Here is a 142,405-nt window from a genome sequence, read left to right on the forward strand (position 1 = left end):
TAAATAATCCCAGTCTAACTGTCCTGATGACTAAAACCCAGAATCCTGAACTCCAAGCTCCCACAGGTTCTCGGAGCTGGATCAAGGCATGGAGGCCTGGGAGGTTTCCAAGACCGAAGCGTGAGAGGATACAGCCTGTCTCTAGCCAGCGGGTGATTTGCTGGATGGAGAGGAGCAGAGGGGAAATCGAGGGCCCTGCGGGTGCCCGGTCTGCAGGCAGCTGGGGAGTCATTGGGATCAGCTCGCTCCCGCATTCCAGGACGGCAAGTGCCCCTTTTGGCACAGCGGGGAGGGAGGCTCCTCGGCCGTGCTCCCGGCCCATTCTCACCCCCAGCTCTCCCCAGGACGGCGGCTGTCCCACACGACCCTGCACCCGCCTGGGGACATGATCCGTGTTTCGTGTACCTGCAGGGACGAGCTGGTGGCTGGTTATATGACGGCACGTTTTTGATTTGGGCCCAGGCCAACCCAGCTACAGACCAGACAGTGGCACAACACTGGCTTCATCTGGTGCTCCTGCAAACTGAGGTTCTCTTTTTTTTTTTTTTTTTTTTTTTTAACTGGACCGAATTTTACACGAACCGTACAAACCACTCATCTCAGAAAAGCTGACTGGTGTTGCTCCAGTATCAGCCCTCCCAGAACCCCGTTATGCCTTTTTTTCCTTTTGAGTCTTTCCTGAGAGCTGTATTTTACTTAAGACTCGCCAGATTGTCAGTTCTTAATTAATTTATCTTGTATTTTAATGTTATTAGCTGTTGTGGTAATTTATAATAAGACTTTTTACAAATGACCAAGCAATCTATGAAAGACAAGTATCTTGCATCTACTTAGTTGCTATTATTTATCAAACCAATAATCTGAGAAGAAAAAATCAGGTTTTTATTCCAAGATTTTTTTGCCCCATAAAATCATGTTGACTCATATTATTTACACTGATACTCTTTATTTGCTGACTTCTATACTGGTATTTGGTTACTTTGTCCAGAATTGCTAAGCTACCTGGATTAGAGTGACTTAGGTTGCCCTAGTTGTTGTTGGCTTTTTTTTTTTTTTTTTTTTTTTTAATGATTTACCCAAATGCAACATTTCTCTGGCCCTCTAAAATGTCTGTGATCTTCTAAGATTTGGAGGGAGTGGGCCAGAGATCTCTTTAGCCAATTTGCCTCGGATGTGACAGTGACGGTCATCTGGACCTGTTAAGGTAATAATGTTTATCTCTAGTAATGCTGTTTAAGAGCCTCCCTGGTTACTAATGGGATGGAAAGCGCGTTGTCCTCATGACATCAGTGCATGATTCTACTTGTTTCCAAATTCAGAACAAAAATGTTTATTGAACATCTCCATCCTCTTCACATCATCACCAGTTTTACCATTTCCATCTAGTGACACTAGTGCTTTTGAAATAAGTATCAGCTCAAATGTAAACTAGATCCAAATGCCAGCTTATTGCCCTGTTCTATCTAAGATACTCGTGACCTGTTTAGGACCTGACAGTTCAAGACTGCAGCAATAGGAAAAGCCCACTGAAATCATAAAGGATCTTTGGGGATGAACTCAGCCTCCCTGGCTGTGGGCATCGTTGTTACTGGATGCCAAAATGGCCTCAAAGATTGAAACGGGCCATGACTGATATAGCGTACGGTCTTATTGATTTGGTTAAAGCTAAAAATGGCTGCAGTTCAAGTTTTAAATTAGCCGATAAGGCAGCACAGTACTTTTCATAAGTCAATGGCATTCTTAAATTTATTTTACAATGGAGGGCATTTTTCATACAATGTTTTCAAGAGGAAGTTTCTAGGCACCATACATTCTAAGTGCTGCTAATGTAAAAAATTAACCAGCTGTATTGCAGAGATGGAACCAAATGGCTTAGCTATGATAAGACAGCTCAGAACTTGTTTTATGGAAATGGCATAGGATTATAAAACTGCATAGGAAGCAACTGTAAAATGATCAATGACATCATTGCTATCTCAGTTAATGACTATGTTCTATAACCCTGTGATTCTTGTGATTAGAGCTCTGAAGTTGCTGATACTAATTCATGCAGGTTATATTACATCGTGTAGACTTCTTTCCTCCTGCACACACTTATGCTTAATGCATTGTTTAATGTTTTCTGACCGGGGCAAAGTGGAAGAGGTTGTTTTGCTGCCTTTCAGAGGGTTCATGTGATGGGAGTGCCTATGCTCCACTAATCCGGTGCCTCTCCTCCTCTTCATCGTGTGTGTGGCTCTGCAATGTATGAGGAATAATACAAGCAGTCTTGTCCACCAGTTCTGTCCCTCTCTTCTTTAAGGAAAAAAAAGAAACATATTCCAGAAGATAGCTATTGAGGGTGGAGGGAAATGTTGCTTTAAAGCAGGAAACATCATATCTTTCAAAGCTATTGTGTCCATTTCTGTTTGCAAAAGCTGGAGGGGAAAGAAAGCATAAACTATGCATCTCTGTGACTTTTTGTCCTTCAGGATGAAACAAGAAGACCTGGCAAATAATTGGCCAATACTCTAGTCAGACCACAAAATGCTTTTAAGTATTAACTGGAAATTTCAAAAGTCCTTCTTTGTCACCAGGACGGTATCATATTGCTTTTTCCCTTGTGTCAAATATTTTCAAAAGACATTTGCATAAAGTTTGCTGAATTCACTGTGCAAGGGCACAGTGAGCTCTCTACAGAATGCAGTTAACCTCAGCTCTTCTCATTCCGATGTGTCCCGAGCAATCAGCTTATGGATGAACAACAGATCATAGGACCAGTCAAACTATACACTGGAGAATTTCCTACTCAATTTCTCCTTATGTTAATGAGATCACTTATTATAAACATGATCTTCTCAGTAAAAGACATCACTCGATTTCTTTTTTTTTCTTTTCCGCTATTACCAAAGAAAGAAATTACAGACCATATAATCAGCTTTAACTCATCTCCCTCCCTTCTTTATTGTCTTTATAGTTAAATTTTAATAAGAAGTTTTTTTTTCAATTTACCTAGGGACCGAGGGTCTCAAAGGGATTGGATTTTGAACCTTATCGTATATATGATAGCATTTGTTGAATGATTATCTGTTTTGTAGGAATACTGACAAGCTCAATGTATAATACCAACAATGAATAAAAGACAGTCCCTGATCCAAAAAACTTTCAGTCTACCTGTATACCAAAGAGGGCAGGAGGGAAAATAGCTGCAAAATAGGTGAACTCTCATGATCTACCTGCTGTTGCTACCTCTCAATCTCCTACAACCCCTAGGAGTACAGTCCTCAGTCTATTTCTTGCTGTCATGCATTTTCTTTCATGTTGCTTTTTTCCTGACCATCCAGACTCACAGCACACTTTTTGAACGACCACTCCATGACAGATGTCCACTATGTTGGTTCCTCTGTTCTCCATTATGTGTTTGAGCTGATGCACATGCGAGTACCTGAGAAATGTCTAATGTTGAATAGTAGAATGTGGAAAATAAGCCTTGGGAATACATGAAAAATTAAGACAAAATACACTGTTAATAAATGTCTCTGTATTTAAAGGCAACTCACGGTGAGTGGGTGGAAAGCTCTAGGATGTTTCTCCAGGATCCCAGGAGGAGAAATCTGGCCTACAGCAGCTAGTGGCAAAGGCAAAATCATGACTGAGTTGGTGATGTCCCTGCAGTGGCCTGATATGGTCAGTTCAGCACTGTTTATGGTAAAGCTTTTCCTGCAGAAAATGCACAGCATCCCCAAATACTGAAGCTGATATTAACAACGGTAGTCAGATGGTGTTGTTGTCTCCCCACTACTGCTGTGTACCCATGCTGTACGTATGTGTATTGAAAGACCCCAGAATTTTATTCAACTACAAGAATGTGGCAGAATAGTGAAACTCAGCAGAGGTGAGAGGTATTCGTAGACTCTCCTGGACAATTTAAACAAGGCAGCCTGTGACTGTAGACAGTGCATACCTGCTTCATGCTCTGCAGATAACCCAACATTGTGGAAGCCCCTTTGTTTTTATTCGAAAGTCCTTTTGCTTCTGATCATGTGGGAATTACCTCAATCATTTTATCTACTCACAACTTTTGTTTAGAATTTAGTCTCACCAGCATGAAAATGCCCTTGAATTGGGATTCTTGTGTCATCTAGATTTGCTCAAAAGTGTCAAAATGATAAAACAGTCCATGTGCAGTTTGCCTCAGAGTTTGTGTCGGCAGGAATCTCTCCATTCATCTGCAATAGATGGAGCTATTCATGAAATAGGTGGTAAGGACAGCCCCAAGAATGTGTATGCAGTTGGCTAATGTGTGTTTTGCAGTGTTTTAAGATAATTTAACGAATGTTGAACACATGGGAGTCCATGCGCCTGCTGACTAAAGATCATCCCAACGTATCCTGAAGTTTTTATGAAACTGTGTGTAATGAATCTGCTACTGCTACACCTAGAAAATACTGCTCTGCTAGTCTCTTTCTGATGTCTCCTATTCTCTTGAGGTGCTGCTAATCCAACTGTTTCCCCCAAAGAAAAAAATACTGTGCCGGTGCGTTCTTTTAAAATGCCTGGCAAGCATATAATTCTCCAACTGATAGCTTGTATGCCATAAATAGTTAAAGCTGCCCCTTCTATTGACCCTACAGAAGCAGGCTGGCTTGTCCTGACAGTAATCACCTTTTCATCCATATTCATAACCTTCTTGCCCACCAGTCTCTAGCAAAGTAAAAGCATAACTGAAAATGAATACAGTAGAATGTGGTTTTAACTCACACTGGACAGAAAAATGGGTGATTCTGCAAATGATTTGCTAAATTATTCCCTGCAGGCCAGCAAACCAAGATCCTATTCTTGCCATATGGTCTTCATATCTGCAGTGGGTGTTACTGTAAACACACACTTCAGTTTAAAATGAATTGTGATTTTTGATATGTATATCTATTAAATATTTCATCAAAGCTTTCCATCTTACAGGCATACCTATAATGAAATAGAATGCAACAAACCCAGAAGACAGTTTTAGGCAAAACTGATTAACTAGAATAATACAAACTAGTTCTGGTCAGCACAGCAGACACTTTTGGCTGTGGAAATAACAGCAGTGATTCCTCTAGAGATGCAACCAGCTGTTATGACCTAAATATCCCTTCTTTATTTGCCTTATTTAGGGCCATATTAGACTGGTAAAGAAAGTTCAACAATCTTGAATTTCCAGTAACAAACATTAATGTGATGAAAACTATATAGGAACGCCTTCTCTTTTTCATTAGCTCTCATTAACCTGTTGCCTAGTGTCTAAATCTTGGCTTGATTAGTCTCTCAGAGAAAGAGTTATGCACTTCACTAACCAGTGAGGTCCTCATCCCTGTTCAATGTCATTAATAAATACAATCTGAGTTTTCTTTAGCTTAAATTAAGGTTTAAGTTTGAATCAATATTATCAGCTTTTTCTTTCCCTTCATAAATATCAATCAAATAATCTCAATGAACTAAATATTAAGTAGATTTTCCCAGAAAGGCCTGCAATTTATCCACTCAAAGAAGTTCTACAAAGCATCTTCTGAACAAGCAAATCCTTTGGGACACTGTAGTGCAGGATCAGCTGTGTGGAACAGACTCTGCAGCAAAAGGACTGCCAAAGCCCGCAATCAGCTGGATCTGAAGATGTGCAAGGTGAGGGGAGTACTAGGAGAAATGGCAAAGAAAAGCAAAGATGGTTACTGGAGCAACACTGCTTAAGAAAGTATTGCATCTATGGTGTCTATCTATTCTTGCCTTGCCATTATAAGAACAACCATAGCGGAATGGGAGAAGGAATTTGCTCACACTTAGGAAGGCATGTTGCATTAAAATCTTCAGGCCATGTAAGGTCATTTTTCTGCTTAAGTATGCTTGCAACCTTTCTCATAAGAAATATGCACATACACAAAAATTAAGTGAATAGATAAGAGGGGAAAAAAAATAGAGATGCTCTCAAGCTGCCCACTGTTCCCATTCCCCCACACAGGAGCCCTTAAAACCCTGCTGCTTCTGTTATGAAACCAATCAACTTTCCCTGAGAAGTAATTTCTTCAATGTGATATTAAAATAGCTCTGACTTGCCATAAGGTGATTCCTGTTTAAAATGCCACATCATATTGCCATATATCATCTGACCTCATCTCATCAGACAGCACGATGTCATTATTGTTGAGCTTTTACTAATTAAAAATGCTAAATACAAAATCACTCAAGCATACGTTTTTAATTCTTTCAGCAAAGTTTTATACCACAAAAATCCTAGATGAGACATTATGACAATTTTCACATTATACCAGCAACTCTTTTATATTGCATTTATATTTCTTTCTACCCCTCCTCAGAGTTATGAGAATCATAAATTAAAAATAGCTCTATGATTTAGTCTACATAATAAAAAGAAATTTTTTGGTGGCATAGAAGGGGAAAAAAAGAAGATGACTAGAGAAGACCATAATGCTATTCTGGAAAAAAGAAGGCCTGCTAATGTATATAGGGTTTTATATTAGTAAATTCCACAGCACTAAAATTAAGTGTCATATTGGTAAATGAGACTATGCTGGGTAGTGAAAAAAAATACAGGAAAAACTCTCCAACTGATATAAAGCAGGGAAGGCACACTGAAGCCATTTTGAGCCGTATATACTATGCTCCAGCTAAGAATCCAGCTCTGTAGATGTTAAACAAATGAGTTCAAAATACTAGTGTTCTGGATAGCCATTTTTTAGAACCGTCCAAATCAGGGAGGCCTATCCCAGATAGACTGCAGCTCAGCAAGCATGTATGCAAGTGAATAACTATGCACATGAATGGTCTTTTTGTTTTTCAGTTGACTAGGCAGGATTGGGGCCTATTCCTGGCGGTACTGATGGGAATGCTGGCAAACAGCACAACTGATATATTTGGCAGAGCTAAAGATTGATGCTCTGACAGAGAGAAGGAGCAGATTTTGCTTTGCTCTTGCTGGTACAAATCAGCATTCAGTGCTGTTGTTACACCAGTGTAACTAAAAGAAGAATAAACTTCCATGCACTGACAAATACCCAGTAACTTAAAAATAAACTTACAAGCAAGAAACAAGGGAAAGATTTTCAAAAAGGCACTTAAAAAACCTGTGTTTTTGGAAGATGGATGATTTGCATTTTATGATGATCCGGCTCATGCTGGTACGCAGAATCAGTGATGAAAAGCTGCTGCCTTGGACTATGTGGGAAAATAGCTCAATTCTGCACTTTCACTTGACAGACATTAGGATGGATAAAGGAAATAGGTTCAGACCTTCAGTGTCCTCTTGCAAAAGTCCCCAGATCTTTGCTGCTTGCATTAGCAATCAGCACAGAAATCCTGATCTGAAGTGCGAAGGCTGCAGGCACAGATCAGGCACGCACCTAGCTTCCTGCAGCAGGGTCTTGCTACAATTTTTGCTTTCTGGGGAAAGAAAGAAAAAAAAGAGAGAGAGAAGAAAAAAAAAGAAAAACCACTCCATTGGGGAGCAGAATTTATGAAAAGCTGAGCAAAATAGGGGGCTGAGGAAGCCTACATAACCTACTCATGAATCTTTCCTGATGTATCTCAGAGTTAGTGATGAGCAAATGAAATAATCTTGGGGAATAGGGCCTGATGACTACTTCTATAGTCATCCTCTTCCTAGTTGATTCAAATCAATCAGGAATTCACAAACTACACGTGCAGAGAGCTGCATATACCTTATTTCAGCCAGCCTGTGATGGGTTATTCTGGCAGACTTCAATTAGCAATCCTGCACATCTCCTTTATAAATTCGATAGCCATCATATGCATATCTAAGCAGTAACCCAAATTATTCCTTTTCTTTAGCTCATGCCCAGGGAAAACGGCCATTAAGGGTGAGGAGAGCATTGATTGGATTATCTGGGTCAGGCTATGCGCAGTCTGGAACAGAAGCCTCTTCTGCAGCAAGATGCCCCATGTTTGGAGCAAAATATCCTTACATCGCAGGCTAACAGAAAGAGCCCGATTTAGTTTGGCTCCTCTGGTGATGCTTGGATCCCTGTAAAAGCAAGGATTGAAAGTGATTCTGCTCCAACCCGTGAGAGTTATGGGTTCACAGCCTCAGATAAAGGGTACTTTGGTAGAGCAGATGACTTGCATTCAACAGACTGGGATACAGAAATGTGGCTTTCCTGCACACCTGTGACCTGCTGTTATACTTCTGCTTGTACACTTTGATCTTACCTTCAGCCTCCTTGTTAACTGGGAATGTAAATGCTTTGGGACAGGGACCTGTCCTTGCTCTGCATCCGTGAAATGTGCAGAACAGCTGTGGACAAGTCCCTTGTAGTTGCAGGTGATGGTGCTGCAGATGAATGTAGAGATTTGCACGACAAGCACCTGTTGTCACCAAATTAGCATGAGACACATTTTGCTGCTGCATGCAACTCCTCAAAGTCTTTTCCATGGCCTTCCCTCCTTCCTGGGTGCTTGGCAGCCAGGCATGGAGGTGCATCCTTCGAGTGTATAACCTGAGTCAGATCACATCACCCCCCCAAAAAATGGAGGTGGGCTAGACTGTGGACTAACGACACTCCTTGCTACAAGAACTGAAGAACAGAGTCAGTTTGCTTATTGGGATGTAGGTAGCATTCCCTACCCTTAGAGAATAGGGCTAACAGCATGATAATATTGTTGAGCGAAGCACTGTAAAACAGCCAATATACTTGTATGAGAGCTGCTTGATTTTATGTTCAATTTACAACTTACCCCAGTCCTTCTCCTGTGTATCTGCTCAAGTACTCTAAATGCCTGCCACCACTTAACTTGACTCTGGATGTCTCCTCTGTATCTGCTCCTCCTCATGGTCTCTCTTCTATGCCATTCCTTTCTGCTTGAAACTCCCCTCCCAGTCAGTTATATTCTTATTTCCAATCTCCTCTTCAAACATATCTTTCCTCAGCTGTGTCACTGCTGATCTGTCACACTGGGGAAACCAGAGGAGGTTTTAAGGTACTTCTATAGTACCATAATCTCAAAAGTGGTTTAGTATCTGGTTAGCCCCTGGTGTAAATTAGAGTAGCTTTGGCTGCCAACAGGACTTGTTCCAATGGTGGGGGGGGGGGGGATCAGACTACAGCAGTGCAATACCTTCTCATTCCCCCAGAGGCATTCTCAGCCTGAGGTTTTAAGATGAAGCGCTGGGCTGTTCTGCTGCTCTGGTGCCCATATGCTATTTTGGGAGAGGTGAAGAGTAGAGGAGAAGGAAAGACTCCAACTGTTAGCTTTCTTATTCCCTTCAGATCACTGGAATAAAATAAAGAGGCTGTTCAGCCAGGCCTAGTGTTTTGGCCTAAACTGCTTTCACTCAGGTCAGAAGATAAGTGGCAGGAACAGGGCCTATTTTCTTCTCTATAAATAGTAAAGTACTGACTGCTCAGATAAATACACATGCATAAATGAAATGGTAAAACCAAGCTTAAAGAGAGACCAAAGCAAACACTAACCTTTTTATAGTAACGTATAGCAAAGATTTGCCTAGATGGCAGGCTTGTATAAAGAAGTAAATTGTCCTATTTCTTTATAGCAATATAGAGCCATTCTACAGACAGGCCAACAGAGCAGCCTCTCCAGTAAACAGATGTAGTTCAGAGAGAGTGAATAATAAGTATAATAATTTAAACTGCACATCAGTTAAATCAGTAATAACAACATGACTCAACTACAGGACAGACTGGAAAATAGAGTGGAAGTCCATCTTTATTTATAAAGGATTTATATTACATTATACCAGTGCTTGATGCAAGAGCCTTCAAAATGCTCCAGAAATGACCATTGTTCCTTCCCCTAGTCCTCCTGCCCTGCATCTGAGGGAGGAAGTCTGCAGCAGAGGTGCGGTGCTCAGCTCCAAGGAGATTGCAAGAACACTTCAGTAAAACACAAATGCTGCAGTCTCAGCCAGCTTTCAAACCTTTGAAGATAATCACACCTTGAAATTGCCCTGGGACATGATGTATTTGCCAAAGAAGGACTCAGATGTTGATTAAAGAAGACAATAATACTGGTACTTAAACAATAATGAAGTTCTACTGCTCCTCAGAAAGAGCAGGGAAATGAAAAAGTGCTGTTTTCTCTACCCCTCACCCAGTCCTGACGAAGCCCCTTTCTCCCTCCCTGGTTCTTGAGTCTTGCAGTGGGTGACTTTTCCTGCTGCCCTGTCCAGAGGACTAGTCACTTTTCTGGCTGGGCCACGTGACATTAGTTTCATTCTGAGGTGCAAGTCAGGAGTAAACTCCTCAGAGTTACATTGCTGTAGGATGGTTCGCAGTGAGGTGTACCTGACCTATAGTTTCCTCTAATCAGGCATTATTACAGTAAATACTTAGTTACATCCTGAGCCAAAATTATAAGACAGTATCAAGGACATCTAGGGGTGCTCCTGGAGGTGACTGAGAAATGATATTCTAAAATAAGTGCACAGCATATAAATGTAAAGATGTCTCTTCTGGCTGGAGAACAAGACCAGGGACATCTCACTATGAAATAGCCTCCTTTTTATTTCTTTTTTTGGCAGCCTCTACCAGCCAGAGTTAGAGAGAAGATAGAGAGCTAGCTAAGACACTACGTACCTGTTATTGTCTCCAGTTCCACTGACTTTTCTTGGAGTTTGGGCACCTAGCACTTTGGAAATATCTTTTGTACCAGCAAATAGCTGGATCCATTATCATGACACTGAGTTTTCCTTCAAACGGCACAAAACAAACAAAAAAAAGGTTGCTGCTCTTCATACTTGCCTCTTTTCAGTTACCTGCAACAGAAAAAAAATCCATAAAATAGCATGTCCTTTTACAGGACCTGTTCCAGGCTCTTATTCTGATCTCTAATCCTTGAGATCAATTCAATCTTGACAATCCCTTGTAGATACTTTCCTGCACAGGGACCTGAGGAATGGATGCAGAGAATAATTTCAAGCTACTCCTCTAATTCCGGCAGAGGATCAGAGAGGCAATGCTGGTGATACGACTCCAGTGGTTAGTGGAGGTAGCAACTCCCTTCCTATGACCTCAGACTTGCCTGCTCGGTATTGTAAGGTAGAGGGTAACCACATCTGTGTCAGAGAGGTGTTGTAAAGCTTAATTAACGTTCAGGGAACTCCTTTGAGAACCCAAAATGGAAAACGCTGTGTAAGCACATGACTTATTTGTATTCATTAGCAGCAGAAAAGTCAATTATCCAGAAATCTGATTTGGCTGTGCATACCATGGTGTCACATCTGCCATTTAGATGGGAGGGTGACAGGACCCTTGGGTGGCCAGGACCATCCTGCAGGTAGCATAACAACACGTGCAGATGTCACATGCTGGAATCCAGGTTGCTGTGGGCTGGGTGGTACACGGGGCTTTGGGGAGAGAAGTGCGGGGGCACACTTGAGTTCTCAGAAGAGCTGGGCTGGGGCTACCTGAGTTTTCAGAGGACAAGGTCAGGGCCGTGCCCCAGGCTTTCAGGAGCGAAGGCCTGGAGCATGCCCAAGGTTTGGGCATGGTCATGCCTGAGGTTTTCAGGAGAAAAGGGCTGGGACATACCAAAGGTTTTCAGAAGAGATGGGCTGAGGGTATCCGCTGTTCCCAGAAGAGAAGATCTGTGACGTGCCCAAAGCTTGGGTAAGAGGAGGGCTGGGGGTGCCGCAGGTTTTTGGGACAGCAGGGTTGGGACACGCTCGAGCTCTTCAGAGGAGAAAGCGAGGGACCTGTCTAAGCGTTTGGGAAGAGAAGGGTTGGGGAGTTCCCGAGGTTTTTGGAAGAAAAATTCAGGGGACACCCAAGGTTTTGAGAAGAGAAAGGCTGGGACGTGCCCGAGGCTGGCAGGAGAGGCGGCGGCGGCTGGCCGAGTTTTCCAGGAGAGAAGGGCTGGGGCGAGCCGAGGCTTTTCGGGAGGGAAGTGCCGGGGGCAGCGAGCGAGGGGCCGAGACCCCGCGGCGGGCGGAGGCGAGCGGGGCCGGGGCCGAGGCCGGGGCCGGGGCCGGGGCCGCCTCCTGACGTCGGGAACCTGCCGTGCGCGGGGGGCGGAGCGGAGCGGGGCGGGGCGGGGCGGGCAGAGCCGGCTGCCGGGGCGCGGCGCGGCGCGGCCTGCCACCGCGCCCGGGGCCGCAGCAGGTAGGGCCGGAGCCGGGCCAGGCCGGGCCGGGCCGGGCGCAGCGCAGCGCTGCGCAACCACAGGGCCGCGCCGCCCCGCGGCGGGGGGCTCCGCACCTGCGCGGGCCCGCGGCGGGGCCTGCGGCAGCCGCCGGTGCGGAACAAAAGCGGGGCGCAGCGCCGCGCAGCGCAGCCCGCTGCGGGGCTTTGTTCGGCCGCGGCAGCGCGGCGCTGCCCGGGCCCCAGGCGGGCGGGCGGGGAAGGGAGAACCGCGTCGGCCCGCGGCGCTGGGCAGCGGGCGGCTCCGGCGCCGCAGAACGGGCGCAGAAGCGCTCTTTGCCGCGGAGGTCGTTAGTGCCGCCGCGCTTCGGCGCCGGTGTCACCTGCGCCTCCTGCCGCCGCCGCCGGCCGTGCGGCGGGCAGCCCTGGGGCCGGGCCGGCGGCGTAGCACGGGTGAAAAAACCCCGAGATCTCATTCTCCCCCCGCGTTTAGAAATGCAACTTCGATGTGGGGAGGCGGAGTGGATGAGGGGAAGGGGAGAGGCTGATCTGTGCTACTTTTCTTTTTTTTTTCCTTTTTTCCCCTCTTCAGGGAGAGAGAGAGGAGGGGAAAACGTGATCCTGCCGGAGGAGGAGAGGGAGAGACTATGTGACACGCTGCCGGCGTGCAGCAGCACCGGCGCCGAGCAGGTGCGGCCGGGAGGGCCCCGCGGAGAGCCGCCTGCCGGGTTAGCGCGGCCGGTTCGCGTCCCCGCTGCGGGCGGCGGAGGGGCGGCCGAACCCCCCCCCCGGTGGAGCCGCAGCCTGCCTGCCCTCCCCGCCCTGGTGGCGGCGGGGGGGTGCCGCCCGGGAGACGAGCGGGGCAGGTTTGCGGGCTCCCGGCTCCCCGGTGCGACCGCGCCAGGAGCCGTGAGAGGCTCCCGGGGCGGGTTGTGCCTCCTTCCTCTTGGAGGACGTGGGCAGAGCTGTGCTTCTCGCACTGTGATCCGCCAGCGGGCAGGAAACGTTCTGGAAAGCCTCTCCTTTTTTTTTTTTTTTTTTTTTTTTATTTTTTTTTTTTTTTTTAAAAACATCTGCTCCTCAGCCGTGGATTCAGCCGCATTGCTTCCTTTTGGAAACAGTCCTTCCCTCCGGTCCCCAGTCCCGCTTTGCTAGCTGCTCTAGAGCTGTGGCCCCCGCCCGTGACGCGTGGGCAGCGAATCTTCGCGACTGCTGGCTGCCACAAGAAAATTTAATATGTGAACGCGTCTGCAAGAGGCATCGCCAGGTCCCGTGGCTCAGGGAAATTTGGAAACCGCAGCTATACACTGGTGTGTTTCTACACTTTTAATAAAGTTGTGTCCTTTCTTTGTGTTCAGGATGCGTAAGGAATAAGTGGAACACGCCAAAATGAGCGTGACGTCGTGGTTCTTGGTGAGCAGTACTGGCATTCGCCACCGGCTCCCTCGGGAGATGATATTTGTCGGCAGAGATGACTGTGAATTGATGCTCCAGGTAATACGATTGTTTTGTTAATTCTTCTGGAGATACAGTAGATGCAAATGTAATGCTGGGGATTAGTAAGATGTTACATGTTTTCTTCAAATGAAGTCTTTTAAAATGAACTTTTTTTGATGCTGTCTGCTGTTCCTATGAAGACTTGAGACGTTTGTGAAAATGCAAGTGAGGTTTCTTTCAAACAGCTATGTCATCAGATGGATAGGAGCTGTGCTGCTGGGAGATTAATCAAATCAGATTAATGATCTTGAGTAAGCAAAGATGTACCATTCTGTCCTGATTTGTCAGTTACTATGTTACTGATTTTGCAGCTTTTTGTTTGCATACTGTTTGCTAGTATGTGTGATATGGAGGGGACTGGAAATAGGGGCTTTTTTTGTTAGTCTGTTTTTTTTTCTCTCCAACTCAAGTTTGATTCGGTTGTCAGTGCTTGTATCTCTCTCTCTCTCTCTCTCTCTCTCTCTCTTTCTTTTTTTTTTTTTTTTTTTCTTTTTAAGTTGCTAGGAAATAGTAATGGTTGGTAGAGAAACTAGCTATTATAGTTGTGTCCTCTTGTTGCAAACCTGCAGCTTGTGTTAGTACGTTCAATACCAACATGTTTCTTTGCTGGGCTTAATCCAATTTGTCTAAAGTGTTGACTGTGGTCTGATAACTGACAGCATAAAGTAATGGACCTTGCTCCAGACAGACAAGGCTGGAATCTTGCAAAGAGCCTGTGACAGGAGCAGCTCAGCTCAGGAATTTGTAGAAGCTCAGAATCAAAATTAATATTTCTGCTAGACCCGTGCCATGAATGTCCATGTGGTTGTTGGTGGCAACATTAGAAAGCAACCTTGAGCCCAGGGGGACTCCCACTTAATTCCCACTGCTGACCTATGCGAAGGTATTTCCTAAATGCTTTTGCTAATCTTCTACCAGGCAGGCTGCGTTTATAATTGCTGCGGGGATTTTTGCATGGTGTGTGAGCAGGAGGTCTCCTCAGGGGGTAGAAGTTCTCATTGTATGAGGTGTACTTAGAAGGTAGTTGTTTGCTAAGGTGTTTGCTAAGGTTGTAATAAAACTTAATAATCACAGAAGGAAAGTTTGTCTTGTTTGTACTGCTGTGCTAGTTGGCAGTTAATGAAATGGCTATGCTGCAGTGATGGGGTTTGAAGCATACTCCTGTTCAACAGTAAATCATTTGTTTAGGTTTGCCCATGAATCACACTGTCTTTTATTTCATGTTTCCACATGTCTGACTGGTAAGACACGCAGAGGCTATTAAAAATGTCCTAGTATTTTCTGTAAGTCTGTATTTGACTGCTCGAAAACCTGATTACCTTGTTCCCTCATGGCTAAAAGGGAGAAAATGTATACAGTGGCTTTAGTTTTTGAAAATGGACTGAATGTTAGGTTGTCTGTTTTAAGACCTTTTGAAGGTACTGGAATTTTCTTTATAGTCAGGGTTCATCATTCTGAAAATCACATGTCTCAAAATGGGCACTCCACAATAAAAGCACCTCAGTTTCCGTCATGCATAAAGTGTGCTGCTAATTTCGGGGTTAACGAGATAGTGTGGACTGTGAACCACTCCATACTGCATGGAGTATTTCATGCTGCTTTGCAAGTCTGAGCTGGCTTACCAGTGTTGCATGTGGACTAGCAACCTTGTGTCACTGTAAATTTGTCATGCTCTTTTCCACAAAGTAAGCAAAGTGGGATTCTGGAAGGAGCCAGCAGTATCTGAGAGGAATCAGTTGTGCTTGGGGGCTCGTAGGTGATAGGAAAGGTGGTTTTCATTATTTAGCCAGAATGAAGGCTCCACGTTGTCTGTAAAAGCCAGCTGCTTCTGTTCATGGGATGAATGACATATGACCCTTTATAAACATATTTTATTGTCTCCAGTAATAAAGCTGTTTCTAAGATCACATATCAGGTTTCATTTTGAACATCACAGTGCATTTTTTCCCCTGGCCTTTTGCTTATTAAGATGTTTTTCAGAGCTACCTTGGGCTCCAAATGACACAGTTTTATAGTAAGACTCAGAGCAGAAGAGACTGCTAGCACACACTTGATATCCTAGCGAAGTTGTGTGTGAGCAGATGGAGGGGATGATCTAAAAATAGACTTTTTTCCTATTCTGACTGTCCATGTCACAAAACTGTTGGGCAGACTGGCACAACCGTTTGTCTTAGGGAAAGCTTAAGAAGCAGAGAGGTTATCAGAGCAAATGGACAAAGCTCTTTGCAGTAACGTTCATATCTGACACGTTCCCATGTGGGGCTCCAGTGAGACTTCCCCAGAAGCTGCATAGTCACTGCACAGTTACTTTGCTTATACATTTCAAGATACTGGCATTTAATCCCTTCAAGTGTACAGTTGGGAACAGACTGGCATTGTCTGGGGAGTGGATTGGATGACCTGGTCGGTGTTTTTCATCCCAAAGATTATTGCCACTTAGTGATTTCATTGTGCTCTGGTTTGTGGTTCGCTTTTGAGACCTTGTGTATTAGACCATGCACAAACATATGACACAGAGATAACCCTTGTCCGGGGCAGCCTTTCTCATTTTACTATTTTAGGCATTTCTTGTTTTTTTGATATTTTCTCGGCGGTGTTGCCTCAAAGTATCAGATCCCTAAACAAAGAAAAATGATGGCTTTATCACTGAACAGTAAAGCTTCATTTCACTTGCATTTACTTGTTTCATACAGGTAGTAGATTTGCACTCTGATTAATAAAGCGAGGAAGAGATCCACAGTCTTCAAGCTTAATTTAAGTAGGTTTGATAGCAGAGGAGCATAATGTACCTTGAAATCTTCTATACCTACTAATAGGATTAGAAATATTTTAAATGTTTGTGCAGTATTGTAAATATTTCTTGTACCAGTAAATGTGAGATTTGTATTGAGTTTGAACATTAATGCAAGGGATAAAATGCCATGTAAAGTAATCTGGCATGCACAGTGTTCTTAAGCCTAGTCAAGGGTTCAATTCTCTCATTTTCCTGAAGCACAATACTTGATTCCTATAATAGTTTCATAGGCTCTCTTAAGATTGGAGTCCAGACCTTGACTGACCTGTAAGAAATGCATGTTTTTCTATGAGTGTTGGTGGGAGTAGGGGAATAATTCTCTGAAAATGTTTACTTTAGGGAATGGTACTTAGGAGAAGTAAGAGCTTTTCATGACAAACTAGAACAAAGTAATTCCCTCCCCCCAACATTTTTCATGGGAAATGTAATTGCCAGTTTTATCAGCTTTGATCATTTGCTTAATGTGATGGGTATGTACTGGGGGGGTGTAAACATTCCACAAACGGAAAATTTTTACTTAAATGTTAAAACTTTCCACCCACCCCTAAGCAAAACAACTTTTTATATTTTTAACAAATGTAAATATTTAACAGAAAAGTAAAGCAGTTTCATAACTTCCTTTTTTTGAGAAAACTTTTTAATAAAAAAATCTCAGAAAGTATATTCTTAAATAGTGCTGCCATGAATATTTGCTTCTTTTTAGAACAAAGGTTTGAGCCTGTTCTTGTAGACTGTGTGTGAGTGTGCAGCTGTGATTGTGCATTGCAGCTGGAGTTGGTGCAGGTGGCATGATGCTTTTTTGTCTTAGATGGAGTTGGTGCAGGTGACCTCTGTCCTACATGTTGTTTAAGGCATCTTGGCACATCTTGTTACCATACTCGGTTTTCAAGTGTTTGTGACTTTGATAAACTTTGTAACTGCTGGAGTTGAGAGTTTATATTCTGGGAGTCTGTTTTAGGTAGTGTGCTTTGGAAGAGATCAACTCAATTCTGTAGTCTCCTCTGAAAACAAGTCCATGAAAAATGCTGTTTTCTTCATGTAAAGTATTTAGAAGTATGTTTAACCTGTTTTGAAAGAGCTGATCCTGTGGAGCCAGGGGCTTGACATTTTTCAAGAGGGAGTTTCTAGGTCAGGGATGTTGCTTTCTCCCATTCAGTGATCTAAATACGTTTGGCCAAGGTCCAAGCCTTTGAAAATAGTTGAAGCTTGCGTGTGGTCAGTAGGGACTTGTTATTTTAGGAAATGTTAATTTGGAAGCAAGGTTGGTATGGGAAGAGGTTAGATGAGAAACAAAGAGGATAGGACTATCACAGGTTGAGGAAAGAAGAAGTAAATGCAGAGTCACAAGAGAAAGGGCTTTTGATGTGAGAACAATTGTCGTAGATTAAATCAAGGTGCATCTCAGCCAGTATCCTGACTCCAAGAGGAGTCAAAGGAAGCTGTCAAGTGGAGTGGGGGGAAGAGCTAAGAGTATAATGATACTTCCAGAATACTTGCTTAGCCTCCACTAGTTTGCACCTTGAGGAGCCGCAGGCCAGCTCTTTGCATTTAATTGTGAATTTTTGTTCTATGACAGCTGACCTGGAGGGGGAGATTAGGATGATTTGGCGGTGCAGGGAGGAGTTGCAAGAAGCTTATTGTGTATATAACATAAGAGGAGGAGCAAAGAGTGGGGAAGCAGCAGGGCTCAGAGAGGTGGAGGGTGAGGAATATAGGATAGAAACAGGTCAGTGTGGGGAGAGTGAGTGTTGCAGTATATGGCTGCTGAGCATCATCTCCCCTAGACACCAGCCTAGCTGGTTTAAGACTTACTTTTATTCTGGAGTCAGCAAATAGCTGTGAAAGCTACTAGCCAAGCATCTGTCACTGGTCCATGTGGGACATCGCATGTTGCTTACGGTATCAATTAGTCAGTTAAGCAGCAGGGGCTTGTGAGCTGAACAGTCAAGTCTGTCCTGCTGGTGAACTGAATAAATGGTAATTTGATATGTCTTGAATAGATGTTTTCCTCTTTTCAGCTTGCTTTGGTAAAAAGCTAGGAGATTGCATGAGTTCTAAGCATTAAAAGAGCATTTTTATGACTGCTAAGATAAATGTCTATAACTGCAAAGCAATTATGACATACCAGTGCAAAGATTACCTGTGTGCTTCTGCTTTCTACCCCTGCACACATAGACATGAGATGCAATCTGTCACTGTGTCATTACCTGATTCCTCTTCCCCACAGGATCTGTGCCTTGTTTGGTACACAGGATGCATAGTGCGCTCTGCAAATAACACAGTGCGACTGTGAGCTGAGTGTGTATGCTATGACTGGTCAAATTAAGGTTTCATTGACCTGATGTGTCCTGCCTTCCCTATGCCTTGGTAACATGTCTTTCCTGGTCGACTTAGTACATGTATACCTGAGCAAATGTGAATTGTTGTGATATAGCTTGTCTGCAGAATTATGCTCAGAGGAAGCAGATGGTGTGAAGTTGGTAGGTTGTGTTTTTCCTGATGCTTCTAGGTGAATTGACTGATATGCAGAAGTCTTAACCCTCCATCTATAAAATACTTCTGCTTTCGGATCCCTCAGCAGAAGTTATTGAGAACCTTCTCTTGCTTTGGTGCACTGACCTTCTTCCCTGTGGAAGTACAGGGGTGGAGTGGGAAGCTCCAGTTAGGACAGGGCTGTGCTCTTCTCTTGTTGTTTCGCTGCAGTTATCCAGAGGGTGTAAACTGGATCTAAGTCAGTCCATGGACATTAGGAGTTGCTCCCACCAAGACACTTATTCATTAGGTGTCACAAGGGAAATTAGTGTCTTGCAGGCACATAGGAAGTGTTGTGCCTTGGAAAGTATCTGCTTTTTGATGGATAATGTTTCCAGGTGCCTGGGCAGCAGCAGTGAGATGAGAGATACGCATCCTGTACCTTCGAGCATAACGTTGCTTTTTTGGCTCTTGCATCTCTCATTGTTTTCTGTTAATGTGGAGTTGATGGGAGGATTAAGTTCTCTAAGGAAATGTGGCTTTTGGGAGGCTGGAGAGGTGGCAGGGCCTGTGAAGACAGGATACACAAACCAGGGAGGAGAGTTGGTTGCTAGAGGTAGAGTAGGAGGAGGTCGTTAATGGCAGCACAGCCTGAAATAGGTGGACACTTGGGCACCTGAAGCTAAAGAAGAATTAAGCAGAGAAGGGAGCAAAGGTGTTAGTTCTCTCATGCCAAAGAAATGCACTGCAGACAGGTGGTTCCTGGGGGATGAGAGGGCTGCACATACTTGGTGAGGAGCCTGCTGAGCGAGGGATCTTCGTTGCTGTGCTGAGTCGATGGGGAAAGAGGGGACCTTCTCCATGTCGGGGACCAAACTGTGCTCTGAAATCCTCATCCAGGCATTAGCACACAGCACAACTGCGCTGTAAGAAGTCAGGCTTCTCTCCCACCGAAGGTGATGCTTTTCCATGCCTCCTGTGTGAAGTGAAGTGAAAGCCAGCCCATCTGTGGACTGCATATTGCCTGTGTCCTGTGTTAGGGCCTGAACTTGCATCGCTCGATCGGAGCCTCATTTCAGGAAAGGGGAACCAGCAAGTAGAAGCAGCTTCTACCTCAAAATAATGGGTTAAATTGTGATGGGAACTATGCCAGCCTCCAAATCCCTTTGCCAAGCTGTGGGGATTACAGTTTCATTTTCCTGGGGGATTTCTTTCCTTTTGTTCGGTGCCTTATATTTTGCATGAATAGTCAGGCCCTGGTCTTGCAACAGATCCACTAAGTCCATGATCTTGACTGCAGCAAAGCTGAAGGCAAGCGGCTCTGAAGCTTGGAAGCTGTAATGTGGATTTGGCACCAAAATGAGAGTGGCTACACTTGCTGAAGAAACGTTTGTCTGCTTATGCAGAATCATTTAGAAACCTGCACATGCGTGTGGGAGCACTCAGCCTGCCTTTGTGGGGGTGTCTCCCTTGTCGTGGCCTGAGGCAGGATAGAGCAGTCACTGAAATTCTGGAAAAGTACTGAAGTGACCCACGTACAAAACTGTATGAAATGCATAATGAAGGAAGGGGGAAACCTAGTGTTCACCTGTCGTTATGTGTTATCCAGGATTTTACTTCTGAGGAGCAAAAAACACGTTTCAAGTCAGTACATAAGTGACTCTTTAAAATTCATTTTTATTTTTTAGATAGCTTTGCCTGTCTTCCTTCTAAAGTGGGACACTGGGAGAGGTTGGTATTTCCTTACTGGGACACTTGTGCAGAGCGCAGTGCTGTCAGAGATGTAACCTGTTCACTATGGAAAGTATTTGAGCAAATGTTTAGTGCGTGTTGCTACCAGAGCACTGCAGTTATCTAGTGCCAGACACGCACAACAGACTGCAGTTAGGAATAGGGAAACTGCTCTCGCTTGTATGTTTTATCTCCAGTACCACGATGCCTCGCAGCACTGGCAGGGCCGAGGTCCAGATTTCTCAACTCTGAGCAGTCAGTTTTTGCCTGTGGGAACTCAGCTGGGAAAAAAAGGAGAATCTGTATCTGTGTAGACAGCTGAGCTGCATCTGCTCCCTGACCCTTGGACATATGTAGACTGCCTTGCTGTGTTTCTCCTCCTGCCTTTCCAAGCAGGGTTTTGCTTGGTATCTCTGCAGCTTGTGTTGTCTTCCTCAGTATTGAGTTCTATATGACAGACCCTTCCCCAAACACAAAGCTGCAGAGTGTCTTCTCTTTGCAGCATGCATAGTTGGTGTGGTATTTTCTTCCATGGAGACTCCTGCATACTTCTAGAGCTGCTTTGCTGTTCCTATGCTAAGCAGCGGGCTTGCGTTGATCTGATGATGCCTGCACTTTCGACAATCACAAGCGTGCTGCCTGGTTGCGTGTCTGATTGTAGACTGATGCAAAATGTTGATAGGTATAGGATTTTATCCATGGAGTAAAATTCCTATCTGAGATTTGGAGATACTTCCTGTTTAATCTTGGAGGAAAGGGTAGTTTTAAAATACCTCTCTCTAGCATGTGTGTTTTGTCTAATAGGTATTTAAAACGTAAATGATAGTACGATGGCGAAGCAGGACAGCCTTACGTTAGGAAGCGATTTGTATGTCTGGAAATGCAAGCCCTGGGTGAGTTTAGTATAGTGTGAAATCACTGTTCACGTTTTTCATTCAGAAAAGGGTAAGTGTTATTATTCAGAAAAGCACGTGTTGTGTTTTCCTGAGGCGATGTTTCCATTCAATAACAGGTCCAGTGTTGGGAGATGGTGAGAAGGCTGTTTTCTTCATTCCTTATTACTCTCTCAGTGTGTAGCCTTAATTTTTACCTGCAAATCACTTGTGGTTAGGAGATCTCCTTTCCTACCTCCTTTTCCTGCCCTTAGTTTCCTCTGAGGTGCTGCAACTTTGGTTTTGTTTCGTTGCAAGTGGAATCCAAGTGATTCTTACAGGAGTCAAGAACTGTTTCCCCAGAAAAACAGACTAGGTGCTAGGGCATACCAGTTTTTTCTTATTTTTAACTTTTGGGTGTAGGCATTTCTGGTTTTTTAAACACTTGATTGTCACTGGAAATTCACATAGTGGTTTTCCACTTGAACAGTACGTTTCCCCCCCCCCATCCTTCCAAATGTATTTTTTTTTTTAATTGTGGAGGTTGTGATCGAGTATGAGCAAGGCTCAGTATTCAGTGCAAATGCATATTTAAACTGGGGAGTCCTCTTATGTTTGTGATTCAGTCAGCTTTATAGCAGCTTTTCATTTTATAGCTGCATAAAAGCTTTTCCAGTGGAGCTGCAGACCATTGGGAAGTTCATGCCGGTAGACTGCTCTATGGTATGCTTGGACTTAGGTGTCTTAAATCGCCTTCTGTCATCCTAGGTTCATGGATTAGAAGCCACTGAACTGCTGGTCTGAGGTGACTTAGCAGGGCTGTTTTTGTGCTCTCACTGGTTGGCGGTCTGGAAACTGGTGAGCCTTTTGTTTGGAAGTGGGATTGAGGCGTTCTGCTCCTCTCCAAGAACAAAAGAATGATCAGCCTTGAGGTTGCCGCTGTCAGTGTGAGAAAGAGCAGCTGATGGTAAATGTAAGTCACGCTGAAATAAACCACACGTTCATTCTCAAATAAGAATGGCCTTTGGCAGATCTGCATTGAAATAAGTAAGGTGCAATTTTAGTTATTTTAAATTTGGTTTCCTTGGAGACAAGCCCTTAGGAGTTCTTGTTGCCAGTTCTTGTGAAGTTTGCTGTTTTAACATAAACAAAACTGAGAAAAATCTTCTCTTCTGCACAAAAGTCTGAAATTTCACTACTCTATGTAACAGTTTGCCATGTTCATTAAAGAGATACTGAGCAGTATTTCAAGACTGTGGGTCAGATTCTGCTTACCATTTTGACTTGTTTTGCAAAGTGCAGTCTGAATATAGATGAAACTTTGCTGGAAGGTGGGAAATCACGGCATAGATTTATTCCTTTGACCTATTCCTGTTTTTATGTAGAGGAACGTCAAGGCACTGGAATTCTCCTCTGCTTCCCTGTGGTGGTCCTTGTCTGGTTTAGGAGTCCTGAGTGGATCTACTCAGCTGTTGTAAAATACAGTAGTTTAAAGGCTGTGCTAACTTATATCAAGGTCAGATTCAGGGCATATTGAAGTTCTGGGAGACAGCTGATTTCCTGAGGAAATCTAAGTGAGCTGTTGCTTGGTACAAGATTGAATCTACCTTCATTTTTGCTCTAGGCTCACTTTTTTGGGTAAAAGACTTTGTCATTGGAAGGGGGCTAAAGGGATAGATAGGTATTTAAATTCTGTTAATCTTTAATTTATTTGTGATATGCCATAAAAACACAAAAGTAAACAAGAGTTGCTCAATGGTTTTTGAACTGTCTCTTGGCATCTCTTTTGTCTTTCTTGTTTCTCACTTTGGGGCCAGTGGCCATGCATCTGGAACACACAGCTGGGCTGTCTTTTGGAGCTGAGAAACCGTGGGTGAGGTGGTAACACTTCCTGCCCAGGCAAATGGAAGGGGAGAAGCAGGTGGGTGTGTGTGCTGGTGGGGGAGGCCTGCAGCGATACTCTTCAGTTCAGACCTGATTTGCCTCTGCTGTTCTCCATTTTCGTATCTCCCCATGTCTCCTGTTGCAAAATACTTGCGCTCCGGAATTAACACCTGTGAAATGTCATCATATAAAAGCCCGTTACTGGTGAAAGTGTGGATTCCCTCGTGTGCCGAGCATGGGGACAGTCTTCCTGCTCCGATTTGTGAGTCTGGGGCAATGAGCCTTCGCGGGAGCCCCAGCCTGCGCACAGTGCCCATGTGGCCTGACGGTTGTAGGAACAGATGCAGTGGACAGGGAGGCGAAGGAGCCCTGCTCACATCTGTCCCCACAGGGTTTAAGGAACTGTGTGGAAAGTTGAGTACCCTCTAGCCCATAAAGCATCAGCTCTAGAGATGTGCAAGGCTGTGGCCAGGTGTGGTCCCATCTGGAAGGTACTGGGCAGTATCCATGGACCCTCCTGAGGTAAGGATGGGAACTGGTTGCCATGTGTACCTGACACAGCTATTTGGGCACTTACACAGTAGACTGACAAGATACATCTAATGGTTGGTAATGGAGAGAAGCAGCGGCTTTTGTGCTGCAGATGTGTGAGATGTGGGCCTGCCTGTTTGGAGTAGGAGGTTACAGTAAGCATGGAAGCCACATGAGGTGCATGAGGTCCATGTGCATGTCCCTCACTGGAGGCCCTTGCTGTGCATTGCTGCTTGCGTTTAGGGCTCAGTATAACAGGAGATGTGAGTGGGATATCCCCAAATGCATCATTTTCATTTGTTCCACCAGTTGTCAGTCTGTCTATCTTTTTTTGGGGGTGGGGATGGGGGCATAATTCTTGTTCTGACAGCACCATTTGGGCACCAAAGCCTTTAGCTCTGCCTTGTTTTTCAGCTAAGATTTGTGTGAACTGTTACTGTTTTGTAAATTCAGCAGTGTATAGATAACTGTCTTACTGATGCAGCTGGACCTGCTCTCTCCTCCTGCCTCCACTCGTCGTGATGCATCCTAGATGACATAGGAATGCTGCAAGGTGGAAGGGCAGCCTTCTGGCCGAGTACATGCTTGCTTCATATTGATACTTTGGGGTTCTTCTGGAGGATAGATCTCCGGGGTTGAAATGTGCCCTGCAAGGAGAGGAGCTGATGATGTTTTATCAGCTGTTGGGATATTGTCAATGTGCTTGACATCAGCAGAGGAAGAAGAAATTCCTGCAAATAGTAACAGTTTGTTGGGAAAGAGCCTGTGTGTCTTCATCAAGGAATTCCCCTGAAACAATCTTTGCCCCTGCTCACGACGAAGTAGGTAACAGCTTGCTGAGAGTGCTGCTGTGAAAATCAGTGTGTTCATACTTTGGAAAGGGAGCAGTTACTTCTCTTTTTCCGCAAGAACTGGTTGGTTGATGCCCAGGAAGAGGAGAGGGAATTTGCTGGCTTGGAGTGTGGCTTGTCTTCCTACTTCGGTAGCTTTTTTTCCTTTCAGCTGATCTGAGATAGCAGGGAGGTTTTTGCAATGTGTACGTGTGTTGATTGGATTTACTTGAATTAACTAGTTCCGGTCACTGGTTGCAGTTAGTTCCAGTCACTGGTTGCAGTCAGCTCCAACAAGAGTCAAGTTACCAGAGGAAAAGGGAAATAAGTCTAAATAAAGAAGATTTGGTGTTGTTACAGCTATAACACTTATGCCGTATTTCAAGACTATTGAGAGATTTTGTTTTAACACTCCCTGCAGAAAGCAGTCCAGCAGTGTTCCACTTGTCACTCTCTGCTTTGAGGGAAAGGTGTATGATATGTGTGGGTTGCGACAAAATCAGTGGGACCAAATCACTGGCCAGTTGTGCTCTCGAAGATTATTTTGAATTTGAGTTTTTTGTAGAGTAGCTTGCTTTCTTCTCTCAAGTTTAGTGACCTTCCTCCATCTTGGAAAACATCCTAGAACTTAAATCAACTCCAGCACATAGTCTTGGAAACAATATACATCGTTGTGAATAAGTGTGGTTTGTAACTTAAGGAAACAATTTTCTCTTTCTTTTTGAAAAATAGGAAGAAATCATTCCAAATAGGAATGTCCCCAGTGTTGAGGCCACCACCTTCAGCTGGAGAAAGATGGAGCTCTTTCAGTTTGTGCTGGCTGAGAACCTGCCCCCCAGGCTTTCAGTGTGACTGGTTTTGTTTTCAGTGTGTATTGATACACTATATTGAAATCCTGGTATAGTCTTGACAGCTTTCAGTGATTTTTCACATGAATAGCATATTGTCTTCAATGGACTGTTTAGAACAACCATGGAAGCATTTGCTGTTTATCCTTTGGTTATTTATAGTAGTAATAATGTCTAGTCCTTCATGTTTCTTCTCTCTCTTCTCATCCCCCCTGTATCAAGTTAGTTTAATGTCTAAATGTTGCTTTGATTAGATCGTCTCTTATGCCTGACTGGTCTCACACTTACTGTGCTTCTATTCCCAGTCCCGCAGTGTTGATAAACAGCATGCTGTAATCAACTACGACAAGGAGAAAGATGAGCACTGGGTGAAGGATCTTGGGAGCTTAAATGGCGTAAGTAGCAAACTTGGCTGATGGAGGTCCACACACAGCATGCTGAGTCTGCAAGCACTTGTGCATATACTTAACACTACCATTAGACTCTTTGCGGGTCACTTCAGCTATTGGCTAAGCATACATAATTATTTGCACTGCCTGAGACAGAGGTCATGCAGTATCTCGTTTTAGAACAGGAAAGCTTTCGTAAAGGAAGATTGTGTTCTGCTCCCCTTCCTGCTGATGTCCTTATGGACCCTTTCAGAGTTCACAAAATCAAAGAGCATTTTCGAAAAGAGAGGAGGAAATAAATTCAAACTCATTTTGGGACTGTTAACATTAAACTGATGAAAAGTCTTGAGCAGCTGTTCAGCGTGAGCAGGATGACCTTTTGGCAACTCAGTTGTCAGAGGGTGGAGTGATTTATGGGATAGTGAGCCACATAACTTCTTTGGCAGAAACAATTCAATACCACCTTGTTTGATAATAAAAATTGTTATTTCGTCTGCCTTAAGTTTGATTCCTCATTAAGACCAACCGAGAGATAATGTAAGCCCAGAACAGGGAGCTGCGACAGCCTGAATCTTAATCCTTGCTCTGATTCATGCAGTAGTCTTAGGCAACTCGGTGAGAACTTGGATGCCCACGTGAGTTCTGCAATTTTTGAATACATCATGATAGTTAAAACTGGCCTGATCTTACAGCATGCCTTTTCTTGCTGCTTCTTCATACCAGTGGGGCTATACCCCTTCTGGAGCAAGGATAAGCTTCATTCACATAATTATGTTCACCATAGAAGTTGTAATATGACCATTGTTTTGGGCTTAAAAACAGAAGCCTGCCACCAACCCAACCACAGAAACACTGAGTTAACCCAGAAACTGTTGTAAAAACTGTGGATAAAGGTGACCTGTCTGCCATTGCTGGCATCTGAAAACAGCAAGAATGAGCATTAATCCTTCTTGACCTAATAACTGAAGGCAGAGCCTTCTGAGATCGTAAGCATTTCTGATAATGGATCTTGGCTCTAGCTGAATCTTTGGTTCAGAGCCTGTGATAGAATTAGCTCATGGGGGCAAAATAACAGCTTAAAATTCTGCTTGCAGAAAGAGAAGGCTCATATCAGTACTTTTCTTTCTTCAGAGGCCAATGAATGTAAATTTACAACATTTAATAATAGAATTGTGCTCTGAGGAGCAGTGAATTAAGAAGAAATTACAATAGTGCCTATCTTCTAGAGTTGGTCAAACAAACTGCTGTTGGAGAAGGCTGTTGTAACCTAGCTGAATGCGTTTTGTGTTAAAGAAACACGAGCCCTTATTTGAAAACTTTCAAAAATAGGAAGTCTGTCTTTTAACTATGTTCACTGCTTTTATTCTGAAATTACAGAATAACTGGTGAACAGGCCTATAAATTGGCAGGAAGCTAGGGGCCATTGTCTGCTGAGGTGATAGTTTTGCATTCTAGTATTTATTTTTTCCTTCTGTTAATACTTGGTCTTACCATGCATGTTTGACTTGATGGGGGGAGAAGGGAGAGAAAACTGTGCTGCTGCAGTGATGGAAGTGTGGTAACACATTTTTCTAGCATAACTTTGGTTCTTCAGAGCTGTACTGGATGGTGCTGAGGCCACAAAAACCCAGCTGAAGGTTCCCAGTCTGTAAGGCTATGTGAAATCTATCTATCAGTACAGGATAAGTCCTCGTGCAACTACCCTCCTCTCGCCCAGGGTGCAGCGAGGTGCCTAGTCCCCATCAGCATCCTGACACTTCTTTGCATGAGTTCACAATTAATTTTTATCTGGCCTGGCTTATTACAGAAGCAAACAAGATTATTTGCAAAAGATATTCACAAGTGCTTAATTTGTTCCTCCGTTGTTCTGTAAGAATTGCTCCTTATAGGCTCCCCTCAGAATACAGGTGTTTTGAGATATCTTGGCTTTGTTTGCTGCTCTGAGGTACCCTTATAAGGGTAATTCAATTTCTTGGGGCCTCAATTACCTGTCTGGGACGTAGGAGAAATGAGTATGGGAACCTTTTGAGTGACAGGCCTATTGTTTGCTTTTAATCTGGTACTGATATATGGTGTCTTGAAAAATGTGGCCTCAGACATTATGGTGATGCCACTGCAAATACTTGTTTTTCCTGTGCATTTGCATTTCCCCCTTCCTTCATGGAAGGCCTTGCTTGTTCAGGCCTTGGAGGCTGACGCTGGTCTTGTTTGACACGTGGTGGAATGCTGATTCCCAGTGCAAGTTCAGTGATGATCAGTAATTGGATTATAAGTTACTTCAGTTTTTACTGCAACATATGCTGTTCTTGGTGTTGGTGAAGGGAGGAGGAGAATCAGGAGCACGTGAAGTTCCTAACTTCAGACGCCTCATTTACTTGTTTAGATCAGGAACTAAAATTTGCGGTTGGTGGAAAGATGAACCTCCCTTGAGGTCCCTTCAGAGCAGCTTGCTTGTGGTGCTGTTTGCAGGAGGGCATGGGTGCCTTCCAGGGGGGTTATACAGACGTGATCCTCTGAGATATGTCGCTTTGATGCACTCTGTCAAAACTATTTCCATGCTTCTTCCTTCCAGACATTTGTGAATGACGTGAGGATTCCTGACCAGAAGTACATCACCCTAAAACTGAACGATGTCATTCGCTTCGGCTACGATATCCTTCTTGTTTGAGGATGCAACGAGACACAATCTTTGTTTCGGTTCTGTGCTATGCACGGAGAGTTAATAGTACTAATTGTAGCTAATGACTAAGGATATTTATTTTGCCTCCTGGAATCTTTGGATGGCTCATCAGCTTTTGTTTCTCCACCATGGACCTGGTTCAGAGCACATTAATCATGATACCTACTGACTTTATTGGGCTTTGAATCAGGCCCTACACTGGCAATAGTGACTGTGGAGGTGTTGTTTTGGTGTCTTTCAGTCTCTTCCTCTCTCAGGAAGTTTTTTTTTTTTCTTTTTTTTTTAAACTGAGATTCCTGAGTGGCAACGTGTGTTGTCCTCCTCTGTAACACTAACATCTTCGTATTTTTAATCATCTGACTTTATTTTTCTCATCACTTCACCCAAATGCTGACTTGCAGATGATTTTAGCACACAGTTCTTCATCATTAAACACTTTGCTCTGGGGCTAGCAGTCAGACCCTTGGGCTTTTTATTGATTAAAGTCGAACTTTGCAAATTGCTTCTGCCACAAAATGTAAATCTCTTGTTAGCAGTAGCAAATTTCACCTCTATTGGGAGGAGGCCAAGCTACTGTTACTGCTTTGGTTAAAAAAAAGTACAAATATTGCTAGAGTCTGCTAAAATACCTTTACCTTCATCCCTTTTCTTTTTATCCCGATGTGTCTATATGAGTGGCTATAAGCATGTATGTTGAAATACCTCCTGAGCCGGTTGTATCAACAGTGGTAAGTAGAGCTGCCTTTTCTCAGTGTCATCATTTTCAGAATAACAGTTTCAGTTGCCTCTAACTGCCAAACATTACCCATTTAGGGTGAATTTAGAACTAGTGTCTGCTCTAGATTTCTTCCTTTCTTTTGTGGGAAACTTCCCTTAAAACAGTCCAGACGTTTGTGAGAATAGAGGCATGAAGTAAGTTTCCCTGTGAGAGGGGAGAGGGGGAGAGCTGTCATTGCTTGGAAAACTCCTGTGTATCCTTGACCTCAAGGCCACATTCTTGTGCCTTTTGTTGTCTCCATAATAATCCATGTGTGCTTGGCCATGCTGTAACCCTTGAAATACTCCCAAGCTTGCTGGAAATGTAAGAGAGCTGAACGAGTGAAGAGAGCGAATTTGCTGAACCTTCATGCTCTTGCAGGATTCTGGTGCCTCGGGTCTGAGTTGCTGGTGTACTAAGTGCTAGAGCGCTCACTGTTGAAAACAGGGATGCTTCTACTGATCTGTGTGTAATTCGGAGACTGCAGGAAAAGAGGCTTTTCCAGGCCTTATGTAAAATTACATTTTTGGTCTTGGTATCTCTGTCTCTCTTCTTCCTGTTTTATAGGTAACAGATCTTATCTTCACAATGGTATTGGGGTTTTTTTGTTTGTTTGTTTTAAAAAGAGAGGGAGCTGCTAAATCATTTTTTAAAGAAAAAGAAGCAGAAAAAAGAGAAGTTTGACTCCAAAACTAGGTTTGAATAGTGTACAGCTGATGAAGATTCAGGCATACATGGTAGAAGAATGCTCAGTAGCCCCTTATTGGGTAGTGACCATTTAAATGTGCACAAGTTTTGTCATTTGGGGCCATGTTATTAAAGATGTTGTCTCAGGGCATACATGCAGTGAAGCATGCTGAAGTCGCATAGGAACCTGAGTTCTAGCTTTTCTTGACTTTGCAGGTTTGCAAATGTTCTAATATAGCTGGTTGTGTGCTTTCTAGTCTCTTCATAGGTAGGGAGACTTACAGAGATTTACTGTAAACTCTAGTTTAGCTAAGGCATAAGCCAGTGGCTAGAGCTTGGGTAGATTTTAATGGCTGTGATACAGGTTTAAACTTTTTATAGAAAACAATTCTGAGCATTAGGCAGCTGAATAAAGTGCCTAGTCCTGCAGCCCTTACATGGACATTCTTGTGAAATGAATGATTGCATTTATGAATTGGAGAATTTATTGCCCTCAACAGGAAGACTTACGAGAATGAGAATTTAGGCTTGGATCTTTATGAGAATAAAGATATAATCTCTTCCCCTTCTTTGCTGCTTTGTGCGATGCTTTCTGGAAGTGCTTTCTGTGCCCACCTTGTCCAGCTCTGTGTGGATGGCAGCATCTCCTGTGGTCTCAGAGTCGGCTGTGCTCTATTGAGTATGCTTCTTTTCCATTTACAGTTTCACTTGCAAACTGTGTGAAGTTTTCTTGCGATGCCAGTGTTGCTTGGTTTATTTTTAGTTTAAGATTTTCCATGTTTCTTTTTTCCCCTCTTTGCTCTGTGTGGTCCTGGTTGGATTGTTAATGATGATGTTGCTACATGCTTTCCTTATTTTTGCACAGCTGTCTAGGCTCAAACATACTGAATGCCTCTTTCTAAGAGGTCACAGCAGCTAATTTACTTTTCACCTAGGAAGTTGCAGTGACTGAAAGGCCTTGTCAGGGCAAAAGAGCATTGCAGTCCTGAGAGTCTGTGCAGGGAGCTGTACTCTTCCGTTCCCTTGTCCTGAGCATGCGAGACTGATCTTGGCCAGGATACTGTGAGAATGGAGCAGTCTGCCAGGAGCTGACAACAGGGTGGGGAGGAGCAGGGAGCGAGTTGGGTCATGGCTCAGGTCTCTCCCACATCTCATACCAAAGCCTCCCGAGAGTCTCCTCTGCCCTGCTCTTCATTCGGTGCTGAGTCTGGCCAGCAGACGTGATTGCGCACTGTGCCGCAAAATGTGCTCGGCGTGGACCAAAATGGTGTGCAATGGAGATGATTTTTAGTACTTCGTTTATTTTAAGCTTGTCTAGTTTTATGATCTGGTTTTATTTTAGTGAATGAGGGGTAGATTTCAGTGTACATCTCGTTACTTTGCTCTTTCCTTAACAAATTCTTTACATTCAAACATGTATGTCCTGGAGCAAATTCAACACAAGGTCCCAGAAGAAGCATTAAAGGTAAGAGGGTACAGATGCAAGTTGTTTTTCTTTGTGTAGAAATGGTAGTGTCTACAGAATGCTGCACAATTTAAAGGTGCTGTTTTACAGCATTACATTTTTTTTTTCTTTAAGTGCTACAGTCATGACCATGTAGCTTGAAATATTTAAGTGCTCTTGATAGCAGCAAAAAGATCCACAATATTAGGCTCTCTTTAGATTGATACTTAGCAAAACTTTCCTTTAACAAAAGCTCCTTTGAGAGAGAGATGTTTCCCAGTTATCTCTGCTATGATCTCGTATTCCTGTGCTAATGTCTAGATGAAGTTATTTATGATTTCATGGCTGCCAGCAAAGGTTACCAGAGCTGTAGTGTATAAAAGCACAGTCAACATGTTAAGTTTTCGTAAGAGCATATCAAAACTTATTCTTCTCCCAGAAGTGAAGCATGGATGCCTTTCTCTGAATGTGGTAACTTAGGCCGGCTCCAACACATTTCTTCCAGCCAGCTAAAGTTTACTTAATTTTCCAGTCTCATTTTTGTCTTCAATCTCCCTATTTTTTCTTTGCTTTTCACTCTTATCAGTGAGGTACGTTTTAAACACAGAGTTCAGGGTCAGGTACAAAATACTCCAGCATCCTGTTATCTTAAGGCAGAAGAGGAACACCCTTCGTGCAGGAAAGCTGTCCTTGTACAGCTGAGGGATTAGGCTATCAGTGCCAGACATCACTTGTTGGCCAGCACATACTGTCTTCTTTGCCCTGGTTCCACTTTTAGGACTTTGAGAGGGTCAGAAATTTAATAGATAGGATTGGATAAAAGATGTATTGAATTTACTGAGGGGTAATCTTGACAAGTACACCCTTTCATTAACTTACTTGTAATAAATCTACTTTTAATGAAATTATTTACTGTACTCAAAGATAATATGAAACCTTTTTTAAGGCAGAATAGTGTTCCTAGCTGGAGAGAGTTTGTAGAGAAGTAATTAAAATATGTCTTAATTGCCTTTACTGAGAAATTGAGATAATGCAGATGAGTGCCCTGAAAGAATTTATAAAGTTGCCTTAAGAACAAAGGGGATTTCAGGATTTGAATCTGGAATGGAAAACAAAAGTTCTGATTGTTCTCAGTTTACTCTTTAAAGGGTTCTCTAATTGGCTGTTTGGCATTGTGAATTAGCTCTGCAATTCTCACGGACTAGAGCTGTCACTTAGTATTTTCCAAATGAGGTATTTGAAAGCCTTTCGGCTGGCATTTCTGCCATTCTCTACCCTCTACTCAGATGTATTTTCTTCCTGTTACAGAACATTGCCACATCATTTGCTTTTTTGTATGACTCTTTCAGTGTGTGGGGTGGGAGTACGAGGTTCATAGGGATGTATATATAGGCATATACAGGACAGGGGCACCCTGTGAGCTGTTGGTTATATCTCTGCAGCATGAGAAGTATACCAGCCAACTTCAGATGAACTTCAAAGGCACAGCAATGAAGAGGGTGGAGCAGTCCATGGAGCATGGTGTCTACACTGAGTCCTCACAAGCAAAGCTGGAGAAGGAGAGGAAAGCAATTACAGGTACTTGCTCTGGAACCAGTTAATCAAGCTTCAGGACAGCTGCATACTGCTCAATCCCTGTGCCAGGTCAGAACAGTAGTGCAGTATCATAGTTTACTTCTAGGAGTAGTTAGAGAAGTGTCTTTCTGAAGTTCTGACTTTGGTACTTCAGACTGTCAGGTTTTGGAGATTCAGTCTCCAAAATATTTACTGGCATGATGGTTCCAGTAAGCTTTGTCATTGTGTGTATGCTGGAGAACTTCTGAGCATAGCAGGTTTGGCTAGTTCTTTGGCACCTGTCTGGTCTATTTTTAATTTCCTAATCAAGAGATGGTGTTTGAACAGCAGCGGTGACTCAGAGTGGAAAGTGCATGGCTGCTGTGGCGTGGTACTGGCAGGCAGGCAAGGAGGCAGCATGGGATTTGCTGAGCAAAAAGAAAACAAAAGTATGGTCCTGAATTACTGTATTTCCTCACACATCATTATGTGAGATTAAAACTGATTACCAAACGGGGATACATTTGCCTCTGGTTTGTTACTCGCTGCTGTAAATCTCTGTTTGAAAAATTCTCCGTTATCCATTTTTTCACCCATTACTATGTTCCTTGAAAGACCCTTTATTATTCCTACCTGCTCAACTCTGTGTTTTTCCCTTCCTTGTCGAATCCTGTGAGTGCCTCTGCTTCTTCCCTGTTCCCCACTGTGATGGTCCATGACCTCCCTGGCAGCCTTGTGTCACTCACTTGAACTTTATCTCCTGTATGAGTTACCTCTAGCACACCTCCTCTGCTTGTGCTCAGATACCCATTGGTGGTCTTCTGCAGCTTGATGATACAGAAGAGGAACAAATGTGGTTTTAAAGCATCCTGGTGATTGAGGACTGTCAGAAGCAGTCTTCTGGTGCTGTGATGGCAGAGTGGTTGAAAAGTTTTAGGTTTAGCAGAGAGACTGCCTGCCCACAAAGTGGGCCTGCTAGAGGAAGGAGAGAGGGGAACACAAGGAAGGAGGTGGGTGAGTAAAGAGGAAGCTGGTCTGCTGCAGAGCAGAGGGTGAGCTGGAGACTGATGCAGCAGCTTTCTGGATTTGTGTGCAACTTTGGGTAAATCTGTTAAGGTCTTCTGATCTCTAGCGGGAGTGGACTGGCTGACCTTAATCTCCCATTTATTGTCTTTGTGAAAATCCCTCTAAGCTGATGTGCTGTGCTAAAGCGGTGTAATATTTCTCTTTGGTACATTTGCCTCTGTTCTTGTTCTTGCCTCCAGCTGTGCATGGAAGCACACACATCTGTGTGTACCTGACTCCCCTTCCCTGTGCCAGAGAAACCTTTCCTTGTGATGCCTTAGATGTTTGTTTTACCCTCCTCTGTGTATGTGGCATTTGTGACTTTACCTCACAAGTTAATGGGATGGAGTTGGTGATGATTAACTGTGACACTGCGGAGGGTAAAAAGAGATGAACTTACTTGGGAGGAGAACTCCCCAGCTGTGCTGCAATAGGTACTGGGTTCTTGAAAAGTTTTGTTGATAACCCGTCTGCAAGACTCTGATTCAACCAATTTACTTCTGTTGCAAGGGCATTCTCATTTTTATTCTTCACATCTTCCAAAATGTGCACTAGTTACTTTTAGCCTAATAGCGTAAGTTGTTGATATCTGGGACATCAAAAGTGGCTCTTCAGCGGCATGACCTGTTTGATGATACAGAAAAGGATGCATAGTTCTGTTCTCTGATGCATAGTTCACAGATCTGCAGTACATTTTTTTTTTTATCATGGTTAGTGGGCACAGACCAGAAGTTGGAGGTAAAGAGTCGTGAATACTTACTAGGGGCCAGTGCTGAAGTACGTTGTCTTCAGTGGGACTGAGAACCAGATGTGGAAAGCCTCCTCAGATGTGCTGCTAGCCCCACTGAAAGATGGAGGAATTGAGGATATTTTGGAGGTATTTTGATGTGCTGAACTGGAGCCTGTGGAAGCAAGGGAAGGAGTCTGAACCTCTTTGGATAGCATTCTGTCATGTGAGCAGAATGATCAGTGAGTTTATATTTCATCTGCCACGTGACTAATTCACCTTGTATTCAGCTACAGGCATGCACAGTTTTTCTCTGTTGCTTGGATAAGTGGTAGTAGTTTAAAATGATTAGTGGAAAGAGGAATGTAGTGTCTTATAGGGAGTGGGCTTGCTCAGTGGGAGTAGAAAAAGAGGCTTTGGTGCGAGAGCTGTCTTGCTAAGTCTGTGGGTATTTGGGAATTTGCACTGACTAACTAAAGCAAGGGCTGGGATGACAGAGGCCTTTAGAAGGATCCCTTTCCAGAGCCCTAGTGGAAAAGAGACATGGGGGATGCAGGCTTGGAGGGAAGAGGTTTAATAAAGCAATGTGAACAACTAGACCTGGTGAGAAATGGGAGGAGGTGAGGGGTGAGGAAAAAGACATCCAATAGAGTGAGTTGGAAACAGCTAAACTGTTTATTCCTTATGCTGCTGAACTTGCAGCTTTTTGGTGTACGCTGCTTGTAAGCAAAAAATCACCAGCCTTTTGTGAAATGTTTTTCCAGGAGAGGAATTTAGTAAGATCTGTGGGTTAGATGTTGATATGAATGAGGAAAAATGCCCACAATTTGGCTAGTTAATGCCAAAAATAGCCACCAGCTCTCATATTTAAAGCCTTAAGTGCTTTAAAGGCTTCAGGAGGCCAGGTACAGCCTTGTACTGAGCAGGTTTTAAGACTGTTGCATTCCCCATCTGTTGCTACCTGGATTGAAGTACTGAATGACATAAGCTACTTTATGGTCTTCTGATCTCAGCACATAGTTAATCCTCAGCCTGGCCAAAACATACACTCTTTCCCCCCCCCCAGCCCCCCCCCCCCAGCCCTCATAGGCTAATGGCACTAGATAACACTAAACCTGATGACTGCAGACCTGAGTTTCCAGGGGTGGAGGCTGGAATGAGCCTGAAATGAGGAGGCATCGAACACAAGGGCACAACTTGAGTTTCTCCATGGTGTGTGAAACAGGCTTGTGCAGTGGTTAATGTTGGTATAACTACGGAGTACTCTAAACAGAACAGATGACTGGAAAGTCTTGTTGGTGTCCAGTGCTGAGGTCAGCAGGCAGTTTGGACGGAGGCAGTGGGACTTGTGCCTAGTTGTGGAGTGGTTTCCATGGTCTTCAGCTGCTTCCCCCATGAGATCATGGTAATAGTTACTTAGACACATAGCTCTTCTCTGGCCTTTAATTTAAGATAGCGGTAGTGATGTATCTGCTTCTAATCTGAGCTAGTCTGGTGGTTCGTGCAGCATGCTAACAGCTTGGCCATTTAATTGATACAAATAAATTTGTGATTATCAGTTGGATTTGGAAGCCTCCAGGATTTGTGTGTGTTCACAGCAGGACAGCAGGGCTTTTTATTTATTTATTTATTTTAAAGACCAAGGTTTAGGTTTCCAACATGCATGAAATAAACACTGCAGTGGAGAGCCAAAGAATTGCTTTATGTTTATTCCTGCTAGGTTAGAGTTCTCTGTTTGTTAGAGCTTGTTAGAGCAGGAAGGAAACCAGAGACGTCAGGAATTAGTTTTAAAATGTTAAAGCTAGATCGTCTATTTCTCTCCAAGGCCTCTGCCATAAGAAGCCTATTCTGCATCTTCTGAAGATGGACATTTGTGTTATTAATAATGAATTAAAAACAGCTTGACTTGAAGCAAGCTGGATTTCTCATGCTTTTGCTAATGACTTGCTGCAGCAAGCTTCAAAGCTGCGTTTGTCAGCAAAGAAATGTGCTACTGTTGTCTGTCTGTCACTTATGAGTGTTTGAAGCTCTGCGAGGACTTGGGTGAAGCGCAGCCCTCAGTGCTGTCCCCAGCTGTTGGGAGAGCCCTTCTTCAAAGGAAATCAAACCTCTGCAATGGGAGCTGTGTGTTCATCAGGAAAGCTGTTCGAACTACTTGTTGGTAGAAGGCTGCATTAACACGGACTTTCTCCTTCACCTTTCATTACCTGGACTGTATTTTTTTGTCCTACCCTTGTGTTGCTCTATGTGATTCACTTCTCCGTAAATATACCTCCTTTGTATTCAAACATCCCATTTTCTCACATTGTGATGTCTTTCCTTCAGATGATCAATAGCCTTGTGTTAATTTAACAGGCCATGTTCTTGTCAGACTTCGTTAAATAAATGGACCTCCCTTGTTCTATGCTAAAACAGCCATCATTATTTTTTTTCTTGAATGACTGCCCCAAAGACTGAAATCCAGGTGCAGAACGTGTGCATGTCAGTGGTCTTTCCTGTATTACACTGTCACTGATAGCTCAGTGTTTATCTGGCTGAATGCTTGTACTGACCTCAATTCTTTTCTCTAAAAGGATGGTTTTCAGGCTGTTTGCCTGAATTGATGAGCCAAGAAATATATCTAAATGAATTGGCACCATCTGGCCAGCCTGGCATGGAGTCAAGAGAGGTGGTAACAAGCTGTCATCAGTTGGAGGAAGTCTAATATCATTAAAATGACTGAGTAGTTAGTTTCCTTGGTGTTTCTTTTTCACCGCTGACTTAGCCAAGCCCTGAGTCTCTGTGGGTTTGCAGGAGCTCTTAGTGTACACTGTGAAATACAATAGACAATCTGTGGGTTCAGAGCAGTGTTTGTGTCAGGACACAGGCAGACCTGCTGCTCTGGATGCTGCTGGTCCAGGTTGAGGTTGCTACCCAAAATGCATCCCAGCTGGTGGAGAGCAAAGCCCCTTGGATCTGCTGGCACAACTGCATATGTAGCTGCTCCCTGGTCTGCTTCTGTCTCACCCATCTGTTTTAGCTCTATTCTTAAGCTTTTTATTTTCTTTTTTTAAACAATGTTATCTTTTAGAGGCCACTGAGTCAGTTGTGCTGGCAAATAAGAAGGGTCAGTAGTTTCTGTCATAGGCAGGATGGCAAATTCAGGTAGCTTTTCTGAAACTGGAAAATTTACAGTAGCTCAGGATCTGGCCACTTTCAGCAATAGGTGAGAATTAAGGCATCTGTATCACTTAATAAAGCTTTTATGCAAAATGCAAATTAATTTGAATTCTCAGTGGAAACATTAATTGCTCTTAAAATACTGAAACTGTCCCTAAAGAGCAAGACATTGGCTCCTCAGCTTCCCATCTGTACTTTTTGTATTCTTAAAATTAAGCTCTAGTTTATTGTGGAGGCAGGGAGAGGAGGAGAATGAAAAATAATGCATGCGTAGTGCCCTGAATGCAGACTCTGACAACAGTCACGTGAAGCCGTGTAAGCTGGTGTTGTGCTTCTTGGCCCTGGTGGGTAGGATGGGACTTCTACTATGGCATGACGAGTTCAGGCCTGCGGCTGCTCTAAAGTGGCCTCCCACCCTGGCAGCCCCTGGCTGGGTCTGTGCACTCTGCCAGACCTGATGTGCTAACTGTAACAGCTCCTTGATATGTCCTGGGCTTTTGGTCTTGTGCTAGCATTCCTCTCAGAGGGAGTTTGGGGATTCACAAATGTCTGACAGGACCTCTTCAGGTTAGAGAGGGCAATTTGAGAAGGACAGAGGAATTGGCTAATCCTAATTTTTAAATCCTTTTTTTCTTTCATGCTTTCATTGTCATCCCAAAGTTCCCCTTCAACCAAAAATTTTGACTGAGATTAGCTTGCTCCTTCAGCTCACTTTATTGCTGTAGCAGAAAAGCTCGGGGGCTGAAGGCAATAGCATCTGTGTCCTGTGCAAGGAATACAGTTCTCAGGACTGGAAAAGATGCTGGGAAGACATCTATCCTGCAGGACCGAGGCCCTCACTGATCTGTCTTAGCTCACTTTGTCTCTTTGTATTCCGTTTGCAGTGTAGTATTTTCAGTGTAATATTCCTCCAGCAACCTAAAATTGATCACTGATGAGCTTGTCTGAGTTGGGTTATTAATCTAAGACAAGCCTCCAAAATCCCATGTATCTCTTGAATTTTGAGTCCTTCACTTTGGTGTTTGGACCTTTAGGCATGAATTACCTTAGACACATTTGGCTGTTGTTAATAGATTTGTCCATAACCCTGGAGTTCTGGTCTCCTTCTCCTGGCCCTGACTATCATTTGGCAATGAGCCCCAAGATTAATATTGCACCTTCAGAAGGTGATGATCTATTGGAGTTTGTAACCAAAAGGTGTTCCTTGGGACATAGGTAGAGTGAAACCCACATGGTTGAGGTGGATGGTCTATCAGAGGAGTTGTGGCATGACGAGAGGGTGATGGGTTTCTGCTAGGCTGAATGATAGTAGATCTCAGTCTAGCAGAAAATATGTTTGGGTTCCTCTGTTCAATGACAAGCTTTTAAGTAGTCTTTTCTTTTTTCCTCCCTAAAGTGGTTTACCCCTCGGCAGTTTTGAAACATATTGCTTGGCAATTCCAGTTTATTCATGGTGAAAAATGCTTCCTCCTTTGAACTTTCAAAAGCTGCCTACATGATGGCAATATAGTTTATCTTCTGTGCACTCTAGGCAGAAAGGAGTAGTGTTTTCAGCCTCTTTTGATCATCGGTGTGAAGGGAGGCAGCACGTTTAATTTTGAAACATGAAGATTTCTTGAAAAGGGCCAGTGGGTTGAATCTCAAAAGCAAAATTTTTGCCTGTGGAATGTGAATGTATGAGCATATATATTTCTGGAAGTATTCTAGGAGAAAAAAAAAAGACCATGAAATAGTGGTCATAGGATTTGTGTAGCACTAGAAACAGCAACGTAAACTTGAGCTTCTTTTGTCTTTGACTTACTTAATTCCCCTTCCTCTCCTCATTCCCCTTGTCATGCTAACAACTGCTCTCTGTCATGCCCTTACTAAACTAAGGAATGAAAAATTGCAGGGCTATTTGAGGGCTCCTTTAAACGGAGCAGTGTGTGGTTTAAAACCACAGACTGAGCAGCAGCTGGCGGTAGAAACTCGCCTGTGCTGCCTTCGCTGGAGCTAGGACTAACGGTACGTCCAGGAAAGTGGGTGCTGATGGCTGTTACGGGTGGAGGCAGAAGCCGCTAAGGATACTGAAACGTCTCCTTGTGTTAGCCTGAGCCCCTGATCTCTGCTTGTGTTGCTGCCACCTTAACGTGAAAGGACAAAAGCTATTTTATTTGCTTCTCTTAAACTATTATAAAAACAAAACAAATAGCAACTATTACCATAGGTAACTTGAGGTATATTCTCTTGTTATATAAACAGCAGCAGTCCAAGGTGTTCCCAAAATAGCATCTTGTTTCATGGGAGATAAATGGTTGAATGAGAAGCAGTGGATCATTTCCCTTGGGTACCTGTTGTTGTGATGAAGCCCTGATTTTTCTCCGAGTGCTCTCTGAGCAGAGAAAAACTTTGAAAATCTAATGCTCCCAAAGAAAGCTTCACCATGAGAAAAAACACTGTCCTGCAGTGACCCCAGAATCCACTTCCTTTGACCGGGATCTTTTGAGAGCAGGAGTTTACTACCTCTTGTATGTATAAGGAGATAGTTTTACCATTTCCCCCAAATTTTTAGCACTTCAAGAATTTCCTGTTTTGGAACATGTATCATTTGGAGGGGAGTGGTGAAAAGTTGGAGAAAATCCCTGATCTCACAGCACCTCAATACTTAGTAGGGCCAGAAAGGGCAGCACTCTTCCACTTTCTGTGGATAATTAGACTAGAAAGAGAGAGAAGCCAGTACTTGGGAAACACAAGTATGAGAGAGAGTGAATGGAGCCGGAATCAGCATCTTGTTAGCAGAATATGTTGTTCTTTTTTTTTTTTTTTTTTTAATAAAAAGTCAGAACATAATTATTGTTACATACCATCTGGGAATATTAAAATTGCAGTATAACAGATAAGTCATTTCAGCTGTTTTTCCCTGTTTGGGACATCCTTAACTTCTGTGAACCTGGGAAATACCTATTTTCTGTGTCAGAATATTTGCTTATCTTCTTCCTAGAGACCAATACTTACCGCACCCCTCTTTATGGCCAGCCCTCCTGGTGGGGGGAGGACGATGCAAATAACAAGGAGGACAGAAGACAAGAGGAACACTACTCAGGTAATGCAGATCATCTCTTGGAGAAGGGACAGAATCGCTGCATGCTTTTGGTCTTTGCATCACAAAGACATGTTGCTTCAAGGTCTTGGTTACTGCTTTTTTACACGTGTTGTATTTGTGCATTGCTATACATAGATTGCTGCCAGTGAAACAAAAATAAGGGGAAATAAAATGTTTTCCCTAAAATATGTGAAAGTTAAAAACAGCAGTTGTGGACTATTTCAGTATGTATGGAAATGACCTTGCTAAACTTGTTGGAGGCCTATTTATAGAGCACTGCTGCATCTGTGGTCATATGTAACCCATGTGAATAATCCATACAGTGCATGCCTGTCTCCCAGGAGTTTCTTGTCTAAGAGGCAAATTAAGAACAGATGCATTGACTAGACTTGATTGATCTGGAAGCTATCTATTTCCCACCTCCTCATCCTTGGAACGCTTTCTATTCCTATTGTGAACCTGTATGCTTGAAAGATGTATTTGTTTTAATCTGTGCAGTAAACCTGATGCTTCTGTCAAGCACATATTGCACTGCAGAAAGCAGTGTTTAATTTCTGTGTGTGTGCAGTATTTGTGCAGTGTATCTGATAGGGAGGGGTTTTATGAGATGCAGCCTTTCCAAGAAACTGAAGTAAATTAAATGACCCACCTGGCCAAGGGTTTTGGGTACTACTGAAAGGATGTATTTGTATCCTTGGTGATATTACCGGATTAAGCGAGGGTGCAGCAAATACATGCCCATAATTAGCTTTGCACACTCAAGATTTTCGTTTGAAATGACACTGTAAAAGGTTGAACAGCTGTGGAAGTGAATTCAGTGAACTGAAACAGGGTATCTCCTGTCCACATCAGCTCTGGCAGACAGAAATCTTAAAATGCCACCATTCATTTTAGCAACTTCAACTAATGTTTGTTTGTGAATTTAATATTTTTCTACTTTTCTCTCCCCCCCCCCCCCCCAATTATTTTTGTAGAAAGATCAAAAGAAATAACTCAACATGAAGAGGAACTGAATGGTAACATTTCTGCGTATAGAGATTCTCAAGAACAGTCTGTGTTTGCATTCCGGAGAGAGCCAAGTTACTTTGAGATCCCAACTAAAGAATTTCAGCAGCCATCAAAATCTCCGGAAACACAGGTCCATGAAATACCAACAAAGGATGTTGATGCTGTAGTGCCCCCAGTTGTGCAAAGTCATGCCTCTTTCACCATTGAGTTTGACGATGGTACCCCTGGTAAAATAAAAATAAAAGATCATGTAACCAAATTTTCGCTCAGACAGAGAAGACCATTTAGTAAGGAACCTGCTCATACAGAAGTGATGTCAGCAGAGAGCAAAGTGGCTGATTGGCTTGTCCAGAATGACCCCAGCTTGATGAGACGACAATCTCCAGGAGAAGATGTGTACAGTACGAAGAGTGACCTGCCAGTTCATGTGAGGACACTTAAAGGTGAGTGAATGTCCTGTCCTGTGGACAGTGTTCTCCGTTGATTGTGCTACAGCAGCATAATAAAGGTAGAAAGCCTATCAGGGAAAATTGCATTCATTTATCTTTGCTCTAAATTTGCAAAATGAAGTGGTTTTTTTGTTTTTGTTTTTTTTTCCAAATAAAGACTGTTAATGGTTTCAAATCTGGTTAGCAGGCTTTTTGCCCAACCCTGAAGCCATGTGTGATGTTGGCCTGGGGACTGTCTAATCTGATTCTTCCATATCTGTAATGCCAGCTTGGCATTAATAGTGATTAAAATTTTTTTTTGATTTTTAAATGTTTGAAATGACCTTCATGTAGTCAAGCAGACTGGTAAACACAGGTATACCAGTGGATTTTCTTCTCTTGGCTTCTGCTAGCTGAAAGAATAACTTTACTTTCTAGATGTAGTGTAGAAGACACTAATTGTGGCTAAGTACTGAACCTTCTGGGTTGAAAACCACAGGTTCTGACATGGAGACTGGTGACAGAGTGGGAATGTACATGGTCACCAGTGGATGAAATGGTTGTGCTTGTGGAAGAAGGTTTCTTCTCTGAAACTAAAACTTCTCTGAAATGCTGCTCTGTTCAACAGCTCCAGGTTTCCTGGATCTATTTTCTGTTAGTGTGTTACTGTGAGGAATTCTTTCAGGAATTTTAAAGGTGGTGTGAAGTGTAGTTTGGAGCTCAGTGCTTAGAGCAGCTAATGGGAGCAGTGATCCTTATTTGTTCTTTTGAAAACATTTTGCAAAATCTTGGAAGCCTTTTGTGAAGCATGCACTGAACAACTAGAAAAAAGACCACTACTTCCTGAATTCTCACTGCCTCTATATTTGAAGGCAAAAGAGTACTTGCTCAGTCCTTGTTGGAGAAATCCTCCTTTTTAATATGAAGAGTTTTACCTATTATGCTTCCAACTTGCTGTTTTGTGTACAGTTTCTGAGAAGCCTCTATGGTCGAGAAGGTCTAACATACCCAGCCCTGGGGTTTGGCATGACATAGAAATTGAACTCTTTTGTCATCACTGAGCTGCCCTGCCTGATTATTTAAGGTCTTCTTTTCAGTAGATGGTAGGTTTTGTTTTTAATTTTTATCATTGAGATTTTTAGATTTTGTTGACTTGCTGGAGAGCCTTGTCTGTAGAGGATACAAACGCAATTTAGCTTTCTCCTAAACGGAAAGAGCAGAACTACTGGAGAGTTTGGCTGTTGCTGCTCATCTTGGCATTTTCTTGTGTGATGCACAGAGAAAGCACTAGACTGCATTTGCCTCTGCTGTCCGTAAAGCATAGAAAGAAATTGGGATATTTTGATACATAATTTGCATATCAGAAAATCAGCTGTTTAGGCACTTGATTAAGAATTACAATGTTGGTGGCCCAAGGAGTTTATCCACCTCTTCTTTGGCAGAGGACAGCATGTCATTTATCTGAGACAATCTGGATAGCTGTGTAACATGTTCTTCCTGTGGGGTGAATTTTGAAGATGTTTTGGAGGCTACAGTTGGCTGCCTACCAACTATGAGTCGTCAGGAACACCAAGAAACCCACTGTGGTGGTTCTTTAGAAACACTTGTTTGCTTTCAGGAACAACATTACAAACGTAAAGCCTGATATAAAATCTAGAGAGTTGTACCCTAGCTCTTTGAGAAGTACATGGTGGTCTGCTGGGGCATTTGTAGGCACAGCAAGTCCTTTTCTTACATCCTCACCATTTTACATTCAGCAGAGCTCTCAGCTATGACCCTTTAATCTAAGAACTTCCCCTTACAAGAACCAGGCTCATCAGCTTTTAGGCACAGTGCAAAGTCTACTGGCTTTCTTCAGGAGGGTGTTAGGAAACTTTTTCAGAGGCCTGACTCCTGTGTTTGAATGGTTCTTGTATTAAATTCTAATCTTCCACAGCTAACTCTAGGTAATAAATGGTCTTCGCTCCTGTGTCTGGAAAACTTGCAAAGTAGGTTCGAGCAGTTCTCCTTTCAAACGTGGTATTTTAGCCAGTATATCTTGCTGCATGTTACAGTCTAGAGCGCAGAGACCTCTTTCCCCGTTCTCCCAATGACAGGTTCCCAGTCGTTGGCTGAGTCGTGTTGTGTGCCTTCACACCTGTTTCCTTCTCCAAAAAAAGGTTTGTTTTTTTGTTTTATTTTATCTTGCTCTCTGAGAGTCCTGAACTAAGGTCTTAAGGGACAGAGCATCACTGATACAAAGCAAAGGTTATGAAGATGGTTGTCTCTAACATAAGTGAAAATTGTGTTTTTAGTTAACTATGAGTAATTATTTAACCTTTGCTCGGTGGTGATAGGATGTTGTGACTCATGGGGTGTCATAGTGTAACTCTTAAATCTTCAGAAAAAGTAGAGTCCTGCAAGTTCGCTTTTTTATTAGCTGCTGTTTTATTCCCCCTTGTAGAGGGGGATAAAGTGGGTGTCCGGAGGTGCATACAGTGAGAACACAGTGATCATGTGGCTTTTTCATCTTGGGGATTTGGTTCCATGGGATGCAATGCATGGGGTTTATTTCCCAGTTCTGCAGAGAAATTTCTGCTCTGAAATGAAAAGAACATAATGAGGTGTTCTTAGACTAGGGTAATTCAGCAGAATAGCAAAATAATGTCCTTGTTCTTATTTAAATGACAAAAAAAGAAACAAACGACATTAGGTGTCTTAAAGGATCAGTGTTACAAAATCAAAACCCATAAGGTTAAAATGATTTCTTAAGTTGTTTTTGATAAGTTGCAACTAATCAGTTGTTAAAAGTGAGGTCATGGCATACCTTCTATCTTTTCACCTGATGGAACACAGTCCTCATACAACAGTAGATATTTTTGACATTGTTTATAGAAATTCTTTTCTTTTAACTGAAAGATAAATTTTGGCTGCAAGGTAATGAAAGGGCCAAAGCAACTGAGAACATAAAAATCAAATCCATGCAACTTGTTTTTAGGCAACAGGCATGAGGACGGAACACAGAGCGACTCTGAAGACCCTGTGGCACCCAAAGCAGAGAAGGAGACAACGACTGGCAGTGAACGTGCGGCAGAGCAAACCAGGCTGCAGCGCCAGATGAGGCGCGATCCCCATGAGATGCTGCACAACAAACAGGCGTTTGTCATCGAGTTCTTTGAGGACACGCCACGGAAGAAGCGGTCACAGTCCTTTACGCACAGTGCTCACTCCTCCCAGAGTGACACCGATCCAGGACCGAAGACTAAGGTTGAAAAGCGCAAGAGCACTTTGCCAGCCGACAAACTGGGAAATGCAGCGCCGTCATCCCACCTTGGGGCTCAGACAAGCAAACCAAGTAACACGCCCTCTGGGACCCAAAGAACTAGTTCTTTCAAGAGAGAGAAGACAGAGGATAGGATCAACTCTTCCTCCTCCTCTGCTTCCAGATCATCAGTCAAAACATACGGGAGTGTTGGGAGGAAGTCTAAAATGGCTCAGGATTTTATGGCTGAGTATTTGCGGGAGACTGCTCAGTCTGGGAAGCCGAGTGCTGAGAAACCAGTGCCTCTGCCCATGCCGGTAGCTCCACGTGTGGTTATATCATCAGAGCAAGAATCTGCCACTGTTCCACCTCCCGAGTTAAAGTCGGCCCAGGGCAGGAGAAATGATGAAGACGACAGTGTGAGTGAGACGGGCACCTACACCATCGAGACAGAGTCGCAGGATAAAGAAGTGGAGGAAGCACGAAAAATGATAGATCAGGTAAATGCCACTTTTCTGAACTGGCCAGCAAGTTGAAGACTGAAGGCTTAGGCGTCTGCAGTTTGTGCTGAGGGGCCCAACTTCCCTAGCTGTTGCCATAAAGCACTGCTCTCTTTCGAGTTGAGTGCAAAGGGGTTATATATTTAGGAGTGTTAAGGATAAGTCTGAAGGTATGAACAGACAAACAAACAAAAGAACTGCAAGCAAACAAAACCCCCACCAAGTGCAAGAAGGCAAGATAATCCCACAGTAAAAAGCTACTTTGCTACCAAAATGAGATTTGGATGCAAAAATTCAAGAATGGGCTTGCTCTATGTTAAACGTAAAGGCAACAGTGGGCTCAGGATAAAGATTGGGCTGATCCTACCAAGAGCTGTGAATGGGAGCAGCTCTGCTCACAAGCCTCTGCCTTTGCATTGGGTCACCTCCTGCATTTTCGTCTGTTATGTTATACTTCTTTTTCATAATAATATTGAATATAGTGAAGGATGAAAACAGAACTGGCAAGTTGCTATGAAGACTTAGTGGACTATAGGAAGGAGGATGGTGAGCTTTAAAAGGAAGCCTTAATTTAATCTGGCTTCATAGCTGTGTATATGGTGGTCTGTGTGCACAGATCTGGCTTCTTTCATTTATTTATTTATTACACTTGCTCTTTGCATCTTATTGAAGTATGATTGGAAGCTTGCAGGGCAGGGTGATCTTTGTGCTTAAGCCAAAGCAAGGCCCTAATTCTGACATTAGATAGATATTTTTTGTTTAATTGCTTTGATTTTTGTTTAATTTAGACAGTTTAATTGCTCTGATGAGAGAATATGAGAAGATAGCACAAAACCACAATTATTTCTGAGGAGGGGAGGTAGTCTTGGCAGGCAAGCAGACCAAGTTAAGCTCTTGATTCTGCTGTAAACTTGCTGAGATGTAGACCTCCCACTTGGGAAATAACTAATAACTTTATCTCAGCTTCTTTGTCTAAGAAGTAAAATAATACTAATTTCAGCTTTACTGGGATTTTGCAGTGACTCTGCTCTCCCCCTGCCACACATACACAGCACTTAGTGGAAGTGAGAGTGGAGAACTCTGGAGCGTCTTTCTCTGCCTGACCCTAGGTACCTTCTGTGGTGGCACCTTCTCTGAACTTCTTATAGTCAGGGAAGAGAAACAAGCCCTTCTGAGGAATGGGTTGTGCTCATCCCTGTAACAGCCTGTTTATCTCCCTAGGGAATCTAGCCAGCTAGCTCAAACACTCATCTGCTTCAGAGGTGAATCATTTCCCAGGTCTTTATGTGGCAGTGTAATGTTTCCCCTGACAACCCACTGTCTACTAGTCTGTTACAGTCTATGAAGAAACCTATAGAGATGGAGTTTCTTTCTTTTTTTTTTTTTCTTTATAATTCTCCATGAATTAGCTGGCAGAGAGCTTTAATGACAATCATCCTAAATTTCTCATGGCTGAGAAGGGGCCCCGTCTATGAAAATTACTAATATTAAGGGCAGCGTGCTGAAATAACAAGGGAAGAAGAAGAGGTGGGTGTGAGTAAAGTTCTGTGAATAAGTTTGTTTAAAACTGCTAGTGAGGAGTAGAGAATAATGATCTATTTAATTTGTATGGAAGGGTTGGCTTGTGTTTCTGGCCATTTGTGATCAGACTTTGCATGTGACTGATGCTTTGTGGATATGGATTTTGATATTTTGTCTTGTTTTTTTAAATCTTTCCCATGCAACCACCCTTTCAGGTTTTTGGTGTTCTCGAGTCACCTGAGTTTTCCAGAATATCTTCAGCCTTTAGACCAATAATAAAAGGTGAAAAAGATGACTCTGGTTCTCATCAGCATCTAATCAGCGAAAATGGCACTAGTCAGAAATCACCCTTGCTCCAGGCATTCGCCTCAAAAGCTGTGAGTGGGTCTCAGGCTGATATGCAGGTACGGGCAGTCCAGGTGGATTTGATGGGATGGTGGAAGTATAGGTGGGTTTTCTGTCTGGAGGGAATGTGGTGCATGAACTGATTTCCATTTTGAGGAACTGAGTGATAGTTGTATGAGAAGAGAGGTTTGATGGCTAAGACTGCTTTAAAAACCACCTTTATAATGCTACCTTCCCCAATTTGTTGTAGATGTCTGCAGCATCTCAGGGGAGTCAGAAGTGGGTGTCTAGGTGGGCGAGCCTTGCGGATAGTTACTCTGACTCTGGATCTGTGTCTGGGCAGGGTGACAGCGGTACAGGTAAGTCTTCTCCCTTTATTACCTGTTGAAGGCTGATGAATCTAAACTGAAGTGTTATGAAAAGGGAGGTGTGTCTGACTGACTTGTTTTCTGTTTTAGCTAATGTGTTTGGGGGTGGGAAGGACAGAGTAAATTTCCAGTGGAGGGGTATGAAAGATGAATCCTAAACAAAGTTCGAGAGGGCCTCTGATTTGCATTTCAGAGTCATCCAGGAAGTTCTTCAGTGCTGCATTTGACATGACTAAAGGGCCTGTGAGAAGCAGGAAATCCGTAAGGGCCTTTGGAATTAATTACACTTGTGTGATTCTTTAGACTGCATTATGATGCTAGAAAAAAAGCCTTTTGCAAATTATCTTGGAAAAAATTGCTTGGTAGCTGGGTAATGTGCTTCTCATGTCTGGCTGTGCTCTGTGCTGAGGATTTTAGGCAGTCCTGGGGTTTGCTGGGCAGGTGTCAGGTTTGAAGTGTGGAGATTAGCGTAGAAAACTGGGTGTGGAGGGCAGTGAGGGAGTGAGAAGAGGTCAGGCCCATGTCTCAGCTGGGAAGACAGCTTATAAACACTCCCGAGTCCTGTAGAAACACAAGAAGGAGTGAGCAGTATGTGAATTCTTTCACCTCTTTTTCCTGGAAATATTTGTCATTACCAACTACGGTGATAAATGAACTCAATAAAGATAAGAAGAAACCTTTGTTTCAGACATTACTTCCACAGTTTTTACCCTGTGCGAGAACCTGACTTCCAGAGCATTTGAAATATTACCATAGTCAAATAGTCATTTGTCCTGATATTTAAAGGTGACAGCAGATACGAAGTCCTGACTAACGACATGGGAGGTATAAGAACGTTCTTTCTGTGGCATATGTTCTTACTGACAGGTCTACCCATGCTGCAGCAGTGAACTCTAATTCAAAGTCTGTTCACTGTTAGGGTCTTTCTCCTGAGACTCTGCTGTGGGATACAATCGTATGAGAACTCATATTATGAAAAATGCCATCCATTTAGTGAAATATGCTACACTGACTGGAGTGACTCTTACAGTACTGCATCTCTGTAGTGGTTTGGTTGATGGCTATTAATCTCCTTCCTGTGGCCTGATCGATGATAAATTGATGCCAGCAGACTGATAGCATGGCTTCTAAATGTATGTGATTGTATTGAGAGGTAGATCACGTGAGAATGTCAAGGCAGGATTTCAGATGGAAAGTGCTGAGCTCAAGGGGCCTGCAAAGGGATTAAGTATTCCTTTATCTTAAGCATGTATGTTGATAAACCTGCAGAGACTTAGCAAAAGCCAGATCCTGTTGGTGTTCGTGCTAAACACAAGCTTAATTTTTAAGCACGTCTTAAATGCTTTTGTGGACTCAGTTTACAAGATCAAGCCCTTGTTGAATAAATAAGATGCTGTTGTACAACATTTGAGTGTCTGTTTAACTCTCTTTCAGAAGGTGGTGTAGCCCCAAAACCTGCGGAACCAGAAAATATCATGCCCTTGAGAACAAGGCGCCTTCTACCCCAACTACCACCAAGTGAGAAATCGGACAGCCCCACACCTACGGTTCTGATTTGTCAGGAGTCCTATACTGAAGTTACAAAGAGAAGCATCATCAAGGATCGCTACATGGAAGCCTACAGCGATTCCAGCAGCCGCCTTTTCATCCAAGAGGACTTGGATCCAGATAGCCTCAGTGATGCCAGCAGATCTGATGATGGTTTCAGCATGGAAAAAGGCAGGAAATATAAAGAGAACAATAAAACGCTAGAGCAGATGGAGGAAGACACAAAATCTGAGAGCCAGCAGCCAGGAGCTCCCCGGATCTCAAATACGAGAGCAGTAAGTGAGCCAGTTTCTACTTCTTTCTACATTGGTGATGACAGTAACGATGTGAGGATTCCCTCTAAGCTCTCTCTGAGCATGTCCCATGCTCGAGCAGACAAAGAAGGCAAGGATCAGGAGTTTTCCTTCAAGGCTGCTGGTGCACCTGTTTCTGGAAAGCCACCAGTCAAAGATGTTAGCGCTTACATTAATGCAGCAGGAAAAATGGTTATTTCCCTTCATCAGAATCTTCCTCAAGATCAGGAAAACGTGGCAGGAAAGGAAGCATCGTCTTTTGTTAGACAAGAAAGTTTTACCAAAGATAAATCGAGCAGTGCTGTTTCTCAAAATAAACTTCCGCATATTTCAAGTCACCCTCTGCTTAAAGATTTAGAGGCTGTTCGATCAGCCCGTATGGATTTTGGTCAGGACACTCATCTTCTCCTTAAGGACACTGAAACTGCCTTGGCAGCCTTGGAAGCCAAATTACTTGGTCAAAACCAACAGCTGGAGCCCTCAGAAACTGCTGGTCAGCTGGAGGACTCCCTGTCTGGGGACTCTGATGTGGACACAGCCAGCACAGTCAGCTTGGTGAGTGGCAAAAATGTCCCGACAAGTGCCCCGAAACGCAAAGCAGTCGCTAGCTTGCAGAAGGAGAAATCTTCCTCCACACCTTCCATCCAGGACCAGTGTGGGCAGCCTAGCGCTAGGGACCGGTTGACGGAAAAGCAGAAAACGCAAGCGCCGGAGGCGGCGAGCCGAGCAGAGGCGACCAAGCGCTTCCAAATGAAGCGGAGTGCTGGGGCTCGAGGGTCCCTTGATTTTACAGATGATGAGAGAAGCTCAAGCCTGCCCTACCTACCAGTTCCTGAGGCGGTGGCCTCTGACCACGAGCACTCGGTAACAAGGCCAGTTCCAAGAAGGAAACCTTTTGCTCAGGCTGCTAAAGAGGATCACAGCAAAACAACATCGAATGTGCAGAAGATCCAGCAAGTCCTCACCCGCTCCAACAGCTTATCAACCCCACGGCCCACGAGAGCCTCCAAGCTGCGTCGTGCCCGGCTGGGAGACGCTTCAGACAACGAGTGTGCCGATACTGAGAAAACAGCCTCCAACCCTGAAGCCACCACTGCAGGGTCCAAGCAATCTGCAGAGACTAAAAAGCTCTCCCGGCTCGACATCCTCGCCATGCCGAGGAAACGGGCTGGTTCGTTTACAGTGCCGAGCGACTCTGAAACGGCGCAGCCGAGGACGGGGTTCGCAGGCCGGAGCGGGGAAGCCTGCCGGAAGACGGGTGTTTCGGAGGTCAGAGCTGCGGCGAGGAAAACTGCAGCCGCTGCCTCGGTGAAGCAGCCTTTCAGCAGAACCCGCTCCGGCAGCGTCAAGTATTCCTCCTCTTCTAGTGAGTGGTTGTGCTTTACGTTTCTCCCATTTTGCCCTGTTTCTAATTTATAGGCTGCACACGATTGCCAAGGATTGGTCTCCTAGTAATAAAAATGCTGCACTGGGAAGTACAAAAAGGAAATGAAGGAAGGAGGCTGTGAGGTGGGAGGGAGGGAAGAGTGTGTTAATGTGTGTTGGAGAAAGTCATGGGGGGTGTTTCATGTGCAGTGGGGTTTGGAGACAGCAGAGCACCTCTCTCACCCAGTGACATGTTACTGGGCTCTCTGCAAGGACGTGGCAAATAGGTCTTTGCCTGATCGGTCAAGGTGAAGTAGCTGTCAGTTTGCTTAGGCTTTTAGGAGTGACAGAGGAGTTAAAGGGATGGGAAGAACTCCTTTAGCGGAGTTTCTCAGGCATGTTGGGATGGACACTGTTGTCAATTGACTGGTGATTTTTATAAGCGGTCTTGAAGTTCTGGAAGTGTCTTTTTCGTACACTTTCATATAATTGAAATAGTTATCCTTCTTGCGCTATTCATTTTTACTGCATGCTAAAAATGTTATTTGCTGCTTGTCTTAATTTGGATTGTTTTAGCTCATCCAGCTTATCTTTTAATGATTTTTTTTCTTACACATCTGTATATGCATGTAAATCAGAATGTGAATAAGCTAAAAGAACATGTACAGTCTCTCTTCTTGCTGTTTCTGAGATTATGCTGCTATTACTTTCTTTTAGTAGAGAAATCCAAAGCAATATAATGTGGTCAGAAATTTCCAGACAGGAGGTACTGTTCCCACCTCCCTGTTGTTGGACCACAGACTTCAAATAATTTGGGGGAAAAAATAATAAAAGCTGGCCAGTTCTTGTTTCAAATGAATTGGTTTTTGATTTCTAGAGCTTTGTAGCAACATACTAACACCTTCCCGTGTGCATAGTTGCAGTAGATGATGCTAATCCTTTCTTTGAATTAGTTTCTCTTAAAATACTAACCTCCTAATTCCTTGGTAGGATTCTGGACCCTGCACAAGCTGTAAACAGACTAGTGTACTTCATGCTTCATGGTCCTGTAGCTCGTGTGTGATGCATGTTCCTCTACTAACATTGCAGATGCTGTGAATGAACAGCTAGCACCCTGTTCCTGGAACAAAGTGGAACTTGGATAAACTTAACTATTGCACCGTGCTGTCAAGATGTTTTTGAGCATGATGCAATAACCGTTGAAAATATGATTTTCAAGCCTTGTGACTGATTTTCAAGCCTGGCTATGGAGGCAGATGTGGCCAACTTATTCAAGGATTTCTTGAAACATTTAGCTAATCACAATAGTTTCTAACTCTCACAGTGGGAGAAAGTTGATCTTGCTAACTGAGGAACAGAATGAAATACCTGGCCAGGAGAAAAGAAATGCCAGTAGATTGTCAGATGATCTCACATATAAAGTAACTTTATATGAATCATGCCTATAATGTCAAAATAATTCAGTTTACCAATTTTGAAACCTAAGGGCCTGTCTCCTACTCCTCTGTGTACATGGCTTGTTTACCCAGTGTAATTTGAATGATACTGAGAGATTTTATTTGATTTCCTTTGGCGTATGAGGGTGGAAAATCAGTCTCTTAATTTTGAAATTCCTGTTCAGTGACAGGATGACCTCTTCATTCTAAACCCTAATGTTATATAACATATATTATATATATTATTACTATATATTTTGTGTATGATACATATTTATTATAATATATATTATATAGTGGTATATATAAATACGCACAAATATATATAGTGTTTGTGTGTGTGTATTCTGCAGCCGGAGTATGAGCATTTTTTTTTATATATATATATATGTATATTTTTTAATCTTGAGCCAAGACCTTTAAATAGCTATAGCAGAGCTAATAATATCCAGGAATAATATCTTCTCTGTATGGTTACTATCTATAGCTTCTACCCATATCTTTTATGCCAAATTCAATATTTTTATTTCTATGATTTATGATACTGGCTTAACTTACTTACCGTGGTTTAACATTATCATAATCTTAGTAACACAGTTGAAGCTTTTAAGTATCTTAATTTTAAATAACTTAGCTGCTTCTGTGTTTAATGCATCTTCATTTTCCAGGAAAGAATGGAAGGGAACGAAGCAATATCTGTAGTGAGATAAACTCTGGGAGCCCAGTTTTCAGATAAGGCATTTACTGTCAGGACGTACTTCTCATACAGTGAGGACCTGGGTGTCTGCAGAACCTGTTGGGATAAATGGGTAGCCTCTGTTCGCTTTCCTGTAGAATCTCCTTAACGATGATTTGCGAGGCAGGATGAGAACATGCAGGTGTGGACTCATGCAAATAAAGCCAAGCACCACTGTCTCTGCTTCACTCAGAAAAATCCTCCTTTTGCTTGTACTGGCAGCTAACTGGTAAGGTGTCTGCAGGCTTGAAAATTGTGCTCTCTTTAGAAAAAGACTTCTGTGGGTACTTTGAGGAGTCTGAAACATATGCTGCTTTTATACAGAGCTTCTGTGCATGGAAGATGAGCATGATAATTTAATATATTGGAGTTAAAAGTCATTCTGCTTTTCCATTGGAATTTCTCATTTCAAAATTGTATAGTAGATGGCAGACTCATGGCTTAACTTTGAGATAAACTCTGACAAATTTGTTGTTTAACCTAAAATCTGCACAGAAACTCTCCATTCTTTATTCTTGGGCTAGTTTTGTGTTACCTTTTGGCCCTTTTGTAGTTATTCTTTGCTGCTTTCCTTGGTCTGAAACCAATTCATTTTTTATAAGCATCAAGGCGGAGACCACAGGGTTCAGATTACACTTCTACTTCGGAGGAGGAGTATGGCTCAAATCACAGCTCCCCTAAACACAAACGCTCCCATACTTCAACAGCCACACAAACACCGAGGATACGTGGTTCTGGGCTGAGCAAGCAGAAACACAACGGTAAAGAAACAGATGACGATGAAGACTTTGATCACCCGGATCCCTACAACTTCATTGCACAAACAGCAGAGATAGCAGAAATAGCAAGGTGAGGTGGGACTTTGTGCATCAACTCACGTGCTGAAAATGGGTTGTTTTTCATGTTTCAAATCAAACCCAGACATGGAGGTGAAAAGAGAGGCGCACTCTATTTTTGTTGTGTGATCTCCCCCTAACCCTGGCCTTTCAAATCTGAACATGTTCAGACTTGAAAAGGTTTCATGAAGCTTTATGGCCCATACCAGATAGTGCTGGTCGTACCTTCTCTCTAGAAAATGCCAAGTGCAAGGAAGCTGGGTTGTATCTTGCTTTGATTTTTCCGGTTGGAGTTGTGGACAGATATCCTGCTAAGTCTATTAAAAGCTGTTACTGTCCATATCTGCTTGTCATTGCTTTCAGCTGGAAGTTATTGTCTGTGCATGGACCAATTCATGTGAACTGTCCCTAACTCTCTTCAGATAAAAGCAGCTGGATTAGTTGAATATATCAACTGTTAAAGTTGCTTTGCCCAAAGTCAGTGAGGTAGCAGTAAGCAAGAGCTTCAGGGCAAGAACCTCTTTGATTGGCACAGTTGAATTTAAACAAGAAAATCTCTCTGAGACCTGTGTGTTAGTAAGTCGTTGCTTAGCTTGATGTCTGTGGATACAGGACCTATTGTATATTTGTGGTTGCTTGGAGGACTTGAGCAGTAAAGAAGATAAATTCTTCTTTTAAAAATGGTAGCATTTGAGGTCTGACATCTCTAATATGCCAACTGTGTTATGCCAACTTTCCAGAAATACAGGTCTTCTATTGTACTGGCCATACTTGAAATACTTTCCAGTTTAAGAAGCTGACTTTTGGCTGCTGCTGGTCAGTGTTTCCACGTTGTACGTATGAGTTGCTGCGCTAATCTCAAAGGGGCTTTTCTTTCACGAACGTTATTTTCAAGCTCTTAGAAAATCTGTCAGCCGTCAAACAAAGCTGTGTTACCTGTGCTGTACTGGGGTGTGTGTGTTTGTGTGTTGGGGTCAATATTGACTTCCCTTCATACCAGTATTCCTAACAACAGGGAGCGCTTTAGGTTGCAGAAGCTATAAATAAGTGATTGCATCAGATTTGTCTGGCTCTGCACATTGCAGAGCTCGGTCAAGCAGTCTGCTTTGTAATTGCAGCTCTGATTTCCCTTGCCGCTCCCGAATTAACTGGGAGCGGTTTAAAGCAATCAGAGAGAGTTAAAAGCGAAAATGCTACTTGTTTACAATAAGCGAATCGGATAATGACTGCATTTGGTGACAACTGTATCTGAAACCAGCACAGACGGGGGCACCTTAGGCAGGCAGATCAAAATGCTTTTTAATTAGTTCAGTTATGAATTTTCTTTCTGAGGAAATCTTTTGATAAACTCAGTTTTACTACATTGCTTGTTTTCTTTTTTTTATTTTTTTCCAATTAAAGAAGAAAGTGTCCTCAGGTGAAGCTGGCCAGCTTGAAGATTATTTTTTCCTTTCAGGAGTATTTCTTTAGAATTAACATAACAGTTACTTTGGGTTTTTTTTTTTTTTGTTTGTTTGTTTGTTTTGTTTTTTTTTTAAAGATGTGTTAGTAACAATTAAGGGCCAACTTTTTTTGAAATCTAGAACAAGTGGAATAAAATGTTTTAAGCACTGTTAACATGATACCTGTCAAGGGGCCTGAAGTTTCAAGACTTGGGTTTCTGAAAACTAGCTCCTTCTAAGGTACACCATATTTTTTGCTCCCAATTTTTCATCCATTTTGGAGAACCTGGAGGCATATTTTGATTTGTGGTATGTAAACCACAAGGGAAAGGGGGGAAAGTATTTAGAATTTTATTATATTTTAAGTAATAAAGGACAAAACTTTTATTTTCCTAGGTGAGCTCTAGCCATTTTGTTGTATACCATACGTAAAGTAATTTCTTTAAGGCCTAAGGATTTAAGGTGGCTTGCACAGTGGGGAAATGTTTGCATTGTTTTAGGGTTTAGAGGTTTGGGGGGGGGTCTGTTTGTTTTGTTTTGTTTTCCTTCTTAAACCATTGAAAATCTGGAAATAAGCCATGAATATAATGGTCACTTGGTCACTTATGGTTTTGTTAATCTGATTTTCCTTATATGCCCTTTCTAAGGGAAAAGAAAGAGGTCCCCAGAAGAAAACATGCCCATCTTCTATTAAAAAAAAGGGGGGGGGGGGAGTGGATAGAAAAGAAAAGTTTCTTTATGAGTTGTCTCTAGTATTTCCGGGTAGTGTGTAGAATTTGCTTTTTATTTTATTATTATTATTTTTTTCCCAAATCACTACATTGAATCTTCCTTCTGCAAAGGCACAGATTAGATTTGACCTGTATTTCTTCTGCCACCTAAAACCTCAGGGAGGCTGTTGGCAGAAGATCGCCAGATGAGAGAGAGGAGCTTGCAAAGGCAAGGCACGCTCTGGCTGCCGACTGCCTTATCGGGGTCTAGAGAGCGCTGGGATTTAGCGCGGTGGGCATGAGCTTGTGCGAGGGGCAGGAGAGCAGTGGATTTACTGTGTTCCTCTGGTACCTGGCTGGAGCGTTCCTTGGTGCCCTCAAGGGTGGCTCAGTCTTGGGTGCGCTTTCCATCCCGCTCTCCTTAGCTCTGGCAGGGGTTATAATTCATACAAGCCAGTAAAGAATCCTCTGTAGCTGCCCTTTTTTATATTTATACTTCCCTTTTCTATTTTTATTTTTTTAATACGTAATGTAAGGCTTATATGATGGGTTTTGATGGCCCTCCTGCATGCTCTGTGCTTCAGATTAAGCCAGACCTTGGTAAAGGATGTGGCCATCCTTGCTCGAGAGATTCACGACGTTGCTGGAGACGGGGACTCGCAGAGTTCATCGGGGACGGGACAAAGCACCTCCCTCAGCTCTGTGCCCAACACTCCTGCTTCCACCATATCGGCAAGAGAAGAGGTAAGATCACAAATGGCACAAATCTCAGCCTGTCAACACTAGCAAGTATGTGGGGCCCAGGTGCGGTGGCAGACCGAAGGACAGCGTCCCCAGTTACTGCAGGGTTAAGACCTGCCCCCCAAAACCCAGGAAGCCCACAGCAGAAGGATGGACTGCAGGCTATTTATGGTGCTGTTTATTTTGCCTTCCCATATGCCCTAGGCACCCTTGCAAGAGGTGGGAGCAGGCTTTTCCTTAGCACGGCTGTATGGGTATCAGGGCAGGCCTGGTCTGTTCGCAGCATCCTTACTCTGCACCTCCTGGAAGCAGTAGGGCCAAAGTGGTGTCAACACGTTGGATTAATTTCTCCAGGACTTGGTTGCCTCTAGTCAGACCTTGGTCCCTGAAGTTTGTTTCCAAGGAACAGTGTGGGGCGGCGTGCTGTGCTCCTCGCGCTGCGAGGACTTTCGGGAGAGCCTCTCTCCTTGACTAAGTCAAGGTGCTGACCGAGTGCTCTGGCTGCACACCAGAGCTGTGTGTTTTGTACTTGTGCTGTGTCCTTTGCTGGGCAGGTGTTTTCTAAATCACTTCCCTGTGTCTGCATATTGATGGGTCAGGGCAGGACTCCTTGCTCTCAGGTCGGCAGGGTTGGGCAGGGATGAAGGGAATTGGCTATTTCCTGAGTGGAAATGTGGGTCATCGTAGCAGCTGTAGAAGTGCTGTCCTCCAGCCCTTCGGATAAGCTACAGCTTCCTCCCAAACTGTGTAACACGGTTTGGCTGCCCTGGAGAGGGAAGAAGAGAGGTGATTTCTTTATTTGGCTTGCCAGCAGAGGTTAGCAGCGCAAATTAAACTGCAAAATCAGCTGTGGGCTCCAGCTGCTAATGAAAAATTGTTTATGCTCTTTCATTTACTGTTCAGATGGACCTCTTGGCTCCCTGATCTCTGTTACTGTTGTGAGAATTGCAGGTCTATCCTAAACAGGATTCAAATAAGAGTGTGTTTAGAGGCCCTGTGACTTTATTATGTTCATTATTGAAGGTGCAAAGCAGAAGTTTATGGAGATCCTCAGAAGAGCAGGTGCTTGTGGCTGTGCATGTGTTAAAGTATGGTCAGCTGTGGCCTTCTTGGGGAGGGTTTCTGCCCTGGAGTGGTTTGGCTTTGTCTGAGCCTGTGGTACCCAAGTGTTTCACAATAGCTGCAGGCTCTGAGATAGTGTTTTACTGTTTTGTTCTGATTCAAATGCCACACCTACAAAACTGCCTTTTTTGTTATTCATCTTGAGCAGTTAGGGTGACAAATCTACACTACTTTAGTTGCAAATTGAATTCTGGCAGCTTGGTAATGACCAGCACTCAGCACCAGCTTCCTACTAGCATCAGCACCAGCTTCCTACTAGCAGGGCACGTACTTTGGTTGGTTGGTTTTTTTTTTTTAATGCAACCATAAGCCAACCTATAGAGAGAGAGATTCCCTGCTGTTAGATTTTCTCCTATAGGCAATGAGGAGAAGGAATGATACTTTAAAAAACACATTAACTGAGGGTGTTTTCACCCCGGAGAAGTTGATGGATCCAAAGAGCATGGTAGTGGTACTAAGTGGGTTACCAGGATAGCTTGGCCATGGACTAAATGAAGGTTTTTCTGCATCCTGACTCTTCAGGGCTGCTACGTGCTATGTGGGACATATCAGACGGCGCCCTTGCAACAGCCAGGAGAGCAAGTGCAGGGCTGTGTTTTGCTCTGTGCAATGCTCCAGGCAGTACCTACCACTGCAGCAGGGGGGTGGTGAGTTTTTGAGATCATATGGTGGTGTATTAATGATAGGAGCCGATGAAGGCAGGTTGGGTGCCATAATGCCAGGCTGCAGACAGGCAGTAAGAAGAAGAATCGCAGATGTGAGTGTATTTTACTCTGAGACCCTGTCTCCAACCTGGTTTCCAAGCACAGCGAGGAGGGTATTGCTCACCCTTGTTGGCAGTGGTGTGGGAAGCTCCTGTTTTCATCCACTCCTGGTTTTGCCTGCTGAATCTGTGTTACGATGGTTGTTTTAACGCAGTGCATGGACATCCCCTAGGAAATCTCTGAAGATCATGGTGTGCAATACTAAGCACTGTGAATTTTGTGAGTGTTTATTGAATAAATTTATATTAAATATTCTAGTGAAGAGCATAATGATGGGAGATTTCTACTATAGTAATTTAGTAGAAACAGCTGGTAAAATTTAGTTTATTTGTAGTGAATATGTGAATAAGGCAATGTTTGCTGTGTGTGACCATTTCCATTACACAGCTTTGGTACATGCAGTGATGCATGCCATTTTTCTAGCTCTTGATTTTTTTTACTACTAAGTACTTGTTCCTATTCTAAGAAAGTGAAGAAAAATGCAGAACAAAACTGTTGATATTGGAATTACTTTTGAGGGTTTAGAACCTGGCTATAAATTTCACTTTGGATCTGTATGTGATATAGCATTTTTCAGCCTAAACAAATCGATTTTTAAATATTTTTTGTCCAAATTTTATAATAAAAGTTAAAGTTGTGTATATGCTCTTAAAAGTTAAGATAGAGCTTTAAATGTAAGCCTTACTCTTTGTGTTTTGTCCCTTCAGGTCCAATGTTGCCTTGGATGTTAACCATCCTGTTAACCAGGTTTTAAATTCCCTAGTGCATGTTCAAGGTTCTTGTTTTTTGTAGCCCTCAGCTGTGTAGTATATATAATACAGATTCTTGGAACACTGACCTGAATATTACTGAGCAAAACAAAAGGTGTTCAGCAAGGGTAAAACAAAACCTTCATGATTCCCGTTTCCCAAATTCATGGGTTGCTTGGGATGCCTTGAATTGTGGGTGTGTAGGTTTTACAGGAGCAAGCTTTCTGCAAAGTTGATCAGTCAACCTGAAAACTCAGCTGCTGCAAGTAGAGTCACCTGCATGGCATTCTTTTGGTTTGGTCTTTTGGGGTAGTTTTCTGGGTTTTAAGTTGAGGTAGCAAAAAACTTAAAAATTAGATTTCTTTTAAGCTGTTGCTTAAGGTACTTAGTATGACTGTTGGTATGATGAGAGGAAATGCTTAAGGGGTGGCAGAACAAAAAGCATGAGAACAGATCAGGCCATGTGTTAAAATCTCTTGGTCATGATGGAAATGATGATGCTCTTACAGTTTTTCACTGATTGTGCTGAGAGCTTCCAGGCTGTAGAAGTATCTCCTGGTTACTACTCACTTCTGACACCGCTGCAGCAGGCCTAACTTGTTTCTGCAGTTCACAAAAGGATGCTTAAAAAAGGAAGCTTATCATCTAAACTTTGGCTGTTGCACCCCTGTAGCGTAATGTCTCATGCCTCCTGCCTGTTGATAACCCGATTGCTATTGCGTAGTGTTTGGGGAGCCTGGACTTTGGATGGCACACAGTTTCCTCTTGACTTTGCTCTCGAGAGCTGTGTGCTGTTGCCAAACAAAGCACCTCCCAGATGATATTTGCAATCTGTTCTCTGGGCTGTTGGATTTTACCCAGCATAGTCCACTGCAAAGTAACTGGGGAGCTGCCCGCGACCACCTCTGCAGAACTGGTTAGTGACCAGATTCTCCTCCTAATTTGGTGCATGCCGGGGGGTACTCCAGTGCTGCTCCCCTCGAATGCGCTTATGGGAATGTTGCCCCAAAATAACGACACGTGTGTTCTCTCTGATACTTGCTGTCGCTGTCATTCGGGAGCATTGATCTCTTTGTTTCTGTTTTAACACAGATTGCTCGTAGATCTTTTCGGCTGGCATATCCATCTCAGGTGCACTTTCCATCCCATTATTTTGTATCTCTGTCTCGTTGCTGTTATTTTCCTCACCTTCTAGAGTTTTTGTCTGTCAGTTAACCCAACAAAGTGGTTGTCCTGTCTGTTCTGTTTTTCCTGTTTATTATTTACATCGTCAGTGGTTTTGTATTGCATTTTCATCTCTTCCATGTGTTACTAAATGGTTTCTGCTTAATTTTAACATCACTTTAAAGTTGCATTGATCTTATAGCTTGATTGTATTGAAATATAAGATACAGGAATTCAAGGCTTTTCTTAATTTTAATCTAATTTCATAAAAGACAAAGATGTACCTTTCAGCTAGTAGTCAAACACTCAAAATTATAAGCCTAGAATAGCCCCATTGAGTTTTGTGGGATGGCTCCATTGGGCAGATGTTTGTAGGACTGGGTTCCAGGGATTTGCTTAGAAACCATGCCTGTCTGAACAAGACTTAAATGAATCAATGTTCCTCTGGGGTTTGCCTGAAAATCTGAAATACCTGCAGTGACTGCCTGTGTGCCTCCTTCCTTACTAATTTTAATGACTCATTACTAATTATTTCCAAGTTGGTGCAGCGCATTCCAGAAGCAAGTCTGAACTACCAGAAAGTGCCTCCAGGATCAGTAGAACTGAAGGATTTTGACCAAAATATGAACGATAATAGAGAAGAGGATCCCTCAAGAAAAACAAGGACAAGAAACCGTGAGGAGGCAGGCGCCTTTATCTTTGCTTTCTAAGTTTGTGTATGACATTGCTATAAGGTACAGTATGTGTATCTGCTCTTTCTAAGCTGCCAAAGGTGGTCTTTCAAGGAAGTGCACTCAAGAGCCCTGGTTTGTAGCTATGGAAATAAAGTGTTAAAAAAGAAGGGGTGGGGGGGAAGGCACAGAGTTACCCTTATAACCAGTGTTGACTGGAAGTTTCCTCTTATGTAAAACTCCAGTAAAAAGTGAGGCTTGATTGCTTGCTATGGGGGAGGCATTCACAGTGTCAGAGCCTATGTAGGCTAGTGCGCTGTTCTTTTAAAGAAAAACAGAAAAGGCCCAATTTTTTGAAATGTGCAGCACCAGAGGTTTAACAACTGGAAATCTTGGTGTGAGAGTAGTTGTTCAGTATAATCAGTAAAGGCGCCTTATTTTCTGCAATGGGCACACTGGTTGGAGCTGCCCATGAAGCAGCAGTGCCATAAGCTGGTCCTTGTGATAAGTCCGTAAGCTGGGCTCGAGTGCCTTGGCACAGCGGGCTCCCTGGTGAGTCCCTTGCAGGATGCAAGCCCTTCATTCTGCTTTGCTCCCCCCAGTGTATGCAATTTGAATAGCAACTATTTCCTTTCTTCTGGGATGAGAGAGCAGGGCAGTCTGGGAGTTACAAGATGGTACTAAAGGATGAGGAAGCCTGGCCTGAAACTCAAGGTTAGGGGTGAAATAGGTCAGGAGCATGGCGGAACGATGGTGCAGAGGAGCAGCAGGTTGCTGGGGTGCTACTAGTTGGACTTGTTACTCTGCTTGCTTTCTCCATCCCTGCTCCACTAGAGAAGAGTTAGCGGGAGGGGAGAGCTAGGCTCAAGTGCAGTCAGCCTCAGCTGCGCAGGTGGAGCAGGGCTCAAACTGGCTAACGGACCTGGGCTGAGCTTTGGGCTGAGCTGTGGACCTGATATTGATTCTGTCCTGCAACTTATTTGAAACCATCTCTGACCACTCACTGCGCCAAGATCTAGTAAAAGGTGTGGGTCCAGAGTGCCCCTAGCTGGTGTGGGAGCATGTGAAGCTTTTGTGGCAAAAGCCTGTGAATTCTTTTGTGTTACAAAACTTGAATGTTTTGGCTTTGGATTAGTTTTATATGTTGATTTCTTGTTGCTTTTTGTTTTGGTTTTTTTTGTTTGTTTTTTGGCTTGAACTGTAACATAAATCACTTTACATGGTTTCAGGCAGACTGCTTTCCCCCGACCACCGCCTCTTTTCCCCCTATAAGGCATAGAAAGCCTTCAAAGCTTTTTCTTTCTTTTAGTAGAAGAAATGCTTAAATATTTCTGTACCTGCAGACAACTCTGTTTTTTCCTATACTCTTATAGAAAACAATCTGAACAGTTTGATATTAATCTTTTTGCCAAAGTGGTGCAATAAAGCTCTGTGCCTTCTTATCTCCCGTGGACTTCACGTATCATCCTTGTAGACAAAGATTTTTCAGTGGAGATGGTTTGGTCTGAAAATCACCAGTTTTGTGTGCTAGTTTACTAAAAAATTTTTCTATCTGATTTCTTTTATATATTAGGTAATCTTTGACAACCTGATGTTGAATCCAGTGTCCCAGTTATCCCATACAATCCGCGAAAATACAGAAAACCTAGCTGAAAAAATGAAGTAAGTAATTTTTTTGTCCCTGATCTGAAATGTTGACTTACTACTGAGTTTTTTAAGAAATGCAGATCGTAAATTTCTTACTTCTGGAAGATAACGCATTGTCATCTTGGAAAGTCTTGTAGTCTAGATGCAGAAAATCTAGACACAGGGAACAGTACGTGTAGTGTAAGAGATGCAACATAATCACTTGCCATCTCTTTTCTGGTATGTTTGGGTGAGGATGCCTTTACTTTGCGTTTAAGAAGTGTCACTTGTGGAAAGAGAAGGAATAAGAATGTATTCTTGTTTGGTGGATTGTCTCTCTTTTACTCGTCCATCCCAAGACTCTCAGAAAGCTTCCAGATCACCAAGGGTTGTGAAGGTTCCTCAAGGCTTGTTCTTGCCCTGGAAGTTATCATTTGGGGAAGGACTTTGGATTGTTCCTAAATTAGCTGAGAGGTTCTTTGTCCTATTGCTATTCCATTGATCATCTTTGTTGCCGCATTTTGTGATAACTAGGTCTTTTATTTTCAAGCAAGCAGATTTTGGATGGTGATTTTTAAGACCTATTCCACTGTATGTGCTGCAGGATTCTGTTTCAGAACTCAGAAAGGACCTGGGAGGAGATGGAAGCCAAAATTAACTCAGAAAATGAAGTGCCAATTCTGAAGACATCAAACAAGGTATGACTAGGAGATCCAGTGAAATATCAAAGTTATGTCCATGGATGCTTTGTAAGAAACCAACCAAAAAAAAACCCAGATTCTGGCACTTCTCAAGTTCATTTTTAAAACTTGTAGTCCATTTGCATGTGTTGAACTGCCATTTTTTGTTGTTGTTGTTGTTAGAAGAAACAAGATGAGTTCCTCCAACCAACAACAGTTACATTACTGTCACTTTTACCAAGCTCTTCTTTTGTCATTTGTCTTTGAAGACCCAGTCAAGATCAGCCGGTGTACAGGTTTAGGGTCATTAGATCTTATTTAAACATTCTCCAAAACACCCCTTACAAATGCAGTTCCCACAGCTTCAGTTGTAGGCAACTGTTTCTAGTGGATGTTTTTTTTCTGTGTTTATTGCAGTTTGATAACAGGGTAGTAAAAATGTACCAGCCGTAGGGGTGACATTTGTGCTCTTGTAACCTCTTACTGTCATTTATGGGAACTGCTAGTAGAGATTTTAAGTAATGGACCCAGAAAGTTTGCTTAATATTAAGGGCACATAATTCAGCTCTACAGGGATATCTTCATGGCTAATTGCTTATACTGCTCTAGGAGTTAAGCTTGTAAATATCTTTGTAGATCTGTTCTTAAGTGGGTGCGGGAGGCTTTGTATAGTTAATGTCTAGATATCTGGTCAGCGCTTCAAATGTCAGAGCCATTGTAGTTATGAAATGAGTGATGTAGTAGCATTTGGGAAAATGAGGCACAGCAGAAGTCACGTAGAACACTGTCTGAATTCAGCTAAATACAGATAATAGTTTTTCTTTGACTGTTCAATAATACAGTAACTTGAGCGAAGTTGGAACTGAATGTGAATGTACTTGATCAGAAAAGGTATATGATACTTCCTACATTAGTGGAATACTTAGTATATTCTGATGCATTTGTTTCTAGGAAATCAGTTCTATCCTGAAGGAGCTCAGGAGAGTCCAAAAACAACTTGAAGGTTAGTCACTTTAAATGTTCTTTTTGTCTCATAAATGCCATTAAATTGTACAAAATAAAACACTGTGGCTTGATTTGTCAGTGGAAACGGGGAAAGGATACAGTAGTTCAGTTTGTTTGCATAGAGCTCTCTGACAAGTGCACATGGAGGGAACAGTAGATTTTTCTTCTGCTGCCAACTTTTAAGAAAATTGATGACTCTTGAAAAGTGGAAGGTATTGCTGTGGGATATACTCTGGGGTAATTAGCATATTTGTATAAGATAAACTGGCAAAAGTCTTTGCTGCTGAAATAATATTTAGCAGCTCTTTTGGCCAATGAAGTCTATGTTTTTGGCTCTCATTGACCTGAATCTTGCAAGTAGAACTCTGTGCAATAGAGAAGCCAAGATAATCTCAGGAGAGGCTTCTTTCATCACATAGAAATTTAAAGACTAAAAAAACAAAACAAACAAAAAAACACAACCAACAAGCATCATTCCAGCCTCTTGCTAAAGGCTTACTGTTTTATTGCTGTAGTTTGTCTTGGTCATCCTACTCAAAAAGCTTAAAGTCCTCATAACTTCAGTTTGGGAGAGGTTTTTGCTTACTAAAGTTGCTTAGATCTAAAGATATTAATAAATAAAATATCATGACTTAAATGAACACAAGGACTGTCTACAGTTTTGAAGGCAAGAAAACTTCTGTTCAGAAACTCTTCTGAGTGCTCCTAATATGTGTGTGTGTGTGTGTGTGTTTTTTTTTTTTTTTTTTTTTCTTTTCTTTCTTTCCTCCAGTCATAAATGCTGTCATTGACCCTACTGGAAACTTGGATGTGGTTGCAAGTAACAAAGCGTGTTCAGCTGCTAAGCAATCTACAGCCGCTAAAGTCAGGACTGCTAACACTTCTGGGTCCACACTGGAGACTTTGTCCCCAGCACAGATGAGAAACTACACACAGAAATCGAACTGTGGGTCTTCTAGCTTACAGGATTCAAACTTCATTCCAGATGGAGAGAAATATGTGATCTGATACAGTATTTTGTATTGCTATCATATTGTAATCTACTGTTGCGTTAGTACTGTGTATGAGTGGTTTGTGGACAGTTTGTGTGGAGCAGTTGTTTAGATTGCTAACACATTGCACAAAAAAAAAAAACTATGCTGTGAGGGTGAATAGCAAGTCTATGTATGCCTTTTAAACAAGACTAGCACTGTGGAGCAGCACACATTCAGCATAGAGGCAAAGTGATTTTTAGAAAATTACTCACTTATTCTTCCAGTGTGCCATAAGAAAACAGGCTTTACATACCCTCCATTCAGTACTGCCGAAGCTAAAGTGTTCTTGCATTAGCCTGTTTATAATTATTCAGTTGTAATGAAGGGCAATTAAAAAGAAAACACTTTGGCGCTAGATTTGTTTTGTTTTTTTTTTAATTTTACAAATGGAGCATTACAACTCTGTTGGAATCAATGTGCATATCCAACAGAATGATGGTGCAATATAGCAGGTTTCTAGGAGAAACACTGCAGTTGTATAAAGTCCTCCTCAGTGTTTGTAAAAAGGAGGCAACACTGAAGTTGTGTATCGTGTTTTCAGCCCAAAAAACAAAATAAGATAGAACCCTTTGTTTTTCCATTGGAAAAGTATGAAAGTTAACTATGATGGTATGAATGTAAAAACTACTCATGTGGTTACTATTTTTGACTATGTTTCAGGCCCAAAGTTTCAGGTGTAGGTACAAAAAATCAGGTTTTACAGTTTAACTTGCCAAATTTTCATGGTTTTGGTACAATTGTTATCTCTAAGCTTTTTTTCTTTTTTAATATAAAATCTTTTCACAATGAGCTACAAATTCTCTTGAGTGGGCCAAAGACAAAGATGTTTGTGATCAGCTAATTGCTAAGAAAAACATCTGTTCCAATGGCTCATGTAATAAACTTAATTGCACAGTTGCTGTGAACTCGTGTTCACTTGATGGCACTCTAAAAATAATGGCTTAAATGTAGCTCCACCTTTGCTGCTAGTTCTGTCATGCAATTTTTTTCAGAGCAAGTGTGCTTGAACACCCACCATCTTCTGGTGTTCTTCAGAAACCATTCAACAGTGTCAAGCAGTTGGTGCATTTGGGATTTTTGTCTGGATCTTATTTTTGATCTGTTATGATCCTAGGAACACTAAGGATTATATGCAGTTGCACTGAGCAATTTCTTGTTTTAAAAGAAGTTACTTTTTGTATTCTGTCTTTCAGTTAAACTGCAAAATTCCAAGCAATTTTTGTGGCTTTGTGTTAAGAAGAATTTTGAAGGGACCTCTTCCAGATGCATTTGCTGCCAGTTTGGTGGTTTTTCCCTCTTGTATTGATTTCTTTTTCATTCTTTTTCGTCAATAAACAATAATCAGGTAAAGAAACCTAATCTTCTGTCGTAGTTACGGAGGATACGTGTTTTGGGAAAGGTGAGCAGATGAGTTCCATTTTGCCCTTATACAGTGTGGTGTTTAACCAGTGAAAATGTTTTCCCAAGCTTGACTGCTTCTTGTGTGCTGACTTCATATTTTGGGATGGGCAAGGGTTACTTTATAGTTAGCTTAAGTAGTTATTTGAGCTTTTTTGCTAGGATGTTGTAAAAGTGGGAACCTGTTAAAATAATTTAAATATATAGGGATGCTCACGCAGTCTTTAATCTACTAGCAAAGAGCATGACTGCTTTCATGGTGAAGCCAGCGGAAGCTTCCTATTGATTTCAGCAGAAACAGGATCAGTCCCAAAATGGGAGTATGCCAACAGGCCATTAGTTTCTTTTGAGTGTGGAAGGTGCTGGCTGGCAAACAGTAGGTATAAATATACTTCCAAGTTTTTTGGTAGGTAATAAGACTCATCTGCTTGTGTGGAGATGCTCTTCTGTGGAGAAATCTACTGGATTTCACATAGATGATGACAACACTAAAACTCTGCGGAATAAAAAAAAAAAATCATCCTTGATACGTTCCTCTGCCTGTAATACGTGCGTTGTCTGAATGTGATGTTCATTCAGTCATTCTGACCTGTCGTTTCTTGAAATACCTGACCATGTCCTTGATGAATATCGTAAGTGGTAGAATTGTTCCTGACATAGACGATACACACTTTTTCAAGCCGTTCTTGGCTAGGGTTTGATACGACCAGGTGCTACCCCAACTCACCGAGAGCTGAAGGACCTTCACAGATAAGGTATTGGTGTTGGTTTCAGTTCTGCTATAGAGACAAGTTAATTACTCAGACATCTGATTTTTATTATTCTTTGTTACCATGTTTCTGCATTTTCATGGCTATGCTCTAATGGATTTTGTTTCTCTATAATGTGTCCATGATGTGACTTGTTTTTACTTTCACTTGAAAATTGCTTGATTCTTTTTTCATACATGAACACATCAGGGATAGATTTTCTTCCTTGGTTGCTCTGCTCTGAATTCGAGGGGGAGCCCACAGACACCTTACATCAATTAAGGCAACCCATAAATATGATACCTCTACAAATGACTAATAGGGATGCAACAGTTGGTGTCTGTTAATAATTTGGAAAGTGTATGTGTGGAGTGGGGAGAGAACAGCTTGATCTGTTTTATTTATGACTCAACCAAAATATGAAATGCTTCTGTATCCTGACACAACATTAATGCCTGGATCTTCGCATTCAAAACTGTCTTGGTAATTAGTGGTGAAATGTAGTTGGTTTTTCTGTATTCACAGCTTCTGAAGTACACTCCATTTGCACTTGTCTGCTCCAGATAAGCCAAAGAGCTAGCCATGTGGTTATAACTCCTTTATTCACTTTATTCGTTGTTCGTTCTCCTAAGCAGTACTGTATGCACCGATGAACACATGCCTCTGTGTGATTCCAATGTGAGCGTAACAGCTGCATAGTGGCGTATCTAGCTGGCCTGGGATCAGTGCATGGGATTCCTGTTGGCTTCAGTGAGTGTGGATGGGCTTTCTGTTGGGCTTGGCAAGGGTGGCACTGACCTGTGGGCCATTCTCCTACCATATTGCTTTCATGTTTTTTTGTATTTGACTAAAGAAATGTAATGAAGGATGGGATTTTCAAAGTTTGAGGAAAGCAGGTGTTCAGGTCCTCTTGGTTGTCTGTACAATTTGGGTGCCTGAGCACCTTTCAAGATCCCTGTCCTTAGTTCTTCCATTATACTTGAAAACTGTATTCTCAGTTTAATTCTTTCAATGTAAAATCTTGTTATTCTGTTATGATGGAATGAATGTAAATTCCTGAGAGAATGTGTACAAGCTTTGTGAGCGAGGATCTATGTATCTACAGCAATGTCATGTTGTAGTCACGCTGCAGGAGAAAAGAGTGTCTACATCATCTTTGAGCATTTTAATAAAGGTAAAACTAGTGGAATGTTTACATACAGCCTACTGAAAAAAAAAAGAAATGTAAAGTATTTAAGTACAAGATTCTACTAGTTTTTTCTTTGGGTTTGCAGATCACACTAGCTATTTTTGAAGTTCAGTAAATGTGTATAATTTTTGCAAAAACCAGACAGAACTACCTGTTCACTTTTGATGTGCCCTGTGCTGAATTGTGCCTATTTCACTATCTGCTGTTGTTATGCTGCTGATTCTGCTGTTCTGAACTGTTCACTGGATCATTCCATTTGCATGCAACACAAATGCAAGCTGAGCTGTCTGAGAGTAAAGCTGAAACACGTTTGTATGACTTCAATTGATTAATAACTTTCTCTTTTTCCCACCCTCTTGAAATGCTGTGTATGATTTGATTTGTTTCTCCTACCCTTATTTTTTCTGCTTTTTTTATGGTAATTTATTTTTGTTTGGATTATAGGCCGTATATGTACATTTTGTTCCAAGGTGATATTGTGGATGTCTAAAAAAATAAATTGTTATTTTATATAATTTTATCATAAAGTTGCTCTAATAAATCATTCTTTTATCATGCGACAGTATGATTCTGGGTTTTTGTGTGCTAATTCTGGTTTGGGGGGAAGTGTATGCTTGCAGACCTAAACAAATTTTTAACTGTCTCTTTATGTTGGTGTTTATAAGTACAGTGTAACAAAAGAATTATCAGCAACAGGAAACTAACAGTGCAGCTGGGTCCTCTGTGGCTCACATTTGTGGCCTGGACAGATCCCCTTCTAATAGTGCAAGAGTTTCCTTTCCCCTACCCCTCTTCAATTACAGGATCAAAGTCTGCAAGTCCCCATCTGCTGAAGATGGTCTGCTCAGTTTGGTATGCTGATGTTTTATTCCATTTTTTATACTGTTTTATCTCTTTCCAATGATTAACTATGGTATTTTTAAAAGTCAAATTCAGCTGGACAAAGCTCTGCAGTTATGTGGTTAAAGAAAAGTGACATCTTGTGTTTATATTGAGCTTGGTTTACATGTGTATGAAGCTCTCTTGATTTACCCTCCGTTACATCACTGTCCTTATTTCTTCCTTGCGTTCCTCTTTGTGAACGTTGCATCCTTCGTGGCACTTTGGAAACACTGTTGATTTCTTCCTTCCCTTCTGCACAGCCTTCAGGAGTTTGAGGCTCCACCGATCTGTGCAGGGTAGGTCTCCAGCTCCACTTCTCTGCATTAGCACACACACAGGTGTGCAAAGTGAAATATGGGTGGCAGACAAAGCAGCACTGGCCAGCAATGACCAAACTGCAGAAAAGGAAGAAGGGAGGAGGAGGGGGAAGATTGATACTCAACCCAGCCAGGATCATGGTGGGAGATTTCCATCCTCTGATGACCTTTGCGTTAGGTTGTTAAAAATGAGCCCTTTTATGCTTAGAGTTGGCCCTCTTCACAGGGAAGATTTTTATTTTAAAAAAAGAAGGGGAAAAAAAGCTTTTTAAGAGGCAGATGATTTTTTTTCTTTCTCAAGCTTTTCTGTTTCAGTCTATACGTGCTGTATCTGGAGAGAAAGCTTTCTGTGCTCTCTAAAATACGAGTTTAAGTTGTACACTATATTAAATCTCCAGTCTTCCCCAGCAGTATCGGGTGATATTTGAGTTAGGATGCTATGCAAAGTTCCCTTTTGGAATCAATAGTGTATCCACATCATTAATTTTTAACAGTCTGACTGAATGAAAATAAGAGGTAGTGGAACTGTGGCCAAAACTATTTGCAGCATAATGAAAGCTGCTATCTGGCAGAATTTAAAAATAAACGATAAAAGGCAGAAGTAACAATCTCCTCTATGCATCTTCCTGCTGAGCGTTCAGCTGAAATCCTGCCTTGCTCTTTAACAGCCTCATCTGTGCTGGGAAATGCACAGTCTGATTTTCTGTATGGGTATAGGAAGGAATTCCAGACAGTGTTCCCATTAGCAGGGTTTGCGGGATCCATCCTTAGAGTAAAACTTCAAATCATCCGAGAGACAGATTTCTGATCTGCTGACCTCAAGTGCAGGTTTACAGAGAGACCCTTATGCTTGCGCTGGGTCCTGCCGCCTTTCTCACAAAGGCACTTGTGGACTGTTGAGGCCAGCAGGATCTTGCTTTTCAGCTTTTCTGTTTTAAAAGATGGAGGTTCATTAAATCTTGAAATTAGAAAAATTTTCAGATGAAAATGTATTTAGATTTGAAATTCCCTGTAGGCTCGTTGGCTTAAATAGCTCACCATGCTTAACCTGAAATGACAATTTTTTTCCAGTTAACTTGAGTGTTCAGTCTTTTGACATTAAAAAATAGTATAAATATAGCATTCTTCTTTCCAAATATACAGACTCTGGCTGTTTCTGCCTCTCATCTCTTTGTTGGCTGTTGGTGTTCAGAGCCCAGCTGGTTAGTCCTCATGAAAATGAAAGTATATTTTTTCTAGTAATCTCTACTGTGCTCCACTGTAGCAACGTTCTTATTTATTACTAGCTCTTTGAGATGAAAGCATGTTAAAATAGCAACTTCTTAGCAGATCTCCCACATATATGTTAAAAGATGTTTCGCTGTTTCTTTCAGTGTACCTTTCCAGCAAATGGGAGTCAAAGCATGTTTTTTAGATGGAGTATGTTCACCACAGAGTGGCATAGGACTCTGAAGTGAGAGTTTTATTTACTTTGTGTGTAGGAAAGTGGCAAGTCAGAGCAGCTGGTGGAAGGAGCCTTCTCTGCAAGACAGAAGAGGAGGAATAAATGAGATTGCTTGTTTGCCCCAAGCCTTGACCTTTCTCTTCTTTTTTTTTTTTTTTTCCTCTCTTTCCACCTCCCGCAGTAATACCAGTTGGTCAAATTACTCCTTCCCACAAACCCACTAATGTCCTTAAAGACTCCCAGCTACAACGCTGCTAGTTAGATCAGAAACACGTAATTCATATTGGGCTGGTATGTGAGGTCAGATAATCAGGGGGAAGCCAGGCCTTGGCAAACTGCAAAGGAGGACAACGAGATTAATCGGAATTGTATGTTAGCTGCCAAGAATGAGGAGAAATAAGATGCCTTTTTCTGGAAACATGTTTTTTTGGAACTGTTGTTTCTAAGTGGTCTCTGGAAACCAGTCCCTTTTCACTGTTTCAAGTTGAACATTCATAAACTCTTAAGCACATCAGAAGCCATTTCTGAGGATCTCAGCTGGAGATTGCTTGTGCTCTGTCGGTCAGAGTCAGAAACTTCAGGGAGAGACGGGCACTGGGTGGTCTGCAGAGGAAAGTAATGCTTATTTTGAATTTCAGCTTGTGCTGTTGGAGAGCTGATGATCCTATAATATAATCCAGCCTCTCTTAGTCTGAACTAAACTGGTGATACTGGAACAATTAATGATTTTTTTTAGTCCTTTGGCAACGGGAGGTTAATGTTAGCTCACACTTCCAAACTTTAGTTTAATACATCAAGGGAATATTAATAACAAGCATGATGTAGCATTACTTTAGTGTTAAAGCTGGAAGTGACCAAAGATAAAGCCTGAACATAATACAAGCATGCTGCCACTTGTGCAGTAAAATCCTGAACTCACTGAAACCAGTGGCAGCTTTTGTTACTTGTGTCACTGTAACTCATGCCAGGATTTCAGTCCTGTGTATAAACAGAGCAATGCAGCTTGTTGCTAAGCTTGCTTACATACCCATCAGAGGCAGCGACTTCAGTCCATGAGGTGGTTAGCTGCAATACTTGGATGCTTAGTCCCTCTCTGAAGTTAGTGGAGGGACTGGGGCACTTCCCAGAAGCAATCTGGACCTTTGGCACGGTTGTTCACTGGAAATGCCTCTTTCTGCAGACTGCCGAGGAAGCCTAGGTCACGTAGGATCCTGACTCCTTTTTTTGTGGTAGCTTTAGTTAAAGGGGATGCTGGCAGGCCTTCGACTTGGCCCAGCTCTGTTTTGATGGAGATTTGGGATGATCCTGGTGGCAGGTTATTATTAGAGCAGCAGTCCAGACAAATTCAGGAGGGTGCTGGCTCATCAGACAGGCACCCTGTCTGCTCCCTTTTTTTGTTTGTTTTTTGTTTTTTGCTTTGTTTGTTTTGCTTTTTGGCCTTCTGAGTTGCTGCTTGTGCTTTAGTCACAGAGAAAGCAGAGGATTCATAACACCTTCCTCTTTCCAGAGAAAGGCCTCTTCCTGCTGTATCCTGACCTTTTCTCTGACTCTTCTCAGATTTTCCATCTTCAGTAGCTTATGACAAGATACTATAAAGCCTCATTACCCTTCCTGGCTCTCAGTAGGCTCCCCAGCTCTTCTCCCAGTACAGAACCATTCCTTAGATGCTGACGTGGGGAATTACATCCTTCAGTTCAATAGGATCAAGTCTGAAGGAACTGTTGGGAGGTAACAGCAGGGTTGCTATGCTGAGCCTTGTCGACAGAGGTGCAGCCTTCGGATTCATACGGGTGATGAGGGACATCGTTTCTGACAAGATGCCTCACACTTAAGTTGCACATATAACCTTCTCCCTCAAAAATTTTACTGCAAATTCTGAATATAATTTAAGATGAGGGTTGTAAATCACACCATTTTGAAGGAGCTAGCTTGCTCCCTTAGGCTAGTCTGAGTGAATAATGTTCCCTTGAGAGCAGAGGGGAGCACAGAAGGGCAGATTGGACAGGGGATTTTACTAAGCAGAATGCTTGCTTTGAGGATCTGAGTAGAGAGGTGGTTTTGGAGGGGTTTGTTCTTTGGTTTAAAAATAAAGCTTCTGGTGAGTTCAGCAATGAAGCAGTGAGAATAGTGCCATGCCCAGGATGGATACTACACTGAAAATGGACTAATCCTCTCAACCAGAGTCTTTTAATGCTGTCCTAGGCTCTGATCTTACACCACTGAGGGCAGTGGGTATTTAGCCATTCAGCTCAGTGTAAGGAAGGTCATGGGCTGTGGAAAGTGATGCTGGTGGGTTATGCTGAATAGGTGGAGTTCCTGGAGTCCTAGACCTGGGTTGCCACAACTAGATGAGAACTTAAGATTTCTAACTGTCAGCAAGTGTGAAATGCTGTGTTTAAGAGGAAGTAATCTATAGCAGGAGGAAGGAAAAAAAAAAATGAAGAGCCTGAAACGAATCTGCTGGCTAAAGCATGTTTGCTGTCCGCTGTAAGCGTAGGTGTAAGATCAAACTACATGAGGACACCTGCAAAAGAAAAGATCTCCAGGATGGTAAGTAGATTGAATTACTACACCATCATCTTGGGAGTGCTGGGGCTGGTAAAGGAGAGATGAATGCACTTAGCTCTTTTGAGATGAATAAAACAGCTTCTGGGGAAGATGTTTTATGCTTGAGCCTCATCCTTGTAAGGCTTTGAAATCTAGGATCTGAAACAGCTTGTTGCTGATAGAGAAAAGAAGTACCAAAAGTTATTTTGGGGAGTAGGGAGAAAGCAACCTAACGTTACAAACGACAGTCTCCTGTGCATATCCTGCAGGTCCTGGTATCAGCCTGTGTTCCAGGTGGTGAAGCAGTGCATGTATTTACTGCTTTTGGATGAACTTTGGTTATTGAAACTGGCAGCTAGTAGAAGCTAGAAGCTAAGAGGGAGCCATGTGTAATTGCTGACAAGCTCCGATATTATTCTTAAGATTTCTGGCTGAATCTACGATGTCGTCTTCCTTGAAAATTGAACTGGAAGTGGCACCCCCTGCTTCCCCCATTTTTATATGGGTTTTATGACTTGTGTATAGTAGCCAGGAACCTAACCCATCACAGATCGAAGTCATCTAGACAGCCTTAATTTGAACCAAATAGTAGATTGGTCTATTACAGCACATAGGAGATTTGTTCACTAATATTTTTATGAGAAATGCTGGTTTTTGAAGCCATTTTGTAGTTGCTGCTGAAAAGGAGAACTGAAACAAGCTCAGTCCTCCTGAAGCCATCACATGGCTTACAGCTGCAGCCTCTCACAGTGACACTGCTAGGATCACAACATGGACCGTCATGGGTAATTTAGCCCTGGGGGCTAGAGGGGCACCATGGCACCTACTGGGACTCTCTGTCACTCTAGCTCTGTGCTGCAAACCACCCTGCGCAGCCAAAGGGGACGGTTTGCTACCAGATAGCCCAGCTGGTCAGGGCAGCTGCCGAAGCCACCCAGCACAGGGATAAAACGGAGCCCAGATGGTGCCATGTTTTCCCCTAGGACAACCAGACCTAGGAGTGTCCCAGGAACTTATGAGCAGCTGCCAAGGCTGCTGTGGAGCCAGCTCGGCAGCCTGGCAGGCTTTTGCTGGCCTAGGCTGACAGGCTGCTGTTGCTTTTTTTTCAAGCATCTTTCTCCTCCTCCTCTAAAATCCCTTTGCCTCAGACACATATCTTTGTCCTGTGCTTAAACACTCTATGAACTGGGGTTTCAAGGGCATTAGGATCTGGCACTCCTCAGGGAGTCGTGACTACATTTCATTGCTGGCAGCGGTGTGGTTTCTCCAGGGCTGGGGGAGTGAGTGTTTTAGTCTGCTGGTACTTATAACTATTTCTGATATAAGAACTTGCATGTGAATTTATGGACAGCAAAAGGAAGTGCTTGTGGAAAGCGTGAGTAAAACCATCTTAGAACTTAGGCACTGCTCTACTGAATACGATCCGTCACAACAGGCAGACCCTGAAGTGGAAGCTCAGGTTTCATCTCTGCAGCTCTTAAATGTTTTTAAAAGTGACTGCTCATATCTTTTCTGTCTTTCTCATTCTCCTCTGTCTGCTCTTTCACCTTGGGTCATGTCACTTCTCACGTCCCTCTTCTCATTGTCCCTTGTCTCCTAGGACATCCTCCATCTGTTTTGTTCGCTTCAACCAGTTCTTTTGAGTTGGGGCCCACAATAAGACTTTGGGGCTGTGTCCACCCTGTGTCCAACTCCTGCCTGGACTATATGGTCACAGCACCAGCACAGAAAGGTGGAGCAGGCAGGGGGAAGGGTCTGTGTGGCCGTGCTGCCTCATGTGGTGGTGGGGACAGGCAGCATGCACCCGTCCATTTCAGGTATCTGTACCAGTGAAGTATGGCAGGACAGACTGGACAAGCCTGCTAAAATATTTCCTACCTCAAAACTAGCTCAAGTATGACCATCTACAGGGCAACCACATATCTGATACCATTATAGCACAGTCATACTCCAGGCTACAAATGCCACAGGGCTCAGGGATAGGAAATAGAAGTTTTGGGATTGGACAGGTGGGGATATAATCTGATATAATTTTTTGAAATCTGCTATACACCAGGATGTGCCTCTTGCTTCTGAGAATGAAAAATGACAGCTGACTCCTGTGGGGTAAATTCTCCACCTCAGGGATTGTTTGTGACCCATTAGGCATGTTAAAAACGTTTGATCTGAGCATTTGAAAAAGCAAATTAGGGGAGCAGCCAACTACTCCTGCTGTACAGTCTGTTTTGAATCTTGGGCATATTTTGGAGGATACTTCTGCTGGTGATAACAAAAGAGTAGGAGCAGTCCTGCCTGACTAGGAACAGAGGTTAACTTCTTCCCTAGAGTCATGGTTGCCACTAGGGGGAAAGAGGAGCTCGGATCTTAGCCAACCTTGTCCCTGTCTCATTAAAAGTGCGCCTTTCTGAAGAGACACCAACACTGAAGACAACTCACATGCGAGGAGAAGAGCAGAAGACTTAGTGTACAGCATCAGTATCAATGTGTTTGTGACTTTATCTACCATGGCTTGTGCATTTATTATTGCTTATTGGCAAAGGTGTTAGCTTGTATCAGTCAAAAGTGGGTGTTGAAGGATAACTTGATGAAGCTGCGATGCAGTTGCTTACACATTAATTACTGCCGTGTTTTCTATGCATACACAGCACAGGGGAAAAACTGCAGCAGACTCACTCTCTCCTCCTCCCCCTCCCCCTTTGGAATCTGTTAATGTCACTCAAGATCCACAGTACAGTGAGAATATTGCATAGATCTGTACTTAAATTTCAGAGCACTATATAAAGCAATAGCAGTAACCTGTTTTTCTGTCTGTAACTGGCTTTATACAGATGTTGCCATAAAGCTTTATTTTTCCCATTGCATACATTTCTGTTTTTCAGATTGTGAAAAAAGCATTTAAAACATCCCTGATGTTTAATGAATCCTCCAACATGAAATTAAGTGTGAACAAACAAAAAAGCGTCAAAATGGTAATTATTTGGATACACTACATTTGCTTACAAGAGCTGAGATTACACTGATAATTCTGAAAAGAAATAACAGATTAAGAAGAATGATTTTATTGCATGTTTTAGAAAATTATGCAAGTTTTGATCCTATTTGTAAGCAAGAGACTGACAAAATCCTCACTGCCTTTTCTGGCGGGCTGATCAAACCTTGCTGAAAGGGAGCAGTCTGGAGCTAAACCTGCAGCCTTTGCTCAGAAGAGTAATCTTTGTGCCTACAAGTAGCCCCACTTCCACCATCAGCACAGAGGCTAGTGAGGACCAAATAAGTAAATAGAATTAGTATTTCTTCTGGTGATGTAAATCAGAACTGACTAAAGTCAGTTTCTGTGAACATGACAAATTCTGTACAACACAAGTGGAATTTGGTCAGTGTAACACAGATGATGAAATTATTTCTAAGACCTCATTTTCCCCTTTCACCCTACTTTGAGAGGTCTTGTGTGTGTTGTATAACACTTGGACTAACTGTCATTTGGTCTTAGCCTGAACATAATTCCAGAAGCTTGTTATCTGATTTATTTAGGGTGCTTAGAGCACCCATCAAAGTATAAAGTGTGGTGACAGCCAGGGTGTGACTTCAAAATAGCTGTCTTAATCTTATGCCTTGTCAACTAAAACCTGTGTGATGCTTAAGACTTGTCAACATGTTCCTGGAACAAAACTCCCAACTATTAAAAATGCTGAGATTTTTTTGGCCACCAGGCAGAACAGGCCAGGAGGCAAAGTTTTAAGTAAATAATCAGTTTAAAGGCATTTTTCCCATTCTAGGTCAAATTGCTGTCTGAAATTGATGGTAACACTGTAGATCTTGTGAAAAGCATAGAAAATGAAAAGTAAGCAACTTTATGGATAAGAAAACCTAAATGGATGTTTTCAGAGCCACCTGAGACATTTGCCGTTGGGTTGTTTACAGCGTTTATAACAGCAAAAGAGTAAAACTGGTGTCTGCACAGTTTTCTTATGTAGCATTTTGGGAGTTCACATTTATAGCTACAGCCTCTACAGCTCCCAGAACGGGTTTCTCTGCCTGGAGGTCTGAGCTCCTGGGGCCCAAGAATCGCCAGAGGGAGCGAGACATGCTGATAACGGTCGAGGGGAGTTGCTCTGCACTGCTGGCCATCTTTTTCTCCTTAATGCAGAGCATACAGGGCCTGGTGCTGTGAGTTTCAGAATGAGTGGCTGGACTTTAGATCTGGATACACCAAGTACCCCCAGATATTTCTTTCTTCATCTTCCACATTAAAAAAAAAGGAGAGAGAGAGAGAGAGAGAAAGGAAAGAAAAAGGAAGAAAGGAAGTACAGAAAAAAGGGAAATAAAGCTGATTAACCACATTAGAACTATGAGGAAATACTATTCACTCACCATATGGATAAATGAGATTCACGCAGTTTAACTTAAGTAAATGAGGTTCAAATTAGAAGGCAAAAACAAAATTTGTTCAGAAACCACAAAATGTCCTTCTGTTTCTGACTTACATTTGCAGGCCTGTTTTTTTTTTTTTTTTTTTTTTTTTCTCTCCCTGAAATCATAAACTTCCTCATTATGGTAGTGCTGGGCTTGATTCCACAGTTAACATTGTGCTATGAATTTCCTTGTTTTGTTTTTGGCAGAAGTTTTATTGAACTCTCATTCTTTTTGTGCTAAAGTAAAAGTAATAATTTCAGATAGGATTTGGAGAAAAAAAAACAGGGTTTTGAAATGTTGGCATAGGAAAAATTGAAACTAAAAATCTTAATCCTCCCATAAACCAACCTCTCTGTAGCTTGTGGTCCTTGCTTTAAGTGATGTATCTAAGTATATTGTTTTCCAGTAGCTGAAAGTAGAAACAATTTTCAATGATTTACTCGCTTACCTGCAATAGGTAGCCATCCATTAGCTGGTGTATTGGTGATTTGGAGAGATCACTCAAGCTTGGTCAAGTGTTACCCTATTTGGCTTCTGTTCTAGCTCCCGATCTTAGAGGCAATTTTGATGCTTAGTCTTGTTGTCCTCGTGGCTGTTAATTTTATGGAACAAGATGTCACAGTTGATCCTGAGGGAGAAGAAACAGTTGTCAGCATTTATCAAAAGGTGGAGGAGGAGCAAGACTTGCACGAGGATCACCTGGGAAAGAGAATAACTGAAGAGGACTCTACCAACAGATCCAATGATTCTTGCAGGTAAACTGAGCCTGAAGGTTCACAGAGAAGTAATCATCTGGTAGAGAAACAGCTGAAGTACTACTAATTTGGGAAGAGTGGGCAAGTAGTTGGGTCATTGGGTCATTGGTAGCTGCTTAGTATGACAGGTGGTAGGGACAGTAACACAGCTCCACTGCTGCTGTGGCACCTGCACATTCAGTCCAGCTCTGCAGCTGCTCCATCACCTCCAACTGTTCTCCCTTCTGTGGCAGTGGTTGGGAGGGCAGCAGGGCAAGCATCAGGCAAAGCAGCACTCTGTTGAGCTCACCCTCTTTAAAAGGCTGGAGGGGGCAGTGCGTGTTTGTCCGTGGGAGAGGGGGGAGGGGGTACCAAAGTAACAATCAGCCTCAGGAAGGAATTTTTGTCCTCGTTCCTATGATGGGAAAATTCAAAGTTCAGAATGGTTATTTAGAAGCCATTTTGCTGGATTCGACGGGAAAATGTATATATATACTTGACTATAGAAAACAGAGATAGAGAAAAATCTCAGCTTGTTTGCTCCTGGAGTTGACTTTCAAAATATCTTCCTGTATGACATGACAGAGTGCTCGGTTTCCTGCAAGGTGTGTCTTTGTGCCACCGTTGTTTGTTTCATGGTGTGCAATTGCCATTGCAGCTTTGAACTTGTGGAAAGTGTTCCTTATGACCTACCTTTTGAGATAAATAGCACGGCTGCCAAACCCTTGTACAGAGCCTGGATGAGTCTCCTTGATATAGCCCAGGAAAAAATTCACATAGCTTCTTACTACTGGTCTCTTACTGGGAGAGATATCAATGTCAACGATTCCTCTTCAAAACAGGTAGGAGAAAATCAACAACAAGCACATCTGTGGTTGTATGTCCTATGTACGTAAGGCAGATGGCAGACTGACTGTGTGGTCTGTCTCCCAGCAATGTCATTCGACTCCTTCCTGTAAACCCAGAAAGGTATTCCATGCTGGTCTAAAGCAAGACGACAATTTTTCTCTTCTAGCTTTCATCTTAGACTTATCTGTGTTCTGTCCATGTCTCTGAATATTTCTATCCTGTGTTTTAAAAGCAACCAAGAGGTCAGTCTCAAAACCACGCTTGCCTGCCTTGCAGATGGTGAATCTTTGGTAGGGACAGCTGGTGGCATGGCTGAAGAGGCTACATAAATGCTATATATGCAAGTGAGCACACCAGTCCACCTGGGCTATCTGAAAGAGTGAGGCTTGGGCTTTTGGCTACCTCAGAGACTTCTTTTTCCCTGTGTACAGGCATAGCGTCTGTGTTGTCCCGTTTGATGGGTGTCTTTGAAGCATGCTGTCGGACGGTAGCTGAGGATGTCTGTTCTTCTTTGCAGGGTTCTCCTCTGGGGCACCCTCTGCGACTAGGCTTCCTGCAAGGCCTCTCTGCCTCTGTCTCCAATAATAAATAACACAGGCCAGGGCACAGGCTCCGCCACTGGCCTGCCACCATCCATCACGCTTAATTGCTAGTATGTTCCTTGGTGTAGTTTTGGCCATGTGACAGCTAGCTATCTCCCAGGAGATCCTGGGCAGGGCCTGGAGCACATCAGAGGCAGAATGGACAAGGCCACTTTGTTCTGAGCAGGTAGAGAGTTTAACCATCCATCAGGAATCGTGCTGTTTGCCTGCTGGGCGAGAGACCAGATACCGACCTGTTTGTTACTATGGACATAGCCTCTGTCTGCCTCCTGAGCCCTCTTCCTCATCATCCTTACGGACTCTCTCTGACTGCTCTCCCTATTTTCCTCACCAAGTGCACGCAGGGTTGAAAGTTTACTCATTTCCTCCACATGAGGAGAAGCAAAAGAGACAGATGTACAGCCGAGGCCATCCCTTTTAAAGGGACAGCTCAGTCTAGGACGTTCACTTTTATCCTCAGAGAGAAATGACACAGAATATTTTTTGAGCATCAGCATCCAACAGTGGATCTTCGTTGGGGGATTCATATTTGAGGTCTGGAATGCTTGTGATTGTACTTTGAAATCTTATACCTAATAGCATTCAATAGCAGAAAATAAAATTTGTGTCATACGTTGGGTCAGAATCTTTTTTCCTCCAGTTGAAGCACTCCTGAAATAGGTGACATTTCTGACCATCCTTGTGTTTGTTTTCTTTTAATGAAACATCCAGTAAAACCACACTTGCACGTATCGTAAAAAAATGTACTATGACAAAATACAATAAATAACAAGTTAGAGCAAACAATATAAACAAACAATAAATAACAAAAATATCATGCAGGGTGAAGATATCCTGAAGAGGTTTGAAAGATTGCTTACAGAGAACGTCTCTGTGTATGTTGCAACAAGTATGCCAACTTTGGCTACAAATTCAACTGACCTTGACGTTTTAGTGGGAAAAGGTAATTATCTCACTTCAATGATATCTTCAAGCATTTCAATATTGCAAAAAGACTGAGAGAAATTGGCCTCTGAGGTCTGCTCTGGCACGGTGCTTAAAATGCTCTGAACTTCAAGTCATACTGTTCACAGGATGAGCATTGTGTATACACTAGGTCACAATTTTTGTGTATGTGGTTATGTCCTTAAGGATTTTTTCTGAAAGTTCAAGTTTTGTGTATTTTTGCAAATTATTATACTCCCAGAAATCAGTGCTTGTGAACTTTGGTAGATATTACCGGCTACAAGTAGCAGATATCCAGACATCTTCTGACTGTGAGATGAGTAGTATAGATTAACATCTCCATATTGTATCTGAACCATTTTTCCCCCTTTCCTATCTTTCCTTAGGGGCTCATGTTAGAAAGATCAATTTTGGACATTTGACAAGAGGTGTGTTGCACAGCAAATTCTGGATTATAGACATGAAACACTTATATATGGGTAGTGCAAACATGGACTGGAGATCTTTATCTCAGGTAAGGTCTGTTGCAGCATATTCAACCATTTAAACACTTTCCTATCTTTCCTTCTCCTCCCCCAAAAATGCTCATACCCAAGCACATAAGAGATGAAATACAGATGACAGATCTGAGAACAATGCATAAAATGCATTCATCATGCAAAGTCATAATGTGAAATATTGACTGAGGCAAAGAAGCCCCAGAAGGTGGAGGTGGATCTTTCTTGGGCTATGACATACTTTGCTTTCTCTGCAGGTGAAAGAGGTCGGTGCTGTGATATACAACTGCAGCTGCTTAGCTAAAGATCTCTGGAAAACATTTAGTACTTACTGGGATCTTGGACATGTTAATGCCACCATCCCATTCCCCTGGCCTCTTAATTATTCTACCAACATTAATAAGTATCATCCTCTGGAAGTAGAGGTTAACGGAACCTTGACAAAAGCCTATTTTTCTGTAAGTATGTTTTAAAAAAAAGATTGACTGTAAAATATGCTTAATCCCTAACCAGAAAAGTTTCTTTAGTGCTTCTCAGTTACTTGTGCTCCAGTTAGGTAATAATTCATTCAAAAAGTTTCTCTGAAACTACCCACAGAGTATGGTAGGGTTTAACTCAGCTTGCTTCTGTGTGAGCCAGGATCATGTTGGCAGAGCCAGGTTTTGACTACCAGGTCACATGGCAAGGACAGAATGTGGAAATCCTTTAATCATATGTGGGCTCAACATTTCGGTGAGCATCTGACCCATCAGGGCATGGAATGCGTGAGAAGATAGTGCTCCACCTGAAATGCATCGTGCTGTTATAATGAAGACTGAACAGAATTGAATAGAAATGAATCGGACTCTGTCAAAAGAAAGACGAAATCATTGACCTGCGTGTTTTCTTCTTTATAGGCTTCTCCTCATACGTTTTGTCCAAAAGGTCGCACCTATGACCTCTTTTCTATTATCAGTATTATCAGTGAGGCAAAGAAATTTGTCTATGTTTCTGTTATGGAATATTTCCCTACCAGCCGTTTCATTCATCCACAAAGGTATGATTTTAAACCTGATCAAATTAGTTGGCTTCATCAGCAGCTTTTGTAGCAGCTTGGGCTATTTACAGGAAAAATGTCACCCTTCTGAAATGAAAATATTAAATTTTCATGAGTGAACTGAGGCTTAGCTCCTCCATCCCAACTGTCTTGTAGGCCGTTTGAATACTGATGGTGCAGCATGAGTGGTATACAATACTGCCCTTCTGCTTTGCTAGCATTTTAGAAGCAACCTCCCGTGCACTTCATACAGCAAGAAATAACTGCAAAGTGCCAGACTATGGACAATCAGGTCCAACTCTATTCAAGGTACAACATCCCAATTTTATAAATACAGAAAGAGAGGAGCAGGAAGAGCAGAAATATATCTGAGATAAGACTTTCCAGAGAAAATATTGCTCTGTTTCTCTCTTCTGGTCCTCTTTCGTCCTTTCTGTTCTTCACCTCTGAAGATTCTTGAGCTCTGGCTCTGCTGTCTGCTCTTTTATATGTTTGGCACACGATTTAGAGGCTGACACTTAACTCTGTCCTTGCTGACCTCTGTCGTGGTAGCTGAAACAGTCCCTAAAAGCTGCTTCTGGTCTTTGATTTTTCTCTTTTATAATTCCATCTAAAGACATCCAAGTTCCTCAAGCATGCTGGACACATGCAGCAGCAGTTTTCAAGGAGAGGAAGGTGGTGGTGACCTGGAACAATCAAACTGTGCATACTGGACCACTATCAGGGTCTCCGTGGGCTACTAAGATCACTGCAGAATTATGCAGACTCTGCACATCAGCTTAGATCTGAGTAACAGGGAAAGTTAGTGAATCATGGGGCAACCACAAAGACTACAAATCCTCTTAGATATGCTTGAATTAGGGTGTTTACATGCAACCAAGTGCTCTGAGCATTACGTGCTTATAACACTCCTGGGTTTTCAAATATCTAAATAATCCGGCTGAGAACAAAGTTCAAGCAAAATACACACAGTTATGTATACAATGTGGCTTGTAAAGAATAAGGTGAGCTCTAGGTTACTTTTTACCACAACTATATGATTCATCTTGTCCTCTGGAATGACGTGTAAAGCCCGTGTTGTTCAGCTGTGCATATGCAGCAGTGTGTGTTAGCACAAAGTCTGCAGGATGATAGATAGATGCTGGTAATTCCACTGTCCTTGAAACAAAATCTCAAAGACTAGCTTCCACTTGAAGGATATTTTTGTAAACCAAATGGCTTAGAGGATTTTCTGTTTCTGTTGTAAGTTTGAATCTCTGCATTTCTCATCTCCCGCTTTTTGACTAGGAATAGGTTCACAGAAAGTCTCCTTTTCCCCTTAGGAATGAGTGTGTTAATACTCCTCATTCTTCATCTTAAGCCTTAATCCACCATTTGTGACATCTAGGGCCTGATCTGATGCAAAGGAGAATTTGAAAGGCCTAGGGAAGGCGCACTGGGCCTCAGGCTATCTCCACAGCAACCAGCTGCAGCGTAATGAATTGAGGCTGATTAGTTCAGGTTAGGTTCTTCTAGCAGCTGAGGCAGCAGGAACAAAGCTTCTGTTTTAATGCCTGAGTGTTAATCAACTAGAAAGCGATATATTAAAAAAATGGATACTGTTCAGAAAGGGTATTTCTAAATAGCATGTTTTTCCAAGTTTTTCATGATCTGCAAGAAAGTTGCAGATAGCCTGAGTCTGAAAGCACATGGCTGGTCTGTTGATTGCGGTTGGACTATATGTGAGGAAGGATTATAGGACTCAGGCCTTTGTATATACATAAGATTAAAGGGAATAAGTTAGAGAAATGAATTCCTCATTGCTCCTGGGACTGGGAGCAAGTGCTGGACTTCTCTCTGCGTGAGTCCTCCAAGCTGTAATAAATACATTTGTCTTCCTCTGTTCAGTGCTTTAATATCTACAAAACCAAAGTGTTACACAGGCTTTTGAAGCTATTAGTCCTGGGCCTTACACTGCCCAGTCATTAGGGTTGAGTAATTAGGTGGAGGATGTTAAAAATTTTTGCCTATGTCATTGCCAACACAGGTGCCAGAAAAATTGACAGGCCTTATGCTCAGAGAGCGAGAGCACAGCTGTGTTGGTAACCTCGGGGGCACACTGCGTGCTAAATACAGCAAGGGTGATGGGGAGGAAAGGAGCCTTTCTGCCCTGGCTGATGGCCCAGGACCATCATGGAGGCTAGAAACGGTCTCCAGGTGCCTGAATGGCCATATTCTGCAAAATGGCTCTTAGGCTTTCCTCCAGGCTCCGCGCTGTCCTCTGCTTTGGGCCATATGATCCAGCTTTCCATTAGAATTGCTATTACTATTTTTAGTTCCCTAAGAAAATGAGGTTGATAGCCTCACACTGTGCGTGTGTATGTAGATGCTTTCTTCTGCCTGAGATCACTTTACCAAGCTTTAAACTTTTTGATCAATTTCAACCAAATTTGACAGAGAGCGGGAGGTCTCAAAACATACTGGGAAAAGAAGATAGAAGTGAGAAACCCTATTTGTACCCCCAATGAAGGTATGAGTTCTCTTTTTAAAGACATCAGAGAACCTACTTGTACGTGGTATCGCTTGTATTCTCTGTTGGAGTTTTCTAGTGAACCTACTACAGACAGACCCATCTCTCCACCCGCTTTCTTTTCTCTAGATACTGGCCAGTCATTGACAACGCTCTGAGACGTGTGGCATTCAACTACAAGGTACAAATCCGACTTCTGGTCAGCTGCTGGGCCTACACTGACCCAGCCATGCTCCACTACCTGACATCGCTGCGTGCTCTCAACAACCCAAGTATCAACGTCAGTGTCAATGTGGTAAGACAAAGAAGCCAATTTTGAGGAGACAGCCTGAGGATTTGGGCCCATATACTGATTTTGTTGTCTAAACTGTCAATTACATATGCAAGTAGAAGGTTTTGGTGGAGTGGACTGTTTTCACTGTCAGTCTGATAGTCTCAGACTCTTGAGAAAATCAGGTCCAAGAGATAACCTTGAGGAAGCAGCTATTGCAAGGGATATTAAGGCATGTGCTTGCTGTAGCACTTGTGACAATAGCAAGGTAGTAGCTGTCACTGAGCACCAAGTCAGTAACAGCAACAGTATATATGGCAACTTACTGCTCTTATTAACCTTTTCATGTATGAACTATCTTAGATGGGTATAATTACTAATGCATTTTTACAAATGTATTACAAAAAGCTCTACTACCTGTCTCTACAAATTGACTTGTTTGTCAACACTAAGTCTTACATAGATGCCATAGGCTAGACTGGGATCCACAGGAAAGGGAGGAGATAGTTAAGCTCCCAACACAATGTTGATAGCAGGGCAGAGAGGAGTAACAGAAGTGCGATGATTTTTTTTCACATAAAAGGAACAGAAATTTTAGATTTTAGTAAGAGTTGACACAAAAAGTGAGACATTATTGTCTGCAGTGCCATTTGTGCCTGTGATCAGTCCATTCTAGCACAAAACAGCAGCAGCAATCAGTGGTAAATGCAGATCTATTAAACAGCTGCCTAAAACTGCATTTAATTGCCTGCCCCGTAATGGTAATAGCTGTGTCACTAATGGAAGATTGTGAAGCAACTGTTGTCGTTATCTGGTCTCAAGTGCTTATCCAATTTTATGTCTAGTGGAAGTTCTATTTGTTAGTTTTCTTGGATAATAGCAAAATCTCTTTTATGGTGCATTTAATATCTGTGGAATATTCTCTTCCCTTCTTTCTGTACTATTCTGTTCTTTAAAAATATGGAAAATCCACTTTGTCTAATTATTCGGTCTGTTCCTCACTTGGGTATTTCTATATGTCTTTCTAATTTCTCTCCATTTAGAAACTCTTCATTGTTCCAGTTCTGAATCACACAAACATTCCTTATGGGAGAGTGAATCACAACAAATACATGGTCACTGATAAAGTAGCCTATATTGGTATGTATTCTGTCATTCCAAACAGTTACAGTATCTTCAGATATATACTCCTGGGACTGAGATAGGATAGGGTGCAAAAAAATGTAATTTTGCTAGGTGGAATAGATAAATATATCCAAGTATATGGCTTTATGACAATGTCTGCCCTGGATGAAGTAGAGATGTGAAGGAGAAAAAATAATGTAGGTCAAGTTCAGCAAGAGATTATTTCATATGATTGTGAAACATTAAGAGTGGAGTGTGACAACTCCTGAGCACACAATCTGTGACAAGCACAGTAGGAATTTCACAGGCTATGCTCAGAGCGATGCAGTGACAGCTAGTGCTCTAGTGTGTAACATTATCATGTTTCAGTAAAAAGAAATTGCTTGGAGGAATTAATTCCACGCACTATTTGTTGAACAGAATTCTAGGAATGGAAATGAAGAAAACAAAATTATCAATTGCTACTCAATTCCTGACAGTCATGAGGGTGGATTATTTCTCAATCTCATTTTAGGATCCCTTAAAAAAGGAGCGTAAAAGGGGTCTGTCATTTCAGTTAGCTCATTCTCCAAGCAATGCAAAGCAGCAAAAAGCCAGATCTCCCAGTGAGGTGAGGAATGGCACCTCAAATTGACTTCAATAAAATCTATCTCTTATTAAGTTGCCTTCTGAAGATAGATATGCAGAAGATTTTACTGCCTAAGGCAAGCACTAGGAGAAATACTAAGTCCTAAAATGTTCATTTTTGCACAGTATTTGATGTGCTTAATGGTGGTGACTTTAGAGAGAGCCTCATACAATATTTATAGCTGAATTCTCACCTTTGCCAGGCAAAACTAGTTAAAAGCAGGTATTGCACATTTAACTCAGAACAGTTACTGAGGATTTATTCATCTGCTCTGGAGCTCATTTTCTGTTACGTTTGAGATTATCTTACTGCTAGCATATTGGCCCATAGAAAAAGAGAGTATTAAGTACATTAGGGTTTGTTTTTCTAATGCGGAAGACCATATCAAACACTGGCTTTTTCCCCTCTTAATATCCAAATGGTGCACTTTTTTCCCCAAATTTATAATGAGTAGATTCATTCATCTCTGCCACAGGCCTGAAGGAATCAGACTTATGAAGCTTCAGGGTAACAGTTAATACTGACTTTCTAAAGTTGAGGTCTGAAATAAGAAAGAGGTGACCTGATTTTTGCTGCTCCATTGGCCCCAATGAGATTTGCCATTGAACAGCAAATCAGTAGACTCAGGCAATGTGTACTTAACAAGTATGAAGATCAAACAAAACGCTGAAAAATGAATGTTTTCTAATTAGCTACTTCTCCATTGCATAGGGACTTCCAATTGGTCAGAAGATTACTTCATTAACACAGCTGGTGTGGGATTAATTATCAAACAGAATTCAACCAACCTGCAAAGACAACTGCCTATCCAGGAACAACTGAAAAAGCTTTTTGAGCGAGACTGGAATTCCAAATATTCTGTGAATTTGGAAGATGTGCATGGGCAGAAAGACTGTAACTGGAGAGGTAGATCATGATGTGAGTTAAAATGTAAATTTAAAATAGAAACAAAATGATATTTAAATCTTGTTCCCTGTGAACTTTATGTCTTTGTCAGGGAAATCGCTTCCTCATAGTATCCAAATTGTTTGCTGATGTGAGAACTTCTCGTAGTTGAGTCTACCCGCATAATCACAAGTCAGTGTGAGATATTTTCTTTGCTGTATATGATTACCCCATCTCAGAGTTAATGTAATGTATACGTAATTATATGACAAGCTATCTGATATCAAAGCGGACATGGAAGAAATAACATGTATTACAGAAACAGAACATTATTGCTGTGTTGTGCTATCTAAGGAAGCTTATATTTCAACATTAATGTTCTGCTAAGAGTGTTTGCTTACATTTGTTTAAGCATTTCTTAAATAAAAAACTATAGCTATAAGATTTGAGACATATAAACTATATGTCTCATACATATATATGTATATACTCATATATGTATATATACTCATATAGTACTATGTCCTATAGTACTAAGGACATATTTTAAAAGCGTTTCAGCATTAAAGATACAGGGAAGAACCCGTGTTTAATTGTCTGGAGGCCAGTTGCTCATCAGAGTTAAATCTTGATGCCATCTCCCAGCTTGGTCACTCCCGATCCCTTCGCACGCCGGAGCGCTGGGATACGCCTGGGCGCGAGGGTCCAGTAGCTAACGGGAGGGAGGGGCGGAGGGACGAGGGGGCAAAGCTGCCGTGGCTGCTAGCGTGGTCACGGCGCTTTGCAACCTGCTTGCTGCTCTTTGGGGCTGTCCTGCTGCTGGCCCTGACAGATGTGAGCCAGCTGTTGTCCACGTTGGGACACCGGGCTGCTGTCTGACCCTGCTGACCTGGTCCTGGTGTCCTTACATCCTTCGCTGCCCCTGGGAAGTGGGCTCTGCCCTCGGGGCCTCTCCCCACGGCGGTCGTGCGCACCCACCAGCAGCTCTGCCGAGGGCCCCTTCGGCGGAGCGTGGCGTTGGGGAGTAACGTGGGGCCGAGCGGCGTGTGGCCGGGAAGCAGGGGAGCGCGGGGGTCCCCGCAGAGGTGCCCGATGCCTGGGCCTGGGCTGGTGGCACAGCTCCCGTGGCGTTCTGGTTCAACACGTCGGCGCCGCCAGCCACGGTGGGTGTCGTCGGTAGCTCCTGCCGGGACCCCTCGCCAGCCCCGAAAGGCACCTGGCAGCTCGGGGTCTCACGCCGCCGTCCCATCAGTGCCCCCGTTCAGGTACGTTTCACAGCTGTCCTCAAACGCACCGGTAAAACATGCTGCTGATCTCCAACACCACGCGTTAGCTGCGGTGCTGACAGCCCAGAGGTCCAAGGCCATCTCACGGCCACCCTCCAGAGGATGCAGCTGGTTTTCTGGTGCTGTTGATTCCCTATCCTGTGCGGAGAATTACAATGTGACTTGCTGCCATGGTGCTTTCTGTGCGCTGATCTGCAGCATTGCGACCCCCCGCACGAGTAAGACTGCTCCCCCGACGCGTGCTGGAGGTGTTCTCGAGCAATTTTCTGTTTTAACATCTTTTGGTTTCCCACAACTCGTCCCTGTCTCTTCCAGGCCTTTCCAAGACTCCTTGGACTGATGTATTCATCATTACAAACCAATACGTGTTGCTGTTAAGGCAGATTCTTAAGGCTTTTATTTATATCTACAAGTACCACCAAAATTTGGCGAATATTCACAAGCTTGTGAACAAATCGACGAGACGCAGTTGCTTTTAGCACCTTCCTCCCCCATTTCCGTTCTAGATTCTATTTAATATTTTGAGATTTCCCATTCACTACTTAAAGTTTCTTGTAACGTGGAAACCACACCTCGCTGGTATTCCCTAGCTCTCCTTTACAGGTTTATTATCCTGTACCAACAAATACAAATAATGTTGTGCTATATTAATACTTGTATGCAGGAATCACCTCTTGACAGATTTTTCCAAGTGCCCAGCAACGAGCACATCTGAATAGTAGGATTAGTTTGAAAACTTTTTGGAGTTTTCCACACTTTTCCTATGTTTACTCCTCTAGATGGCACTCGAAGCTACATTTTCATTGTGATTTTGTGAGCTAAATTTTGCAAGAAGAAGGAGAAGAAAACTTTCTTCAGCAGTTGTGAGCTCAAATCTGCAAGTGCTGAATAAGTTTTTCAATGGGGCACAGTTTCTGGGCAAACTGGGAGGCTTGGTTTTGGTAATTTAAGATTCCTGTGAGCTGAGATTCAGCTTATAAAGGAAAAATCGCTGCTTACAAGAGTGATATTTTGTTTTCTTTAACAGCATCACTTCTGTTGTTTTTCCTCCATAGATGAAGGAGGGGATTATGATTAAGGCAACAAGCTGATTCTCAAGGGATACTGAGTTTAATTTCCCAGTTTCTTGTAAGATTTTTGAGGCCCCTTGGTAGCTTGATTCTCATTTTGTTCTCACTTGTTCTTCTTTGCAAAGGTAGAATGTGCTGTAAACAATACCCAGGCCCTGAAGCTCTCAGTATTTTCATTTTCCAATTGTGAAAAAGGCATAATAATAATCGTTCTCTCTCTCTTGCCCCACCAGCTGCCTGTATCTTTAGATTTTAATTTATTCAGGATAAGGGCTGTCCTCAACCTTAGCTGGGGCCTCCAGCATTACTCATTAACTTCCATTATCCTTGGATGGATTTTCTAATTTGGAAGTTGGCTAAACCCTGGTTACAGGCAGCTCAGATGTTTCTCAGTATTGTTCTGCTTTTTTTTTCTTTTCTTTTTTCTTTTTTAACAATTTTAACAATTTTAAACAATTTGGGGGAAAAAAATGGCTTGAGGCTACTCTCCTAGGATCAGCTTGGGTCTGGAAGCACTGTACTCATGTTACAGTGGAGCAATAACTGGCCCTGCAGTACCTGAGCAGGCTTCACGCAGAACTTCCGTACTGCTCTCCCAGCAGTCTCATTTCTACAAGGGCTTGGTTGATGCCATGCCTGGTCAGCAATACACTGCAGCAAGACAAGGCCTAGCTGACTCTGTAGGCTCATGAGTTCTGACAATATAGCAAAGTCACCTGGCTTCATGTATTGTGTGCCAGCTTGATCCAAAAGCTGTACGGGATTTTTTTCCCTTGTGATCCAAGGTTTTCCTCTCCCAGTGATTCTAGATAATTCATACCTTGTTTGCTCTCACCCAGCTACTGAGAGAACTTCTCACCTGCCACTTATGTGACCGGTACTCACACTTAATTTTTTCAATACCATAAATATCTCCATAGACTCTGCTCTTCTGCCTGCAGTATTGGTCCCCAGACCTCTGTGTTACCTATTCAGGATTAATTTTGTATGTCTTGCTTTTGGGATATCAGAGATTCTAGTTCAAAAGCAACAATAAAATAGCCAACCATTGAAGATGCATTCATGTCTGAACATGACATCATTGGAGGGGATGAAGCATCTTTTCTTTTTTTTTTTTTTTTAATATGTTTATACCTTTCCTAGCCTGTCAGATGAGAGTTATGGGTTTGTTTGACTGCAGACTGCACGAGTGTTTAGCTGAACAGCCCAAATTTTCAGATATTCAAAAATAAGCAGCACTAATCAAGGAAACAAACCTATCGTAGACATGAAAGTAACCTGAGAGTCTCAAACTAAGATTGAACCACAGGACTGTGTTGACAAAATGTCTGTATGTTCTGCGGATTTGTCTCTGTGATCTTTGCACCACTTTGAGCTCTGTTCTTAACCGTTCCTGTGATCAGATACCTGTGTACTACCTTATCAACCTGGTTGCTTTTTTCCAAACCTTTACCTTTCCCAGAACTGACAGGAGACTATTGAGAGGAAGGTTTTATTGTTGCTGCTTTTCTCTACTGTTTATTCCTCATCTCTTTCACTCATCTTTTAAAACATCACAGTGGCTATTAATCTGTGGCCTTTACCATCCCAGAGCTCAATTTTAACTGCCTTCATTCTTTTGCTATTCCCAACAAGCACCTACATATGGTGCTATATATCTGGATTCCTATTTGTGGGCCTAAGTAAATGCACGCTTACCTGAGAATCATTTTATGTGAAGGCTGCCTTGAGGGCTAGTGTGAACTGCTGTTAGACTGGGATGTCCTTTATTCACTCATTACATTTTCCTGGCCTCAATTTTTCTCATTTGGTCATAATTTTTTTCCTCAGTTCTGGGGTAAGTTTTTGCTGTCTGATGTGTTAATTTGGGGTCTACTGAACAATGACATATAAACTTAGAGAGCTTCAGAAAAGTGTTGCATGATCCTAGGAAAGATACATGCCTAATACTTAGGTGAACAATCTCTTCACATAAGTGCCAGGAATTCTCTTTAGAGTATTTGAACCTACCTCAAAGACATAGGAATGAAGAATACATCAAGTTAGAGATGGTTTGACAACCAAGTACACTCCCTTTACAAGCCAATTTTTAAACATTTTTCTGTGTTTGCTTTCCCTGTACTAAATAGAATATGGAAAAAGAAAATATGGGATGAGAAAAGTACAATAAAGAAGCACGACTGCACATGAAAATATATTAAACTCAGGATTGTAATGGGTGAAAAGTCTGAGATTAGTTTGAAAACATTACCTCCGCGTGTCATGAAGTGGCCACTTCAGCAGACAGTGAGGTATACGCAAACCTTTTGCAAATTTAACCCATCTACACAGTAGCAGTTGCAGTTTTCAGAATCAGAAAGTGCTAGTAGCTCAATCAATAATTCATGCTACTCATGTTATTATTCATGTGGTGAGTTTATTGTGAATTAAGAATACAGTCAGTGTTTTAATGATAATTGTGAATGCCGTCACATATGCACCCTGGTTTTGGTGTGCACTTAAGAGAAGCATTAATATAAACAAAGAGGAAAATAATTATATACATCTACTTTCCCAGAAAAATCTCTGAAGCAATTCCGCCAAAGTATGGCACATCATTCTATGCATTTTATGCATTTATCTAGTCAGTAAATATATACATAAAAACTTTATTTACCCACATTTTGATAATTTTGCCTTTTCATCATGTTTTATTCTGGTATTTTGAAATTTTGAATCAATTATATGTTTGGGGGGCTTAAATTTATTTATTTATTTATTTATTTATTACTCTTTTAAGGGTAAGCATGAACCACCACAATAACCAAAAAAAAGAAAAGAGGGGAAGGGATAAAGTGTTATTCTATCTGCACTAGTATTTTTTCTAATTTTGCATTTTAAAATGTGGAATATACATAAACTCTAGCTGAAATAAAGAAAATATTTTAATAAGAAAGCAAAATAGGTCAGAAAGGTTTCAGTATAAAATCTACATGGTAAGTATAGTTCTCATAGTATTAGTTTATACTCCTTTCTGCAAATAATCTATAATCTAAACATAATCAGTATATTTCTGAGAAGCCTGTTTAACAATTCTTTTTTGCTGTCTTTGAGCCTTTCAATGGTTTACTTTCACAGTTTGTGTAACTTCAGACTTTGCTAAAACTATGAACTCCCCTGTATCTGTAGCTGTTTGTTTCTTTTTGTGTAGACTTGAAGAAATAAATAATTTTATTAGTGCACAGTTTAGCACATTCATGTGCTTGAAAATTTATATATAGTAAATTATGTTCAACAAACTATTTTCATAAATGTCAATTTTAAGTTTTGTTTCATTTTCAGTTACTGGAAAATTCAGAATTTTTTTTTTTATTATTATTATTTTTTTTTTTTTGTATGTGCAGATCAGTTTCATTAGGGGGTTGGGAAAAGTCAATTCTCATTTGGTTGCATCTCCAGGAATATTTGATTGACTACCTTTTTCTTCCTCCAACAAGATTAGTTCAGTTCTTGCTGAAGATGTAACAATATTTCGAGAAACTGGAACATTAGATGAAGTCCCATCAATTTCAGTTTTTTCACTCTCTGTTATTGTTTCTTTAGGAGATAAGCTTTCTTGTGCATCGAAAAATATATCGGGTTTATCTGATGGACTATCTTCATCTGGGCTTCTTCTGTCTTTATGTCTTGTCTCCTCTTCTTTGTCAACAGTCTTTGCCTTTTTGGAAGGAGATGTGAAACCAAGCTTGGCAAATCTAAACCATCCAGGTTTTTCAGTTTGCTTAGAAGAATCATTATCTAATGTATCTGTGGGTTTCATGTCTTCTGGGACTGGTTTTTTAACTTCTGTTTTTAAATCTGAGCTTGTTTCATCACCAGAAGATGAAAAGCCAATATTGGGAAGCCAAAATTTGAATCTTCCAGGAGATCTTTTACTATCAGTCTTTTCTTTTTGATCGAGTATCCCTTTTTCTTTATCTTCTAGTGCTTCAGCAACATCATCATCTTTAGAGAGAGGAGCCACAGTTGTTATCTCCAGTGAGTTATCAGGGTGACTGTCTTCCAATTTACTGGAAGGCTTTACTTCAACAGCAAATGTTTTTAACTTTGGCAAACTGACATCACTAGATACTACTCCACTAGATTCTTCAGTCTCAAGGTGTGTTTTTTCAGATAATTTAAGCTCTTCATTGCCAGGCCTCTGTGTTGATGCTTCAAAGCTTTCATCAGAATATTTAGGTTTGCTCACTGATACATCAGTTTTATATTCTGTAGAAGATTGCTGAACTAGCACATCTAAGTTACTATGTGATTCAGGCAGCTTTGCCTTAAGCAATGAGAATCCCAAAGTAGCAGTTTTAACTTCTGACGAGAGAATCTCTGATTCTTTTAGTATCTGAGTAGTGTAAATCTCACACCTTTCGATAGCAACGTGTTCAGGTTCCACTTTCTCATGTATTTCTTGGCCCTCTACATATGACCAATGAATATCTTGCCCTGTATTAACAGAGGAGTCTACGGTAGTCGTCATCTGTGCTGTTTTAATGTCAGGTTCAGACAGTATCAAAATTTTGCTTTTTGCCTTTTGAATACCACTGTCTAGAGCCCCTGGTGTTGCAGGGGCTTCAGAGCTTGCTTCCAGTTGCACTATTTCAATGTCAGTACTAGTTCCTTTAAGATCTGTTGTCAATTTTGACACTGAAAAATCAGCTTCAGTTGGGAAAGCTTTGAAAGTGAATCTTGGTATTTTTAATTTTGGAATTTTTATATTTACTTCCAAGTCTTCTTCTGATTTGTCCACAGTATCCTCTGTCATTCTGGTAGATGATTCTATAAGATCACTTTTTAGGCCAAAGAATCCTTCTGATTTTTGAAACTGGATTTCTGCTGTGCCTACTTCAGTTACAGGCACTGAAACAGCTTCTGACTTAGGCAAATTGATAGCATCTTCAGAACCCTTCACTTTTGAACTCAACACTCCAAACTTCGGAATCTTAAACTTGTATGTTTTAATTTTACTTGTTTCTTCTCTGTCTTCTACTTGCACTTCCGTTCCTGCAGACATGTCCTTTTCAATGCTTTCCACTTGAAATTCTATTTCAGGCTCTACTCTGCCAACTTTAACATCCGTTTTCATTCCTGGAACTTCTATCTTCAGGTCTTCCATCTTAGCTGCAACATAAGCATGATCTTCTGACTCCTTTGTTGTAGACCATTCACACACAGGCCTTTTCAATTGGCTTCCTTGACCATCTTTTCCTTTAGTTTTCATCTCATCCTTTGTCTTTCCTGTCTTTCTTTCATCCACAACTGATGATCCTTCACTTTCTATTTCAGGGCTCTTCAGTTCAACTGAGGCTTCTCCTTTGAGAAATTTAATCTCTGTTTTTTGACTGGTAACTTCATCAGTAGAACTTGATTTTAGGACAGCCTCTGAAAGACTGCCCTCTGAGACAGGCAGAGCAGCATCAGCCTTTGATAAGCTGACACCTATTTCAGTTTGGGAGGCTTCAATTTCTGTTCTGGAAAACTCCAAAGTAGGGATCTTAACCTCAGCCATTTTTATACATATTTGTGCCCCCTCTTCTGTGCTTTTGGAATGATGTCTTTCTATATCAACTATCTGTATTGAATCATCACCATCTCCTCCTATTTTAGGAACAGTAGCATCAGCTTCAACTTTTGGTAAATTCACTTGAGATTTGGGAACCTTGATTTTGGAGAGTGAAATTTTAGGCATGACAAACTGTGGCTTTTTAATCGGACTTTTTTGTTCGCCTTTTCCTGCAGAAATTTCCAGATCAAGGGCAGTGCTAGCACCTTGATCACCAGTTGCAGTTCCTGTCACTTCTGTGTCTGTTCCGCCTGACACTGCAGTAAGTTTATGATCTTCTAGATGTGCTCCAGAATCTGGTTTAACACATGCTTCCTTTTTTGGTGACCTACTAAAGGATGGAAGTTTGAATTTTGGCATTTTGAAATGTCCTGCTTTCTCTTCTCCATCTACATCTCTATGCTTTATTTCTCCTTTAACTTTTAGTGCTGTATCTGAATCCTGAACATCACTGTCTCTCTTAGGGACAGAAATGTCACCTGATGGAAGGTGGACATCAGTCGTTGATGCTCTATTGTCAGCTTTGGTCATTTGGGCTTTGGGACTCAAACTTTCTATTTCCGCAGATTTTTCTGCAGAAGATTCAACCTCCAAATCTGGTGTTTCAACACCTATGTCAGCAATTTCTATCATTGCTTTTAACTGGGGAACATTGATCTCTGATTTGGATTGGATGACCTCTTTTTCTGGCACTTTTCCTTTCATATGTGTAATTCCCGACTTTGGCACTTGGAACTTAGACATTTTAGTTTTTCCTTCTGGACCTTCATGTTTTATTTCTACAGCACCTACAACAATTTCACTTGATGTTCTTTCAACAGTTGTCTCAGGACCCTTCAACTTAAGGGAGCCTTCAGTTGTTGTCATCTTAATATCTGAGCTGGAGAGGCTGGCATCAGCAGCAGCTGATTTCAGTGTCAGGTCAACCTGTTGAAGACTGACTTCACTTGTAGGAAGTATGACCTTACCTGTAGACATGCTAACATCCATGTCTACTTTGGGAGCTTTGACTTCTGGTTTGGAAAATTCCAAGGCTGGGATTCTAACTTTTGGCATCTTTATGCCCATTCCTGCGCCATCTCCACTGCTCCCTTTCTCAGACCTTTGCACTGAAACACTTCCTTCCTTGGAACCACAAACATCAGTTTCTAGTTTGGGCAGAGAGATATGGGATTTTTGACCCTTCACTTTAGGGAGTGAGATCTTTGACATGATAAATTGAGACTTTTTCATTCTGCCCTTTTCACCATCTTTTTCTGTCGATGTATCCAATTCCATACTAGGATCTTGACTTTCAGGGATAGTTAGCTTTAATTCAGATTCTGTATCTTCAGATAAAGCAGGTGGGGTGGGTTCCTCCAGATGTCCCTTAACTTCAGAAGGAACAACTGCTTCTTTCTTGGGGGACCAACTGAAAGAAGGCAATTTGAATTTTGACATTTTAAATTTATTTTCTTTCTCCTCAGTATCCTTCTCTTCTGAAATTACCTCCTGTTCTGCCTTGCTTTCTAAATTTGAATGCCCGATTTCCATTTCTACCTTTGGCATGGTAACTTCCACTGATGGAAGACTGACATCCAACTTCGGTCCATCCAGAACAACTTCTGGTGAAGGCTTTTGCATTTTTACAACTAATTCAGGTTCAGGAACTTGAATTTGACTTTCACTATCAACATCAGATATATCAGATGTTATCTTTTCCTTGGAAATTTCAAGTTCCACTTTAGAATGAATGTCACTTTCTGATGGTTTTCCCTTAGATGGAGAAATTCCAAATTTTGGTTTACGGAATCTGGGTATTTTAACTGTATATTCTGTGTCACCTACAGATATTTCAGCAATGGGTGTTTTATTTCCTGACTTCAGAACACTTTGCTCCAGAGAACCCTCCTCGGTTATGAGTTCAAAATCTGTGTCAGAAAGATTCATGTCAGCAGGAAACGATATTTTTGATTCTGGTACATTCATTTGAAATTTAGTTAGAGTAACATCCCCTTTTGGTAATTCAGAATCCTGTTCAATTTTAGAAGAACCAATGTCAACTTTAGAAAAACCCAAACTAGGAATTCTAAATTTAATATTTTTAGAGGTAGTTTCTCCCTTCTCATCAGGAGGAGGTTTTGGTCCAACATCGCTTGGAAGAATATCAGGAGATTCCTTGACAAATGAATAAGAAACAGATCCTGACTGAGCAGAATCAACACTGGACAAACCATGAATCTGTGGTTTAGAAGGTTTAGAAAGAGAAACTTTTGGCATATGGAAAAGAGACTTTTTAGCTCTACTATCCTCACCATCATTTCCAGAGATCGAAACTATGACATTACTACCGTCAGGAGAAGGGATGTCGGCCCCGGGCAGCGTCAGCTCGGCTTCGGCGGCTCCCGAGGGCACCGACACCTGGGGCTCCTTGAGGCTCACGTCCACGTCGGCGGCGCCGGCGCCCTTGGCCTCTCTGCTGCTGGACCAGCCAAAGGAAGGCATGCCGAACTTGGGCATTTTGAACTTGCTGTCCTTCGCCTTCGAGGCCTCCTTCTCTGGGGCTTTGGCTTCCCCTTCGAGGGCGAGGGCCGCCTCGGGCGCCCGCAGGTCGGCGCTGGCCTTTGGGAGGCTGATGTCGACGGAGGGCAGGGTGACGTCCACCTTGGGAGCCTTGATGTCAGCTTTGGGCATTTTGAGGGAGGGCATTTCCACCTTCCAGCCAGCCCCGTCCGCTTTGGCAGCGGGGACGTCGGCTTTGAGGCCCAGCGCGGGGCCTTCCCCGGTGGCGGTCACGGTGGTGGACGGGAGCTCGACCTCCGCGGCGGGCAGGCTGACCTCTGCTTCGGGCCCTTGGGCCTTGGGGGGCGACACTCCAAATTTGGGCTTGTCGAACTTGGGCATCTTGATCTTCCCTTTCAGGCCGGCGCCTTCCACCTCGGCCCCGTCCAGCGAGCCTTCGGCGGCGGGCGCTTTCAGGTCTATGTCGGGCCCCTGGAGGCTGAGGGAGCCCTCGAGCGAGGGCAGCTGGACGTCGGGGGCCGAGAGGCTGACGTCGCCCGCGCCGGCCTTCAGCTCTGCCTCCGGGAGGCTGACGTCGACTTTGGGCAGGCTGACGTCCGCCTCGAGTTTGGGAGCCTTGACGGTTGGCTTGGAGAAGACCACGCTGGGCACCTTGACTTTTGGCATGGGCAGTTTCATGCCGCTGCCCTCGACTTTACCGGGAGCGGCGTCCAGGCTGCCTTCGGCGTCGGGGCCCCGCAGGGTGAGCTCGCCCTCCGGGATTTCGGCCTCGGCTTTGGGCAGCGAGACCTCGGCCTTCGGCAGGCTGACCTGCACGTGGGGAGCCTTGACTTTGGGCAGTTTGACGCTGGGCATCTTGACGTCGGGCATTTTGAACCGGCCTTTCTCGGCGTCTCCTCCGGTGGCGGCGGCGCCGGCCTCGATGCTCAGCTCGGCGCCGGGAGCCTGGATGTCGGCCCCGGGCAGCGTCAGCTCGGCTTCGGCGGCTCCCGAGGGCACCGACACCTGGGGCTCCTTGAGGCTCACGTCCACGTCGGCGGCGCCGGCGCCCTTGGCCTCTCTGCTGCTGGACCAGCCAAAGGAAGGCATGCCGAACTTGGGCATTTTGAACTTGCTGTCCTTCGCCTTCGAGGCCTCCTTCTCTGGGGCTTTGGCTTCCCCTTCGAGGGCGAGGGCCGCCTCGGGCGCCCGCAGGTCGGCGCTGGCCTTTGGGAGGCTGATGTCGACGGAGGGCAGGGTGACGTCCACCTTGGGAGCCTTGATGTCAGCTTTGGGCATTTTGAGGGAGGGCATTTCCACCTTCCAGCCAGCCCCGTCCGCTCTGGCAGCGGGGACGTCGGCTTTGAGGCCCAGCGCGGGGCCTTCCCCGGTGGCGGTCACGGTGGCGGACGGGAGCTCGACCTCCGCGGCGGGCAGGCTGACCTCTGCTTCGGGCCCTTGGGCCTTGGGGGGCGACACTCCAAATTTGGGCTTGTCGAACTTGGGCATCTTGATCTTCCCTTTCAGGCCGGCGCCTTCCACCTCGGCCCCGTCCAGCGAGCCTTCGGCGGCGGGCGCTTTCAGGTCTATGTCGGGCCCCTGGAGGCTGAGGGAGCCCTCGAGCGAGGGCAGCTGGACGTCGGGGGCCGAGAGGCTGACGTCGCCCGCGCCGGCCTTCAGCTCTGCCTCCGGGAGGCTGACGTCGACTTTGGGCAGGCTGACGTCCGCCTCGAGTTTGGGAGCCTTGACGGTTGGCTTGGAGAAGACCACGCTGGGCACCTTGACTTTTGGCATGTGCAGTTTCATGCCGCTGCCCTCGACTTTACCGGGAGCGGCGTCCAGGCTGCCTTCGGCGTCGGGGCCCCGCAGGGTGAGCTCGCCCTCCGGGATTTCGGCCTCGGCTTTGGGCAGCGAGACCTCGGCCTTCGGCAGGCTGACCTGCACGTGGGGAGCCTTGACTTTGGGCAGTTTGACGCTGGGCATCTTGACGTCGGGCATTTTGAACCGGCCTTTCTCGGCGTCTCCTCCGGTGGCGGCGGCGCCGGCCTCGATGCTCAGCTCGGCGCCGGGAGCCTGGATGTCGGCCCCGGGCAGCGTCAGCTCGGCTTCGGCGGCTCCCGAGGGCACCGACACCTGGGGCTCCTTGAGGCTCACGTCCACGTCGGCGGCGCCGGCGCCCTTGGCCTCTCTGCTGCTGGACCAGCCAAAGGAAGGCATGCCGAACTTGGGCATTTTGAACTTGCTGTCCTTCGCCTTCGAGGCCTCCTTCTCTGGGGCTTTGGCTTCCCCTTCGAGGGCGAGGGCCGCCTCGGGCGCCCGCAGGTCGGCGCTGGCCTTTGGGAGGCTGATGTCGACGGAGGGCAGGGTGACGTCCACCTTGGGAGCCTTGATGTCAGCTTTGGGCATTTTGAGGGAGGGCATTTCCACCTTCCAGCCAGCCCCGTCCGCTTTGGCAGCGGGGACGTCGGCTTTGAGGCCCAGCGCGGGGCCTTCCCCGGTGGCGGTCACGGTGGCGGACGGGAGCTCGACCTCCGTGGCAGGCAGGCTGACCTCTGCTTCGGGCCCTTGGGCCTTGGGGGGCGACACTCCAAATTTGGGCTTGTCGAACTTGGGCATCTTGATCTTCCCTTTCAGGCCGGCGCCTTCCACCTCGGCCCCGTCCAGCGAGCCTTCGGCGGCGGGCGCTTTCAGGTCTATGTCGGGCCCCTGGAGGCTGAGGGAGCCCTCGAGCGAGGGCAGCTGGACGTCGGGGGCCGAGAGGCTGACGTCGCCCGCGCCGGCCTTCAGCTCTGCCTCCGGGAGGCTGACGTCGACTTTGGGCAGGCTGACGTCCGCCTCGAGTTTGGGAGCCTTGACGGTTGGCTTGGAGAAGACCACGCTGGGCACCTTGACTTTTGGCATGTGCAGTTTCATGCCGCTGCCCTCGACTTTACCGGGAGCGGCGTCCAGGCTGCCTTCGGCGTCGGGGCCCCGCAGGGTGAGCTCGCCCTCCGGGATTTCGGCCTCGGCTTTGGGCAGCGAGACCTCGGCCTTCGGCAGGCTGACCTGCACGTGGGGAGCCTTGACTTTGGGCAGTTTGACGCTGGGCATCTTGACGTCGGGCATTTTGACCCGGCCTTTCTCGGCGTCTCCTCCGGTGGCGGCGGCGCCGGCCTCGATGCTCAGCTCGGCGCCGGGAGCCTGGATGTCGGCCCCGGGCAGCGTCAGCTCGGCTTCGGCGGCTCCCGAGGGCACCGACACCTGGGGCTCCTTGAGGCTCACGTCCACGTCGGCGGCGCCGGCGCCCTTGGCCTCTCTGCTGCTGGACCAGCCAAAGGAAGGCATGCCGAACTTGGGCATTTTGAACTTGCTGTCCTTCGCCTTCGAGGCCTCCTTCTCTGGGGCTTTGGCTTCCCCTTCGAGGGCGAGGGCCGCCTCGGGCGCCCGCAGGTCGGCGCTGGCCTTTGGGAGGCTGATGTCGACGGAGGGCAGGGTGACGTCCACCTTGGGAGCCTTGATGTCAGCTTTGGGCATTTTGAGGGAGGGCATTTCCACCTTCCAGCCAGCCCCGTCCGCTTTGGCAGCGGGGACGTCGGCTTTGAGGCCCAGCGCGGGGCCTTCCCCGGTGGCGGTCACGGTGGCGGACGGGAGCTCGACCTCCGTGGCAGGCAGGCTGACCTCTGCTTCGGGCCCTTGGGCCTTGGGGGGCGACACTCCAAATTTGGGCTTGTCGAACTTGGGCATCTTGATCTTCCCTTTCAGGCCGGCGCCTTCCACCTCGGCCCCGTCCAGCGAGCCTTCGGCGGCGGGCGCTTTCAGGTCTATGTCGGGCCCCTGGAGGCTGAGGGAGCCCTCGAGCGAGGGCAGCTGGACGTCGGGGGCCGAGAGGCTGACGTCGCCCGCGCCGGCCTTCAGCTCTGCCTCCGGGAGGCTGACGTCGACTTTGGGCAGGCTGACGTCCGCCTCGAGTTTGGGAGCCTTGACGGTTGGCTTGGAGAAGACCACGCTGGGCACCTTGACTTTTGGCATGTGCAGTTTCATGCCGCTGCCCTCGACTTTACCGGGAGCGGCGTCCAGGCTGCCTTCGGCGTCGGGGCCCCGCAGGGTGAGCTCGCCCTCCGGGATTTCGGCCTCGGCTTTGGGCAGCGAGACCTCGGCCTTCGGCAGGCTGACCTGCACGTGGGGAGCCTTGACTTTGGGCAGTTTGACGCTGGGCATCTTGACGTCGGGCATTTTGACCCGGCCTTTCTCGGCGTCTCCTCCGGTGGCGGCGGCGCCGGCCTCGATGCTCAGCTCGGCGCCGGGAGCCTGGATGTCGGCCCCGGGCAGCGTCAGCTCGGCTTCGGCGGCTCCCGAGGGCACCGACACCTGGGGCTCCTTGAGGCTCACGTCCACGTCGGCGGCGCCGGCGCCCTTGGCCTCTCTGCTGCTGGACCAGCCAAAGGAAGGCATGCCGAACTTGGGCATTTTGAACTTGCTGTCCTTCGCCTTCGAGGCCTCCTTCTCTGGGGCTTTGGCTTCCCCTTCGAGGGCGAGGGCCGCCTCGGGCGCCCGCAGGTCGGCGCTGGCCTTTGGGAGGCTGATGTCGACGGAGGGCAGGGTGACGTCCACCTTGGGAGCCTTGATGTCAGCTTTGGGCATTTTGAGGGAGGGCATTTCCACCTTCCAGCCAGCCCCGTCCGCTTTGGCAGCGGGGACGTCGGCTTTGAGGCCCAGCGCGGGGCCTTCCCCGGTGGCGGTCACGGTGGCGGACGGGAGCTCGACCTCCGCGGCGGGCAGGCTGACCTCTGCTTCGGGCCCTTGGGCCTTGGGGGGCGACACTCCAAATTTGGGCTTGTCGAACTTGGGCATCTTGATCTTCCCTTTCAGGCCGGCGCCTTCCACCTCGGCCCCGTCCAGCGAGCCTTCGGCGGCGGGCGCTTTCAGGTCTATGTCGGGCCCCTGGAGGCTGAGGGAGCCCTCGAGCGAGGGCAGCTGGACGTCGGGGGCCGAGAGGCTGACGTCGCCCGCGCCGGCCTTCAGCTCTGCCTCCGGGAGGCTGACGTCGACTTTGGGCAGGCTGACGTCCGCCTCGAGTTTGGGAGCCTTGACGGTTGGCTTGGAGAAGACCACGCTGGGCACCTTGACTTTTGGCATGTGCAGTTTCATGCCGCTGCCCTCGACTTTACCGGGAGCGGCGTCCAGGCTGCCTTCGGCGTCGGGGCCCCGCAGGGTGAGCTCGCCCTCCGGGATTTCGGCCTCGGCTTTGGGCAGCGAGACCTCGGCCTTCGGCAGGCTGACCTGCACGTGGGGAGCCTTGACTTTGGGCAGTTTGACGCTGGGCATCTTGACGTCGGGCATTTTGAACCGGCCTTTCTCGGCGTCTCCTCCGGTGGCGGCGGCGCCGGCCTCGATGCTCAGCTCGGCGCCGGGAGCCTGGATGTCGGCCCCGGGCAGCGTCAGCTCGGCTTCGGCGGCTCCCGAGGGCACCGACACCTGGGGCTCCTTGAGGCTCACGTCCACGTCGGCGGCGCCGGCGCCCTTGGCCTCTCTGCTGCTGGACCTGCCAAAGGAAGGCATGCCGAACTTGGGCATTTTGAACTTGCTGTCCTTCGCCTTCGAGGCCTCCTTCTCTGGGGCTTTGGCTTCCCCTTCGAGGGCGAGGGCCGCCTCGGGCGCCCGCAGGTCGGCGCTGGCCTTTGGGAGGCTGATGTCGACGGAGGGCAGGGTGACGTCCACCTTGGGAGCCTTGATGTCAGCTTTGGGCATTTTGAGGGAGGGCATTTCCACCTTCCAGCCAGCCCCGTCCGCTCTGGCAGCGGGGACGTCGGCTTTGAGGCCCAGCGCGGGGCCTTCCCCGGTGGCGGTCACGGTGGCGGACGGGAGCTCGACCTCCGCGGCGGGCAGGCTGACCTCTGCTTCGGGCCCTTGGGCCTTGGGGGGCGACACTCCAAATTTGGGCTTGTCGAACTTGGGCATCTTGATCTTCCCTTTCAGGCCGGCGCCTTCCACCTCGGCCCCGTCCAGCGAGCCTTCGGCGGCGGGCGCTTTCAGGTCTATGTCGGGCCCCTGGAGGCTGAGGGAGCCCTCGAGCGAGGGCAGCTGGACGTCGGGGGCCGAGAGGCTGACGTCGCCCGCGCCGGCCTTCAGCTCTGCCTCCGGGAGGCTGACGTCGACTTTGGGCAGGCTGACGTCCGCCTCGAGTTTGGGAGCCTTGACGGTTGGCTTGGAGAAGACCACGCTGGGCACCTTGACTTTTGGCATGTGCAGTTTCATGCCGCTGCCCTCGACTTTACCGGGAGCGGCGTCCAGGCTGCCTTCGGCGTCGGGGCCCCGCAGGGTGAGCTCGCCCTCCGGGATTTCGGCCTCGGCTTTGGGCAGCGAGACCTCGGCCTTCGGCAGGCTGACCTGCACGTGGGGAGCCTTGACTTTGGGCAGTTTGACGCTGGGCATCTTGACGTCGGGCATTTTGAACCGGCCTTTCTCGGCGTCTCCTCCGGTGGCGGCGGCGCCGGCCTCGATGCTCAGCTCGGCGCCGGGAGCCTGGATGTCGGCCCCGGGCAGCGTCAGCTCGGCTTCGGCGGCTCCCGAGGGCACCGACACCTGGGGCTCCTTGAGGCTCACGTCCACGTCGGCGGCGCCGGCGCCCTTGGCCTCTCTGCTGCTGGACCAGCCAAAGGAAGGCATGCCGAACTTGGGCATTTTGAACTTGCTGTCCTTCGCCTTCGAGGCCTCCTTCTCTGGGGCTTTGGCTTCCCCTTCGAGGGCGAGGGCCGCCTCGGGCGCCCGCAGGTCGGCGCTGGCCTTTGGGAGGCTGATGTCGACGGAGGGCAGGGTGACGTCCACCTTGGGAGCCTTGATGTCAGCTTTGGGCATTTTGAGGGAGGGCATTTCCACCTTCCAGCCAGCCCCGTCCGCTCTGGCAGCGGGGACGTCGGCTTTGAGGCCCAGCGCGGGGCCTTCCCCGGTGGCGGTCACGGTGGCGGACGGGAGCTCGACCTCCGCGGCGGGCAGGCTGACCTCTGCTTCGGGCCCTTGGGCCTTGGGGGGCGACACTCCAAATTTGGGCTTGTCGAACTTGGGCATCTTGATCTTCCCTTTCAGGCCGGCGCCTTCCACCTCGGCCCCGTCCAGCGAGCCTTCGGCGGCGGGCGCTTTCAGGTCTATGTCGGGCCCCTGGAGGCTGAGGGAGCCCTCGAGCGAGGGCAGCTGGACGTCGGGGGCCGAGAGGCTGACGTCGCCCGCGCCGGCCTTCAGCTCTGCCTCCGGGAGGCTGACGTCGACTTTGGGCAGGCTGACGTCCGCCTCGAGTTTGGGAGCCTTGACGGTTGGCTTGGAGAAGACCACGCTGGGCACCTTGACTTTTGGCATGTGCAGTTTCATGCCGCTGCCCTCGACTTTACCGGGAGCGGCGTCCAGGCTGCCTTCGGCGTCGGGGCCCCGCAGGGTGAGCTCGCCCTCCGGGATTTCGGCCTCGGCTTTGGGCAGCGAGACCTCGGCCTTCGGCAGGCTGACCTGCACGTGGGGAGCCTTGACTTTGGGCAGTTTGACGCTGGGCATCTTGACGTCGGGCATTTTGAACCGGCCTTTCTCGGCGTCTCCTCCGGTGGCGGCGGCGCCGGCCTCGATGCTCAGCTCGGCGCCGGGAGCCTGGATGTCGGCCCCGGGCAGCGTCAGCTCGGCTTCGGCGGCTCCCGAGGGCACCGACACCTGGGGCTCCTTGAGGCTCACGTCCACGTCGGCGGCGCCGGCGCCCTTGGCCTCTCTGCTGCTGGACCAGCCAAAGGAAGGCATGCCGAACTTGGGCATTTTGAACTTGCTGTCCTTCGCCTTCGAGGCCTCCTTCTCTGGGGCTTTGGCTTCCCCTTCGAGGGCGAGGGCCGCCTCGGGCGCCCGCAGGTCGGCGCTGGCCTTTGGGAGGCTGATGTCGACGGAGGGCAGGGTGACGTCCACCTTGGGAGCCTTGATGTCAGCTTTGGGCATTTTGAGGGAGGGCATTTCCACCTTCCAGCCAGCCCCGTCCGCTCTGGCAGCGGGGACGTCGGCTTTGAGGCCCAGCGCGGGGCCTTCCCCGGTGGCGGTCACGGTGGCGGACGGGAGCTCGACCTCCGCGGCGGGCAGGCTGACCTCTGCTTCGGGCCCTTGGGCCTTGGGGGGCGACACTCCAAATTTGGGCTTGTCGAACTTGGGCATCTTGATCTTCCCTTTCAGGCCGGCGCCTTCCACCTCGGCCCCGTCCAGCGAGCCTTCGGCGGCGGGCGCTTTCAGGTCTATGTCGGGCCCCTGGAGGCTGAGGGAGCCCTCGAGCGAGGGCAGCTGGACGTCGGGGGCCGAGAGGCTGACGTCGCCCGCGCCGGCCTTCAGCTCTGCCTCCGGGAGGCTGACGTCGACTTTGGGCAGGCTGACGTCCGCCTCGAGTTTGGGAGCCTTGACGGTTGGCTTGGAGAAGACCACGCTGGGCACCTTGACTTTTGGCATGTGCAGTTTCATGCCGCTGCCCTCGACTTTACCGGGAGCGGCGTCCAGGCTGCCTTCGGCGTCGGGGCCCCGCAGGGTGAGCTCGCCCTCCGGGATTTCGGCCTCGGCTTTGGGCAGCGAGACCTCGGCCTTCGGCAGGCTGACCTGCACGTGGGGAGCCTTGACTTTGGGCAGTTTGACGCTGGGCATCTTGACGTCGGGCATTTTGAACCGGCCTTTCTCGGCGTCTCCTCCGGTGGCGGCGGCGCCGGCCTCGATGCTCAGCTCGGCGCCGGGAGCCTGGATGTCGGCCCCGGGCAGCGTCAGCTCGGCTTCGGCGGCTCCCGAGGGCACCGACACCTGGGGCTCCTTGAGGCTCACGTCCACGTCGGCGGCGCCGGCGCCCTTGGCCTCTCTGCTGCTGGACCAGCCAAAGGAAGGCATGCCGAACTTGGGCATTTTGAACTTGCTGTCCTTCGCCTTCGAGGCCTCCTTCTCTGGGGCTTTGGCTTCCCCTTCGAGGGCGAGGGCCGCCTCGGGCGCCCGCAGGTCGGCGCTGGCCTTTGGGAGGCTGATGTCGACGGAGGGCAGGGTGACGTCCACCTTGGGAGCCTTGATGTCAGCTTTGGGCATTTTGAGGGAGGGCATTTCCACCTTCCAGCCAGCCCCGTCCGCTCTGGCAGCGGGGACGTCGGCTTTGAGGCCCAGCGCGGGGCCTTCCCCGGTGGCGGTCACGGTGGCGGACGGGAGCTCGACCTCCGCGGCGGGCAGGCTGACCTCTGCTTCGGGCCCTTGGGCCTTGGGGGGCGACACTCCAAATTTGGGCTTGTCGAACTTGGGCATCTTGATCTTCCCTTTCAGGCCGGCGCCTTCCACCTCGGCCCCGTCCAGCGAGCCTTCGGCGGCGGGCGCTTTCAGGTCTATGTCGGGCCCCTGGAGGCTGAGGGAGCCCTCGAGCGAGGGCAGCTGGACGTCGGGGGCCGAGAGGCTGACGTCGCCCGCGCCGGCCTTCAGCTCTGCCTCCGGGAGGCTGACGTCGACTTTGGGCAGGCTGACGTCCGCCTCGAGTTTGGGAGCCTTGACGGTTGGCTTGGAGAAGACCACGCTGGGCACCTTGACTTTTGGCATGTGCAGTTTCATGCCGCTGCCCTCGACTTTACCGGGAGCGGCGTCCAGGCTGCCTTCGGCGTCGGGGCCCCGCAGGGTGAGCTCGCCCTCCGGGATTTCGGCCTCGGCTTTGGGCAGCGAGACCTCGGCCTTCGGCAGGCTGACCTGCACGTGGGGAGCCTTGACTTTGGGCAGTTTGACGCTGGGCATCTTGACGTCGGGCATTTTGAACCGGCCTTTCTCGGCGTCTCCTCCGGTGGCGGCGGCGCCGGCCTCGATGCTCAGCTCGGCGCCGGGAGCCTGGATGTCGGCCCCGGGCAGCGTCAGCTCGGCTTCGGCGGCTCCCGAGGGCACCGACACCTGGGGCTCCTTGAGGCTCACGTCCACGTCGGCGGCGCCGGCGCCCTTGGCCTCTCTGCTGCTGGACCAGCCAAAGGAAGGCATGCCGAACTTGGGCATTTTGAACTTGCTGTCCTTCGCCTTCGAGGCCTCCTTCTCTGGGGCTTTGGCTTCCCCTTCGAGGGCGAGGGCCGCCTCGGGCGCCCGCAGGTCGGCGCTGGCCTTTGGGAGGCTGATGTCGACGGAGGGCAGGGTGACGTCCACCTTGGGAGCCTTGATGTCAGCTTTGGGCATTTTGAGGGAGGGCATTTCCACCTTCCAGCCAGCCCCGTCCGCTCTGGCAGCGGGGACGTCGGCTTTGAGGCCCAGCGCGGGGCCTTCCCCGGTGGCGGTCACGGTGGCGGACGGGAGCTCGACCTCCGCGGCGGGCAGGCTGACCTCTGCTTCGGGCCCTTGGGCCTTGGGGGGCGACACTCCAAATTTGGGCTTGTCGAACTTGGGCATCTTGATCTTCCCTTTCAGGCCGGCGCCTTCCACCTCGGCCCCGTCCAGCGAGCCTTCGGCGGCGGGCGCTTTCAGGTCTATGTCGGGCCCCTGGAGGCTGAGGGAGCCCTCGAGCGAGGGCAGCTGGACGTCGGGGGCCGAGAGGCTGACGTCGCCCGCGCCGGCCTTCAGCTCTGCCTCCGGGAGGCTGACGTCGACTTTGGGCAGGCTGACGTCCGCCTCGAGTTTGGGAGCCTTGACGGTTGGCTTGGAGAAGACCACGCTGGGCACCTTGACTTTTGGCATGTGCAGTTTCATGCCGCTGCCCTCGACTTTACCGGGAGCGGCGTCCAGGCTGCCTTCGGCGTCGGGGCCCCGCAGGGTGAGCTCGCCCTCCGGGATTTCGGCCTCGGCTTTGGGCAGCGAGACCTCGGCCTTCGGCAGGCTGACCTGCACGTGGGGAGCCTTGACTTTGGGCAGTTTGACGCTGGGCATCTTGACGTCGGGCATTTTGAACCGGCCTTTCTCGGCGTCTCCTCCGGTGGCGGCGGCGCCGGCCTCGATGCTCAGCTCGGCGCCGGGAGCCTGGATGTCGGCCCCGGGCAGCGTCAGCTCGGCTTCGGCGGCTCCCGAGGGCACCGACACCTGGGGCTCCTTGAGGCTCACGTCCACGTCGGCGGCGCCGGCGCCCTTGGCCTCTCTGCTGCTGGACCAGCCAAAGGAAGGCATGCCGAACTTGGGCATTTTGAACTTGCTGTCCTTCGCCTTCGAGGCCTCCTTCTCTGGGGCTTTGGCTTCCCCTTCGAGGGCGAGGGCCGCCTCGGGCGCCCGCAGGTCGGCGCTGGCCTTTGGGAGGCTGATGTCGACGGAGGGCAGGCTGACGTCCACCTTGGGAGCCTTGATGTCAGCTTTGGGCATTTTGAGGGAGGGCATTTCCACCTTCCAGCCAGCCCCGTCCGCTCTGGCAGCGGGGACGTCGGCTTTGAGGCCCAGCGCGGGGCCTTCCCCGGTGGCGGTCACGGTGGCGGACGGGAGCTCGACCTCCGCGGCGGGCAGGCTGACCTCTGCTTCGGGCCCTTGGGCCTTGGGGGGCGACACTCCAAATTTGGGCTTGTCGAACTTGGGCATCTTGATCTTCCCTTTCAGGCCGGCGCCTTCCACCTCGGCCCCGTCCAGCGAGCCTTCGGCGGCGGGCGCTTTCAGGTCTATGTCGGGCCCCTGGAGGCTGAGGGAGCCCTCGAGCGAGGGCAGCTGGACGTCGGGGGCCGAGAGGCTGACGTCGCCCGCGCCGGCCTTCAGCTCTGCCTCCGGGAGGCTGACGTCGACTTTGGGCAGGCTGACGTCCGCCTCGAGTTTGGGAGCCTTGACGGTTGGCTTGGAGAAGACCACGCTGGGCACCTTGACTTTTGGCATGTGCAGTTTCATGCCGCTGCCCTCGACTTTACCGGGAGCGGCGTCCAGGCTGCCTTCGGCGTCGGGGCCCCGCAGGGTGAGCTCGCCCTCCGGGATTTCGGCCTCGGCTTTGGGCAGCGAGACCTCGGCCTTCGGCAGGCTGACCTGCACGTGGGGAGCCTTGACTTTGGGCAGTTTGACGCTGGGCATCTTGACGTCGGGCATTTTGAACCGGCCTTTCTCGGCGTCTCCTCCGGTGGCGGCGGCGCCGGCCTCGATGCTCAGCTCGGCGCCGGGAGCCTGGATGTCGGCCCCGGGCAGCGTCAGCTCGGCTTCGGCGGCTCCCGAGGGCACCGACACCTGGGGCTCCTTGAGGCTCACGTCCACGTCGGCGGCGCCGGCGCCCTTGGCCTCTCTGCTGCTGGACCAGCCAAAGGAAGGCATGCCGAACTTGGGCATTTTGAACTTGCTGTCCTTCGCCTTCGAGGCCTCCTTCTCTGGGGCTTTGGCTTCCCCTTCGAGGGCGAGGGCCGCCTCGGGCGCCCGCAGGTCGGCGCTGGCCTTTGGGAGGCTGATGTCGACGGAGGGCAGGCTGACGTCCACCTTGGGAGCCTTGATGTCAGCTTTGGGCATTTTGAGGGAGGGCATTTCCACCTTCCAGCCAGCCCCGTCCGCTCTGGCAGCGGGGACGTCGGCTTTGAGGCCCAGCGCGGGGCCTTCCCCGGTGGCGGTCACGGTGGCGGACGGGAGCTCGACCTCCGCGGCGGGCAGGCTGACCTCTGCTTCGGGCCCTTGGGCCTTGGGGGGCGACACTCCAAATTTGGGCTTGTCGAACTTGGGCATCTTGATCTTCCCTTTCAGGCCGGCGCCTTCCACCTCGGCCCCGTCCAGCGAGCCTTCGGCGGCGGGCGCTTTCAGGTCTATGTCGGGCCCCTGGAGGCTGAGGGAGCCCTCGAGCGAGGGCAGCTGGACGTCGGGGGCCGAGAGGCTGACGTCGCCCGCGCCGGCCTTCAGCTCTGCCTCCGGGAGGCTGACGTCGACTTTGGGCAGGCTGACGTCCGCCTCGAGTTTGGGAGCCTTGACGGTTGGCTTGGAGAAGACCACGCTGGGCACCTTGACTTTTGGCATGTGCAGTTTCATGCCGCTGCCCTCGACTTTACCGGGAGCGGCGTCCAGGCTGCCTTCGGCGTCGGGGCCCCGCAGGGTGAGCTCGCCCTCCGGGATTTCGGCCTCGGCTTTGGGCAGCGAGACCTCGGCCTTCGGCAGGCTGACCTGCACGTGGGGAGCCTTGACTTTGGGCAGTTTGACGCTGGGCATCTTGACGTCGGGCATTTTGAACCGGCCTTTCTCGGCGTCTCCTCCGGTGGCGGCGGCGCCGGCCTCGATGCTCAGCTCGGCGCCGGGAGCCTGGATGTCGGCCCCGGGCAGCGTCAGCTCGGCTTCGGCGGCTCCCGAGGGCACCGACACCTGGGGCTCCTTGAGGCTCACGTCCACGTCGGCGGCGCCGGCGCCCTTGGCCTCTCTGCTGCTGGACCAGCCAAAGGAAGGCATGCCGAACTTGGGCATTTTGAACTTGCTGTCCTTCGCCTTCGAGGCCTCCTTCTCTGGGGCTTTGGCTTCCCCTTCGAGGGCGAGGGCCGCCTCGGGCGCCCGCAGGTCGGCGCTGGCCTTTGGGAGGCTGATGTCGACGGAGGGCAGGCTGACGTCCACCTTGGGAGCCTTGATGTCAGCTTTGGGCATTTTGAGGGAGGGCATTTCCACCTTCCAGCCAGCCCCGTCCGCTCTGGCAGCGGGGACGTCGGCTTTGAGGCCCAGCGCGGGGCCTTCCCCGGTGGCGGTCACGGTGGCGGACGGGAGCTCGACCTCCGCGGCGGGCAGGCTGACCTCTGCTTCGGGCCCTTGGGCCTTGGGGGGCGACACTCCAAATTTGGGCTTGTCGAACTTGGGCATCTTGATCTTCCCTTTCAGGCCGGCGCCTTCCACCTCGGCCCCGTCCAGCGAGCCTTCGGCGGCGGGCGCTTTCAGGTCTATGTCGGGCCCCTGGAGGCTGAGGGAGCCCTCGAGCGAGGGCAGCTGGACGTCGGGGGCCGAGAGGCTGACGTCGCCCGCGCCGGCCTTCAGCTCTGCCTCCGGGAGGCTGACGTCGACTTTGGGCAGGCTGACGTCCGCCTCGAGTTTGGGAGCCTTGACGGTTGGCTTGGAGAAGACCACGCTGGGCACCTTGACTTTTGGCATGTGCAGTTTCATGCCGCTGCCCTCGACTTTACCGGGAGCGGCGTCCAGGCTGCCTTCGGCGTCGGGGCCCCGCAGGGTGAGCTCGCCCTCCGGGATTTCGGCCTCGGCTTTGGGCAGCGAGACCTCGGCCTTCGGCAGGCTGACCTGCACGTGGGGAGCCTTGACTTTGGGCAGTTTGACGCTGGGCATCTTGACGTCGGGCATTTTGAACCGGCCTTTCTCGGCGTCTCCTCCGGTGGCGGCGGCGCCGGCCTCGATGCTCAGCTCGGCGCCGGGAGCCTGGATGTCGGCCCCGGGCAGCGTCAGCTCGGCTTCGGCGGCTCCCGAGGGCACCGACACCTGGGGCTCCTTGAGGCTCACGTCCACGTCGGCGGCGCCGGCGCCCTTGGCCTCTCTGCTGCTGGACCAGCCAAAGGAAGGCATGCCGAACTTGGGCATTTTGAACTTGCTGTCCTTCGCCTTCGAGGCCTCCTTCTCTGGGGCTTTGGCTTCCCCTTCGAGGGCGAGGGCCGCCTCGGGCGCCCGCAGGTCGGCGCTGGCCTTTGGGAGGCTGATGTCGACGGAGGGCAGGCTGACGTCCACCTTGGGAGCCTTGATGTCAGCTTTGGGCATTTTGAGGGAGGGCATTTCCACCTTCCAGCCAGCCCCGTCCGCTCTGGCAGCGGGGACGTCGGCTTTGAGGCCCAGCGCGGGGCCTTCCCCGGTGGCGGTCACGGTGGCGGACGGGAGCTCGACCTCCGCGGCGGGCAGGCTGACCTCTGCTTCGGGCCCTTGGGCCTTGGGGGGCGACACTCCAAATTTGGGCTTGTCGAACTTGGGCATCTTGATCTTCCCTTTCAGGCCGGCGCCTTCCACCTCGGCCCCGTCCAGCGAGCCTTCGGCGGCGGGCGCTTTCAGGTCTATGTCGGGCCCCTGGAGGCTGAGGGAGCCCTCGAGCGAGGGCAGCTGGACGTCGGGGGCCGAGAGGCTGACGTCGCCCGCGCCGGCCTTCAGCTCTGCCTCCGGGAGGCTGACGTCGACTTTGGGCAGGCTGACGTCCGCCTCGAGTTTGGGAGCCTTGACGGTTGGCTTGGAGAAGACCACGCTGGGCACCTTGACTTTTGGCATGTGCAGTTTCATGCCGCTGCCCTCGACTTTACCGGGAGCGGCGTCCAGGCTGCCTTCGGCGTCGGGGCCCCGCAGGGTGAGCTCGCCCTCCGGGATTTCGGCCTCGGCTTTGGGCAGCGAGACCTCGGCCTTCGGCAGGCTGACCTGCACGTGGGGAGCCTTGACTTTGGGCAGTTTGACGCTGGGCATCTTGACGTCGGGCATTTTGAACCGGCCTTTCTCGGCGTCTCCTCCGGTGGCGGCGGCGCCGGCCTCGATGCTCAGCTCGGCGCCGGGAGCCTGGATGTCGGCCCCGGGCAGCGTCAGCTCGGCTTCGGCGGCTCCCGAGGGCACCGACACCTGGGGCTCCTTGAGGCTCACGTCCACGTCGGCGGCGCCGGCGCCCTTGGCCTCTCTGCTGCTGGACCAGCCAAAGGAAGGCATGCCGAACTTGGGCATTTTGAACTTGCTGTCCTTCGCCTTCGAGGCCTCCTTCTCTGGGGCTTTGGCTTCCCCTTCGAGGGCGAGGGCCGCCTCGGGCGCCCGCAGGTCGGCGCTGGCCTTTGGGAGGCTGATGTCGACGGAGGGCAGGGTGACGTCCACCTTGGGAGCCTTGATGTCAGCTTTGGGCATTTTGAGGGAGGGCATTTCCACCTTCCAGCCAGCCCCGTCCGCTCTGGCAGCGGGGACGTCGGCTTTGAGGCCCAGCGCGGGGCCTTCCCCGGTGGCGGTCACGGTGGCGGACGGGAGCTCGACCTCCGCGGCGGGCAGGCTGACCTCTGCTTCGGGCCCTTGGGCCTTGGGGGGCGACACTCCAAATTTGGGCTTGTCGAACTTGGGCATCTTGATCTTCCCTTTCAGGCCGGCGCCTTCCACCTCGGCCCCGTCCAGCGAGCCTTCGGCGGCGGGCGCTTTCAGGTCTATGTCGGGCCCCTGGAGGCTGAGGGAGCCCTCGAGCGAGGGCAGCTGGACGTCGGGGGCCGAGAGGCTGACGTCGCCCGCGCCGGCCTTCAGCTCTGCCTCCGGGAGGCTGACGTCGACTTTGGGCAGGCTGACGTCCGCCTCGAGTTTGGGAGCCTTGACGGTTGGCTTGGAGAAGACCACGCTGGGCACCTTGACTTTTGGCATGTGCAGTTTCATGCCGCTGCCCTCGACTTTACCGGGAGCGGCGTCCAGGCTGCCTTCGGCGTCGGGGCCCCGCAGGGTGAGCTCGCCCTCCGGGATTTCGGCCTCGGCTTTGGGCAGCGAGACCTCGGCCTTCGGCAGGCTGACCTGCACGTGGGGAGCCTTGACTTTGGGCAGTTTGACGCTGGGCATCTTGACGTCGGGCATTTTGAACCGGCCTTTCTCGGCGTCTCCTCCGGTGGCGGCGGCGCCGGCCTCGATGCTCAGCTCGGCGCCGGGAGCCTGGATGTCGGCCCCGGGCAGCGTCAGCTCGGCTTCGGCGGCTCCCGAGGGCACCGACACCTGGGGCTCCTTGAGGCTCACGTCCACGTCGGCGGCGCCGGCGCCCTTGGCCTCTCTGCTGCTGGACCAGCCAAAGGAAGGCATGCCGAACTTGGGCATTTTGAACTTGCTGTCCTTCGCCTTCGAGGCCTCCTTCTCTGGGGCTTTGGCTTCCCCTTCGAGGGCGAGGGCTGCCTCGGGCGCCCGCAGGTCGGCGCTGGCCTTTGGGAGGCTGATGTCGACGGAGGGCAGGGTGACGTCCACCTTGGGAGCCTTGATGTCAGCTTTGGGCATTTTGAGGGAGGGCATTTCCACCTTCCAGCCAGCCCCGTCCGCTCTGGCAGCGGGGACGTCGGCTTTGAGGCCCAGCGCGGGGCCTTCCCCGGTGGCGGTCACGGTGGCGGACGGGAGCTCGACCTCCGCGGCGGGCAGGCTGACCTCTGCTTCGGGCCCTTGGGCCTTGGGGGGCGACACTCCAAATTTGGGCTTGTCGAACTTGGGCATCTTGATCTTCCCTTTCAGGCCGGCGCCTTCCACCTCGGCCCCGTCCAGCGAGCCTTCGGCGGCGGGCGCTTTCAGGTCTATGTCGGGCCCCTGGAGGCTGAGGGAGCCCTCGAGCGAGGGCAGCTGGACGTCGGGGGCCGAGAGGCTGACGTCGCCCGCGCCGGCCTTCAGCTCTGCCTCCGGGAGGCTGACGTCGACTTTGGGCAGGCTGACGTCCGCCTCGAGTTTGGGAGCCTTGACGGTTGGCTTGGAGAAGACCACGCTGGGCACCTTGACTTTTGGCATGTGCAGTTTCATGCCGCTGCCCTCGACTTTACCGGGAGCGGCGTCCAGGCTGCCTTCGGCGTCGGGGCCCCGCAGGGTGAGCTCGCCCTCCGGGATTTCGGCCTCGGCTTTGGGCAGCGAGACCTCGGCCTTCGGCAGGCTGACCTGCACGTGGGGAGCCTTGACTTTGGGCAGTTTGACGCTGGGCATCTTGACGTCGGGCATTTTGAACCGGCCTTTCTCGGCGTCTCCTCCGGTGGCGGCGGCGCCGGCCTCGATGCTCAGCTCGGCGCCGGGAGCCTGGATGTCGGCCCCGGGCAGCGTCAGCTCGGCTTCGGCGGCTCCCGAGGGCACCGACACCTGGGGCTCCTTGAGGCTCACGTCCACGTCGGCGGCGCCGGCGCCCTTGGCCTCTCTGCTGCTGGACCAGCCAAAGGAAGGCATGCCGAACTTGGGCATTTTGAACTTGCTGTCCTTCGCCTTCGAGGCCTCCTTCTCTGGGGCTTTGGCTTCCCCTTCGAGGGCGAGGGCCGCCTCGGGCGCCCGCAGGTCGGCGCTGGCCTTTGGGAGGCTGATGTCGACGGAGGGCAGGCTGACGTCCACCTTGGGAGCCTTGATGTCAGCTTTGGGCATTTTGAGGGAGGGCATTTCCACCTTCCAGCCAGCCCCGTCCGCTCTGGCAGCGGGGACGTCGGCTTTGAGGCCCAGCGCGGGGCCTTCCCCGGTGGCGGTCACGGTGGCGGACGGGAGCTCGACCTCCGCGGCGGGCAGGCTGACCTCTGCTTCGGGCCCTTGGGCCTTGGGGGGCGACACTCCAAATTTGGGCTTGTCGAACTTGGGCATCTTGATCTTCCCTTTCAGGCCGGCGCCTTCCACCTCGGCCCCGTCCAGCGAGCCTTCGGCGGCGGGCGCTTTCAGGTCTATGTCGGGCCCCTGGAGGCTGAGGGAGCCCTCGAGCGAGGGCAGCTGGACGTCGGGGGCCGAGAGGCTGACGTCGCCCGCGCCGGCCTTCAGCTCTGCCTCCGGGAGGCTGACGTCGACTTTGGGCAGGCTGACGTCCGCCTCGAGTTTGGGAGCCTTGACGGTTGGCTTGGAGAAGACCACGCTGGGCACCTTGACTTTTGGCATGTGCAGTTTCATGCCGCTGCCCTCGACTTTACCGGGAGCGGCGTCCAGGCTGCCTTCGGCGTCGGGGCCCCGCAGGGTGAGCTCGCCCTCCGGGATTTCGGCCTCGGCTTTGGGCAGCGAGACCTCGGCCTTCGGCAGGCTGACCTGCACGTGGGGAGCCTTGACTTTGGGCAGTTTGACGCTGGGCATCTTGACGTCGGGCATTTTGACCCGGCCTTTCTCGGCGTCTCCTCCGGTGGCGGCGGCGCCGGCCTCGATGCTCAGCTCGGCGCCGGGAGCCTGGATGTCGGCCCCGGGCAGCGTCAGCTCGGCTTCGGCGGCTCCCGAGGGCACCGACACCTGGGGCTCCTTGAGGCTCACGTCCACGTCGGCGGCGCCGGCGCCCTTGGCCTCTCTGCTGCTGGACCAGCCAAAGGAAGGCATGCCGAACTTGGGCATTTTGAACTTGCTGTCCTTCGCCTTCGAGGCCTCCTTCTCTGGGGCTTTGGCTTCCCCTTCGAGGGCGAGGGCCGCCTCGGGCGCCCGCAGGTCGGCGCTGGCCTTTGGGAGGCTGATGTCGACGGAGGGCAGGGTGACGTCCACCTTGGGAGCCTTGATGTCAGCTTTGGGCATTTTGAGGGAGGGCATTTCCACCTTCCAGCCAGCCCCGTCCGCTCTGGCAGCGGGGACGTCGGCTTTGAGGCCCAGCGCGGGGCCTTCCCCGGTGGCGGTCACGGTGGCGGACGGGAGCTCGACCTCCGCGGCGGGCAGGCTGACCTCTGCTTCGGGCCCTTGGGCCTTGGGGGGCGACACTCCAAATTTGGGCTTGTCGAACTTGGGCATCTTGATCTTCCCTTTCAGGCCGGCGCCTTCCACCTCGGCCCCGTCCAGCGAGCCTTCGGCGGCGGGCGCTTTCAGGTCTATGTCGGGCCCCTGGAGGCTGAGGGAGCCCTCGAGCGAGGGCAGCTGGACGTCGGGGGCCGAGAGGCTGACGTCGCCCGCGCCGGCCTTCAGCTCTGCCTCCGGGAGGCTGACGTCGACTTTGGGCAGGCTGACGTCCGCCTCGAGTTTGGGAGCCTTGACGGTTGGCTTGGAGAAGACCACGCTGGGCACCTTGACTTTTGGCATGTGCAGTTTCATGCCGCTGCCCTCGACTTTACCGGGAGCGGCGTCCAGGCTGCCTTCGGCGTCGGGGCCCCGCAGGGTGAGCTCGCCCTCCGGGATTTCGGCCTCGGCTTTGGGCAGCGAGACCTCGGCCTTCGGCAGGCTGACCTGCACGTGGGGAGCCTTGACTTTGGGCAGTTTGACGCTGGGCATCTTGACGTCGGGCATTTTGAACCGGCCTTTCTCGGCGTCTCCTCCGGTGGCGGCGGCGCCGGCCTCGATGCTCAGCTCGGCGCCGGGAGCCTGGATGTCGGCCCCGGGCAGCGTCAGCTCGGCTTCGGCGGCTCCCGAGGGCACCGACACCTGGGGCTCCTTGAGGCTCACGTCCACGTCGGCGGCGCCGGCGCCCTTGGCCTCTCTGCTGCTGGACCAGCCAAAGGAAGGCATGCCGAACTTGGGCATTTTGAACTTGCTGTCCTTCGCCTTCGAGGCCTCCTTCTCTGGGGCTTTGGCTTCCCCTTCGAGGGCGAGGGCCGCCTCGGGCGCCCGCAGGTCGGCGCTGGCCTTTGGGAGGCTGATGTCGACGGAGGGCAGGGTGACGTCCACCTTGGGAGCCTTGATGTCAGCTTTGGGCATTTTGAGGGAGGGCATTTCCACCTTCCAGCCAGCCCCGTCCGCTCTGGCAGCGGGGACGTCGGCTTTGAGGCCCAGCGCGGGGCCTTCCCCGGTGGCGGTCACGGTGGCGGACGGGAGCTCGACCTCCGCGGCGGGCAGGCTGACCTCTGCTTCGGGCCCTTGGGCCTTGGGGGGCGACACTCCAAATTTGGGCTTGTCGAACTTGGGCATCTTGATCTTCCCTTTCAGGCCGGCGCCTTCCACCTCGGCCCCGTCCAGCGAGCCTTCGGCGGCGGGCGCTTTCAGGTCTATGTGGGGCCCCTGGAGGCTGAGGGAGCCCTCGAGCGAGGGCAGCTGGACGTCGGGGGCCGAGAGGCTGACGTCGCCCGCGCCGGCCTTCAGCTCTGCCTCTTTGTCTTTGATTTCTGTGCCAGGCAATGTTATGTCTGTTTTGTATTTTTTAATATCCAGTTCTTCTGTTTTTGCTTTTCCGTCATGTTTTAAAAATCCCATTTTAGGCATTTTGATTTTTTTCTTTTGAAGTTTTATTCCTGTATGTTCATCTTTTCCTTGTATAGTTTCAGAGATATCTTCTTTTTCCTTGGATGTTACAGAGATTTCACCGTCTTTTATTTCAGTATCGGGTTTGGTATACTTTTCTTCTTGTTCTATCTTTTCCCACTGATTCTCTGTGATTGAAATTTCTATCTTTTTAGTTGTCAGGCTTGGCATTTGGCCTTCTGGTAGCTCTCTTATATTTTTGTCACTTATATTTTCTTCAATTATCCTTTTTTCGATTTCAGCACTCAGAGCCTGTATCTCTCCTACCAATATGGTCTTATCTGTTTTTTCTGCTGCTGCTAGGGAAGGCACTCTTGTTTCCCCATGGCTCACCCGAGCCTCAGTTTCCCCTGTTTCATCCTTCAGTGTTGCCCAAGTAAATGTAGGTAATTTGAACTTTGGCAGTCTGAATTTGCTTTCTTTTCCCTCTACATCTTTTTCTCCTGCCTGCATATCAATGTCCATCTTAGAGTCCTTATCTGTTGCAGGCACATCACCTTCTTCTGTCTGTGCTTTTTTTGCAGTATCTATTGACTGGACTGTGCTCTCTTCTTTGGGTAGTTTTATGTCTTCTTTAGGTATTTTGGTCATTTTGAATGATGGCATTTGTATTTTCCATGCAGATACTTCTGATTCTGCATCAGGCATGTCAGTTTTCACATCCAACTTTCTGCCTCCTTCCTTCCTTGTGTCATCTGTTGTTTCTGGTACTGAACGTGGAACATCGCTTCCAGATTTGGTTAAAGTGCTTTCAGTTTCTGGTTCTTCTCTTTTGGGCACTGAAATCCCAAATTTTGTTTTCTGAAATGTTAATATTTTTGTTTTATCATCTGCCTGTTTTTCTTTTGTTTCCAGTGCGCCACCTGTTGTGTGTAATTCTGCTTTAGCAGTGCCTATTTCTAGACCTTTCACTTGTATGGATCCTTGTGCCATGTGATCCATTATTTCTATGTTAATTCCACTTTCTCCTTCGGTTTTGTCTGTTGTTCCTTTCTGTTTCTTTTTTCGGGATTTTGAGGAAGCCTGTGGTGTTTGTTTAGCTGGGCTCTCTTTCAGATCAGATGTTTCTAAGCTGGGTGTTGATATCTGTGTTGATATAGCTGGTACTTCTGGTACAGTAGACTTCAACATTGATTCTTGGTCTTTTTGTTTTTTAATACTTATTTCAACTTCAGGGCGCTTTTTTGTTTGGGTTGGAATGCCATTTTTCATTTCTTTCAAGTCTTTTGTTAAAGTTTCATGCATTTCCCCTGTTTTTATTTCATAAGTAGATGTGGTATATTCGACTGTTAGTATTTCAGGACCTTCCATGCTGATATCTTCTTTATATATTTTATCTACTTCAGTTAACAGTTTTGTTTTTATTTCTGGTTTTTGCTTCTCTTTTGGTTCTGGTTTTGTTCTATGCATTTTGAATCCAATGTTAGGGAACTTCAGTTTCTTTTGGCTTCCTTTTTTTTCTTTGGTATTAATTTCTTGTTGAAATTGAGACTCTGTGTCTGTGCTTGTTGGGGAAATATCTTGAATAGCAGGCTCATATGCATCTGATGTACTGTGAGATCTTCTGTGCCCCAGTATCTTTTTATTTTTAATTGACTGGAATTTTGGCCATGATAATCTATCTTTTTTAGGTCGCTTGCTTCTTCCCATCCTTTGGTTTACAATTAATGTTTCCTTGTCCTCTTCTGAAATATCTTTTCCTGAAATGTGCAGTGTTTCTTCAGGAATGCTTTCACTGAGTTCTTTTTCCTGAAAGAAGAAATTAAGTAATCGGTAGACTAAAAATAAATATAGGTATAACACAAATTAAAATATGTAATGTAAAATACATAGAACATTTATAAATCCAAACTATCTATTTTTACACAAAACAACCTGAAAACTGAGTATGTAATTCACACAGAAGTTACAAAAAATTATTATATGATTTATATGACTGCAGTATGTGAGTTTCTGAAAGTTTACATTCTTTTCAAAACATTTCAGTAAACAGATGTTTCTATAAATGTGTCTCTATATATGTATGCATAAATATAAATATATATATATAGAGAGAGAGAGAAAAAAAATATGGACAAATATTTTATAATGTGATGAAGACTTGTGATGAGCTTGTCTTTAGAGATGTCAGTGATTAAACATATTTTTAAGAAAAAATTTTATTGTTGAGCTCTTGAGGAAAATATTTCCTGAAATTTTACATCTTGAAAATTTTTGAACATAAATATTATTGAGTTTATCTGAGCTAGTTCTGTCAATGGACACTTAACAATAAAAACAGTCCTGTCTCACTAGAGAAGAATGTTTTTCTACTCTAAATAAAGATTGTGGCTTTTTTCAAAATCTACAATCTTGCCGAGAACATTCGTAATGCTGCAAATATTGTGTGTGGTGTTTATTCTTCTCATGAATATTCACGTTAGTACATTTAAACACATGACTAAGTCTTAAGAGAACATGGGTGTGTTTTCTGATCTGTATTTCCATATAGCACATTATTACAGTGTTATCCAAGCTTTGTAATCTAATCAAATAACTAACCTGACTTAATCTTTCCTTTTTGTACTGTGCTGTAGATTGAATGTGTTCTAGCTCTTTCCCAACAACCTTCCTTTTGAGGCTGAACTGAACTCTGTACGGCTCTGAATACTGAAGAATCTTGAGGGCATCTTCATACTTGATATTATCAAAAAATATTGTAGCACTTAGAAGCTGATCACCTGCAACCGGAAGCAGACATTTCATTTTGATTAGTTTGAGCTTTCAAATTCAGATTTCAAATTTCAGATTTTTCAAATTCTGTTGTACTCAATGTTCACACACACATAAAAATAATTAACACATACCATTTATATAAAATATAAACTGATGTTCACAGAATAGAATCACAGGATGGTTGAAGTTCACAGAGACCTCTGGGAGTCTTGTAGTCTAACCCCCTGCCCAAGTAAAGTCAGTCAGTTAGAGCAAGTTGCTCAGGACTGTGTCCAGTGGCTTTTGACTATCTCCAGGGATGGAGACTCCACAACCTCTTCCAGTGTTTGACCAAACTCACAGTAATACACTTTCTTCTTCTGTTTTTAAATATTTAGACTTTGGAATTTTGTTCTTGCTTAAATCCTTATTTATTGCAGTTTTGTGATATAATATTTTCTAAAAAAGAGTCAGAGGCAAGGTATTCATGGATGTAGTAATGAGTTATTTTTTCTCTGCATTCTAATAATGTATATATACTTTCCATGTATCTTTTTCATTGTTACAGTGAAAATTAGATTTTTTAAAGGTATACAGAAGAAATCATATTTCATTATTATTTAAGAAACTGATCATGGAATTTTTTTGTATAGAAAGGTTAAACTTCTACATAGTATTAGTTGGTTTGGGATCTAGTCTTTCTATTACTTAAAGAACTGACAGATCAGGTGTGTATCTATATGCACAAACAGCTAACTTCCCGATTATTTTAAGATGAAAAAGATGTCAGAAAATCAGACTGTACCTTCTCTCATACTGAATATTTTTGAAGCAGGGGATTCCTTAAGTACTTTTTTAATATATATTCCTTCATTTCCTCCACCAGTCACGCTAAAACCACTAGCACCAGCTTCCACTTCTGTTTTCAGGGTCACTTCCATTGTGTCCTAAATGTGGAGAAAGGTGTGAAATTATAATTTTTATTCATTTGTATCAAACTCTGCAACAGAAATTTCAGTCTCTTCAGGTATATTTTCAGTAACTCAAGAAAAGTTTACCTAGAAATGGGAAATATACTTGTTTAGTGTGGGTTCAACTAAATTCTAAATTAGAATTAAGCACATGTTTGAAGGCTATGCTGGATCAGGGCCATAGGGAAGATAGAACATAGATTTAGATTATAAAGTTAAAATGTGAAACATATGGAATCTTTCTGGGCTGAAAGATTCCATTTTCTGTGAAGATGTACTATAGCTGAATTAGAGTCAATGGGCCAGAAAGATCAGAATAAGAGCTAATGCTGTACTGTACTCAAACCAGAGCAGACCAAAGAATGCTGTAAAGAATTACTGAATGTTCATGCCTGTATCATAGCTGGGCATTTTATAAAGTTCTTAGCCAAAACAAATCTAGAGTTATTCTTTTCCCATTTTCTCATCTACCTGTCTACCCCATCCATGTTTGCATGTTGTAAATGGACTTTACTGCTGTACAAGTCACATACCTAAAAGCAACTGATTGCTTTTAGACTAACCTGTGGATGACTCTGTTTGGATTTGTTTTCTTCTTGAAGCTGAAAAATAAATTTCAAATATTTAGTATTCAGAGGTGGTACAGTTGTAAAGCAGAGCAAAAGTCCGACCTGAGTTAAAATTCCTGGTTTAGATTGAGAACTGAGGCTGACTTAAATGACAACAGAGCAAGGCTGGCATCCACAAAGCTAATTTTCAATGTAATGTGAATGATTTAACTATTTAATTACCAGTAGTAAATTAGGTACCAGGGCCTTCTTATACTGTACAGAAAATTTGCACGAAATGATCACCAGAGACAAACTGTATTAAGAAGCTGGGAGCCTGTCTTGTGTTATACACATTGGACATTTCTAATGCTTTCATCTTTGTGAGTAACATGCATGTTATTCATTTATTAGACTTCACATGTATTTCAAACAGCTGCTTACTTATCTTAATATAACTGTGCTAATTAAATCTTTACATTTGAGTAACCAAGAGATACAGGTATTGCAAAATATATATTAGTTGGACTCAACATAATTAAATATTCTAATAGGAAAATTGTTGTCATTTCTTTATATTCTATGTCCCAGCTCCTGGAATGAAGTCAAATAGAATTTTTGGCAAGAAATAAGAATATGACCAACAACAAATCTAACACAAAATAAAACCACCAATGAACATGGTCCTGATTTGGCAGTGAAGGTAATATGGCTTCAACTATATCCTATTACATGACACATGAGTCTCAGCTACTTATCAGAGCTAAAGCCTCTTAAATCAACTCAGTACATCCATGCACGCATGAAACCTCAGTGTCTTGCCTTTAAATATTCTTCTTCAGTGGGACACTCATAAACTGGAGAGGATCCTTGTGGCCTTGGCCGGATATCTTCTACTGCCACTTCATTAACCTGCACGAAAGAAATGAGTGGTGGGAAAGGAACAATCACTATTAAAACGTGACCCAGTTCCTAGGAGATTTTTTCTACTTAGACATAGTCTCCTTCTGTGTACAAAAATTTCATTATTAATAGCTGATGCAGAATAATGAATAACTCTTTCCTTGAGTCAACAATAAATCCATTTCTCATTTGAGAAAGTTGATCAAGAATGCAAAGGACAGACCTCTGAGAGACAAAAGTTATGATACAGTGACTTTGGTTTTCTTTATGAACTGGATGCAGCTATGGTCTGAATGGATTAGAAATGCTGAAGAATTAGCCAATAATGATTGTAAGAGGCTGTAATGATTCCCTGTCCTGCTTCATCTGCACAGCTAAACCCTGCATCCTGCAGCTTCAAACTGTACTGCCCTTTATAACCAGGCAAACCATGGAAGAGTCAGAATCCCAGAAGGAATTTCTGCTTCAGCATCCTTCCTTTTGGAATCAGACTACGGGGAAGGTAAACCAGCTAAACATTTAAAAGAATGCTGTTTTAGTTAACAGCCATGTAATAAAGAGTTTGCTAGGTCTTGGTATAGAACTTCTGCTAGCAAGTAAAGAGCAGACCACATTACACTGCAGCATTGTTCTGTCAGGAAGATCCCCGAACAGAAATACTAACAGCTACAACATTTTTGATGGAGAAAAAAAATCAACAACAAAGCCCAACTATAAATAAAATACTGGAGATCAAATTTTTACAAGGTAATTGTACCCATCCCCTCAAAAAAAAAAACCCTCCTCAAGCTTACAGAATCTTCATCTTCTGCATCAGCATCATCATCTCCAGGAGGCTCTGCTGGTCTCAGCTGTCGTCCAGAACCTGAAAACAACATAAAAGTTGTTAATGTCTGTAAAACCAATACAAAAGCACTACAATAAGCTTTGAAACTGAAATCCTCCAGATCAGTATGACTGTGAGAAGTGTTCAGCCAGCTGTAGAAAAGCCTGCTTTCATTTAAATTCTTTATCTCAGATTTCATCAAACTGATCTTTCCAAAGATACCAGAAATATTCAAAGCCAGAAGTCTAGAGGCTTTTGCAAAGAAGATGAAGAAAATAGTCCCCAGTCTGGAAAAAAATATATATATATAAGTTGGCACAATGTTTTTTTTAATCACCAAGCCTGCAGTCTTTAAGACTTTAAGTCAGAGTGAAAGCACCATGAAGTTTTGATAGTCATAAAGATTTAGTTGTTTTCCTTTTTAAAAGTATTCAGGGCAGAGACTGATTGAGTGAAGAAGACAGGCTGTTTGAAAAGATGGTTCTTTTGAAATGGCTTAAATTGGGCACTAAAAACCAAACCCAGTATTAATACACTGCCATTTTCAGAGATTTAGTCTTAGCCAATAGACGACAGTTCGAGTGAATCACACATTCTCTGCTGCACAGAGTATTCTACACACGCTGTTCCTTGCCCTGATAACTCTGCCTTCTTTCCCATCCCACTCCTGCTCCATCTTTTTTTCGAGGCATTGGATTGTTTGGCCTTCTGAAGCCCAGTTCTGCAACTGTCATTAGCATACATAGTTTTCACTCTTATAAACAGATCTTCTGGCTCAAAAGTATGCTCAAACACTAAAGAAGAGAACCACAAGCAGAATTGTGCAACTAATTTGTTATCTAATTTAAATGAAGAATCCTTGGGCTGGAGCATGACATATTGATTTCTGAACGTGAATCTTAGCTGCTGTGTGTGTAGACAAGCTGACCCTGCTTATGTCTGTATACATTTGCTTTAACTTACATAAGCTGGCAAGCACTGTCTCAAATGGCTATGATTTTGATAGCATTTCCTCATAGTTTTCTGAACGTCTACATTTTTTCCTTGACTTTTTAGAACATGAAATGATCCAGTACAGGCAGGTCATGAAATAACTATGCTACCTGCTCAGTAATGGACCACTTCAATAAGTGAACGCTGACAGTGTGCTTGAAATGGGAATGTCAATTTACAGGCCAAGCTTCCAAACCTGACTGACTAGAGGGCACCTTCGCCATGTTTATATTATCTCAATCATCTCTCCTATAGTATTTTCACTCCAGAGAACTAGAATCAACCAGAAATATCAGAACTGCTAGACCCTGCCTCTTCTAGCCTTCATACAACTAATCATGACACCCATGATGAACACTTCTGGAAAATGGTTTTAATGTAGCCCCTAATCTAGATTAAACACCTTCATAAATTGGTTTTATATTTTCAAAGGCCTAGCAATTGCAATTTTCAGAAGCTAAAGAAAATTGAAAAATGATAATATCTCTATTAAAAAATTAAATGTGGATTTACCAATCTGATTTTAGGGATCTCTTTTTAAAAATTCTCAGGTCCATTCATGAAACTCTCAATCACACCTCAATCTATGCACAATGTATGTGTAGAAGAGATGTGGACCTGAGGCCTGATTGTTTAAATTGCTTAGGGTTTCCTAAAGAGTCAGGTGCCAACCTTGAAATTTATGGCTGTTACTAAAATTTCAAGACTTTGACTTGCTGCATTGCTGTATTTTTCACTTGGGAAAATCCCACCCACAAACTCTGCAGTCCAGGAGAATGACTTAACAGAATATTGCTTGGATTGCTACAGCATTTGCTCTTCAGTGCAGCACTTGGAGGTGAATTACAACATTGAGCACTGAGGGCTGCCAGTAATTTTGCTACTGGAAAAGAAAAGGGAAAGAATTATCTGGGAGGATTCTTGGGTAGGTTCACTACTGTTTCTCTTGTTTTACTCCAGTGTAATCTATCTAGAATTGGATGAATGCAAGTATGGAGTTTTCAAAATTGGAATGGTCCTATATGATTTATGTGGCTGATTCATTTCACTGTCCAGTAGGGCATATCCTCTGAGTCTAGCACACTGCAGCAATCCTACACGTCTTAATAGGGTTGGACTAGATGATCTCCAGAGGTCCCTTCCAACCTTACTGTTCTATGATTCTAATAGATGTAAAACTTTTTAAAACAAATACTTTAAACAAAGCATACTTAGAATGAGAAGGTGACCAGCACCTTCAAAATCTTCCTGATGCTAAGACTGAACTACTTATAAAACCCAAGAGAAATTGGCTCTCCACCTCTTTTCACAGCAAGACTTGAACACTTATTTCCCATAGGGATTCTTCTGGAAACGGCAAACGACTTTGTCGAGTCCAGTTCAGCACAGATGTATAAAGGAAGACCTGGGGCAGATGACATCTCATCTGGGCTGGAGCAGGGGAGAAGTTTCCTGCTTTCCACTAGCTGCTCATGAAGCAACGCAGTGGTGTATGAGGCACCAGGGTGGCTTCACATGCTTGGCGATTGCTCTCCTTACCCTTGTTAGAGGTGTTGTGAGTCAACGTTTGCTAATAAGTAGTCAGAAGTGCCCTGTGCTATTAAGGGGCAAATCTGTCGGTGTAAAAGGCCTCTTTCGCCCATCTGATGGTGTGTAGGAAGGGAAAGAGTCCTCCTGTGAAAGCTCTTAGTAAACTGCTACCTATCCTAAAAGGTAATAGTAGGATTTTTCCTACAAAATGGAGCAACAGATTCCTATTGTTAAGGTTAGTACAGAGATGGCTGAGATGGCATGAAGCGAAGAGCAGCTACAGAAACCACCTCCCCTCCTAAGCTTTGCACTGATGGCCTTTGCAAACAGTCTAATCCTAACGCTGCCTATTTGTATAGTAATTCTCCCCTCTGCATCCGTTAAGACACGTGAAGACTTGTTATGTCCCTGACTCCCAGCATAAACTAGGTTTAGATTTAGTTCTGATTTTTTTCCAATACAGATTACATTAAAAACAAAAATACAAAAGGGGGAAATTGGAGTACATTGCTGTATTCCATTTTCAGCAAAGCTTTCTTCCCGTATATGAAAGACTATGCCAATAAACTATGATTTATATGCATGTCATTCTCATGCTCCAAATAGTAGTGATGCCAACATTTTATAGGTTTTAACTTTTTTCATAAACCCCAGACAATCATTGCTTTGTTCAAAATGTTTGCATAAACAAGATGGAATTTACACCAGAGACTAGTTCTAATAGCCACTGAACTGACTTCAGAACAAGGGAATTTTTTGAAAATAGGCAGTAGGAGTTATACAGAATGGAACATTTTCATATCATATGACTAAAAATTGTGTTTGCTTTTTTAGATGCAAATTTTTTGATTATTTTATCTTTAATCGAGCAACCCAACTGGGTTGTTTTAGGTGCAACTGCAAATATGTAAAACCTGGTAATTGTTTTGATATTCACCTTAGGCAACAGTCTCTAAAAACACATTTGTTATGTTATATATAAATTTAAAGCATGACAGTGTGATCTAATTCAAGTCCATTGTGGTGTCATGTATCATAAAAATGGAAGCCTTGCTTTAATTGGGACATTAGCATATTAATTTACCATAAATCATAAGCTTTAAAATTAAATTAAGAATAGAACAGCAAATAAGTATACTGTATATGCTGTTTAAAAAAAAATCCTCTTTTATAACCTCTTTTGCTGATCGTCATCTATCTCCTGTGCTTATAAATTGTATCTCTTTCTCTACACTTCTGCTTGTGCTTTTGCCTTTTAATGTTCAATACTAAAGATATGTTGCATATAATGTAATGAATTTAAGTAGTCTGATCTTATTTTAAGTATATAACTTTCGTTCACATCAGCTTCTTAGGCATTATCCTTCCTGCTAAAAAGTGATTTTATTTTGTTTTATTTCATTTTATTTATTTCTTTTTTCTTAGAAGTGACCTAATATACCATGCTTGCCTTGTTTCTCCTGGGATTTTAATTTACATCGGTTAATACTAACAAGAGTAGCAACAGTTAAAATGCATATATTTTTGACAAAGACACAGGTTAAGTCTTGCTAATTCTTAGGCCACGTTCTCACTATGAGAAGAGGTATCTTTTTTGCCACGTAGACTGGCATGCATTATCTAACTTTGCTTTGACAGATAATCTCTCTTAATAGAGAGACACTTACGCTGTGATAGATTAATATAGGTGTTTAGGTGAAAACTTGTGTGCTTTGCTCACTCATTTATTACGGTTTGCTAACAAATGAAAATCATAAATTGTGCCTTTTCTTTCCTAGGATTTTGCTGTTTGCTAATCACTATTTCTTAGCTACGGTAAGAAACAAACAGACCTGCTTGCCCAGCGTTGATCTGGCCTTGTGGAAATGGATAGCTCTGAGTACCTAGGTAGCTTGAGGACTTGTGCCTGCACACCCTGGCAAGCCCGGGACATCCTTAGCAGGGTCTTTTCTGCCAATAAAAAGCACACCCTGCACATATAACATGATTTGTATTATTAACGAGGAGGAGGAGTAAATAATTGTATGACAAACAACAACAGAAAGAACTGAATGTCGTTGTCCTTGCTAGCCCTGTGTTTGACCAGGCAAATAAGCTCGATGTGTCAGTCTGCTCTCTTCCCGGGGCTCCCTCCTGTGCTCGGTATTACGTGCGAGTCTCGTGTAAATAAGGCTGTGCATCGCTGCCACCCTGGAGAGCCTCGGCCAGCTCCTGCGTCCGAACCGCTCTGCCAGGGCTGTATTTGCAGCCGTCAGGTCCATCCAGCTGCAGATGAGTTTGTGCCTGAGCCCTCAGGCACCCCTGTTACGAGTCTGCTAATGGTTAGTCACTGCTGATGCACTGCTCCACAGTTTCTCCTATTTATATTTTAAAAAACAGGCAGTGCACCCAGTTATTTTTTCCATGGCTTGTTATCTTGTAACTATTTGGATTCCTCTACTTCCTTCATCACTCTTACTGCCGCCTGAGCATTGCTCCTGTAAAGCCCTGCAGCCCCTTCTGATTCACTTTTTGTATTTGGAACTGAGAATATTTAGAATATTTAGAATATTTAAAATTGTAGATCGCAGCTCAGGAAAGCACTTGATAATAGGAACACTATGCACATGCTTGGCATTTAACTGGGCCTCTCAAGAGCACTTTTTGAGATAGGTAAGTTTGCCTGACTTGGAGCTTTAGTTTGCGGAGAGATTTTTTGCTTCAAAGTGATGGGCAGAAAAGCAGCAATTCAACCATTTTACTTCTTTGGGACCCCCAATGCTCCAGCTTCCATGTCTGCTTCTTTTTCAGGTCTTCCCTCTCCATCCCGGTCTACTACCTCATTTATTTTGATAAATCGTTAAATTAATGTATGTGTGTTGCACTTGATTCTTTGGGTTTCCCAGGAGATTTCAGGACATTAGAAATTGATGAATAAATGTAGATCAACCAGCTAATTTTAATGTCACTTCAGCTAGGCAGTGTCATCAAGTATATAAGCTACTATGTTGGTTTCGTTTCCTTAAAACTCCCACGACTGAAAAATGGCCTAAAACAGAATTTTTAAAAGTCCCTACAGAAAAACTTACAATGCTAGCAGAAGGACGACCTTTTCCATCTCAGTGAATATTTTCTAGATAAAAGCATGAGTTTTCAGCACTTAAAAAAGTTATTTTTATTACTTTCCAAAATCAGCTTTGGTAAAGATCTCTGAATTCATAAACGGATCTTTGTGTTCTCCTAACTGCATCAATTGGCTTGATGAGTCAGGATTTACCAATCTCGCTGCTAAATATGTTGTGCAAATGCTATGTACAGCACAAAGACAGTTACTCTCTCAATAGCAGCAGCAGCCTGAAATAATTCAGTATTTCTTGTTTCCCCCAGAGTTTTTTTATTCAGCTCAAGTTACAAATGGAAGTGATGACCTAATGCTACATTAAAGAAGACTAAAAGTCTGTAATACTTCAAGATCTATTGTTATAAAAAGCAAACCACGGTGGATTTGTTGTCCAGAACTGCTGTCTGCAGGAAACACGGCAGAGAGCATCAGCTTTAATACCATACCTTGGATTTGTTGTGAATTTCTTTAAATTCAAATATCAAAGATAAATGCGAGGTCTACAAACAAGAACAAATAGGAATACACAAGAATAGTAGGGCCGTTCAGGGCCTGCCTTTTAGATTTTCTCTTTCCCAGAGGGATATGTTACTTAAAGAAAGACCTGAAAACCATCCTGGCTGCTCTCTATACCATGTCCCATCTCCCTGTCTCCCCTGGTGGTTACGTCGCATGAGGTGCTTGCCTACTGCAGCTCAGAGCAATCATCCCCACCATCCAAATCCCCCTGGGCAATTTGGATGGCAGAGGAGTCATGTTCTTCCAAGCAAGCAAAACAGGCCGTGACGAAAACAATCCTGCAAGAACCACTTGGTGAAGATAAGAAGAACCTGAAAGCGATTGCAGACAAACTCATTTACGCATTCACTGTGTTCCTGAGTAAGCCGCCACGTGGTTTAAAGCCCAGATTATGGCACCAGCTCTTACATAGTCTGCATAAGCCTGAACGTGAGCTCTGGCAGGCCTGCAACATCCCCTGCAAGCAGCTCTAACAGTGCTTGGGAAAAGCATCAGCTCAAAAGCAAGAAGTTAATTTTTCTACAGAAATTTCCTAGCACATTCCAGAGAACTGGTTTCATTCCATTGCCCTGCAAGAGCCCAGAGACTAAATTACACCAACTGCTGGGCAGGGCTCTGGGGCATGGCAGGAGCGCCATGGGAATGCTGCCGCTGTCACTCTATCCCTGGGTGGATACGTGGCAATGGGAGGACGCAGGCGCCAGGCCATGAAGAAGGCTGTTCCAGTGCAGGAAAGTGCTTGTTACTTCGCTTGAACAACTGCCAGCAAGACACTGGGGAACCCCGCAGCTCCACCTAGAAGAAGCTAGAAGGTCCACCAGCTGTCAGCTCTGAAACGAACTACTGCCTCAGTGCAAGGAGCAGCCATTCTGCCTTGGAAAAAGTGATAAAGCAAGGAATAACCCCCCGCCGCCAACTTCGGCCTTTCTCCCAACCCTCCCTACCAAGCCCCAAAATCCTGGTATGCCTAGCTGTTTCTGTGGGATGCAGATGGAAAGACTAGTCTGTGCAGTGAAGATAAAACTGAGCTGTTAAGGGGGTTCAACAGGCCTTATTCTCTGCAGGACACTATCAGAACCGGTTAGGGCTGTGCTAAAAGCTAAACTCTCGCCTTTGTTTTGCCTTTGGTTTGGTAATGCCCCCTGGCTGCACCCTGTCACTTCACTGCATACTTGTACTATGATGAATGTACCTCAAACTTTGGAGCCAAAAGCAGGGGCTTGTAGCACGGCAAAGCTAAAGGAGCAGCTACTCCCAAATAACCGACGTGTGAATAGTTTCCTTCCATTCAAGGCATGAACAAGAAGTCTTGATCCACTGCCTTGGTACGTCAAGCTGCCTTTGTCAGCAGTTAGAGTACTTCGTTACAAGCCCTCAAATCATTGCATTTCAAAACCTTCCTAAAGCAGAAAGCATCCGTAAGTTACAATCATCCGTCTCCTCTCCCAGCCAGAAAGCTGCTTGTGGAATTAGCTCCTGCTTCTATCAAAAGGAGCAGGTTTCTGCTCTGCAGAGTACATCCAAGCAGAGAAATGTTTGGGGAATTAAAGTTTCTTACAGATCAGACTGAGCTCTGTAGGATTTTATAGAGCATTTCCTACAGGTTGACTAATATCAGGGAAGACGTGGAAGAACACTGGCATCTGCGAACAGATATAAACACTACCATAAAAAGAAAAACTAACAGCCCCCAGATGAAAAGGAGAGTGACTGGCTCTCCTGTGAGTGTGTGTTTATTGATAAGCTCTGTCCACAGATTTAAAAACTATTAAAAGCATGCCTGCACAATAGGAGCGAACCCTTTAACGAGACCGATCAGAAATGAGCTCTTTATTTGTACAGTGGCACATCTTTCTTCTCTTGGTAAAGACAAATTTAGTAGAATTCATAGGACATTTCAGAGCATGAGAATAAAAGTATTCTGGTGGGGCTCTGCACAGACTTTCTCAGCTTGAGTCATACTTAAACAAGAAAAGCACAGGGGATTTTTTTCTCCCAAGCTTTTTTTTGGCCTTTGTCAAACTGAAATTTCCCAGATCCTGGGTTAATGAGCTTCATCCAACTATCACCGTTTTTAGGGTACTTCACTGAAGATTACTGCAACACAATTACAATCTTTCTCCTGATCTACCTAAAAAAATGAAATTTGGCCAGATCCGCATAACTATTCTGGAGCCAGAACATTCAGTGAAATATTTTATTTGCCCAGGATTTCACGTGATACTGAAAAAGAATAATGTTTTATAGGAGTAATACAGTGTTTTAAAATAAGCTCTCAACCAAAGTTTATTGTGAGAACATAACTAGAATGATGTCCAAAAGAGACAGCAAAAGCCGGCGGCAGTAGCTGATATCTGAATTTGTCTCTCCTGGTTCTTGTCTCTTCTTGCTGGCTAGAATAGAGCTGCAAGTGGCAGGCTGAAAAAAAACAGCTGGAAAAACACTCGTGGCAGCACCCAGACAAAGACGTTCAGTGCTGTTTCCCCCTACCCAGTGGTTCTGTCTCAAAAGTACCAGTTCTGTGTTATCGCTGTAGTTTTAGTCTAACGATCGCCTGGAGGGTAGGTGCAATGTCCCGTGTCTGTGTGTTTGCTCCTCTTAGGCAGGACCGGTCGTACGTGCTAGAATGGGTTTCCAATGTGTGGTTTACTTCCTGCTCACGTTCCCACGGTGTGCTCGTGTATAACTATGGCGATGATCATACAACATCAGGACCTTCTCTGATAATTATCAATTTTGATCTTTTTCCAGGTCTGCAGTGCCTCTATTCTCACAGTGTCACTAAGAGAAGGGAGTCACTTTTGTAGCAGTTGTTGTTATGGAGGTCCCAGCTTGCAGACTGAACCAAAATAGCTGACCAACCTTTGGAGGGAGGCAAAAGTGGGCTAGAATTTCATTGCCAAATAAAATAATAATAATTGGTCTAATGCACTGTGATCCTCAACAGTTTTATCTCCTGGGACCCTCAGAAATTTTATCTCTTGGGACATACTGCTTTTGCTTGAGACTGAATGCTGTAAATACTTGCACAGACACTCAGCTAAAACCTCCCAGGGCGACACTATCCATCTGGCTGTTCTGGATTTTAAGAAGGGCTTCAGGGCCATGTGGCAAGTGACATGTTCTCACTTGTTTACCAGCTTCAGAAATATTAAGGCAACCCTGGTGAGCATAGACTGTACTTACTTGGTTATCCAAAGTATTGATTAAGTATGTTGCAGTTTTTCCCCCTAGGTTCCCCCCCCCCCCCAGGTTTGTCCTTCACATATACAACAAACCAGATTTACATGAAAACAGAGCTGTCTTCTTCTCACAGCGAGGGACCCTGATTCTTACTGTCCTCCCCCGTAGACAGCTGTGAATTCAGCTCTTATCATTGCCTGTGTAGAAGCAGAAGCAGGTAGGTGCCTCCTGCAGATAAGGCCCGTGAAACACAGGCAAACAAACTTTCCTGCGTGTCTTCTCATGGCTGATTCACCCACCCAAGAATCCAGCCTTGTCCTGGAGCACAGTCCCACCGCCAAAGCTCAGCCCTGCTTAAACTTAAAAATTAACCAAATTAATACCTTTATTAAAAATGAGCGTGCTGCCTGCGTAGGCTTGATTGAGAGCTCCAGAGACTGATGCTTTCAGTACTCCCACGCTATCTCTTCAAGTATCCCACCACTGACCTGGAGAGGTGGCAGAGTAAGTTGACTGCTCTTTGCCCTCTCTGCAGCACGTTAAAGGAGGATGCCAGGTCTTGCTGGTTTTGGTAGAGTGCACCGTTGTCCCCTAAGAATAGGTCTGAAAGCATCTGCTAGTATTATGTAAAAGTATTAGTAGCAACTGATACAGACTTTATCACTTCTGCCATATATCACTTCTAATTAGAAACAGATTTTCTGGCCCAAATTGCTCCTCAAAAACCACTGCCTAAAAAATATTCTCGCTAGAATCAATACGCAGTGAAAATTTATATCTATGTATATATATTTGGGGGTTAAAGATTCTTACAGTCTAGGAAGACTTTTATTTCTTTGTACTCCACTGATAAAATTGAGTGCAAAAGTGAGTGCCCAGATGTAGTAATATTAATGGGGTGATGTTATTTTGCACATCTCTCTGGTATGCTGCAAACATCCCCTCTCAAAACAGGAATGCAGCAAAAACCTTACAGCTTTTACACAACCTTTTATGGGGGCTCTTATATAAATATCTGCCCTTGGAAACAGGTTTCCAGTTGGGGAGAAAGCTCCTTGGGCAACTTGTTTGGATGTAAATCACTACAGAAGAAAATATCTTTAAAGCTTTTAAATTCCTCAAAGCATATGTAATACAAGAGATATGGGATAAAGGTGACAGAAAATTATTATGGGAAAATATTTTACATCAAAGATAAAGTTAACAGTTCCTTCAGTTTGCTAAGATAAAAATTGTTTCTGTCAATCAACAGTGATGGTAGAAAATAGTATTTGCCACAGCTGGCTTTCTCTTGTTTTTACATGGCATAGGAGAGTCCCTTTAAAAATTAGAGATAGTTTCTAGAAATTGTAAACTGTAAGTTTACAAAAGCCTAAACGCTCATTTACAGATAAGTTAATCCATTGAGTCAAATTAATATATTAATTAATACAGTTCTTTTGGCATCAGTGAAATATAAATCTGAGTAATTGGACTTAAAACATTTCCAGACCCCAAAAGGCCCCCTATCAGCTTCTTTTAAAAAAGGTTGACTTCTTATTTTGGTTTATTGTCAAATAGTCACCACTTTTTTTTAAAGTCTCTCGTCAATGGTTGTATCCTGGAATCTCACCTTGTCCCTGCAAATTCTCAGCTTGCTGTTTGACAACCATCTTCTTTTACAAATATAATCACGCTTTTTTTTTTTTTTTCGGTGAACTTAACCTGTGTTGTTTGAAATTAGAAACAATCAAATCTGAGCAACTGGAAAATACTAGAATTCTAAGTTCTTGTCAGTTACAAAAGGATGAAACTGAAGATCAGAATCTTGGTGTTTCTATGTATCATATTTTTGCAAAAACTTGTTTGAATCTTTGTGTGTGATTTAATGCTCATTTTTCCCTGCAGTGCCATCTAGCCAGCATGGAGGCACCCAAAAATAACAACCCAGCATGCTTGCCTAATAGATTAGAGGAAAACACAGTTTAGTTAAGGAAACAGATTTCAGTTTTATGTTTCACAGAGGTTAGTGTAAACAACAGGGAGAAAACATTATTTTTTAAAGACTCGTTGCTACAGTTCTGTATTTCTTTCTGATTAAAAGCTCAGATAGAGAGAAAATAACCGTACTGCAGTTTGTCTGTGTAGTAACTGGTGAATGAATTGAGAGGGGTGGTGGTGGTAGAAAATATTAAGAGGACAATTTGTTGGGTTTGATTATCAATACAAAGGCTGATTCATAACAGCTCCACATATTCAGTGCCTCTCTGTAAGAGGAAATAATGGTTTCTTATGGAAATGAGTAACTGTTTCTTTATCTTGAAGGTCTAACCACACACAGGTTAAATATGTCTTATATGAGTTAAAACAGAATACATTCCCTCCGAAGGTACATGGTACCATTTTTCTCCCCTTGTGCTAGATTCAGACTGATGTGCACAGGAAGGTAAGTTACATTTTGCCCTTGAAGCAGGTCAGGGACCCTACTAAAATCAACAGCCTCGCACCGATTCAAAGCTGGCAGAAGGAAAAGGAAGAGCACATGGGTTCAGGTACAGTCCTTGCGACCCGCTGGTTTGCAGGTGGGTCTGATTCATCTCTCAGCTGGCTTCTTTGGAGTCATTTGCCTCAGTGCCAAGGGAGGACCATCCAGTGGCTTGCCCCCACCTTGCAGGTCGGCAATGACCGCCTTGCTCTTGTACAACCATGACAGAACGGGAGGCATATGGAGGCCCCAAGTCCGTCTGCAGGCTGTTTCATCCACCCTTGCAAAAAGTATTTTAAAACCGACTGTGGTTTATTGCTTGTGCCCTCTTGTACCCTGCCTCACTCGATGGCCCCAGTGAGGGCTCTCAGCATCCCGCGGGCAAGCCGCAGCAGGTCACGCGTGGCTGAGGGAGGCTGCTCTCCCGGAGGAGGACGAGGTTGCGTTCCTCACCCCACCGTCACACACAGCTCACGGTCAGGGAAGCAAGGCAAAGAGAATGACTGCTGGCTTGAAGTTAGCCTGTCTACTGTTTGCAAGGCAGAATCATTTTTAATTTACTGTCAACAAACCAAAAGCTCCATCACTACCTTACTGCAGCATTTGTAAATACTACAGTCCTGGAGTCTTGAATGAACTGGGATGTCAATAACATTTTAGCAACAACTGAAATATTTTGCTTTATATAGTGCTACTGGGGTGACTTTTGACAGCATTCTGAAGCTAGCCTGACAACAGAAATTGTTTTTTCTTCATTACAGATCCTTTAAACACAAGTTAATCACCCTTTCAACACTCCTATGGGGAAGCTCATCCCCATTTGACGAAGGGAGTAGAAGAAACAGGCTGCTGGTCTGATCTTTGAAGAAGACAAGCAGTCAGAGCTCTTGTTGTCAGAGAAATCAGGAGCGTTTGGCATCTTTCAATGTAGGGCTTGATAAAGCTGGGACGTTGGTGGAGAAAAGGTAAAGACAATCGTAATGTAGCCGAAAGTGAGCCCCTACCTCAGGGGCTGCTAGACAAAAAAATAGATCCTTTTTACACCTCTATACCAGTTAAATCTTTAAGTTTTGAAATGAAACCAGAGCCAGATTCTCAAGTGCATAGAACACAGGACAAATGATGCTGAACAGAGCCAGAACTGAAATGTGGGGTCTCCTGGAGCACATTCTTCTGCTTATGGGCTGAGTTAGGGAAAAGAAGTCATTGTTTCTGAAACAAAGCTTGGCCAACACCTGGTGATAGATTTTGTTCTTGATGGCTGGACTTAGAAGGCCCATGCTTAGAGAGCCTCCATGTGCATGTGCAGAGCATACGTTGCTATGTGCCTTTCCTCTGCAGCTGGAACCACTGGCCAGTTAAAAAGTTCTGGTCTGGCAGTAGCATCCTGTAGGTATAAGAAGGCTCTGGGAATTTTTTGACTTTTATTGCTTGGACACATATGGTTATTAGCTATTGAACTGATAAGTTACTCCTCATACCTCTAAAGTGGGGAAGGTCACGGATGTTTCTGAAGCTGTATGTCTGAAGGGAGGGGTCTGAAACTGTATCTGAACATTTCCAGGGAAGTTAAAAGCTCTCCTTGCTGAGCAGTGCCAGCCCAGCGATACTGGAAAACACATTTTTCATGCATGTGTTTCATATTAAATTCAGCCATCAGAAAAAGAGGAGGGCTCATATCACAGAAAGGTGCAGTGAAGAGAAGACAAACGGCAGGGATAAAGCATGAACAGGAATGTGACTGCTCTGCCTGGGCAGTAATCACCACTTCTGCAGTCCCTTCAGGGAAACCTCTAAAATAGCTGCCTCGGGGACTGGGAGCTGTGCAGCTCTGGGATTGCAGGGGAGGCTGTACCAACCCAGCCAGCTCACTGGGGCAGCTAGTACTTGCTGTGCGAGCTGCTTCTCCACAGCCCTGGCCAGGCTGGAGAGACACTGGCTCTGCGCGAGCTGCAACTGCACCTTCCCCTTGCTGCACTGCACATCTGGAGAGAGACAGTCTTTAGCCAAGCCTCGCTATTCCTGCCGTGCTGCAGATAATGTTTTCCAAGTGTGTTGGCAGTGAGCTTAAATCATCTACCACAATCTGATAATGCTTACCTCTACTCGTTTTGCTGCAGCAAAATTATGGAAGTGAAAACAGCAAAGGGAGCATTTATTTCTTTGATGATTATTTTCCTCTTATTCAACAGATACAGGTTCAAATTTTGTTCTCTGATCTAGATTTACATTGTGAAGGCGTTCAGCTAGATTTATCGCCATGTGACAGCAGTATTTGGCTTATGACCTTCCAGCGACCACATCAGTTAACAGACTTGCTTATTTCACTGCAATATATTCTCTGAATTTTCTATACAGCTCCTATTCAACAAGCATAATAGTCTAACTAGGATGCAGTTGTGTGGCAACAGTGTACCACATAAATTAAGCTAACTCTGGGTAATATCACCAAAAAAAATGTGTTTATAGCTCCATGCCAGTTTCTGACTAATGCTTTTGTTTGTTGCTATAGCAAACCACACATGAATCTGATAGCCAAAAGCATGTTTATGACTAACCTTAGCTCTCTGGGGATTGAAAATATGGAGTAAAAAAAAAAAAAACAATACGAGAAGAATATGATAGGAAACACCTTTTTTGGCGCAGTTGCTATGAACATTAAAAGTGAAGAACATCGAGAGTGGAAAACATTAGGAAATGGGAACGGTGGGAATAACCGGCTTTAACCCACAGTGATTCAAACACAGCTCTTATTTCACATAGCAAAGTTATCTGTGCAGGACTAAAGTGCGTTGCAGGAAGCCCTGGCTGGGTGTTAAGGGATGGATTTAAGCCTTTGAAGTCTGGAGACACTTTGGATCAGACTTTAAAACATTCAGACCACTTTATTCCAGATCATTTTTACGCTCTGCCTTGACACATATGACACTGGTATTCACTTAATTAATTTCTATTACAATTTATGCTTGGGCCGTTTCCAAGAGTCTGTCCCAAGACTGACACCTCATTACACTAGGTGCTGCACAAATGCTCAGGGAAGAGCAGTCCCTGCCGAAAAGAGCTTTCTGTCAAACCAGTGGGAGAGCCAAAGGGAGAGGACAGTGGGCTGAGGGGGAACGGGGAAGCAGAGGCTGGAAGGCAACGCGACTGCGCTACCCACCAACCCTAACCAGGGGTTGAACCCAGCTGTCCTACACCCCAGTTCACTCTTCCAGCTCAAGAACATTTTACTGGGAAGAATAATACACTATCTACCCTGGGGAAACGAATACAGTTAGAGTGATTCCTAAATTAGGAGAGCTTACAGCATAGCTATGAGATATCAGGCAAAAATTATGTTAGTGTTGTTCTGTTAGTGTTAACCTCTTTCCTTTAGTGGTGAAAGAAAAAGAAGAATTAAGGTGAGTATTGCTGCACCATGTATAAAGACTGAAAAGATCTGTTTTCTCTACTGAATTACTTTGACTCTAGACGGCACATTGCATCTTTATTCACAGTTTCTAGTGTGAGTAAAGCCATATCATTATCACAATTCATGGCAAGTTCTTCCCTCATCTTTCCCACACTCAACGGAGAGGTTTGAATTGTTTGCAGCTTTGCTGAGACAGATTTCTGGCCAAGCTCTAGTGATCTAGGTATTCCCAGGGGGGTGTTCATGAAAGATTACTTGACTGGTCAGTTAAAAGATAAACAGGACAGTATCATAAATGGAAGCATACAAAAATGTGTAGGACTCAGATGATACCTGCCAATCATTTACTGCCACAGGATCAAATCCTGAAGCAGTCAGATTTCATACTATACTCATACAGTATTTCATACTGAAGCAAGACATCCATTGACCTCAATGAAACTGATAAAGGACATGCATGTGTGCATCTTGTAATTCAAGCCGTGATATAGGTTGAGATCAGCTTGGATTCATTCTTGTAAGATCCACATTGAGATCAGCATTATACATAGTAATAATGCTTGCATCTTTGTAAAAATAAATACTTTCAGAAAAAAATGCAAAAATTTTGTATTTTAGCAATAAGCTCAGGCTATGTATAGAGCAACTAGCAGAAGACATCAGTGTTATATACAATGAAGACCAAAGGCAAATAAGATCTATCGAGGTATATCCTAAAAATCACTTCTGAAC

The 142,405-nt window shown here is 45.5% G+C and overlaps 2 protein-coding genes and 1 long non-coding RNA gene across 4 annotated transcripts; 2 read left to right on the forward strand and 1 right to left on the reverse strand.

The window, feature by feature from the left end:
- Positions 1-9,711: 9,711 nt before the first annotated feature.
- On the reverse strand, positions 9,712-11,920 carry LOC134141395 (uncharacterized). The gene is made up of 3 exons (XR_009958615.1): positions 11,538-11,920; positions 10,584-10,762; positions 9,712-9,925 (listed from the first exon to the last, which is right to left on the reverse strand). It is a non-coding gene; the product is annotated as an uncharacterized LOC134141395 (long non-coding RNA).
- Positions 11,921-12,689: 769 nt separating this feature from the next.
- Positions 12,690-70,234, forward strand: CEP170B (centrosomal protein 170B). Of its 2 annotated transcripts, XM_062577110.1 has the most exons (19): positions 12,690-12,776; positions 13,445-13,580; positions 25,851-25,940; positions 28,507-28,585; positions 31,465-31,523; positions 32,945-33,080; positions 40,988-41,089; positions 42,064-42,540; positions 45,503-46,266; positions 48,003-48,191; positions 48,383-48,491; positions 49,935-51,707; positions 54,481-54,727; positions 57,451-57,610; positions 61,946-62,089; positions 63,651-63,739; positions 64,308-64,401; positions 65,335-65,386; positions 66,161-70,234. In XM_062577110.1, the coding sequence occupies exons 2-19, from the start codon at positions 13,476-13,478 to the stop codon at positions 66,394-66,396; spliced, it is 4,905 nt and encodes a 1,634-aa protein (XP_062433094.1). In that variant the 5' UTR covers positions 12,690-12,776; positions 13,445-13,475; the 3' UTR covers positions 66,397-70,234. The 2 variants fall into 2 exon arrangements, with proteins under 2 accessions (XP_062433094.1, XP_062433093.1); XM_062577109.1 differs by lacking the exons at positions 12,690-12,776; positions 13,445-13,580; positions 25,851-25,940; ... (2 more) ...; positions 65,335-65,386; positions 66,161-70,234 and having other exon boundaries at positions 31,470-31,523; positions 61,946-62,140; positions 63,651-63,705.
- Positions 70,235-74,914: 4,680 nt separating this feature from the next.
- On the forward strand, positions 74,915-89,820 carry PLD4 (phospholipase D family member 4). Its single transcript, XM_062577252.1, has 11 exons — positions 74,915-74,951; positions 77,828-77,917; positions 79,905-80,116; positions 80,754-80,937; positions 82,369-82,489; positions 82,878-83,005; positions 83,246-83,446; positions 83,885-84,024; positions 86,663-86,828; positions 87,848-87,944; positions 89,269-89,820. The coding sequence occupies exons 1-11, from the start codon at positions 74,916-74,918 to the stop codon at positions 89,472-89,474; spliced, it is 1,581 nt and encodes a 526-aa protein (XP_062433236.1). The 5' UTR covers position 74,915; the 3' UTR covers positions 89,475-89,820.
- The last annotated feature ends 52,585 nt before the right edge of the window (positions 89,821-142,405 follow it).

This window comes from Rhea pennata, chromosome 5 (genome assembly GCF_028389875.1).
Source record: "Rhea pennata isolate bPtePen1 chromosome 5, bPtePen1.pri, whole genome shotgun sequence".
Taxonomy (NCBI): Eukaryota; Metazoa; Chordata; class Aves; order Rheiformes; family Rheidae; genus Rhea; species Rhea pennata.

Excerpts from the sequence above, each read along its gene's own strand:
- CEP170B (XM_062577110.1), top strand. The coding sequence starts at position 13,476 with ATGAGCGTGACGTCGTGGTTCTTGGTGAGCAGTACTGGCATTCGCCAC. Across the intron at positions 28,586-31,464 it reads TGTCATTCGCTTCGGCTACG|ATTCAAACATGTATGTCCTG; the intron begins ATATCCTTCTTG and ends CAAATTCTTTAC. Across the intron at positions 57,611-61,945 it reads CCATATCGGCAAGAGAAGAG|TTGGTGCAGCGCATTCCAGA; the intron begins GTAAGATCACAA and ends ATTATTTCCAAG.
- PLD4 (XM_062577252.1), top strand. The coding sequence starts at position 74,916 with ATGAGGACACCTGCAAAAGAAAAGATCTCCAGGATG. Across the intron at positions 74,952-77,827 it reads AAGAAAAGATCTCCAGGATG|ATTGTGAAAAAAGCATTTAA; the intron begins GTAAGTAGATTG and ends TCTGTTTTTCAG. Across the intron at positions 80,938-82,368 it reads ACGATTCCTCTTCAAAACAG|GGTGAAGATATCCTGAAGAG; the intron begins GTAGGAGAAAAT and ends AATATCATGCAG.